General features: G+C 43.8%; 2 protein-coding genes across 5 annotated transcripts; both read left to right on the top strand.

Annotated features, from left to right (window-relative positions):
* The first annotated feature begins 10,207 nt into the window (after positions 1 to 10,207).
* sdk2a (sidekick cell adhesion molecule 2a) lies at positions 10,208 to 88,721 on the top strand. Of its 4 annotated transcripts, none has more exons than XM_068578627.1 (45): positions 10,208 to 10,417; positions 52,200 to 52,359; positions 53,967 to 54,073; positions 54,334 to 54,481; positions 56,619 to 56,752; positions 60,355 to 60,466; positions 60,896 to 61,086; positions 61,365 to 61,448; positions 61,569 to 61,763; positions 62,260 to 62,376; positions 62,631 to 62,798; positions 63,234 to 63,336; positions 64,218 to 64,394; positions 64,675 to 64,811; positions 65,470 to 65,617; positions 66,774 to 66,914; positions 67,265 to 67,446; positions 69,978 to 70,093; positions 70,327 to 70,522; positions 70,624 to 70,722; positions 70,836 to 71,027; positions 72,556 to 72,677; positions 72,844 to 72,953; positions 73,269 to 73,419; positions 74,570 to 74,807; positions 74,895 to 75,010; positions 75,143 to 75,332; positions 75,515 to 75,613; positions 75,773 to 75,967; positions 76,058 to 76,259; positions 76,379 to 76,482; positions 76,757 to 76,827; positions 76,915 to 77,050; positions 77,194 to 77,250; positions 77,655 to 77,756; positions 77,874 to 77,989; positions 78,104 to 78,290; positions 79,828 to 79,965; positions 80,619 to 80,780; positions 80,901 to 81,026; positions 81,111 to 81,275; positions 81,364 to 81,504; positions 82,712 to 82,856; positions 85,348 to 85,477; positions 86,838 to 88,721. In XM_068578627.1, the coding sequence occupies exons 1-45, from the start codon at positions 10,258 to 10,260 to the stop codon at positions 87,240 to 87,242; spliced, it is 6,675 nt and encodes a 2,224-aa protein (XP_068434728.1). In that variant the 5' UTR covers positions 10,208 to 10,257; the 3' UTR covers positions 87,243 to 88,721. The 4 variants fall into 4 exon arrangements, with proteins under 4 accessions (XP_068434728.1, XP_068434726.1, XP_068434727.1 ...); XM_068578625.1 differs by having other exon boundaries at positions 82,688 to 82,856; XM_068578626.1 differs by having other exon boundaries at positions 80,598 to 80,780.
* Positions 88,722 to 93,620: 4,899 nt separating this feature from the next.
* LOC137786160 (cdc42 effector protein 4-like) lies at positions 93,621 to 105,916 on the top strand. Its single transcript, XM_068577820.1, has 2 exons — positions 93,621 to 93,884; positions 102,917 to 105,916. The coding sequence occupies exon 2, from the start codon at positions 103,027 to 103,029 to the stop codon at positions 104,071 to 104,073; it is 1,047 nt and encodes a 348-aa protein (XP_068433921.1). The 5' UTR covers positions 93,621 to 93,884; positions 102,917 to 103,026; the 3' UTR covers positions 104,074 to 105,916.
* The last annotated feature ends 15,980 nt before the right edge of the window (positions 105,917 to 121,896 follow it).

The following is a 121,896-nucleotide window of genomic DNA, read 5'->3' as shown; positions in this document are numbered from 1 at the left end:
GCACTTTCATTTACTGTTCGAAGTGATGGACAAATACCGAGAGTGGGCCAAGGGTCCGTGTCATGAAGATGTCTTTTTGAAAAAGTGTTTCTGGCGCTTGACAAGCTGGCAGGGTGTTTCTGTCTCTTTCTTGCTCGTGGTAAGGCAACGAGATCGATTATGATTGGTTTCTCAGCAAGTAGTCAAGCTGCAAGATTGACTTGTTAATGTGTGTTGACATGGAGATCAACTGAGCCTACTCGAGCAGCTGGCATTAATTTAGCACAAAGTAACAACTGTTTGTTAGCTGGTGGCTCAAATCCTCATTCCCTCTCGTTAAGCAAAACATTCGTGACTGAGCTTGTGTGGCAACAAACTAGTGCTCTGCACCAAACTGACTCATGTGTTGTTATGGTAATTGTCATGCCTCGTCAAGCCTCAACCTTTGCTCATGATTTTGAATACAATTGTAAACATTTCACTGAAGAATTACAAACTGAGGCTTGTATGCTTCTGTATTTAAGCTATTCAGTTTCACATTCTGAATAAAATAAGGCAGTTAAGGTGACACATTGCAAAAACATCTTTTAAAAGAGCAAACCAAAAAGAAACCAAATAAAGCGTTTCTGCTGCATTAAAGAGTCGGCAGGCTGAATGATTGTGTGTTGTTTACTACATCAACAAACAAGTTGAAAGACAGACTTGCCACTGCTAGCTTTAACTTTCACTGCTGTGAAATTTAAAGCACTGCCGTGCAATACAGGAAGTGTCCTTCTTTTTCTGAACGACATTACACTACTTATCGAAAGCTAAGTTTAGGCACAAAACCACTAGTTAGATTTAGGAAAAACGTCATGGTTAGGTTTAAATAAGTATGTGCAAGTAGGTTAAGATAATGAAACAAACTTGAAGTTTAGGCAACAAAACCACTTAGATGGGTTTAGGCAACACCTTAATCAGTAGTTCTCACCATTGCATATAAGGTGAGGTGGGTGCTTTAAAGCAGTAGATTGCATTTCGGGACTATTTTGCGACTTGTCAAGATTCAGGGCCCGTTTGTGTGGACGATGCACACTGCGGAGCTCGCTTGGCATCCAGCGCTCTCTGTAGCCCATTCATCAACAGAACCAGTGCTCTTGTAAGTGAGAAGATTTATACACCATGGAAGAGAGGTGGAGAATTAGCCCAGATTTACGAGCACAGGCCGCAATGGCAAGGCGCTGGCAGCTGCTGCTTGACATTTGAAAAGGAGAATGTGAAAGAAAATTGGAGGCGGGAGAAACAGGAAATTGGAACAACAGAGAGGTGGAGAAGGACGAAGAAATGAATGAGACATGAGCAGGTCCAGGATAAAGCTACTTTGTTGGAGGAAAAGTATTCAATCACAGCAGTGTATTAACAATTTATTTTTTCAAAGGTGTCAGCAGATTATGTTTTTTTGTCTGCCAGGTAAACACTTATGTCAAACATTAAGTTTGATATTGAAAAAAAGCCCTAAAAACAATATGATATGGTTCGTAATATAGATCCCACTGATAATCAGCAAACCTAAAAGAACTGGATGATCTTCGCCATAACAACTTGTTCTTTCTGAAGGAGTAACCGAAAACAAGATCTACGTTTTATAGCCAAAGTTCAGCATTTTACCAAGTGTTAGAATACTATTGCTAACATGGCACCATTCTCAAAGCAGGTAAGAGGTTGCATCCAATACGTTGACTCCCAGGGACTGCAGTACTCTACACATCACTGTTGTTGTGGAAGTGAGAGGTCAAGAATACATCAAGAGAGAAATGTTGTGCAGAAAGCAAACTAAAGCACTGTAAAGATTGCTATTGAGTCTGTATTTTAGAAAAAAATTAAACAACTGAAAGCCAGTAAATGGCAAACAATGCAACATATGTTATTTTGGAGATTTGTGAGTAAGTCAATCAAATTTGAACCAAAAGCTAATCTCTCTGCTTATAACTTGCACCAAATACACACTGTCGGTAGTTTTATATAAAAGCCACTACGAAGACCCTTCATTTTGACTTTGGCGGCTCCTGTGGGCAACGCCGATGGTTAAAAAAAGAAAAGAGGTGGTGACTAAATTCTGAGGAAGTGGCTGACAAATGTACCCTTCTCGTAGAATATTACACAACTTGAGTCAAAACCTGCGTCTGTTTGTGTGACTTTTAAAGAAGCCAGTCATTTCGCCTCATAGGGGGGAGTAGAAGACCGAACATAAATGCCCTGGACCACAGTGCGAGGCTGTCTTTCTCACCTGGGCTTAGAAGGGCATGATAGGATGGCTGGACAATCTGACAAAGGTGACAAAAAGCACAGAGGGGGCTTTTTGGCCATTGCGTAGCACTCACATCCACTCGATGGAAAGTGTCGTGAAGGGACGCAGAGAACCGCAGAGGACAGTGGGTGCTTGGCCTCGCGGCACACATTCACATCCAAACAAAGTCCAAATCTGACTCACAATGTCGGTGTTCAGGTTCCATTAGTCTGCCGGTGGCCTGCACTCTACCTACTGACTTCCTCATGATTCCTCCACATCCTGTTAGCCATCTGTGAGCACCAAAACATTGGAGGCTGCTCTCAGTTTGGGAGAGTCCCTGCCAACACTAGTCAGACTCTTCTTGGCTCGATGGGAAAAGCCCCAGGAGCTGGCGAGCTGGCATTACTTCACCGTCTGAGAGTTGTTGCAGGCAGGGTGGGTTGTTAGGGCTGACAGGGCTGGAGCTGAACAGGCTGAGAGAGGAGGTCTTCATCGTGGCAGATCAACACCTCCTGTCTGATGCTCTCTTGAGCTCAGAAAGAAAGGCAACAAACAGGGCCTTTTTGGTGTGTGTGCAAATGACCATTTGATTCGATATGACCATAAAAGACAGTGTTTGGTCACAAGGCACATAGATTATCTTATGTCTTATGACAGATCTCTCACACTGACATCACAGAACTCCACGTATTTTCCACTTGAATTTGACAAGGAGCTCCCTGCTCTTGTCAATCTCATCACGTATTTTTCCTTTTTGTGATACATTCATATTTTTTCCCATTTAGATTCATGAGATGACATTAAAATACTTCATCCTAAAGGAGTGGAAAAAAATGTTGCGGTTTGGGAACTCAGTCACTCGGAAGTCATGAGGCAGCCAGTATTGAGCTAGGAAGTTGAATAAGTCAATAAAGACCGACAGGGCAGGACGGCAGGTCAGCATCAGACTGCATACATTCTACAAATCACTCTCGTTTTTCTATTGAGAGTCTTCATCCCTTTGTGTTTTATACTCTTACATTAATTATCTGCACTTGATTTGTATCATTACTTGAGGATGGAATCAACTGAGGCGCACACATTTTAAGTATGGGTTGCCGTGTACAGTGTGAGTTTGAAATCCAGGAAAGGCAAACATGAAATGATGAAGATAAAACTGTTTCTGATGTGTTTGACTATGATCCCTTGACAGCTGTAAACCCCACGCTGAAACATAAAGACTTTGCATTTGGGAATAGATAAGGGCTCAATGGTATGCTATTGAGGCTGCTGAAGCCTGCAGGCATTCTTCCTGGAGGTTTGGAGGCTGACTGTATGGCCTGATGGAGGCATGTTGCATCAACCGGAGATTATATCCGACTTCGCTATCTGACTGCCTGAGGGGAAAAACACATGTGAACCTGAAATGCGCTCAGTCTATTCAATCTAAGGCTGTTGTCAAAAGACAACCACGGGCCTGCTCAGTGGCTAATGTTTAATGGAGTTAAAGGACATGATTGCCTGTTGGCACTGTATGAAATTTATGGAGCAGCCGTATTCAGTGCCAGGATAAAATGTTTGGCTCCACACCTCTAATGGCAAAAATGACCTCCATCATAAGTGTATGCCTGCCGACGCTACTGCAGCTGTCCAATTTCAAGCACAATGTCTTGACGTCACAAGGACACTAATTATGTTTTTTTATATAATCACGTCACAAGAGCTCTCTATGATTAGCTCAAGTGGCTTCTCTAATGAAAATGATGTCTTGCTTTGTTAACCTTGTGTGGCTTTAACACTCAGGTGTTAAACCGTGGCAGATGTGAGCTGCATACTGAAAATAAAACAGATGTACATCAATAATATCCACTCTTATCAGCACCATCAAATCTCATCAGTTTTGATGCTGTTACATTTGGGTTATGGAGAATCTTTATTGTTTTTTTTATGGAAATTAATACATCTTTTAATGGCAAATATTACAAAAACTTTCAATAAACTATCAAGGGGTCATCTAATCTCCTGCGGCCAATTCCATTAGGAAAGAGTAAAGGAGCATTCTGTCAAGACTCATTCATAGAACAGGATCCTATTGGCAATGTCTCAATCTCTCTCTATTGGGAATCATTTCTTAATGACATTCGGCAAATGCTCTCGCTAGACATCTGCGGGAATCATCGCTGTCATTACTCAGTCAAACAAATTGTTAGTGCGTCAAAGCAGCATGCTACATTATCTTATTGTTGATGTCTAAATAGTGGTTGATGTCAGTCACTGTGAGAGCAAATGTCTTTCACTGACACTGTACAGTCGATGCAACATAACATAATGGCATATGCTCCAGCTTGCCATGCAGTTTGTAAAGGATGAGTCACTCCTTATTTTATCGGCATCTCATTTACACTATGATTGTGTTGACAATAAGAAGGAGAGGGCAAAGAGCGATTGGACGGAATGCTAATTCTTGTACACACCTTGCCTTGTGCTTTCTAGACAGCCCAAACAATGCCCGAGCCACATGGGAGCTCTCCAGCTTCACCGCATTCATTTACATTACACCACAGGCCTAACCTGAAAACTACATAAATCACTCTGTCACTGCTAAGCTACATGGTAATTCAATGGTCTTAAGTTTAGCCCGGCTAGTATGATATAATGCCATCGGTACAGTGCGATAATTCACACACATTGATCTGATTACCAGCATTCTGCCCCATAATTCATTGTGTTGGAAACGCAAATAATTTATGCAGAGCAAGCAGACAATAGTTTCATCTCTGTGGGATCAGCACAGGTGGGTGAAACATGCTGTTTATGTTTAGAGATTCTGCCCAATGCTAGCTGTGAATGTACCGGTGTTGGTTTTGAAACACATTATATTTCAAAATCTTCCCACTTTGTTAAACTCCAGGCACTGTTGTCAACCTGCCTTCTGCATTGCTTACAGATAAACTGCAGCAAAGCTGGGCTATAATGAACACCTGGAAAAAAAGCAACAAGCCCACAGAGACCCAGAACATGGTATTAAAGACAAGGTATGGATCCCTCACTGTTTAGATATTGGGTTGAATATGTATGCTGCAACAGCATCTCAAACACAGGAGACTTATTGCAGAGGTATGGCTACAGGGAAGAATGTCACATGCTAAAACCAGTGTGAAATCATAAGAGACCTCTCGCTTCGTATTTCCATTCATCCCACCTAATCTTTAGGGTGCCCAGGGTATTTTATAATGCCATGATATACCATGACGGGGTTTATGGGCTCAAGGATTTAGCAGTAAGATGCGATCAGCCAAAGGCAGACTGGAGAACTAGTGAAGGAAATTATTTTGCTCTGCATGTAAATAGCTGCTCTAATTACTTTCCAACAGCTAAAGATGAAGATGACCTTTATCAGCTGATCTCAACATTACCATGGATATTTAGCTTCGCTCGCTTTTGTCATCCAAACTGTCTTGTAGTCTATGAAGTGCTTTTCATATGCAAGGAAAATAGGCAGTTGATAAGTTGATTTGATTTATTGCGCCAGAACATGTTTGTATCCTTTCACTATGTATGTGATGTTACAAACTACATGTTTGCACTCATTCCACATCTCAGAAAGACCAAGTGTAATGAAAGTGAGTTCTTTACGCTGCAGAGTGCTGTGGCTGTCACACTATCTGCTGCTCAGATGGAGCCAACTAAGTGAGAGAAAGGACAAAACAAAAACACTCTCCCAACCAACAGTGCTTTCTTTTGCAGGATATTCGTTCTAAACAAGGACTTGGGGAGAAAGTTGAAACAATAAATTGCCAAATCAGTACGCGGAAGGTCACATAGAGTGACACAGGAAAGAGGAAAAGTTCCAAACATGAGAGAGGACACAGTAATCACTAAACAGATGCCGAATTGTCAACAATCGCGGCGAGTTTATGAAAATTGTTTTTGAAACAGTCTGATAAAGAGTTGGCCCTGAAGTGGCGGTTTACAGTCATAACGGGAAGTCATACTGTAACTGATTGAGTCAGTATTAGCCATAAAATGTAATGAGTGTGCACATGTATGTATACCAGTTCACATGCTCCTTTCTGCCAATATGTAGGGGACAGAAAACGCCTGTGGCAATGCACAAAATCAATCCCGATAATGTTGCCTCTTTCAGGCAGAGCAGTTTCTCTGACGTCGTGAATAAAATGCTCCCTTCACATCTCCAGTTTAAGACGTTCATTTTCCAGTTGCTTCTTGGGGCAGAATTTTGCAGGGGAAGATCAATGCAAAATGACTGAAAAAATTGCTAATGTTATTTACATCAAAGTGAGACTCAAGGAGACCAATTATGCCAGTGATTCGAGGCAATATTCCTAAGTGAGTTGTCCCTTAGGTAATAACCGTGTAGCATTCTGATATTATCATTATTCTGAGAACTACCCAGTAGTTTGTTCTTTGGAACAAATGAACTCTGATAACTTGACCACATGTATTTTATGTGCTTTAAAAGAGTTAAATATACTATTGTTTAAAATCTGATTTTTTTTTTTGTTGTATCTCAGCCGCTATGAGTCAAGAAGACTCACAACGTTGTGGGGAGACATGGAATGGGATATTACCCTCTGATGTCTTTGCTAAGACTCAGCTATGCATCTTGAGGCACCAGTTTGGTTGTATTTTTCATGTTTTAATTTGCAGTTGGAGTTTACCACTGTCTCAAGGAAAGAGCTATGAGATGATCTGTTACAGAGGAATCAGATTGTCTCAGTGAGATACTCAAAATGAGATGTCAAGACAGATGCAACAACATTGTGCATTGTATGTTCTGTGTGCGTGGGTGGATCAGTGTGTATTCATGTGTGTGTGTGTGTGTGTGTGTGTGTGTGTGTGTGTGTGTGTGTGTGTGTGTGTGTGTGTGTCTGTGCCCCTGTTAGGGAACACATTTTTTTTCTAAGAAAAAAACATCCATATTTGGAGAATCAGCAGGAGCAACATGTGTGACAAATGGGAGCGGGAGAGGAACATAGAGAATGAAGAATGAAGCCAAAGCGAGGAGCTGGACTGTTTTTCTGTTTAAAATGAATAGACCATAGTAACTTCACTGTTGGTATACCTATGTGAGAGGCAGAGAGAGGCATTTCACTTTGTTTGCCTCGGCATTATTGTGCCTGCATGCATAAGTGAGGCAGCACAGGGCTACTCTCAAATGAAGCTCATTTCAATCAAGCCATTTCAAATCGAGGCAGCTGATGGAGCGAGAACAGATTTCGAAAGGCCATGGAGCATTCCCCATCATGGGCCCAGACCAACATGAGTATTTATTTAGATGTGATGCTACATGAGAGTGCATTATCGTCACATTCCCGCTGACGGTGAACCTGCCAGGCTGTCGGTGAAAAACAACTCGCTGGTTTGAATACCCAAAAGACGCTGGTGTTAAATGGATAAAACAAGATTCCGATGACTCAAATAATTATATATGATTGATGCCTCGAAGAAAAGAGTGACAAGTTATATTAGAGCCATTTAAGTGAATGTCACATTGCAAAGAGCATCTGTCTTAACAAGTCATTTTTTATCTCAGATTCTGCCTTCAAGATGATTAAGGAAATTACACTTGATAGAAGAGGAATCTTTGAAACACGTTTACTTTTTTCGTGTTTTCTATGAGACAGAAAAGGCGACCTGCTAAGAGGAAGAGTTGTGTGGTGTAAAACACTACACCAAGGCTGTCCAAGGTTTCCAAATGAAATTGAGGATTTCATTTTTAAAGAATTACACATCCTTTTTTGTCTGTCAATGTCAGTGAAAAATTGCGGTCCGTGAATGTCTAATCATTTCGTCCATCAAGGACTCCTGCGGTACCTTTTTAAAAAATGCCATTATTGATATAATTTCTTATCCCTGAACATTTTTACTTGTCATTCATTTCACTTGTAATATGAAGACAAAGCACTTTGATTATACACATTAGAACACATCTCTTTTGGAAATGCTGTCTTTATGTCAACTAATGGAGCAGTTGTGATGTTGAAAGAGGAGTGAATGAGATGTTTTTTATATCGTCTCACACTGAAATACACTGGGGTCTCACTTGGCAAGTGAAAATAGCTATAGTATAACAGTCATCTACACAATGCCATATTGTTTGACACCCCTAGGTGCCCCCCCCTCCCGCCAGTCTCTGTTTCCTATGCTGCAGAACTGTTTGCGAGACGGAGACAGAGACAGAGCACCTGCCCTGGTGGCTGAGCTCTGTTCCCAGCAGCTTGCTAATGTCAACCTGCCTGATACGCACAGCAGGGTGGGGGCTTCAAGACAGCAGCAATTTTCCACTGCATGCGAATGAGACTGGAGAGCAATCTGCCGGCCTAAGAGCCTCATAATCAGCACATCATTATCAGGGGTGGGGGAGGGGGGGGGGGCTTGGGGTGGCAGTGGGGTGATGGGAGAGGAAATAAAGGGAGGGAGCAGTGGATGACACCAAACGAGCTCCTGGTAGAAATGAGACTCCATGAGACGTGGGGACAAAGGGAAGTTGGTAATTTGTAGAGCAAAGGACCTTGGAACAGATTCACTGTGGGACTATACGCAGTCTGTACACTTTAACCAGGCTCCCTGAGAAGCAGCTGCAGGCTTATAGCTCATGGCACAGTCGCTTGGATGTTGTCTAACAGCACACATAGGGGTATGTTGTTTTAAGGCTAAAAATCTTGTGAGAGATGCTATACCTTGCCTGCACTGCACACGTTCTTCAGTGAGCTCAAAAGGAGAAAGGACAACAAAGCTGATATCACAGCCCATATGTGCCCTCCTCTGTTTTCAGAAAGTGCACACCAGCTCAAACTGGCCTTTCATCCTTTGTCTGCTGATAGGAAGCCTTCTGATGGGGCGAGCAACCACGGGCAACAACAGGTGTAAGCTATTTCCCATGCTATTTGCCTGTATAATGGGTTGGCTGTGCTGCTTTTAACCACACCGCAGAGCAAGTGCCAACTGAGACCAATGCAGAGCAATCACGCCGTCACAGCTGCTCTGTGACCCAGTTAATGCTTCGTCCTTGGCAGTAGAAACAAGCAAAAACAGCTATTTGGAAAGATTTAGTTGTCATCAGGTAGTTTTTGAAACCGAGGCATTTAGTTTTAATGTGTCAACAATCAATCACAGCTGTCCAAATGGATGTTTCCTTCCACTTTCCGCCGCGTGGTGGCAATAGCGTACAGAGCAGTTGTCCTGGCATTGATTGGCTCCAGTGCGCACTGCTCAGGTCTTTGCAATGGTCAATTCATTTAACAACACAAAACAATAAATAGAAAAAAAGAAGTCGCACGTATGAAGTGGCCGACACGATGGCAGAACAGAGGTAGTTTTCAGCGGAAGAAAACACATTTTTATCCTCTCTCGGAAGGTGGAGTCTAGTTACACTTTTAAACTGGACACACACACACACACACACACACACACACACACACACACACACACACACACACACACACACACACACACACACACACACCTGGGAGCCACAGTGCAGCGTACTTGCTGGTCACTGGGTAATGGTCGTGGAGCAGGTGGCTTTTTTGATGCCTTGCTCAAGGACAGCTATAATGGGACGGTATTTATAAAACTATACCCAAATAGCTGGTCTTTTAATATTTGAGCCAAATCAAACACATTTGAGCAAAACCAGTGAACTTACACCATCTCGTTTAATAGAGCTTATTTGTATCCCACTATAATCTCACTGTGATGCATTCAGAGGTTTATTCGGAGCAGTAAGAAAATGATGTCAATATTCCGTCTCGCGCACTTGACAGCCGAGCAAATTCAATTGGACTGACTCCGCCTCGCTCGTGCGGGACTTGTCCACAGGCTCCTCACACGACCGCGTGTCTGTCTGCACGCCTGGTGCTCTCTGGCGGAGCGAGCTCTTCCCCACAAGCCCCCCCACCCCCCAGTCACTCACCCGCATCACCAGCGAGGAGCAGGTTTGACTCGCAGGGCTCAGCCAGCAGCCAGGAGGACTCTTCCCGGAGAGTGCGCGGTCACCGAGCAACATGTCCCCAGCGTGGACACGGCGGGGAAGGCGCACCGGAGGCTCGACGGTGGCGCTGCGGACCATGGGTACAGCTGGTCGGACCGGACAGGTCGGACAGGTGTGGGTCTCCTGTTGGATTCTGCTGTCGGCGACTTGTTTCCTCGGCGCTCGGGCTCAAGGTAAGAAGCACAACTCTGAGTGTTTAGTGCACATTGTGGAGCTGAAGCGCACAAGAAAGTATACGTGGTAGAAATGCATAGTGTGAGATAAGGTTAGGCAAAGAAAAACAGTTCGTTAAAATACTAAATGACTGTTTTAACAGATCTGGTCACATAGCCAGAGCAGTTGGAGACCAATCCCTGACACACTCTAAACGAGATTAAATTCGTCAATTGTTAAATTCGTTTTCCTCAGACAGCAACGTGAATAAACTGCCGTTTGCCTTCACCACATTACCCATTACCATCATAACCACAGGACCACTTGCATGCTCCAAAAGCTCACACACATTACAAAAAAGAACAGCTGCCCCTGCAGAGCTGGACATTATTATCACAAATGAAATGTTGGTCGGTTTAAATGAGCCTCAATAATGTGTGATTTAAAATGCTCACCGTAAATCAATTTAATACAGAATATTCCTCGAAAATTGATTGATTTAAAATCTGATATTTGCATATTCACATTATCAGTTTGACTTTTTGTATAACATTTAAAACCTTTAATCTGTAAAAAAGAAAAAAAGGACCAGTGGCCCTGGTTGAGGAACCTCAACACAAATGAAGCCACTGCTTGCAGACCCTCTTACTTCGAGGCCACCTTAATTAATAGTGTATCAGTCAGTCATTAACTAGAATGAATACCAAGGAACAGCGAGGCAAGGCCCTTATTTGAAGGCTACATTTGCCTAAATATCATTTTTGCACTCACAGGCCGTGTGAAAGTAATAGAGCAGAATGAATAAATCCCAACATGTCGTTTTCCTTCACCTCCAGCACTGTCAGAGATATGAGGATAACGGCGTGAACACGATCTACACTAATCATACAATTACTGTGAAATTGATATGTCTTGTCACTTGCCATCTGTCAGTGGATGACATGTTCTTCTTGACCAGTGAGAAGGTAATGAGATATTCACACTAGAGGGTAGATCCAGAGGAAACGCAGCAAGAGCAAATCCTTCCTGCCTCCATATTTCAGAATTGGAAAAGCAAAACTGCAAGTTGTCACAAGAACTAAAGGTGAGTAGATGGAGGGAAAAGATTATTGTGTGCGCTTACTGGGCTGTGAATTTCATCAGCAGTCAGGTTGGATAATCCCATTAAATAGCATTTAACCTTCTGCTTAACATTCCAACCACTGGGTCTTGGTTTTTATTACAGAGGGTCATGAAGAAGCACAAAAGAAAGATGCATGTTTGACATACAGATCCTTCTGGAATATGCTTTAATAGGTCCCAAAGGAGAGGAAAAAGAAGTCCTGGTGTGGAAGTTGACTCATACGAAAGGTGGCTTTTCTATGCACTCCCCCATTTTCTAATCACAATGCTCAGTGCACCAAAGTGCTAAAAGCAGCATAATCCTTTGCTTGTTTGTCTTTGAACAGGTCGCATTGCTCTGAAGTGCTCCCAGCCTTATCTTAAGAGAGTCTCAGGCGTCTCTTATTATGCAGGGCACAGTTCCTCTAGCTGTTATTACCATCCCTTTCTCAAGCTAACATGCCGTCTGTGAGGATCTGCTGAGCGCTTCGAGGCTACTTCACAGGGTTTTTACCTTTCCTCCCCAAACTCGTCTTGCAGTTGGTATTCAGGCCCCTCGAATGTTCCCGGCTGCGCATTAGCATTGGTGAGAGATTCGCTCAACTATCTGCCTGCTCTTTCAATTGAGAAGGACCTCCTCTATGGCGCACAATCGCTCCTTTAGGTTCTTCAGTGAAGACGCAGTTGCTTTCTTTGCAGGGGGTCCTCTCACGAGCCAGAGAGGGCTTGTTCGTCCGAAGTAGGAAGCCGATCTCATCCTCGAGGGGCATCCTGTGTGTGCAAATGACTGGCAGTGCGGCTGTGCCTCTGCATATTGGAAAGGTTGTAGTCATTCCCAGAGCAGGGAGGACCTCCGAGGATGTCATAAATTAGGCGATGTACACACAGACGAGGCCCCTGGGAAACCGGAGGTAGTGCATACTTGTTTTTCAACAGGTTCCTACTGAGGCTCCTGCTGTGTTTAATACAGCTGGCTGCTCCAGCGTACGAGGAGATACCTGATAGAGTCCACAGGGTTACCTTTCTTCTGCCACAGGCTGCTCTCAGCATGCCATTTTAAAATTCATGTTGACCCCCTCATCCAAATAGCAAGTAAATTGATGTAAGGTTTGGTCTTTCTTTGCCTCTTAGCGGTCTCTGTATCTTCTCACCTCAAAGCCCAAAGCCCCTACTGCTGAAATCTAGTGTCTGTGTGTGTGTGTGTGTGTGTGTGTGTGTGTGTGTTTGTTTCCTGGCGCTTACTGTATGTTCCTGTCTATTGAGCTTTAATCTAGATAGCAGCATTGACATTCTGCCAACCGGCAGCTGCTATAATTTTCTGGACGTACGTTATTATTCAGCTTGACAGCTGTCAGGCATTTCCAAATCTTTAAATCTTATGATAATCCACAGTGCTTACAAAAAAGCATTTGTTTAAAACACTCTGAATCCTTGTGTGATTAAAACTCCCTGTGCTAATACCGGCACCAGATCATAATTCATCTACATCAGTGACACAAAACTACACACACGCATGCGAACACATCCACTGAAAGATAGAAAAATCAATGTGTACAAGATTACACAACTCCATCAAGAAAACTATAATACAGTTTTAATAGAATCAAAGGCATCTCCTAGTTCCAACAAAGGCTGATCCAAAAACCCGATCATGTGCGCCCACACACGTACAACACTCCATCACAAATAACTGAAAGCTTAATCTGTTTTGCATGTAGCTCCACAAAAGTAGACCTACATACTCACATTGATGCCGCATTGGCCTCAGGCATCTGATTTTAGATGTGATACTAAATCCCGAGCCATATGTGATGAAATAATTGCGTTGTCCTGAACATAAAGCACTTTTATCCTGTCACAAGTCCTGTACAGGGCCGTAACTTCTTAGCCACCATACTATAATTACCCACAGTGCATATTTATGACATGCATCCCTCTGTTTGGCGAAACGCAGTTAATTAAACATGTTTACTCCTCCAGAGAGCTAACAGATGTCTGCTGAAATTTGGACTAAATGCCTGTTTTCGTGGCAACATGGATCATGCCCAGAAAGACCAGCTAGTGGCTTGCACAGCCTCAGGTGAAACGTTGTGGCAGCCTGGCTTCCAAATCAGCCTCCTTGTGTGTCTTCAGCTCCTTCCTCCCGTGTCTGGCCGGTTGGCTGCTTTTCCCTGGCTGCCAAATGCTGTCTACACATGTTTATTCATGTTGTCACAGGATGCTTTATTCACCAAGATGGAACATATCACAACTGAATAAGAATAAGAACAAATATGTGTCCTTGCTTACTGGCTGCAAGAATCGAAATGAATGAAAAAAAGCCTGATTCCTTGGTTTAGAAATAATATCAATCATAATATTGCTAATGTTAAAAGAGAAAAAAATACAACGGCCTTTAACCTGTTTAAGGGGAACAAATGATCACAATCTGCTTTATTGTTGAAGAACAATAGAGCTGCTGCGCTGTCAACGTTTTCTAGCTTCAGGAGGCCTTTAATTGGCTCAGTCGAGCAGCAAAACTGTGTTTATAGTTCATAATGGAAATGTAATCAAATTAACTTGTACCACAGGGTTTTGGCATTCACCCCTTGCCCAGTAATTGCCATTTGCCTAAAGGGTTATGGTAATAGTTATTTGCATGGGGCAAAGAGTCCTATCTCCCACCACGAGTCTGTCATGTTGCCATGTGAGGGTAGCTGGCTGAAATATGCAGAAGTTGCTGTGCTGGTGTTGAATACTTATCGCTTGGATGTGAGTTTGTGTTCAGAATGTTATTTGTTTAATAAGGTGCACAGTAAACCTGGGTCTTATAAAGATTGACAGATTTTCTTTACCCAGAGACAGCTCTTCTTTGTCCTGCTGGGTAAAAAATACAGTTTCTGTTTCTCAAATTTAGACTTTCTAATAATAATTGACTTAGGAGACAAGTCTTTCTTTTGGGGGCAAATTTTAATCACATAGCTGAGAGGGGTTTTGTTTCCATGTCTCCTTGTTTATTGATGAGACTGAGTAGAGAAGCACTACAAAGGGGGAAGAGACAAATAATTCCCTTATTAATTCTCCTGGCTAAAAGTCTAATCAATCTGACACAGGTCCAGGAGGCTCCTCTTCAACTATATAGAACAAAAAGAAATGCCTCAGAACAAGCCCTGAGCTGGGACAGAAATGGGAAAGAAATGACCTTGGATAGAGAGGGGGATTTAAAACAGCACTATTTATTTCATTTCTCTTATGTCATTTTGACAAGGGAGCAAAGATGTTGTGCATGCTGCTTCATCAAAGCATTATTCTAAGGAGCGATTGGTAAAAGCCCTCAAAATGGTGTCATCACTTTCATCCAGGGAAAAGAGGGATTGTACTGAGGCAGTTTTCTTGGACCATACATCTGTCTTGAGGCCCCCGAGCTGTTCCATGTAAACATTTAAACAACACAAAAGGCAACTCAAAGAAAACTGGTGAGAAACAATGCTTTTTACAGCATAATGTGCACACTGAATCTCTGCTCTCATTCAGCTTGCCCCTCCTGGGGACCGATGAGTGTATTCTTGTGTTGTGAATAAAATGGCAAAAGAGGCAAAGAAATCGAGAAATCGAGGAGAAACAGGGGGGAAAGAAGGGGGGCATGTTTTGTCTCCAAGTGATAACAACTGGTGGTACAAATCCATTTTCTTTGTACAATCACATGAATGAAATCTTCACATCTTGATATTCTGCTCCACTCTTCTGCTGACCTCAAACCAAGCCAGTCGCAACACTTTGTTATGTTGCCCAACTACCAGCAGCGAGTTACCACGCAGTAATGACAGGGGAAGGCACGCCGATGTTGCTGTTTCACTCGATACAGAAACATGGAAAAGGAAGTAGAAGTGAGTCAGACGAACAACAAGCCGCAAAACATCTGGAACAGGAGAAGAAAATGTTGTTTCTTCTTCGCTACCTGCTGGTGTGACTCTCAAAGCTGTATTTTCCAGCTGAAACTGAAGACATTTACCTTGCTTGTTTGAAGAAAACATTTCATTCGTGCCATTCCACGTGCATGGAAGTGGGGTCAAGGGACAGCGTGTTTTTAGAAGGGCTTGTTGAATAGAGAAACGGTTTCCGTTTAAGGCATTTTGCACGTCCAGGGTCTCATCTGGAGAGAAGGAGCCTCCATGCCCTCCATCTGCAGGGCTGAGTTTGCTGCTCGGGCTGTGCTTGGCAGCTGGCCTACCAGTGCCGCTAGGGGTCCTGGCGAAATGCCTCAAGCTGCATCTCAATGCCGTTTGCTCAGTATTGATTAGGACCAGGGCTGACTCTCATTCCCCATTGTCCTTTTCTTGGCCAAATGGGATTCCATATCATGTTGGATATCACTTTTGTTTCCCAACACCTGCCTCCTTCCTCTTCTCAAAGATAGGGCAGAGCTCAGCATCAGGCCCTCCCCACTCCTGTCACATTTTGACAGAACTCCACTGTAAACAAATGGTTTGCAACAGAGACACCCGGGGGATGTCAGTGTGGATGTTAAAGCGCGGTTCACTCAAAGGCAAATGGGGAGATAAATCTTAAGAAATTTCTACTTGCGTTCTCATACAGCAGCACTTTTGTGTTTGCTGATAAGGAATTCCCATCTGGTATGCATGGCATTGAGAAGGGCTGGTTGTCATTGTAGTATGGCGATACTTTAATGTACACCTCTCTTTGATCACTGCCCTTGACTGTAACATCAGTAGAGTGTCAGTTAAGAGTTGTGACGGTGATGGGAGCTGACAGCGGCACTGCAGTCTTCTTCTTCTGTGGCTCACGTCGCATCTGGATTCCCTTTCCTTGGCCTCTCGGCACGAGCCATAAAAGGGCTTCAGGTGCGAGACTGAAACCATACGGCAGGATTCAAGTCAAAGCCCAAACACAGCCTTTGTCCAACACTGTATGGAAGCCTGCGTTCCTCACCTGAGGCACAGTGCATGTGGAGAGATATTTACAGATCTAAAAAACTGACTTCAACTCGATGAATTCTATGATAAAGTTTTTTTTAGGCTGTCACGGGTATGAGGCTATTTATACAACTACATCTTCTTTATAACACAACGAGTTACGACGTATTTGACTACAATTTTCTCGACAGTTAATGTCTTGGATCGTTACATTTTTACACTTCTGGGCTTGAGGATGAATTGACTGATTGAAGACTTAAAATGCTTAATCGAACATATAAATGAACAAAGGCTCCAGATAAACAAGGGTGGTCAGAAAGCTTGACTGATACAAATTATGTAGGTGTGCAGTACATACACAAATCAATACGGCGCCGCGGCTCTTACTGAAATCAGCAAATTAGGAAACTTGTTGTATTCACTCTTCCTCTCCTTGCTGACAGGATTAATTGAAGCAGGGCCACGGAGAGAGCCAGTGTTTGACAATGAAGCATGAATCTGCCAAGACGCAAATCGAGTTCGTCATGTTTATCTGCCCGGAATGATTTAGTATCAGTTTGGGAGCGCTCCTCAGAGGTTAAGCTAGAAGTCTGTGGGGCATTGCACTTCTGAAAGCAAGAAATACTGACAAGAAAGAAAGGGATCCTGCGCAGATACAGCTGCATATTTATTTAAATTTCAAAGGTGGCTTGGAAGCAGAATCCAATAAAAGTGCCTTTTTTTATTGCGTTAATGCATGTTAGCAGATGCACAAACATGAACACAGCAATAGTGTCGCCGTACGCTAATACCCAAACACATTTCTCCCTCTAACACATGCATCTGCACACACGTGCACGGATTGTTTCATTATTGCTAAATGGAGATTTCTCAAAAGACCAAAGCAGTATTTGAATGCTGTTTTCGGCACAACTAATGAAAGTGGGGCACAGCCATGGTGTCTCATGTGAATAGACAAAATCAGAATCAGCTTCTTTTTCACCATGAAGCGTCATGCTCTGGCGGCCCTCTGTGCAAAATACTTTCCAATTTAACCTGTCTCCATGCCGTTTCGCAGCCACTGCCAGCTGCAGCGAAGGGATGCAGAAAGGGGGAACAGAAAGAAAAAATAAACATAGCTTTGGACGTTATGAGGAGGAAATAGGTGGAGGGGGGGTATTGATGGAGGAAAGAAAGGAGAGCGCTGCATCAGTGGGGTAGAGATTGCTGTGGTGTACAGTAGCACAAATCCTAAATTCTGTGCAGATCCGACGGTAGCTAGGAAACAGCTGACAGTAAAATGGGGGGATCAAAGGGATTAGTGTGCCCAGTTTGAGCCCAAACAGTAACCCTTCCACTTCTCCCACTGCCAGCCTTTTTACACATTCACCCCTACATATCATGTGCTCAGCCTGTTAGACACAACACATCTCTGGTTATTATCCCCTGAGTCTAATTGTCTTTCTATAATTCAGAATCAGCCTTTTTTTTTACACACTCTTTATCTCCCACATACTCTCACGGACGTGCAAGATGTAGAAGAAGGTCACACTTTCGATTTTTAAAAGAGAAGTAGATTGGGTGGAGAAAAACACCCCCGCTGTAACACACACAAACATACGGTGCACAAAAGTACAAATGCCTACACACAAGTAATCCACACAAAACAAAGACATTGTATCTGAGGCAAGAGGATGCACATGTCACACACAATCAGTGCTGCCTTTTGTGATCTGAGTGAGATTTCCTGTCACTGGGGCTTGAGACGCAGCCTGCTGAATTCTGCAGGGGATTGCCATGTCCCAAATGCTTCGGTCACTGTCTGCTCTTGTCTCAGAGCCATGGAGTCGTACCTAAACAAACGGGCCGGAGCGTCCCCTGTTGCGGATATGCACTGTACCGCAGCAGGAAGACTTCTGACAATGTTGGCCCCATGTCTCCACAATGGAGCTGCAGCGGACATGTGAACACACTCTAGGCTGACACAGAGCTTCACCCACGAGAGTAAAGCCAAATCAGATCTACATCACATGTGACGTACATATGATGGCTCAAAACTGATTTGTGATGCCTGACTTAAGCGAGAGCATTACGGCAGATACGAAGGCAGGCTCGGCTCATGCGGTTTGTGAACATATTCTATATGACGGCAGCATCTGCTCTGACTTGTGTGGCAGTTGCAGAGGCCTTGGGCTAAATGTCTGTGTCATTGTCCTCAAAGCTTTCACAAATTGCTATTTTCAATTGCGAGTACGACCCTTTGAAAGAGTCATTTCCTTGTTCTGTGAAAGAAAATGTTTGAGCACATATCTTATTGTAGCAATGCTGGACATGTTCTCCGCCTGTGGGGAAAGCAGAAATATGAGAGTCAGTAGGATTATATCAGTTTAATGAAGTTGCTCTGGCCGATGTTTAATTTCATGAAATTCAATTAAAAAGCTTTATTTCCATTTCTGTACTCAGGGGGTCACCGTCATTAGAATATAGGGAGGAATCGTGAGGAGAAATTACCAATCAAAAATGTGTTCTTTGAGTGCGTGCTGTGATGATCCGCCAGTGTCTTTGATATGCTTCACAGTGAATATCGGGACTCTAAGAAAAGTAAAGCTGCAACAGAAAACGTAATCGTAGGTGAAGAAACAGAGTGGAATACGTTGGTTTACTGGGTTTGTCTGGTTTGTAAAGACCGGAAGAAGCACAGCTGTGAGACCCGGACAATAGACGCAAACACGAGCACAGTGGCTACCTCTCCTCCGTGGACCACACTCCCATTTTACTGTCGGCGCTCCTGCTGCAGCGTTATACGTTAAAGGTGGGCCGAGCACTTGTCTTGTCCCCACTACCAAAGTGAGGAATAGGAAAGCGGAGCAAAAGAGACACGGTAAACGACAGCGAGAACATGTGCCCCACTATGCTGCCGAGCAGACGTATGCAAACTCAAAGGGTGGCGGTGTTTAAAAGCTTTAATCACACCACTGCTCAGAGCCCAATGTGGCGTTGCACTCTGCATCATTGAAAGCTTGTTTTATTAATGTTGTCCAGAGTGAAGTATGGTGGGGTAGTGTGTGGGGTTATGTGTGTGTGTGAGAGGGAGGGGGGGGGGGGGGGGGGCATTGTGCTCTTGATTTAAAGTGGGGTGGAGCAGAAACAATGGCCATGAAAAAAACATTGCAAAGAGGGCTGTGAAAAGCAGCCCACTTCCATTACTTTAGAAGGCACGGTGCCCAAAATGGTGCATGAGAAAGTGGCTGTACAGTACGGACAGAAATGTGCACACATGATTGCTCCCGACGAACCCGTAAAGACTATGTACAAATCAAAATGTACAGTCATTTTAGTGTTTGTAAAAAAAAAAAAGAAGAATTTCCCAAGTCAAAGAGACGGACTTGACTGTGTGGAATGGCGTTGTTGTGTGCTTTATGTGACACGTACAAGCCAATCAAGGCAAAGTGTGATGTCTTTGAGTGAGCGGGTGAAGAGAAATCTCATGTGAGTCTGTTGCTTAATTGCTCTCATTAACTGCCGACGTTCACACCAGTTATTCTGCACAATTAACCGGCTGCCACCAAGATGTTATGAGGCAGAATACTGTGGTGGGTCAAGGGAAGAAAAAAAAAGGGTTGTAATTAATTCTCACTTAAGTTAATGATTTTATATCTCAAAAGAATGTACAATGGCATTTTTCTAGAGATTCCTCAATAGGAGACTACTGATGGGTGTTTTTTGTGCCTCATGTGGAAATAAGGAGGTGCACGCAGTTGATGCAAATCAGAAGCTATTGTTGTTTGACAGTAGGCACCTTTGCAGTGATTTTCTGTGTTATTAATTTGTGAGATGAGAGGAGGCAGGCTCCTCCAGCCTCTGATGGTTACGCACCGCATTAAAGAACTGCTGCTATGAATGACACTCAGGGCTAATGAATATGAATACATTTATAAAAATAGGCACGGGCTCCCCTCTCCGTGCAGATTGGGAGTGACAGTCACATTGGCTGAGCACGGTTGATGAGAGGGAGAAACCGCTGCCCCTGGAGATGGAGGGATCAGACAAACAACCCCCCCCCCAGCCCCTCACACACACACACACACGCGCGCAAACTAATGCCATAGTATATGATGACATTTAAAAATGCGCCTGCATTTAAGAATGATGATCTTGTCATCTCTTGGTCCTATTTACTCAGTGGACACCAACGATCTGATGTGCCGAAGCCAGCGTCTACCTCACTGTACGGCCCTGAATAGTTACCACAATATCCATCATGACTAATTGTGCCATTTGTACATGATGTCACAGCGATGGATTATTTACTATTGTGCGTGAAATATCGAGCGGTGGGAGGGTGGGTCGGCTTGAAAGAAGATTTCTCTTACTTTTGAAAATCCACAGGTGTCATATTGTTTGCAGGTGATTTATACCGCGCAAACAACACATTTACATCGGCTATCAACCAATTTATAGACTGTTTCCTGTGGAAACAAAGTGCAGTAATTTATTGTCATTAACGCACAATTCATTACTTTCAACATCACTTGGGGGACACAAATATATGTCGGCTTATCTCTTTGGGTTTGTTGTTTGACATTTAAACACTGTCATTACCTTACATGACCATTTATAACGCGCCAACGTTAACTGAAAGGCATTTGTTCTTATTGTGTCTAATTTACAAGGAACAACATTTTTTTTATTCTTGTTGCCATTTAAAATCAGGAGCAGAAATATGCAGTATGAAACGTTTCTTCTTCTTGACTCGAGAGAGAGGAAAAAGATCAGTGGGTAATCAATCACATGTGCAGTCCGTAACACACAGGCTTGTTTTTCTAAAGATAACATTTTTGTATTTATCAACATAAAAAACCCTGACCTAAAAAACACAGTCATCATACCCAACGGCCATCAGAGAACTGCAGTATCACTGCCTCTGTTCTTTCTTGAACACAGATTAGAGATACGGCAAACAATAATATGCAAATGCCTTCATCTCTTTCCCTCGGTGGGCGATCATTTTAATTGATTAATGATTTTGATTTGATTGGGTGCGGCTTAATAATCCTTGACAAACGGTTCAATTTAGGTGCAACAGCTTTCCTTTCTATTTCCCCCGGAAAGCGAATGCCCTTATTTTTCCTTGAGTTTGAAGCACAGGCAGGACCAATCCCTCAAAGATTTGTGAAGGACTTTGATTGAGATAAGTGGGATGCTCATTGGCTCTGACAGACTTAACCTTGGTGAGTGTTCTCTGGCAGCCACTTGAGGAGGATGGCAGACTGTGAGCGCCGGACATTGGGCATGACTGACACCGTGGTGCTAACCTTGAGCCAGGTTCCTGTAGAGCAGCGGCTCAGTATTTAAGGTCCAGAGAAAACTCATTGAGCATCTGACTTAACTGTGTTAGACTGCACCCATGGACGCAAGCCATCAAACTGAACTAATTAACAGCTGAAACAACCTTGAAAGCTGCAGAAAACAGTGTGTTATCTGCACTTGCCCCCCCACCTCTCTTTTTCTCCCACTACGTTTGGGTGTCTGTGCTATGTGCTATGCTACTCAATTCATTTACTTTGCACTTGAACAACGGTTACTTTAAAATATTTTCTCTTCAGCTGGAATAATGTTAGAAGTACCTGCCCATCAAACTGTTTTATTGAAATTTGGGAAAGGCATAAAAGAAAGATAAAAGCACTACATGTTGCCCCTGAACAAACTTGTTGGTTTGTGGGGTTGGAGGGAGGGGGAGAGAAGGAGGGGGAGAGGGAGGGGGAGGAAGAGGGGGAGAGAGAGGGAGGGAGGGAGGCAGGGAGGGAGGGAGGGAGAGAGGGAGGGAGGGAGCGAGCGAGAGAGGGAGAAAGGGAGGGAGAGAGAGCAGAAACATGCTCATCACTTTTTAGGATGCCCATAAAGATTCTGCTTAATGGGATGACTCATTTATTTACTTGTCATTTCTGTGTTGGCATGCCTGTTAATGGTGTTGCCCTAGAAAGTGAGTGTGAATGTGCTTCTTGACTTATGTTCGCATGAATCAAAACCAGATTTACTCAAAGGGGGAAACTCATCATATTCTGTCAGATTTGAACTCTCGTACCACTGAGCCCCAGGGATTCTGTTTGATTTCCTCCTGATTCAGCAGGGCTGCCATTTTCTTCTGAGGGTAGTTTGGCTTCAGTTGCTGCAGGGGGTCAGGGGCCAATTCGGCATTATTGAATAATAAATAAATAGAAATGCGTTGCGACTGTAGCTGATCCCTGTTGTTTCTTCTCCCCTCACATCCCTGAGCAGACTGACAGCAGCTGGGGCCTTGTATTCCCTGTAATGGCCTGTATATATGCAGGGTTTCATATTTCAATCACCGCCACGGCAGCAGAAATTGGTGGTTTAAGATGAAGTTGAAATTGGAAAGTGGCTATCGTGTCTGCATGAGGAAACACATTTGAATCCCAGTGGAGAAGGTGCTTGGCAGCTGCATCTGGAACGCAGACTGACAAGTCCTTAGGAGTGGAGTTAAAGTTAGAGCCACAAGTGCTCCGGCGCCTTTCAAGCCTTAGCCAAATGATTTTCCAGCGGAGGTCGCATCAGGGACATAAGATTTGAGGAAGTATTTCATAATAGCCCTATAATCAATGATTCATCACTGGAAATATTAATGAGCCATAAATGATGTATAGGACTCTGATGAGATAGATCTACAATCATATCGTTAAATGTCACAGGATCGCTCATTCATGTTAATAAGATACTGGTAATAATTCATGTTTTGTGTTATTTTTGCTATGAAGTGCATGTAAAATTAAATAACTGCACATTCATTTGTTTTTGTTTTTTTAAGTTGTGCTGTAAGGCTGCTAAAAAATCAAATTTGAGAGTTTCACCTTTCACTTCTTGATGCGGCATATTTCTGAAACTTGCAGAATCTCGTCTCCCTGCTACATTAACCGAATATTCATTATGGGGCTAATAGTAGTGCCCTTGAAGAGGAATGATCATATTTAATTTTCTCGCCTTTAGAAGGAACACGTTAGTGAAGACTAGAGGGTGGAGGAGTTGAGTCTGTGGGGAAGATAAAGGGGAGGTAGTGAGAGAATGAGATCAAGCGATGAATAGAGCAGCAGAGGGGCATGGAGTTTATGGACCAGCAGGGGTGGGAGGGTGGATGTCCAGATTACAGTATGATTATATCTGCCTGATAGTATTGATGGAGCTGCACCTGTGTCTCCGAAACGCCTCCATCTCTAACTGCTAATACAGTGTACCAGCGTGCATCGTTCCTTCTACCTTTTTCTACCTTTACTCTTGGCAAAAGGGGAACAGATTATGATTATGATTATGAGAACTCCACCAGTGGCCACACAGCGGTATTTCTCCGCTCCAGCAGCTGCAGTCCCTGACTGCGTTTATCGCTTTATCGATTACCATCACAAGGCAGTAATTTGCCGGGACTGGCAGGGACATGATTAAAGATCCGCAAGCAATGCATGGTGGCTCAAGTTGGTGCCTTGGTGTCATGTTGATGAACACGCGCTGACGCACGTACACACATACACAGACACAAATGCTCTGGTAAGCAGGGAGTGCAGAAGGGAAGGGGCCGAGAGGTGCATTCCTGTCATAGACATCAATGGCTTTAAATCTCCTGAGCTAACCTCTTAATGCTCTCAGATCCTTACGGCTGGCTGGATAATTGATTGTGTTTGGTCTAATGGGATTAAGAGGCAGTAGTGGCCTTGAGCTGGACACAGTGACTGTGAGGGCAGCAGTGGATTGGAAGATGGAGAATTAGATTGACGCAGAACGTCCAGATATTTGAGAGTGTGTGTGTGTGTGTTTCGAGTGAAAGAGTAGAACCACAGGACTGACAGAGGCCAATATAAGCAGCAGATTTTAAAAAAAGAGTGAGAGGAAGGAGGATAAAAACAGGGTGGATAGATAGCTGCAGGTCCATCCCTAATTAGCTGAATGAGAAAACCAGGGAGCTGATAGTATCCCCAAGTGAAAAGCTTGTTAGCGTAAGAGATACTATCTGTAGGCTATTGGTTTTGGTTGTGTTTTGCTCACTGGGTGACTCACTAGGTCTGCGGTGCGCAGCGAGATGAAAGCGGCGGGAAAATGAGAACCAAGGTGGTGAGGCCCATCCCCCTCTCCTCACCCGGGATAAAGCCTGTCCCATCCTAACTTATCAACAGCCTCCGCGCTTTATAGCTTCATCCCTTACACCAGAGCTTGTTTGAATGTGTCAGTCTGCTAGCCCCCCCTTTTTTCTCTGAATTATTTTTAACTTCCCTCCACACTTGGGATGAGATAAAAGCAGAAGTTTGTGTGGGAGAGTTGTAAGAGACGAGGCTGCGGTTAGTAATTTTTTGCTGGAGTTTTCAATGACTGCTTGTCGCCGTGTATAGTGCAGCTGTGTGTCTGGGTTCCCCAGTCTCTTTGTGCGGCGCATGGCTCTATCATGAGCGCACACGCAGCGCAGAGCTGTCATCATCAGTGCCAGTTTTTCCGTTTTCATGTCTGCCCCCCTCGCTCGTACTTCACACCAGCACCTCCCTCAGCATCTATGTTGTATACAGCCAGGCAAAGCCTCGTGGTGGAAGAGTTAACTGGCTGTGGCGTTTCTGGATTGCTGGCTCTATTCATTGGTCCAGCCAGAGATCATGCCACAGATCCAGGTTTTGTCTCTAGTGAATAGAGACGCTGCTGCAGCCCACCATCTCTTTATACTGGGCCACGTTTACACTGGGGCTCAGAATATGCCAGGTCAGGATAACGGTTGCCATTTTGGTGGGCTATGAAAGGCATGTTGCCAGCTTCCTGTGTCCGGAGTAGTGAAGCTAAAATGTGTTATTGTGCGAACGTGTCTGTGTGTGCATCTGTGATAGTGGATTGAAGGTAGAACAGAGGGAGGGGGTGAGACGAGGCAGAGGATAAAACCTACATATACTCAATACATGTAGGATTTATGTATACTGGTGGGAATATGATGGAGTATGTGGGACTATGCGGTGCATGTGTGTTTGTGAGTTAGAGAAAATGTCACTCTGACCTGGCTGTCTGCCTATTGTTGTTGAGGGAGACGACAGGTGAGGGGTTGCTATGGTTACCTGGAGTAGGGGTAGGGTTGGAATAAATGTTTTTTTGTGCGGTGGCCTTGAAATTGAGTTAGAACTTTTTTTTCTTTCTCTTTTTTCGTCTCGCTTGTTCTAGTTTTGTTCAGGTGATGGGTGATATTGTAGTGCCATATGGGCGCAGCAGGTGTTACTAGTAGCCGAGTGCCAGTCTGTGCACATAGTGGGTGTTAGAAAGGGCTATCAGTCAGCCCCTTTTTCACTCCGCAGAGACTTCCCAGAGAGCTGTGTTGTCCCTACAAGGGCCAGATGCTGCCTTGGTTTGCTCTGCTGCCCTCTTTCCTCTCTTCCCTCGTTCCCAGGCCCACATCAAACATGCACAGCCCATTTCCCCCCGCAGCTCTAAATCTCTTTAATTCCATCATCTGTTGCCCATTGAGGGCAGCAATTTAGTCTTTACGCAGCATTTTAGTGTGCTATTAAAAATTCTGTGAGGTTGGTGGCCAGGCCCTGTAGCGGAGAGGTGGCTAGTCTTCAATCTGTGTCTCTGTGTCTAACCTCTGCATCGGTGTCTCCCGGGACACGTCCGACCATAAAGATGGTGTTTGAACAGCTCGGCCTGGACACGTAGAGAATACATTACATATTCCCTACACACCAAGCTGAGCCACTCCATCATGATGATTGTCTCTCCATCATTCATATATTGTGATAACCACTGAGGCCACACTATGGTGTAAGTGGCTGCCTGAGTAGTTATCAAGTATTTTTTTTTTTCTCTGCTCTCGGCCGTTAATGCATGAAGAACTAGTCGCTGTTCAATATCTGGCGACCATATGAGCTCTGACATTAACCAACATCTGGAGCAAGAGGATATAAGTGCTGCTGCATTTTATAGACACTGTTTTTATGTAATTTCCAGCAATTTTACCATTACTTTTACAATGATTGGAAACAGGCTGTGCTCGGTTAATGACTTCCCTATATCCCCGGTGGAGAGCAACACCCACACTCAAAACAATGACTTGCTAAATAATTCTGTCTCGCAGAATTATACCAGTATGAATTGTTTACATCATTATGGCAAGAGCACCTGAAGCCGCTCGAGCTTAATAAGCAGCCGGTTTTGCCCTGCAGGGAGTCAGAGGTCTGCTAAGGTTGGGATTCACTGGTTCACTCCTGCTAATGGGCGGTTGCTTGAACCAGTGTTGGCCTCTGGCACTCTGGCCAGCTACTCTCCTCCTTTAAGGGGAGAGAGAAGCTACACTGTATGTCTTTAGTAGACCTGACATTGACACAAGGAGTGATTGGCCTGTCTTAATAAGTGGAGAGCCTTGTAGCAGCAGGGAGTCACTTGGATTGCTGCTGATCTGGTCCTGACCGGTTCTGCTGTCCTTCTTCCTTCAACTTGATTGGAGTCAGAAGATGTTTTTATCATCAAGGTCTTTTCAATATACGTTTAACTGCAAGAATGTTATCCACTAAACCATAATACTAAGACACATGTCTTACACTTGCTGATATCCTCTTATAAAAATGTGAAAGCCTTCTGATAATCTGATAAACCATAATCTAATCAGGATTTTCTTCTCGGTAGGGTCACAATGACCAAATGAGAGAGCAGCGTCAAGGTTTGCTGAAAGGAGCAACACTACCCAAACTCACTAGCGAGTGAGTCATAGCACAAAGGCCGGCATCGCCATCAAATATATAATGCATCATTGTTTTATCTCTAGCACAATGTGAACCCATATTTTTTCAAGTGTGTTTATCAGGCTGCATTTACTGGGATGGATGCAGAATGTTATATCACATAGTGTTCCGACTGGTTGAGGAAAAACAAAGGAGATGTTTTTTATTGAAAGGAATACAGAAAAAAGAACCTCCATTCATCTGTTTGATGAGATTATTATCAGTCAATATTTTCCACCAGTCAACCTATTTGCTCTGGTATCTCATTCGCGGCGGCCTGCTCCCATCTGGGAGTGTTTTTCACATGGTATCTCACAGACAAAGATAAACACTGGTGGTGTTTGCTGGTGAGCCGATGTCAACACCAGTGATGTCACGGATACCCATTGTAGCAAACACAACCGCAAAACAATGATACGGGATTAGCCGCCCGCCGATCAGGGACAGTCCAAGGGTAGCGGAGCGATACAGGCCTGTACAGCGCTCTGGTTTAGCACATCTTGCTGACAGCTGTCTGTCCACATGTCAGCCAGTGCAACAAGCCTAATCCAAAGCAGCATGGCACCTCCAACACACAGCAACAGTGACAGTAAGGAGAGCAACGCCCGCCCCCCCCCCCTCGCCCCCCCCCCCCCCTTCTCACCGTGGAAATGCTAGGTGCTGGATTATTGTTTGTGTGGCGGATCATCCGCAGCCCTCTCACCCACCAAGTCGGCCTCAGAGGTGGATTAGAGGCCCGATAATCTGACTGTGTGCTGTGACACATGTCAACCACGTCTAGAAAGAGGAGCTGGGGTGAATCAGAAGCCATGTAGCGTTTAATCCACGCTACATGGCCCAGTCACATACATGTACGACACTTCCTGCACATGTACGCAGACATTCCTGTACGCGGGCCTGTGGGCTTCCTTGACATTACCTCCCTGACATTACCTCTTCAGCACAAGCCCAGCCCGGGTCTCCTGTCACATCCTTCCATGGGCAAGATTCACATTTTCATTACAGTGGAGCCAGTGGCGCTGCACAACCTTTTTCTCCTTTCTTCCTCTCCCCTTCTCCTCTTCATCACTGTGTCAATCATCACAATGCTGTCACTCTGGATCTGTCTCTGAACTAAGCTGTCTCTGAGCTGAGATCCAGACTCACTTGAGAGACGGAGGCAGTCTACTCACCCAGACGCTTCTCTCTCTTGAAGTTGTACCAGTATTTCACTCCTTTCCGCCTCTCGACACGTCCTTTTTTTTTTTCTTTTTTTTTTTTTTACTTTTCACAGATTTTTCCCCCCTCTTTTTTCTTTTTTTTTTACTGATCTAATTTGCAATATTTCCACACATTAGATGAAGCCTGTACATGCGGAACAGAGTACACATGGCCAGGGAATTGAGAACTGCAAATAATTCCCTCATGTGGAAAGGCTGCAATTAACTGGGGATGTCAGCCTTTGTAAAATATAATTGAGTTCAGGACGAAATGAACGTCTCTAATCCGGCCGACAGAGCACTGTCAATCAGCATTCCTAGCGTCCCCAAAACCAACTGTCATGCTTGTTTATGTCTGTCTCTCAACTGAATTTTTGGACACTAATGCTCTGAGCAGCTGCCTCTCTTTAATGTGTGGGTGACTTTGTGCATGCCGGGTGGGAGCGGGACGCTGCACTAGAGGGAGAGACTGGACGTCTGTTTTTTCTGGTTGCACTGGAGATAACATTGTGCGCTCAGCCATGGTGTCAAACACCTGTGTGACTGAAGAAACATTTTCCCCGTTACTGAGCACAAATCGCCTCTTGTGACATGCGGAATGATATCAACGGGAAGTGTAGCTATTAGCATAGCGCGGCGTCACCTCAATTCCAAAGGGTCAAATAACAGTGTTATATTCAGCTGTCTCTCCAGTGAATTGGCCTCTTCCTCTCCCATAGATACTGTATGTGATTTACCTTTCACATCATTGCTGAACTATGCAAAGCAACTTCAAGACATCCTACTGGAAATGTCAACCGTTTGCCACCCTCAAATATTGCCTGTCATGGCAAAAAGATGAGTGTTGACCTTAAAGAGGATGGATAAATGAGTCCACTTAGTGAACAATCTTTTCTTTTTGGTCCTTTCTCGTCCCTTTCCACCTGTCTCTCCTCCCACAGTGGTGGCTGCTTCCGGCTCTGATCTATGGCCTTTCTCTAATCAAACCTCTTACTGAGAGGTAAAGGGCGGAGAACACATCAGATACCTCGGTGTCACTCAAAATATGACTTTTCTTGTGTCTTGTGTGTGTCACACAGTTCAGTATTTGTGTTTCTAATGATTGCGTTTCAAAGACCTCCTCCGTTATCCCCGCAGACTCCCAACAGGCTGCCATGGAAATGGATTAATTACACCGCGCCTGACAAACGGCAGCCCGCAGTTGCAGCGGCTTTGTAAACTCTCTTGACTAATCAGCTGAAGACAGAGTCTGGTCACTCAGCACGACCTCATCACCGGACTGACACTGTGGCTGTGGCTGAAGGGCCTCTAGTCAGAGATTAATTGCAGCGAACGCTCAATGCTGTTCACCTCTAACTGAGGCTGTCATCTTAGTCCTGTCGACGAAAGCGGCGGTGCTTCACCCCAGACACCTGGGGACCCGGCGTGATTGAGACAAATCTCTCTGGTCCTCTCCAAACCCTTCATCTCTGAGAGTTTTGATCGCCCTGTGTTTGGTTGACGATGAATTTCTACATTTGTTGTGTGTGCGGAGTTTTTTTTGTGCTCTCGGTTTTCTCTGGAATTGTTCAGCAGGTGAAGGCTTCGTTTGTTTTGCTTCTCAGATTTATCAAGATGAATTTCTTAGTTGATGTTGCTTTTAGTGCAGCCCCCCTAAGCCCTGCCACATGCATCAAATAGATACTGAAATGTGTGTTATTACAAACAAGTGATGATGAACATGATTTCACTAAAATCCCTAATACATTATTTGCGGTCATTCCTGGAGCCCAAAGTATTTCTCAATCTGCAACCTGTTCTTTCAGGTTAAAATATGTTAATGTTAAAGCTATAGATTCTTATCCAATGCTTCAAAATTAGACGCTCAAATCGGGGTATTCATTTTTTATTTTCAGTCGGCACTTTCTGAAAACGGAGAAATGCCTGCAGCATTGTTTGTGAATTTAAATAACCCCTAAAATCATAGAATACAGCAGGAATACAGAAGTGTGTGTGTGTGTGTGTGTGTGTGTGTGTGTGTGTGTGTGTGTGTGTGTGTGTGTGTGTGTGTGTGTGTGTGTGTGTGTGTGAGAGAGATGTTGGGCATGCGTGAGCCCCCTGACTGGGATCCAGATCCACAGGCGACGAGCACTGAGCCCTCAGTCGGCACATCACATAAAAGCACCCGGCTTTGCAGGATTGCAAACTGAGTTTATTTTTTCCTCATTTGTTTACCTTCCTCTTGGTGAGGACAGGTTTTCTCCTATTGTGAGGAGTACACAAGAGAGTCATTATCACCATTATCACAGCCGTAATCGGCCATTACAGTTTCCTCTCTCATCAGAGTGCTCGTTAACTGCAGGACAAAAAGCCTCCAAAACAGACAGAGTGTCCTGGTGCAAACAACGTGGTGGTACACCACGCCAGCTTAAACCAACAGCTTGTAAATTGAATCCTGTGGCATACAGTCAAATTTACAGTGTTCAGTGGAGCTTTGCCACTCTCCACCAGCCAGCAGAGCCACAAACTGACCCTGAGGCTCAACAACACCTGGCTCTTCCCTTGTTAATCACGGGCAAGCATCCAGTCTAAACAAAAGTGTCTGTGTAGCTATTCCATTTCATGTCAGATGTGAACCATGCTCATACATCAGGGTATTTTTAGACCTCAAAAACAATGCTTTTGTTTGATGTCTACGAGTTTATAGTTTATGTCAGCTGTGCTGCATTGAGCCTGTTTCAGGGTTAGTGTAATTCACTGTGCCTCTCACCGTGTCTACATCCATTTGCAAGTTTTTGTTGTCTTTGTCAAAGCCTAGCATTGACGCTAATGGGCTCAGATGCCATTCATGATTGGAACTGTCATCATCTGGATAAAAATAAAGGCCAGTTGAAGATGTTTTTTTATCTCAAGTGTGTGTATATCTGCGTGGGTGTGTGTATTTGAGGACAAGCTGTACCTGTGCGTGTGTGTGCATGCAACTTTACCTACGCTTCGGGTGGTTCATTCTGGAGGCGTACTTGCGACAAATATCCAGTCGCATCTGAGAAATGATGTGCGACAGCAATCACTTTACATTCCCAGAACTGAGCAGATGGAGGCTGTTATACAGTGAAATAAACACACTGGTGAACGTGGCACTGGTAGAATCCAGCCAACTCTGGGGGGGTGGAGAAAGCAAAGAAATATGGAAAAAAAAAAAAAACATTTGGCAGGGCTTTGTTCCGGCTTGTCCACTGCGTTGATGGACTTAAGGTAGAAGGGGATTTATCTGTTGATCGAAGTAACATTTGTCCTTAACACCATGTCATCCGTTTATTTCAAACACATCTTTCAATCCCTCAATCTGCCCTCTACTCTTCAGATGTCTTCGACTTTAAGTGTTGTGGTCAAATAGGATTAGGAGGGGCTGGACCACATATGGTCTGTGCTGGTCTCCATCCCTGTTGGGGCATGTAATCCTAACCCCAACCCCCTTCTGCCCTGCCTCATTATCAGATGGCCAGCTTGTGTTGCAGTATTATGCCACATACCAGCACTATCTCACACAGACGACTACGTACATCTCAAAGTTTGAACAGTCTCTTTTCTCTTCCTTTGTCTTCTCCCAATTTGCAGCTGACCGAGATGTGTGATATGCTATATTTGGTGGATTGGGAGGGGGGGGGGCAGAATGGACTTGCGAGGAGATTACAGTGAGGGAAGTAGAACAACAACAATGTACGGATTACAGGCAGGATTTGTGTGAGGAACACATGATATCCTCGCTCATCCCTTTATCAGATTGGCCGTGATGGAGAGGCAGTGGCTAGGACCAGTGACGAGCAGGTTTGGATTCATTGGCACGGAGCCAGATCAGGACAGCCAGCGATGATAGCGGCGTATAATTCCTTAGAAAAATCATCTCTCAGTCAAATGAGGTGGTTGCCTGCAAAGTCCATTTTCACAAGGAGTGTTGGGATCTGCTTTTTCTTAAAGCAACATAGTATGTTTGCCATTTTGATATTTGATAATTGAGGCAATCTATAATTCCATCTGTTTTGATTATTTAATGAAGTCACAATGACCAAGTGCAGTTATTTCTCAGACAGTGACACATGTTCCTCGCTGAACTACGAGAAAACAAGCTTCAACAAGTATGTTCTGAAACAAAGACTTTTAAGGACAACAACAATGGGGTTTTCTCTTGAAAAATAAAAGCCATATTTCAAGACTGACCTCTTGTGCCTGTAGTAATTGAGACTAGCCTTGTGGTCGCAGAGGAGGAAGTCGGGTGTAATCTTTAAAGAAAACAAAGACGTGGGAGTTGCCAAAAGCTAAATGTGTTTCTATACTTCTTGGTAAGTACTTGTTTGAAACCAAACCATGATCTCTCCCTAACCCTACCAAGTCATTGTTATGCCTTACCATTACCAAACCTTAGCCACAAGAGTGTCAATTAGTAAAGCAACCCTATTATTCCAGCAGCAGCTTTTGTCTGTCAAATGATGTCAATAAATATAGATCATAATAAGCTGCTTGCTCAGATGACTTATGTGCTACGTTTTTAGAAGGACCGTTTGATTTTAAAATGTCCTCTGTTGAAAACTCTTGGTTGACGAAAGCCATTTAAAAACACCAGTATTGTAGACATCAGTTACCTGAAAGTGCACAAAAGAGAGAACCATTGTTAATAGGAGCCTGTTGAATCTTAGCAGCGAGGGAATTGCATTTTAACCTATACAGACAGAAAATCTATTCTTTCCCTCCCATGAAGCTGTACGCAAACACAGAGCAATCAACAACGTGCCCTTTACCTATAGTTATCGGTACTGACCGGGGTGGGAAATGATGCACTGCTTTGCTCAAGGTCTTTGTTCTTGAGAACCGAAATCTGACGGCCTCAAACACACAAGGCTCAATCCATCACTAGTCAAGCTGACACACCTTCTCACGGTGCTGTCCTCCCACACTTTTCTGCACTTGTCTCCTCCAAATAGCCCCAGTGCAGGCTTGCTCTGCATGTAATCACTGAAAGGCAACACAACTATAATACAAGTTTGACTTTCTGCTTGCGTAGTTCCACCATAATGCCAGACAGAAGGAGTCTGGGAAGTTATGGAACACTGAATTAGCAAAGAAATGAAATGGCTGGAGAGAAATAGAGCGAGAGTAAGAAAGCCAAAGAGCTGAAGGAATAATAGACTGAGAGGAATGGGGTAGGAAACTGATCGAACAAGAGGATGCCATGACAATTACAGGCAACAGAGCCCCTAACGTCAAAGTGGAACCCTATTTTCTGGGAGCTGTCTATTCTCCCGCATGTGAGACAGTAAATACCTTGTTTCTATCTTCCCCAGACGTCATTGTGACCACCAGTGCAACAATGGAAACCCTGATGAGGAGCACATGCAATTGCTCTCTCTTAATAAAATCTCACAGTTCCCATTACACCCCGGCACAATGGGTCTCTCTCCTGGCCGTTGATTGAGTTCCTACTCTCCGGGAACTATAATAGCAAGCAAGCCACTCCCTCCCACCAGCATCACCCATTTTACCCCGCTTCTATCCGGCACCTACACCAGCCCTCGTCCAACTTCTTGCTTTGCTTGGTCTATAGGATTCTGTCACAATCTTTTTTGCCTCCTATTCACAACCCCTCCCCACGAGACACCTGATATTGATCTGATCGATGAGTGGCTCGCTTTTAAAGTGTTGCCATATCTTACTTGTATATAAGGCAGGTCTTTATTGAAACGTCTTTATAGTAGCCCTGCGGACAGATGCTGTCAAGGAGCAGCGGTGATTATGAGGGATTTTGGGGGAGGTTTGCTGAAAGAGTCACGAGGTGGCTGGAATTCCTCTGCTGGGGAAAAGGCCAAAATAGTTCTCAGAAGTGGGTTGGCTTGTGGGAAAGGGGATTTATTCAGTGTAATTGCTCTCTCTTCTCGAGCAATACCCCGGCCTCAAGCTTAAATACACCTTCAAGGAGAATTCGAGCCAGTATAAAGTATAAAAACACCTAAGAAAGGCAGTAAATATAGAATCAGTTCACTTGGTTAAAGACAACACGACTTGCAAGTATTCAAACTCCTTTTAAATTCCTCAATGTCAATCGTTAAGTCCATACATATTAAGTTTGCTCATTATAATGAAACGTTAGCGTAAATAGCGTTCGCTTTGAGATGCATTTTTTATTTACCAGAGCAATTCAGTCGGAGGTGACCGGACCATGCATGATCCCACCTGACCTTTGCAACTTTCTTAGTTGTGGTTTTGGTGTTGAAATGCAGCAGCGGTTGGAACGGCCGTGTGGTTATTACAAATGAAAGGATGAGCATGAAACTTTATTAATTAAATGTTTTGAATTCTTCTGACTCACGCAGACTGTGAGGGCCTTTGCAGCACAGCCCACATTGACTTTGTAGTGTGTCAAAGAGGTAATTTTCTTTTCCTCGTTGGCTTGTAATGATATAATCAAAACATATTAGCATATGTGCCACACACACACACGCACGCACACACACATATATATTGACCCATATATATATATATATATATATATATATATATATATATATATATATATATATATATATATATATATATATATATATATACACACACACACATATCAGTAAACAGACAAACACCTATATAGCTCCTCACAGGTGGTAAGCCATTAGAGACCTTTTGATTAGCTGTTTTCAAGATGTGAGTCAGGTAAACCAGGGCACTCCCTGCTGCTGTGTGATGCTATTAAAGGTCAGCAGCTGGTGGCTTTGCCATCGTCTCCACCACACTTACTCTCCGAGTAGAGCTCAGACACACTGGGAGGTAAAGGAAAAAATGAAACCGCTTGTATTCACTAGCTGGCTTCATGGCGGAGGCCACACGTGTATGTTTCGGAGAAGACAGAAACAATCGGAAGCAGACACCTGAACACACAATTCCCAGAGGGGAGATGTAATTGTGTACTTCACACCACTTTTTTTTATTTATATAAAAGAGTATGGCTTCCAGATATCACTTTTACTCTGGTGGGGATGATTTCAGATATCTCAACTTGGCAGAGTGTGTGAAGCGTGCAGGAAAGATAGAGAAGCATTCTGGCACTTTCCAGTCTACTGTTTAACGTCATTGAAGCTGTTTCTTCTGAGGTCAGAGCTCTTGATGCAGGCTTTCTCTCACTCTGAAACTCACTAGACCTGGCATCTGCTGCTCATGTCGTATGAATACAATATGGACTAGTAGATGGGCATCTTCTGACGGACTGTATATTAATTGTTTTGTGTATTACTTACATTTAATCCAGTTGGCTGACTTGTCTATCTGTGACGGGACTGATAAGTTGAAGATAAGGGTGTCAGATCAGTTGGGTGCCATGCTTTATTTCCCCCTCAACAAATCCACCAAAGTTTCCTCATCTCATCCCCGCATCACGGTGACAGCCCGACAGGAGGGGTCCGGCCAGACACACTGCAACGATAGACAGCTCACGCTGACAATAATGCCACCGTTGCTCATTCTGACAAGAGCGCATCTCTTCTCATTTCATTGAGAGAGAGGGAGAGAGAGATGGAGGAAGGGAGAGTGAAGAGGTTGGAAAAAGGAGGGAGGTTGACTGGCATCCAGTCAACGAAAAAAAGACTGATTTCTGAGCTCCAGACAGTCTGCCACTGCGATGGTAATCCTTCAGTGACACCCTTCTTCTGCTGTGTAGGTAGGCTGTCAACCTGATAAACACATGCACGCTCACAAACATGCCACGGATTATATAAACCTGGTCTGTGTATTCATAAGCAACTTGGATGCCTAGTAACTAAGTAATAATTAATATAGTGACGTATCATCACTGCACTTCTCTCCAAACTCAATTTTAGTTTAATCCGAAATTCAGCTAAAAGTTAACAATAGTTACTGCACAACGGCAGTGTTCATATGTATTCAATTCCTTCTGCAAACGTGTCCTCACTAGTCTCTGCTATAATAATATCTATCATAACCAATTTACATCAGCAAATGCGGATAAGAGATTTTGACTCCAACCGTGTGTTGAGAATGTCCCTGCATATCTCATTTGTACTTGTATATGCACAGTAATGATGCCACAGTCAGCAACACAACCGTAGTTAAAAGTCCTAACAATGGTCAGTGTTGAGCATCTGGGCACAGTTGCTGGTTTTCACCCACGTTGTAAAATATTAAAACATTCTTCCATGTCTTGCTCAATGTTTCCAGAAAATATGTCAAACTCCCTCTGGTGAAAACCTGCCAGAACCATGAGTGACTTCATTCTACACAAAAAGCAATCAGTCTTTAGTTGTTTTAAAATGTGGGTGTGTGGCTCTTTGAGACTAATGTGATTAAGCGCTGCACAAATAAGTTCGACTTGACTTGTCTTATTAGGGGTTGGACCTGTTAATCCAATTTAAAATGTGAGCTTACATCTGCGATTGACTCTGTCCATGATTACTTTCATCCTGAATACAATCCATTTTTTCACAATTTTTAGTTTTCATAATGCGCTTTGCAGGCGTTGGACATCAAAACTATGAATATTAATTCATCCTGTGATTGACCAACAAGCTGGCCAGCCTGCCTCGCACTACTGGGATGCAGTTGACCCTTTAACAGAAGAAGCATTCATACAAGCAGTCATTTTGCAGATGCACAGAAAGAACCGAGCACTATAGAGAAAGCAAATGATTCCTATAATGGAAAGGAATGCCATTCAAAATACATACAAGAATAGCTAGTAATGAGTATTACCTTTTGTAAGGAATCCCAACAATGTTAAGCACACGTAGCACAGCAGAACCTACTCGATACATAAACATGGCATTCTCTGGCTGATATGCATTGGATTAGATCCGAGAGGATTAAAGGGATGTGGAGGCAGGTTGGTGAGAACAGATCACCTAGATTGAAAAGGGATTTCTAACACTTCTAAATGAGATATGGGCACGCATTCAGTGATAAGAAGCCGCATATGAAAATGGGTCAATTGTTCTGCAGGTTTAGCTTGTGATTAAGAAGATTACGTTCCACCAGTGAACAACAATGGTGAAGTCAGACAGCAGCCCAGTTGTACTTAGCCACTCCGTCAGCCTGGCTGATCCCTATTCTGTCCTTTCACCAGCATTCAGACTTTCATGTTTTGAGCGATGGGACTTAAGTACTGAGGCAGCGCTTGTCAGGCAGCAGATTTTCTGCTGGAACAGAACGTAACAAAGCACAGTATAATTTGACTCATTCCCTGACCAAAGACTGTTTTGATGAAAGTTTGTGCGAGAGTTTTTTCGGTCCCACCCCATCATCCTCCTTTTTTCAGAGGAGAGTGATTTCGGCAAGAGCACTTAGACCAGAGCTAGTGGACTGCTATTGATTGATCAAACACGGCCATTCAGTCCTGGAGAACAGGGACGGTTTCCATGCTGCCTTCTATCCCTCCCTAATGAAGGGGAGGCAAAGCTCGCTGCCTCCTTTGATCCAGCAGGGATTAAAACAGTGTTGCTTATGGAGGTAGAAAGATCAGGCCGCCTGTCTCTCTGCCTGTCTGATGAACTGCCGGGAACGCCGTACAGCCCTCAGCTGTGGAGTTTGAGCCTGGGTCAGTTCACGGAGGAGCGAGGAGGTCTTATTCAATATGACCACCTGACACTACGATGCTTTGATCACCAGCCTCATCATTGGCTCATCTTTATTTATTTTCAACCCCGTTTTCTTTCTTCTGTGGATTTTCCAAGATATATCTTCTCCATCTCTTGTTTGTTTCTCATTTCCTTCCAGAAAGATATCTGTGTTTGTTGCCCTTACATGTTTCCTCTGTCTGCAGACAGTTGTCTATGTAATGCATCACACTGAAGGCAACCGATCTGATGTTTTTGACAGTGTATTTGCAATAAGGAAGGCAGGTTAGCATCAATAAGATCATTTTTGATATGCGCAACAGCGCCTTGGACAGCTATTTGAAGGAAGTCCTGAAAAACACTAATAAACTTGAAGCCACGCTCTCAATAATTAAAACTGATTTTCTCTGAGAGAAAATATTTTCGAGGGAGCTGGTGAGGTTGAAGGCTTTGATACAGCCCAGAAGCTTTCATAAAAGTTTTAGATGTAGAGAGAGTAATTGACATTTTTCACAAGTTGGCAGTCAGAACCACATGCGCTTTGCCAAGTGGGCCCTCAAGTTTGTGCGGTCAGTCTCGCTCTCTCTTTCTCCCATCTTTTCCCTTCATTTTACAGACACACACACACACACACACACACTTTCTGTCTGGTGCATTTTCAGTTTGATCTGTTTTATGGATTTCTCTCACAACTCAGTAGAAAAATTCAATTAATTGAGTCGTGCTGTGAAATATCTATCAGATCCGGATACAGTCGTTTTTCAGAGTGTGGACCATGCAGTATTCATATCTGCTTGATGCATAGAGTGCAAAACATAAGCCGTAATGGAACAGCTGATTTATACACGTATTCGCCTGATTTATCTGCTGTTCCCCGCACACATTGAGTCGGGCACTTTAGGTGATGAAGCAGTGGGGCAGGTCCTTTAGGTTTTCGAGCCCCGGGGCCGCAGAATGCGCTATGTTATGAACGGTGACGTGCGGCTCCGCTAAAAACCCAACACCTGTTGTATGCCCTTGTGAAGCCAGTGTTACACACTGCTATAGCCTTCAAGCTGTTTTAGAATGGTCTGTTTATGCTAAAGCTGCCCACCTCAGGGGTGTTTGCGTTGCTATTTATACACACAGTTTATTTTTTTCCCCCTCCACATGTATGTTCCCACAGAGGGGGATGTGGAGATATTAAAGAGACACTGATAGCCGCTGGCAGAAGCTGTAACTGCGTCTGATCGTTCTCTCTGGGAGCCCCATGCGTGAGAGAGCGAAAGCACAGCGAGTGGCATCGGAGACGGTGAGAGATCGCCGCTTTCTGCTCCGTTCGTTCTTTCCCTCCAACTACCTGCTCATTAGGCTGGAGACCGGGGAGCCGTGTGAGGCCCGGTAACTGCATGCCGGACAGAGAAAATCCTGACATTATCGCCTATTTATCAGAAGTTGCTGAACTCGTCAATGCACTTCCAGGCATCAATGCATCAATAAATCAGACATCACCATGGGCGGTCTTGACTTCTAATAGCTTTCTACCGCCCTGACACACTTTTATATACTCCGTTTTATTCACTTTTTATGTGCTAGGTTGATGTATTTTATCGAGCTAGTTACTACAGAACATAAACTAGGGATTACAACCTTGTGCATAAAAAAAACGTCAGTCCCCTGAGAGACATGGAAGCAATCTGTTTTTAATATACTCCACTTCTTATTCTTTGCACTGCTTCCACCCTTTGCTTTCAGTCACTCACTCTGCCGTCCTTGGAATGTTTGCAGAGACTGAGCAACATTTGTTTTTATATCTTATTATCGAGAGAATTTGCCTGGCCTCTCACCCCACCCCACCCCACCCCACCCCACCCGACCCCCACTTTACCGTTCTACCTGTTAAGACTTCCAAAAGCAGATGCTGTTATCTCCTGGCTTTCAACAGCCTGTCACATCCACTATCTTCTGCCTTCTTCAAAAGCTGTCTCCCACTACCTTGCTGGATGCACTCCTTGCGGTTGCAGATACCTGCTGGGAGGCACAGCCGGAGATGTCAAACTTGGACGACTGCGGGCGCAGCGGGGGCGGGGGAGGGAGGGGTTGTGGGACTAAAACAAGGGTCAGACTGATGGAAGGAAGGAGAGTGTATGAGTGAAAGACTGAGGGATGTCTCTGCAATAGGGTTTTCTTCTCTTTCCAAAGCTGACGTTATTGATTTTTCAAACCTGAAACACAGCCACAGTAGAACCTTCCATCGTCATATAGATTGGAATTGATTGCCTTGAGGCTCTCTTGTCCTGTAAATATTTGCAAGGCTTTATTGATTCCATTAGTGGCTGGCTGCTATTTGTGACAATGGTATGGATGGTTGCTTTTGGTAAGACTAAACCTGAATGCTGGGAGGCCAGTCTTTTTTCATTCTTTTTTTTTACAGCACATTAAGGTCTTGTTTCACGCGTGTATTGTTGTTTACGACCTCTCCTTGCAGCCATTACGAAGCAAATGGTCACCTACTTGATTTGTGTGGCACCTTTTGAACGCAAGCCATTCAGGTTGATGGCATTCTAGCTCACAGCCATTCTCATTAGTCCATTTATTTATCTTCAAAAAAGGCATCAATACTCCTTCGCTGCCAGATGTTTCCTTTTACAAAGCCATAAGCTGAGGAGGAGTAAGGTGTTTTGCTGTGCGGTGTTAAGAGGCTGACCTTGGATGTGCACCTCACTAGCCCAGGCTGATTTCAGCGTGACGGAAAAGGAATGTGGGAGGCCACTACTTTAAAAGAGCAGTAGTGCCACGCTCGTAAAGCATAGACACAACGCTCATATAGGGGCCAATGATGTACTGACTGTGGGTGTTTCATCTAATCTGAGGAAGCGAAAGGCCGGGAGAGTGCTGCTTAAGAGTACAGGGAGGTGGCCCACGCACTGCTGCTCTGTTAACCCGCATCTCTTCAATACCCCCCCACCTACTGCATATTCTACTGTTGTCTCAGGAACACAAAGACTATTTTCAGGCAGCCAATCCACAGAGGAGTGGGAAACTGCAGCCCTGCATGCCCCTAAAAGCCTTCATGACTTTTTAATCGGTGGCTTAGGGCTCTGCGTCCAGCGGTTGGAGAGTGGACCCCGCCGCCAGAGCTCCACTCCACGGAGGGATCAAATCCTCCCCGCTTGAATCTCGGGCCTGTCAAAGCAGTCAGGCATGGAGGCAGTGGATGGATGGCATCTGAAGGTGAGAGAGGGAGGGCGAGCGACCGAGTTGGCAGTGGAAAAGAGCAGTTTGCGGTTGAGAAGGGTTGATGGTAGAAGTCAGCCAGAAGGGAATGTTTGTAAAGGGAGAAAGAATTTATGTGAAACTGCTGAGAGAAGGAATAGCCCTGTACCAAAATAGCAATTTCTAAGGTGAGAAGGAGTTTGTTCAGTGAAGTTGTAAAGAGAAAAGTGTTGTGTGTGTGTGTGTGTGTGTGTGTGTGTGTGTGTGTGTGTGTGTGTGTGTGTGTGTGTGTGTGTGTGTGTGTGTGTGTGTGTGTGTGTTTTGTGTGTGCATGGTGGTGGCAACACATTTGGAAGTGATGGATTGTTACAGCATACCGAACGGAGTAGGAAAGGTGGGTGGTGGATTTTATTGGAGAGCTGGAAAGGTTTTGTGATGAATAATAGTCATGAGTGAATTGGTCATTGTCAGAACCCTCCAGAGCCTATTGAATCAGCAATGCTAGGGTTTTACAATGAGCTTCAGCCATGAAGATCAGCCTGTTGGGTCGTAATAGATGGAAAGTGAGTTGATGGAGGCAGGAGGTACAATGGATGAGGCTCGCTCTCACCGCTGGAGCAGCATTTGTCTGTGGGGAAATGGGCCACAGGAGGGACCTCCGTTCCTCCCACACACTGTGCAGAGATCAGAGAGCGCTACAGATGCATTTGATGATCGCGTACAGGCATATGCACCCACACACATGCACAGGTGCACACACACACACACACGCCCATACACACCGTAACTCAGGGAGGAGTAAACACGCTGCATGGGTAGCATGCTGGCTAATGATGCCCCGTTGACCCATCGCTAATGATCCCCCTCAACTCAGCCAGGAACATGATGGGCTTTGATCTGTCTGTCATTAAGGGACTGTGGAGCACATGCACATCTCGTTATTCTGATGAAGAATTCAAATATACCCAGATCAACTGGAGAGCATGTACCCATGAATATGTATACATGCATGTGAAGACACACGTAAACACGTTGTGCTCTCACAAACTTCTGCATTTACCGTTTACAAAGGTCGGGTACGCAAATGCTTTCATTTTACACGCAGACAATCATGCGCACACACATATATGCAGGAAAGCATAAAAAGCCCTTAAATCCGTGAAAAAGATTAAACATGTAATTTACTCGCCATGGTTAAAGAGAAGTAATAAATAAAATAGATGATTTATTAATATCCCGACTTGTAATCCATTGCATTATACGTGTATTAAAGCACATTACTTAGCATTGCATGGTGAGCGCTAAAGTGCTTCTAATAAAATTCTTAAGTGCCTGCAGGCATTTTAAAGCAGTGGCAGATCTCTGAGCAGTATCTCTTCAGTGTCTCACTAATGGGACTGATGTAAATATGTTCATTTGTGAATCTTCCTTCCAATTTAGTGCTGCTCACATTGTAGATGAAGATTATCCAGGGATTATGAGGCTTGAAAAAAATGCTATTTGATGTGTATTTATGCACGGCTTATAGATGTAGTAATATGGAATTAGGTCCCATCCTGGGTGGAAAATATACAAATATGAAAAAAAAAGTGGCACTCCTACCTCCCCCATCTGGCTCGCAGTCAGGTTGTCATTTAGTGATATTCGTTTCCAAAAGTGGAAATTTAGCAGACATTTATAATGTAAATCACAGGCTATAACTCTACGTGGTGTGGAAGGACCGCATTAAGCCTTCAAATCACTCATCCTGTTGCTTGGGCGCCAGTAACATTATGCCTATCCGCTTGATCGTTCACATATTTCAATGTGTGATTGCAGCCAACAACAGTCAGTGCCTCCGCTTTGTAGGTTGTTAGAGGTGGAGAAGGTTCAGAGAATTACCAACATGATTTTTTCCCCCCCTATACTGGTGTGTTAAGAGCAGTGATGGGAGCATTTCAAGAACATGGCGGGGAAGAAATGGTCTCTGAATGCATTAACCTGATGGAAGATGGTGTTCCTATTTAAATTTATGTAATTTCTAATGATGTCCTCCAGGATATATGTGACATTGTGTGAAGACTAAAATTGCTGTGGTTGGAATTCCCTTTTTTAATGTGTGTGTGTGTGTGTGTGTGTGTATATATATATATATATATATATATATATATATATATATATATATATATATATATATATATATATAAGAGCTCTTGCATATTTATAAGGCAGTGTCAAAAAAAGAGCTAACCTTGGTTACTTTCACAAATTCAAAACTTCTTTACACAGTTACATTTTTTCTCTTGCATATAAAATGGTCACGTTGGTTTCCAGTGAGTTAAATGTTTGACTCCAGGATGAGGCAGGGTGCATTTACCCTGAAGCAAGTTTCTTAAGCTTAACCCTCAACCCAAATGGAAGAAAACAAGCCTTGCCAACAACACTGCAGCAGCACTGGAAGCGATGTTAGCTTTGAGTGCAAGCTCACGAATATAATTAGAAAAACATCATCAACCTCATATATTAGATAGCAATGTTGGCACAAGGCTCCAAGCTGTAGCTTATGCCAGTGTTGTGATAACTACCAAGGGGTATGGTTTGATTTTATTGTCAGACGGCTTGTAATTTTGAGATTGCCATGACACAGTCTTTACAAGTGGAAATGTGGGCTTGTTACATTTATCATCAGATGAACAGATGATGGGCATTTCAGAGGGAGAAGGGCGAAGTATGCTGAGCGTTTGATTGAATGTATAAAACAACTATAATTCAATTTAGTGGATAGATCTGCTGCTTATCTCAAATTGTTTATTGAGATAATCAAGAGAAATAAACATATTTAATGTCCTATTGTGGTTTGTCATTATGCATCATCCGTGCATCAATTTAAAGTATTCACATATATGAGTTTATTAAACGTGTGTTTCTCGCACTAAACCACCCTAAAGGATCATGTGGAGAAGATACAACAATTAGTATCCCCGACTGAGACATTTTTCATGCTTTGTTCAAGTTGCATGCTTCTCACTCAGCACCCGTTACTGTATCTGATAATTGAGATGAGCAATGTGGTGTGAAGTCATGTAAGAGCCAGCCAAACGCCTCCATTAGCATAATGTCAGGGCGCTCAGATCTGCTGTCTGCCTGCTGGCATGGAACTGGCTGCCTGTCTTCACACAATGCCACATAGTTGTGTTCAGCCTCTGTCTTTCCTCCGGCTTTGGGGAAGAGAGGAGGGTGGGGGGGGAGACGATATGGTGCGCTTCAGAGAGGCCTCCGAGGTCAGAGATGTGGCCTGCTGCGATGTTGGTGAGGAGGCTGCAGCTTTGAGGTTCCATCTGAAGAAAGTGATTTTAAGGGGTGATAGTGGAGCTCTCACACATCACAGAGAAATATACTTGGTGCTCCAGCATGGATGATAAGAGGAAATAGTGGTCAGAGGGACACTGTAATGTGGTGGAGAGAGAGGCGATGATGTGACAAGCCCCATTCTGTTAGCTCTCACACTCCAGAGGTCTCAATTAAGAGCAGGGACTCTGTCCTCCCACAGGCTGCCCTGCTCACAAAGGTGATAATCTGGCTATACATCCCCCCTGGCCTCCTCCAAAATTAGAAAAGATGGAAATTGCATCTATACATTCTCCAACTCTTACCCGCCAAAGACCCAATGTGCATTCTGTGTGACGCATCTCAAATTTAAGAGACTCCTGAGATCCAAAGCTGTGAGTGGATGATGCATTGACACAAAAAGAAGGTGTCTGTCTTCTGCAAAACATGTAAATAAAACATTGCCCACACCAATTGCTGTCCACGCTTGGGCTCGGGGGAAGGAAGTGAGACGGATAGGTAGATTTTGTAAATGTAATGAAGGGAGATAATAATTCTTTTCTGCGTCAGCTGCTCGCTGCTATTAGCATTACTGGCAGCTCTGCCACTCATCGCTTGTCGCCTATGCACTTACTGCCACAAAGATAACAATCCCAATCACCAGCCAATCCACGCGCATATATTACAATCGCAAGCGCCCTAAAACCTCGCACCTAGCAAAACACTATTAGCATGCCAGTGATATCTCCACAATTCAGAGATTCAAAGGGATCGGCTGGGGAGAAAAGCACTGATGGGACATGGCAGTTTGAGTCCATGCATTTTGCCTGATAATATTCCATTGTCTGCATCTTCAAGATGCACAAACACACAAGGATGAGCGTATTCACATACATTCTCATGCACCTGCGCACACACACACACACACAAACTACAGTGTGAGAGATAAAGGAGAACAAGGAGCAGGCAGGTTGTCATAATGTCAAGAGCAAAAGTGACTCTCCTCCAAAAAAAAGGTTCTAGTCCATCTATATGTTAATGGTGGGAAGTAAAGATCCAGATTCTGTCTGGCACATCGAGCAATTAGATCAAGACCAGTCTGATATCTTTATGGAGCTACCCACCGAGGTCCCGCGCTGGACAGGAAGCATGGCATTGCAGGTGCGTCTGATCATCTTCACTTCAATGCGTGTGAAATAATGTTTTCCCCACCATACAGTCTACTAATTAGGATCTAATTATCCGGGCTAGTGTAAACAATCACGGCAGATGGCATAGCGTGCGGTATTAACTCTAATGACCCAAGGCCCTGTGGAATTCACATTTCAGCGCGTTTGTTTATTTTCCTCCATTAGTCTTTGCCCTACTTTCTAAATTCACTTAAGCCTATTTCCAACCTTCTCATGCCTTGAGAAAAACCGCCCGCCTCTCATTCCCGATGCAGCTCTCGTTGTTTTTTTTTTCGTTTGTTGCTATTTCTTCCACTTACTGTCGTTTATCTGTTTTGTGTTGCTTTCTCTTGTTGTTTTCTTTGTTTTTGTTTTTTCAAACATTGTCAATTAGCTCTCGCAAAGATCAAGGGAGAATTTGTACCTATTTCCTCCCCCACCCGCTACCATCTCCCTTCTCCCTGGTGAGAAGAGGCGAGTCGGAGAAAGATACGTGTGTGATGTGGCGCACAAAAAACCTTACTACTTCTTCCAAAGCGCAGAAGCCGCCTGTCCCACCTGGGAAATAATGCTGTGATATCAGTCACACACGCACGACAACGGGCGGCAAGTGTGGATCATTTCCTATTTTGTTTAACTTAGAAGAGCTCTCCAAACCTGACTTCGTTAGGAAAAAACAATTTCACATCTCTTGTCCATAGAAGGAAAGAAATTGCCAGAGTGTCTGGGTTACATTTCTCGTTGATACATTGATCTGTTGGCTCCAAGAATATGTTCACAGCTCGCTGCTACAACACATAAATCTGATTTGAGTGGCACAAAGGCAGACAAGAAGCCACGCTTTTGTCTTTTGCAAAGCGTGGACTATCCCTCGGTGATCAAATACATAACTTTCTACATCTTTCTGCAGTTGTTCATTTGTGGTTTCTGCACCGTTTGTCGGGCAAGGCTGAGCTGACTAGAGACGTGATGCTGCAGAGGGCGTGTAATGGTGGCTGTGGGTGTGTGAGGTCTCATTAATTGACGCTGGGCCTTGTGCCTGTGCTCCTCTGCGTGCCGTGTTCTCTGCCAGGAGCTGGACTCGCTAATTAGGCTCCTGGATATCACAGACACGTCCCTCGGTACACCATACAATATCGTGACTCAGAAGGTGCTAAAGAGGAAAGAGCAGGGCGAGAGGATGGAGGAAGATGGGAGAGTAAGGAGCGATGCCATGAGAGGAGGAAAAGATGGCGAGACTTCTCGACAGAGAGCTCATTTGGAAGGGAAGTGGAGAGAAGGTGCAAGAGATGACAACTGATGAGAGGGCAATGAGAGAGAGTGTGAAAACTACTGTGTTGGGAGAGATCGCAGCAAGAAAGAGAAAGTGCCACAGCACACAGAGAGGAAACTGACATTGTGGTGGTATAAAGCGGAGAGAAATTTAAGATGGGAAGAGAAAAAAAGAGCTTGGAATCAAAAAGAAAAAGACAGTTTGAGATGGGCAGAGCATAGCAGAGAGGTAGAGAGGCACTCAGAGGAGCAGCGAGCCAAACAAGGGAAAAGTCCAAAGAGAAAGGATGTGTGTGTGTACGTGTGTACGTGTGTGAGAATTTGTCTGCTCTGCCTGCGAGAGTGTGTGTCCAGATAATTCAATCTGCTGCCCATTGACTGGCCTCCCGCTCCGTCTTCGCTCCTAATTAAATCTCCATTTGTTGGCTGGATGCTAGTGCTTCTAATTGTGATGCCGTAGCATCTGATAGGCACACCTCGACACACACACATTGGCCCCGCAGCGAGTGGGATCCCAGACACGTCACCGCGCTACATTACACCTCAATTAATCACTTCAATTACGCATCAATTAACCCGTGGCGATCCACTAAACACAGCTGGCGCTATTTTTTTTCTGCAGCGACCGGAGGACTTTCTCTGCGACATCAAAGCAAACTCATCATCAAAAAGAAAATCACTTTACACCGCTCAACATAAAATCAATTCTCCTAACTGCATCTCTCTCCTCTGCGCAGCGAGCATGACTGTACGAGTTTTTAAAAGCATGTCACCTGGGCCATGGAACCTGTATTGCCACAGCATGGATGCCAGAGAGATGCATAAACATGTTCTAGGGGCTATGAATACAAAGGAGGGAGGGAGGTATTGAGCTGTGATGGACTGGCACACACATGCGGCATGCAGATGCTGATCCATGAGCCATTTCTTTAAATGAGTTGCCGGGTTAGATGGAGGCTCTTTATCTCCCATCCCATGGCCTGCTTGTTTGGCTCCGGCTGTAATGGGTCGCTTCACCTTGCTGCCTGGCGTTGGAGGACACCCTCCTCCCTCCTTTCATTTCACATGCCCCCCCTCTCATCCCTCACCTCAACCTGCCTCTACATCACTTCTCCATCTCTCTCTTTTATCATTAAGCTCTGCATTTCTCCCACCATCTGTTTCACCGTCACTCTCGCTTCCTCGTCGGTGTCTTTTCTTGTTCGCTCTCTATCCAAATCCCTCTCTTTGTGTCCGCCTGTTTTCTGACTCACCTAAGTGATGGAGTGTAAATCTGTGGGGTGCCTGTTGTCACGGTGACAGCAGCAGGTGACAGAGTGACAGTTCAGTCTGACCTTCAGGATGGATTGTGTTTTTTGCGTGGGAGGGGTTGAGGAGGCACGACTATTTTGTGTATCTATTCTCCAAACATTGTCATCTCATCTTGTGGAGCAAAAAACGCGTGTGTGTGTGTTGTGCATGTGTGTATCCATGAGGGAGGTGTCTCGACAGCTTTTAAGAAGCTTTTAACCCCTCTCCACCAGCTCAATAGCCCACACCCTCTCACCAACACATTACTAGGCCAAGGTCACTGCTATGACTGTTTCATAACCCCCATCAGAGAGGCTCACCATGACCCATCTCGCATGTTAAAGTCCAATTGGAGCGGCTAAATGACGGCTCTAAATTGTCCTTGATGACACGATGTGCCACGAGGTGGACTGGAGGTGGTCGATGGAGCAGGGGAGTTATGTGCACAAATGTATGTGTGTGTGTCTAGAAAGAGAGAGAGAGGTGGAGAGAAAGCGATGGCGGGGTGGAGTGAGTAGGAAATGTAGAAAGAGTATGCAGATAAAAAGGCAGCAGACCTCCAAATGTTTTAGCAGGCAGGCGCTCCACTTTATCGCTGCATCTCAAAGATACAGTTGTGCCGAGTGCCAGATGTGGTTACCTGGCTTGAAACACAGGTGCCTGAGGATTAAACCGAGGGGAGAAAGAGCTCTCTGCTGCTGGAGTGGAGCAGGGGTATGGAGGTCAGGCACAAAATAAGCCCGAGAAAGACTAGAAGACAAAAGCAGAATGTGAACGCAGTCTGTGTGATTGCATGCCAGCGTGACGCGAGGGGGAACACAATGGGCCTTGGTTTTTAAAGCTGCCCCTGTGCCTGTGGTCTTTGTCTCACAGCCATTAAAATTCTGTGTATGCAGCAAGGGACCTGGCTGGAGACATGCCACCATTCAACCTCAGCTGTCAGGTTAGAATAAGGTGTTTTCATATCACTGGTGAATGGGTTAGTGGTGCAGCTTGACTGTTGGGGCAGCTGCTTTGCACAGCAGCCACATTAAAGCCCTCCTGGTCCTCCCATGCCAGCTTTTGGTCTTCCCTAGATCTGCCGACCTGTTTCAGTTGCCTTTTATCTGTGCTTATAGTGCTGCAGAAATTCATGGTCCGGAAGGACTGACCTCAAGCTTTTCATCTGGGGGCTTGAAGCAGGCACTGCCTTCACCTGCCAAAGTCACCACGGTCCCTTCGTTCGTCACTGAAAGGGAGGAGGCCACAACCCACCTTGTTTCTTCTAGAAAAGATGCCAGTTTTACCTTGACAGCGAGGCCAGAAAGCCGCAGTCACATGGACTAATGTCCTCCAATCACAAAGTGGATTTGATACTCCCCTATTTCTCCATTCATGTGGGTCTGTAAGCATGAGACATACTCTATGTTCCATGAAGGCACAGTGCTTAAACGAGATGACACCTGATACAAATTATGGATCAAACCACTGCAATAATGAAGCAACAGTGGAGGCTAACACGTCCACCTGACATAGTGACAGCAGCGTACTCTTCCACAGTGAGCCGTCAGACTGTACTTATTATCAGAGCTTTGTCTTGCTGATGTTCCCACCTTGACGTGCATGAATACAACTCATGGCTATATATTTATCGTATTTATTTAGTGTCTGACACTCCCAGAAAGCAGAAGAAACAGGAAAACCGCACTTAAAACACAAGCCTTGTCCACCACAGGCACAAACATGTATCAGCACTTCTTGACCTCGGTGGTTCACAGCCAAGATCAAAAGCACACTGATGAAGAGAAAGGGGAGAATGTGGGTCAGACAAGAGGTTCTCAGTTGGAAACTCATTAGATGCAGAGGAATTGGTCCTCTCTTCCTTCAGCAGAACTGTTGGCGGTCGGCGGACATTTAGGTTCTCGCAGTGTCTTGAAGAGAAGATCACTTACATGGGGAGCAATCTTTTGCTGGATGTTGATTCTGAACTGCATGTGATCTCAAACGGTGGCTTTTCTCTCTCCCCATCTTGCTCTGTTCCACACAAAAAACAAACACTTTGCTCTAAATGTGAAATGGTCAATAGTGCCACAGATAGCCATTGTTCAGGGATTCACAATCAGGGCTCAAATGGATGGGTAATTTGAGGCAGAAATGATTGTGAACACATGAGTGGCACTAAAAACAGGTAACTACTGTGCACTCAATTCCCTGTTCTGCAATTTCCCATCAGTAAATTGATATTAAGACAGTTTCTTGCCTCAGATGAGACATGTTCGTCTGGTTTTGGTTTGTGCAGGTCCCTAACAGTGGCTTGTTGATGTATCCACATTGCTAAGTGCATGCAACCAGCTGGAAGTGGTTGGGTGTTGCCTTGGTGCGTTTGTTCAGGCATAAGTGAATGTTCTGGGAGAGTGTGTGTGTGTGTGCGTGTGCGTGTGTGTGCGTGCGCGTGTGTGTGTGTGTGTGTGTGTGTGTGTGTGTGTGTGTTAGATATAAGAAGAAATGATGCATTTACTAGTGGATGGAATTACATCAAAAGCCACCACTACGCTGGGGAAAATATGGATGGCTCTTACATTTGGGGTCGCGTACAGGAATCAGTTTCAATGGTCTGTTGGGTTTGACGGTGTTGTTTTTGGAGAAATCCATGCAGGTGGTAGAAATATTAACCAGGTAGTGGAGTGTTTTCTGCTACCAAAAGAGAAAAAGAATTGAAAGACCTTTTTTTTTCGAAACAGAAAGCGCTGAGGAGGCTGTTGTTTGTTTGCCTCCATTTGTAAGTGGTCTCTTTTAGGGGTAATAGAAGAGAGTAAGCTGCCGCTTTCAGAGCGGTATTGTGTGCGCTGGTGTGTATGTGCGTAGCCTGTTCTGTGAATGTGTGTATGTATAGCCATGGCCGTCTGTGTGAAACAGAGAGATGCACACTCACACTTGTATTTACAGTTTCAATCAAGTTCAATTTCCTGCATCCCCTTCCCTGCTTGGCGAGGCCGCCTCACATTCCTCCAGTTCCACCACACCGTCCCCTGCATACGCCACCATAAATATTGGGTGTCAAGTTGTCAACCCTGCTTGTGGAGAGCGAGAAGCAGGCTTCAGCGATCCGCTGTTGAGAGTGAGTCAGCTCGTGTGGTAGACCTAGAACCAGGCGCGCTCCGGGCCTTTGGCGGCTTACTGCAACTATTAATACAGACTTTAATTAGCCCGCCACAAACACTGGCACAATCGGCTCAGTGTCGCCTGTGGCTGGCGAGGCAGACAGATCAATAGGTCTGATCATGCCTTTTTCATCAGCTCAAATAAAAGCACTTTGTCTCCCAGCTCAGCCCTGGACATGGCGTATCACCTTAAAGGCTTTCTGTGGCTGCACTGGCTGTGTGCAGTGTTGCGGCTGGGGCCTGTATAATCTGGCTGCATTAGAGAACTATAAAGATAAATGAAGGGAGGCACAGAGCATAACTCATCCTGTCAGAGAAGGGGGTTTAAGGCTGGGAAACTTTGTGTTTTCTAAAGCAGCCTCTACCACTCCCACCCCCCATGGCTTCCTAGTTTCGCACTCTCTCTCTTCCTCCTACTTGCTGCCATTCTTTTTTTTTTTGTGTACAATCTCTGCTATATTTTTCTCCATCTGCTTTCTGTCTATTCCCCTTTCCCTCCTCTCTCCATCTCCCGCTCCCTCCCCGTCTCTTTCCCCCATCCTCTTTCACTGATCTAGAGGTATGGAAGAGTTCATTTACACTTCCCCTGCTGCACAAATTGCTCCTCTACCTCTTTGCCAGCGCATTTCAGTTTGAAATAAAAGAGTAAGCTGCTTTTGCAGTAACAACTTATTTCATGTGCTTTTTGGCAGGCTTTTCTGTTGACCTTCAAGTTCCCAATCAGTGCAGAAGAAAAATGTAAATAGCTTGTTCTGAGTCCCCATTTCCTGAAATTGTGTTGTGTGTCCATTCACAGAGGTTACTGAATCACTGTACCACTACCTTTTTACCCGCTATCTTTCTTTCTTTCGCTCTCACTTTGTACTTTACTTTATGTTCTTCTCTTTGTGTTTCCAGATGATGTTGCACCTTATTTTAAGATGGAGCCTCCTCAAACCCAGGTTCACCTGGAGGGGAACCGCCTGGTCCTGACCTGCATGGCAGAGGGCAGCTGGCCCCTGGAATTTAAATGGATCTACAACGGGAGCGAGCTCACGCGTTTCTCCTTGGAATACAGGTGAGGAATGCAGCCTTGCAAGCCCGAGTTGATTCTATTATCTTTTCTTTTTTTTTATTCATCATTTATAATTAGCTTACTACACAAGGACATTTTAGCAGCATTTAATTGTAACTAATAGCTCAATTGCTCATTTTTATTCATATTCAAGGCTCATTTCTATGGATTTATTCAGGACTGATTTGGCTGCATGTCTCCCCTGAGACATAACATTTTGTGTTCAGGGGATTGTTAGATTTTTCCGATTTGTATCTCGCACTGTATTCACTATGCAGAGATGGTGAAAGCAGATAACTCTTTATTTTCTCTGTCGCTGTTTGTTGAAACTATCAATGCTCCAACTAAATCTAACAATGCATATTTTTCATCAGATTGTGCAGTGTGGGTGGGCCACTTTGCTCTGTCAGCAGTTTGATACTGTTTCACTGACCATGGAGTTCTTCTGGGCACTTTTTTTATATTTTTGTATTACTCTTAGACTTCAGCCTCGCATCACGATGCTGAGGAATTCTACTAACGACACAGAGTGTGGCAAGAAAAAGCTTCAGCTGGTGCTAACAAGGCCTTTGTGTGTGTATGCGCTAATGCATCATGTCCATGTACACTTGTGTGCCAGTGTGCCTGCATGTGTGTGTTCACAGTTGGAGTCCACAGTGAAAGTCAGTTTATATCTAATTCTATCCCTGTTTTCTTCACTCTCTACTCACAGTCTGCCCAGTCCAGTCCCCTAGACATGGACAGACTCTCTCAGGTGGCATTGTCTGATTGCGATCAGTGGCTACGTCTCCCGCCCCTCCCTCTCTCACATCCTCTTTCCTCTCGCTTTTCCCCCTCGTCTTCTTCTACTTCGTTTTTCCGTCTTTCCTCAGTATTTGGCTGTGCTCTCACGTGGCTTAGTCTCTGGGTCTTTGCAGGCCAGCCCCTCTGCTTGTTATTCTTCACCAGCCTTGATCAAAGAGGAGAACTGGAATCCATTTAATCAGAACACCCCCCATCCCCCTACACCCACTCTTACCATGAATTGCAGTGCAGGGGGAACATGGTAAGGGCGGACTCGACACTCCTAAGTGGCTGTCGCAAACCAATTAAAGGGGACCCAGCTTCTGGGGTTATCCACCGAGCATTTCACACACACACACACACACACACACACACCATTTAACATGAATACACATCAGGGGAGGGACAGAGTTGTGGGCGCCAAGGACTAGCAGGTGAGAGGTGCTCGTATGATTTGATTTAACTGACTGGAGATACAGGATAACAATGGGCTTTTGTGAGTTTTGTCAGTCAGTCAGAAACTCTTTCAGCTGTTCGCTCCACAGCCGGACTTAAGATAACATTCTTCTTTCTTTAGATTGACATCTACTGTCCATCTGCAAATCACCTCTGAATCACACTTGAATCAAATAGGCTATTTCTATTTTGGAGCATCCGTGTCTCACAGCTAAGTGGAATGCCATTTAAGCTGTGTTGCAGGTGCCCAATTAAACCTCTCGCTACATTTAGCATCTTGCGGGTGTGGGACTGAAAGCGCCAATATAATAAATATCTGTCTGCCATGCTAATGATGACTCATGGCACTTTGTGTTGTGTGTGCCCATTAGGTATCTGATCCCCTCGTTGGACCGATCGCACGCTGGCCACTACCGCTGCATTGTGAGAAATCGAGTGGGCGCTATAATGCAGTGCAGTACCGAAGTGCAGGTTGCCTGTAAGTGCAGCTTTCTTAACACACATCTAACAGTAAGGGGAGGACACTGTTTTTGTTAAAGGTTTGTGAGGCACAGTGTGCCGATAAGTCACTCTGAGCAAAGGAGCTTAGCGTTTAAAAAAGGGACATAATGTGGTAATAATGACAGTCCTACTTCATCTGGCTGGTAAGAATTTAAAACACGTTCTCTTCTCGTATTAATTTTCCTCTTTTGCTCACTTTCTTTTTCTCCCCTTCTTACACTCTTCTAATGCCGCTAGATATGGGTGGTTTTGTGGAGGCTGAAAGGTCTCAAACCGTTTCCCAGGGTGAGGGTGCTCTGATGCCGTCACCGCGGATACACAGCTTCCCCAGGCCACAGATCACCTGGTTCAGGGACGGACGTAAGATTCCCTCCAGCAGCCGCATGTAAGTCCAACTTGGTTGAAGTAGGTGAAAGAGTGGAAGGTTTGTGTGTTTCTGCTCGTGTCTTAGCAAGCATATAGGGTATCTGAGCCACTGAAGCAGAATATCTTTTACTTCAGAGAACTCCAAGAAGTTCAATACTGCTCGCAGATTTTCTCCAACCTCTCCCCACACACACACCCTGAGTGAAGTTCAGCTGAGTAGTTTATGAACAAATGTTGGCGCCGGCCGTGTTCATCATTGACTCACCTCTCAATGATAAAGCGGGTTATTATATCGCCCCTATTGACTTTGCGGGCGGAATGATTGAAGGGTAGAGATAGAGCAGGCAGCAGGGGAACCAATTAGACAAAATTGGACAAAAGGCCTCAATTGATGATATGTTTGACTGACAGCTCTCACCCCTTGGTGTGTGTGTGGGAGTGTGTGTGGGTGTGTGTACGTGTGTGTGTGGGAGTGTGTGTGTGTTCGTGCATATGTGCCTGTGTTAAGAATATGTGTGAGGCTGCATGTGCACAGTGGGAGTTCTGCGGTTGACTGTATATCAGTGTGGACTAAGCTTCGAGTGTGTGTGTGTGAGATACTTATTTTCTTGACTAAATTCATGACTGTTCAGGTATGCAAATTTCCTGAAGAGACACTGTGAAGGTAATCACCTGAGATTAATTTTGCCGTCCAGACAAACAGATGTAGATGGTTCACAACGCCTCAAAAAGCACCTCCTCATGTTTTATTCAGCAGCGAGCTCTACCATGTCGGAGCTGACATAAAGACTTTTATCCAGAGTTGCATGCTCTCCCTTAAATAACGGATTGGTGCGTTTACCCTCTGCCTGCAGGGCTCCAAAAAACACAGCACAAGCACAGAGGGAAATTGTAAGAAAAACCTCAGCCCATTCCATGAATGTTCCAGACCAATTCCAGAGCCGGTTACTATGCGGCTGACTCTTATCTGAAGTGAAGCGGTGAAGCTTTGCACCGTGACAATGAGAGCCACTGACAGGACACTCTGCATTTACCGCCTGTTTGCTCGCTTTGTGTCAGGCCACATTGATATTCAAAGGCGTGTGTGTGTCTTGGTGTTTGTGTGTTTGTGTAAGTGTCTGTTGACTCAGTGAGCGCCACGGCTCCTAATTGTCCAGGAGTGTGTCTGTTTATCCTGCGCCGATCAGTCAGATGCTGGCAGATACGAAGAGCCTAATCTGGCCGCGTGCTTAGCGTCAGCTCTCATTTAATGGGCCCCTCTCAAACGTTTGAGCCCATCAGCCTAACCAACGTTCAGCCATTCTCCTGGCACAGAAACGATTTTAAAGGCAGCGCTTGCCGTTTTTCAAGCCAGCTGCTAGTTTTTATAATGATCCATCCATTTTCTTGTATTCTGTGTTGCTTGTCATAATTACTGTAAAAGCAATTAATGTGGGGCAAATCAAAAATCCATCTTAATCCCAAAAGACATGTCACAGATCAACCAAGCCAACATGATGCTTAACCAACTCATTATAATCAATGTACAGCATTTAAATAAATGTGTATCTGTTGCCGGTCTTTGTCTGTTTCTATCCTTCATCTCTACACACTCGGGGAGGTTGCACAAAGATTGGCTTTGACTGTGGCTTACGTCTTACAAATAACTATGTCGACTCCGAAATTCATTCGTTGCTCAAAGCTGCTGTCGGACCACTTAATTTGTCTGGATACAGTAAGTATACAACCAGACCAGCCTTAACCCCCTAGGATAATACAGCGAGTACAATTACTTTGTATAAATACCCAAGTACTGCAGAACAGTACGTATAAAAAGTAACAAGAGACATTGTGAACTATTCATTAAATACACTGCAGTACCTTGGAGATGGAAGTGCTCATAAAATTGGGGGTGTGTGCTTCTTTTGAGACATCATTTCTCAGTAAGTGTTTGTGTGTGTTTATCCTTAGGATTTTATTGACTGTAAGAAACAGCTATTCTGTGTTTTAATGATACGAGTGTGTCTGTGCTTGAACTGCATTCTACTCTACCTCAAGCCGTTTGAGTCTTTATTAGGCTGAGGTTCAGCATGAGTGAGTGCCATGGTGTCAAGTAATGCTAAACTAATGTGTGTGTGTGTGTGTGTGTGTGTGTGTGTGCGTGCATATTTACTCAGTGCCATCACCCTGGAGAACACGCTGGTCATCCTGTCCACCGTGGCACCTGATGCGGGACGCTACTACGCTCAGGCAGTCAATGACAAGAACGGGGAGAACAAAACCAGTCAGCCAATCATACTCACCGTGGAGAGTAAGTACACACGCACGCGCACCCACACGCATTTAGGCAACAGGCTTCCTCGTCCACACATAACGAGCAGATCGGTTGTGTCATCAGCAGATTGCATTACCAGGTTGTTGCAAGGAGGAAAAAAAAAGTCTTACCCCTCATTATTTTTCAGCTTAACACACATTCATTCAGCAGCCCGACAACAGGTGGCTCAGCCAAAGACGTAGAAACAGACGAAGCGCCCTCTTCTGGCTTGCCCTCTCATCATTTCGCTCCTTGCTGCCGTTTCTTCTTCTCGCACTCTCCAACAGATGTAATCATACCCATTACCTACAATAGTTATCTCTTGTGTTGTGGTCCTCCAGTAACCTCGGGCTGCGGCGGTGAGTTACGGTCATGAGGTGTGTGTTGGGTAGAGCTCCAACGTCACTTCTCTGACTGCCTGGATGTCCAGGCCCATAAAGTGGACCTTCGGTTTAACCGCTGCTCGCAAAAAGCAGATTTATGAAAATGACACTGAGCAAACGGGGACTGATTAAACACGCTCGAGCACACACACACGTCAGATTAGAAGGTCGGCGTCACTTGTATACGCTCGCAACTTCAAATAAAGTTTGGCATTGCTCAAGCTACTTGTCATATCATTAGTGTTTTAGCTGAACCTGATGCTTCCCCATCCTCCCACCTATGTTCACCTTCTTTCATCTGAACAAAGTCTAGGGAATTCTTCCACTTACTGATACTTACTTTCATCTAAAATCAGTCTTTCTATCTACCAGCCACTTGTAAGGAGCCACTAAATGTAACTGTCTCTGAAGATGATATTTGTGATAGTATTTCATACCACCTATAATACAGCCTTTGATAAAAAGATATCACAGAGTCGCTTGTGGTTTATATTATTTATCCAGTGAGGGTTTTGACTATCGTATGAAGATTTTAACCTTCTCCCATGCAGAGCTGCACATTTTTAATATCAGCTTCCTCGCTCGCTCTGGCATCTGCTCATCATATTGTTAATACTGTGTTTGCAATGTGGTGCTCAATACGCATGACACAGCAATCTGTGGGGACCAGATATCACTGAATATTACTTAATCTGACCTTGCGGATCAAACAAACCGTAGTTTGCGTCTGAAAGTCAATAAGGTTTGTTATTTTTCAGCTGCATTTGTTCATAATATTTAGGAATTCTGTGGCAAAAAGACAAATACGCAGTAGAGGGAGCATGTTGTTCCGAAGGGAGCATACAAATGAGACAGAGCTGAGTCTAATAGTCAAAAGCAAACTGATGCTCAAAGTGGGCAGGTGCTTTGCTTTGTGTGAAATTCACTGCAGCTGACTTGGGTCTACAATTGTCTTTAGACACAGACAGATGTATACAATATGGTGACATTAGTAGCAAGAACTTGCTATGCAGGTCACCATGTTGTTTACTTTTCCCATTTAATTAGAAGATTACACACTTGAGGTATTCTCAACACTGAGAGTTTATGAACTGCAATACATGAGTCTCTGCTAAGGAACCAATCATGTCGTCTGAATCCATTAGTCAAATAACTTATTATATTTTCCACTGTTTACATTGTCTTTGGCAAGCGTACACAACATTCTCAGCCAATTATTAAGGAATTTAACTTAAATTAACAAATGTGTTTATTTACCAAAATCTGTAGCACATTTGAACAATCTTTATTGGACATTAAAATGTAACGCATTGAATTTGAAGGGCACCGTTTTAGCTTCCACACAACAATTACAATCCATGAATCGTGCTAGGTTTATATATTATATATTAATAGTAGTATTATTGTTGACAGTATGTGCTGTTTATACCACTACTAATTTCTGACTTCATCATTTCTTGTTCTTGCTCTTCTTAGTAGAAGTTAAATATTAGTGCTGATACTTCTTTCCTCTCCATAAATCCATCCTCCTCCTCCTCTTCCTCCTCTTCCTCCTCCTCCTACTCTTCCTCCTTCTCTCTCTGTCTGTTTCTTCTCCACTACAATACCATGTAGCAGGAGCTCAGAGACCATAAGACCGACATCATTTAAACATTCCACATAATCTCACAAAACTAAATAAATCAGCCTGTAATCTTTCATTTTAACCAATAACTTCTGACTCAAGTATTTTTTTTTCCATCATGAATCCTATGAAATGACTTGTATTACTCTTCTGATGACTTGACAACAGGCTGTCGACATGGATTGATGGGCTAATGCAAATTATTGGTAATCCTAATAATTGTCTCAAGATGATGCTTGTACCATCGCAATGGAATTAATTAAAACATATTTCCGTCAGCTGCAGTATTGCAAGATTGATCTATTTACCAGTTAGTCAATAGGTCAAAAAAATTTGCCTCCAATATTTCATTTTAAATATGACAAATATAGTCTTTCTTTGGGTTTTAAAGCTAGTAGTCTAGAGATGGCAACACATTTTTTGTCCAGCAAACATCACTCCCCTATTGTATACATGTCATGCTGCCTAAGGATTATTCTTTCATTGTGTGTGTATGCTTTGAGGTCATGTCATATATCTTCACTTTGAAATGTTGTATGTGCAGTCTTTGAATGTGAAAGCAAAATGTCAGAAGCTTTCCCTTCCAGCTGCATGCGCTTGAAGCTGTACAATCCTCCTTGACAGTATCTGGATCAGCTAAAATCACTACTTTTGAACACTGTTTGCATCTTCTTATACACACTTTACTGGGCTTTGCAATAATTATACAATTTGAAGCTCAGCTTCGCAGTAAGTGGCATGAGTAAGAATGTATGCTCGGGGAGTCCCACAAAACAATGTAAATTCACATGGTAAATTTGAGTAAACTGGGTTTTTAAAATGTTAATGCAACTGGAATTTATTTAAAACTGTGCAGCTGGAGAGTTGAACAGAGCAATCAACTGGGGAGCAGAACCAAACGGCAATAACCCGTCAGGCGGTGTTTGCAGAGGAAGCTTTGTCATTCTGCTGCTGAGAATCCACATAAATGGGTCTTGGGCGGGTGTGATTTATAATGAGGTGGCGCAAAATAACAATAATGATAATAAAAAGTTGATTAGGGGCCCTATTACCTTGGGGGCAGCCCAGGGAAAACACTTGCCACGCGGACACACGCCGGGCGAACACAAACGCGTGTGCACACGGTACACACACACACTATAAATATGCTGTAAACGCGCAATCGCTCAAACACATACAAGCACAAAGGCCCGTAGCCGTACTCTAGGGAGGTGTGGGAAAATGAGATCAGATTCAGAGAGAGATCACTGATTGAGGGCAGTGAATCGATGGTTGGCTGGAGGCTCCGTGAAACCCGTGAGTGATGGTGCTGCATTTAATCGCCTTTTGTGTTTGTCTCAATTATGCTACATAATGGTTTCTAACACCTGGGCTAACACCGTGCTCAGGAAATGCTGTGTGCACTAGAAAAAGGATCTAAAGTAAAGACAGGGGTGTTAATAGTTGGCGACGGCGTGCTGGCTACCTGCTGATGATGGTGACAGACAGTCAGTCTCTATGTGAGGATCAGTTGGCTGTGTCAGACAGTCTGCATATGGTTTATGTATGTGTTTATATCTACTCCCATGTGCTTCTGTGTGTGTGTGTGATAGATGTGGGAGGACCCGCAGACCCCATCGCCCCCGCCATCATCATCCCCCCCAAGAACACCAGTGTAACCATGGGGAGAAACGAAGCTATCATGGAGTGTGTTGCTAATGCAAGGTACATGTTCACACGGACGCACGCGGATACGGAGGAGAATGACAATTCACGTACACACAGATAGATCGGCACGCATGATCAAAACACTTCCTCTCACCTCCACATCTGATATTTAGTGATTCAAAGGAAACTTGAGACCTTTTGTTTTGACTTGACAGAAAAGTATTTTGTACGTCTCTCATTTTGTAGCTCTCCATTCTTCTCTTTGATTCAAGGCTTCACTCTGTTCCCCCTATCTCGCGAAATCTCCGTCCTGGATTCTGACTATTATCTCCAATTCAAAGAATTAATCAGAATGACAAATGCATCCCATTGCTCCATCAATGCTCTGTAACCTTGAAACAGAATATAAATCTGCATTAAAAACCCCAAACTGCGCTCTCTATCTTTTTTTTTGTGTGTGCTCCTTTTCATCTTTTTCTATTGCAGGCCGCTCGTCAAAATGAGTATTACTTGGAGGAAAGACGGGGCCGTGGTCAATACTGGGATCCGAGATTTCGGCCGTAGATTGGTCATCAGTTTGCCTGCAGTCAGTGACAGCGGCTACTACGAGTGTGAGGCGTCACTCCGCAGCAGCAGCGTCCCCTCAGTCACTGCTGGGGCCTTTCTGCATGTTCTTGGTAAATAACCCAGCTTACGTTTCCAACTTGCCCAGAGCCGCTGAGCCAAAATACTCCAAATATTGCATCAGCACGCTAACCCCAAAGTTCGGAAGAACATTGTGTTGACATTTTATACTTCAGTAATTGAGTTGATGCTGTTTTCTAGAGGATTGCAAATGCTAGCTCACCAGAGAGGGGTCAAGATATTATTTTTTTTTTAAAGCAAAGATGATTTGTGAGTTGTTCTTAAAGGCTTTAATGTTGCAATGTTTTCTTATGTTTCTTCTTTGAAACAGAATATCCTCTGTTTGTAAAAGAGCCGCCAACTCACATCAGTGCCGAGATGGAGAAGGTGGTGGATATCCCCTGCCAGGCGCGAGGTCAGGCCGTGGTGTTGGTTTTACTATTGCATGTGGGAAAGGAATAAGAAAGTATGAATAAAAATAAGAAAAGGGTCACAGTGACGAGGGAAAATAAATGATCCTCTCCTTCCTCCGCAGGCACGCCGCAGACAGACATAGTGTGGTATAAAGATGCAGTGCCCATCAGCCCGGTAAAGATCCCCAGGTACCGGGTGCTGGTAGGAGGCAGTCTCCAGATCAACGGGCTCCTGCCAGATGACACGGGGATGTTTCAGTGCTTTGCCCGCAATCGCGCAGGAGAGATCCAGACAAACACCTACCTAGCTGTTACGAGTACGTCCCCTTGAAAATATTTCAAAGCTATCTGCACCACTGCTGCTTAATTCTGCTCATCTTTCCCTCGCTGTTCCCTCCCTTTTTTATTCTGAAATCCCCTCCTCTGTTCTCGTCTCTAATCCTCTTTTCTCCCTCTCTCTCTGTCTTGCCTCCTACACCCATCTATCTATATATCTCTTCACATTGACAGAATTGTCTACTTGGATGCTCGGGCAACTATTGGCTATTTTTGATTCAGAGAACGTGCGGGCGAAGCGGAGCGATGGAAGCGGCTTGTCAGATTCTCAGAGCTGTCCCTGAGAATGAGACCTGACAGCCGCCGCTTTTTTCAAGTCTATTAAGCTCTCAGCCGGCGTGTGCGTTATTAGTGAGAAAGCTGTTTATGTCCCTCATTATCACCTCGGTCTCACCAGATTGTGTTTAACTGTGTGCCTTTGTGTGTGTGTGTGTGTGTGTGTGTGTGTGTGTGTGTGGCTGACCCCTCCCCTGCCAGGTATTGCTCCCAACATCACCGCTGGCCCCTCTGACAGCGCCGTGATTGACAGCATGTCAGTCATTCTGCATTGTGAGACCTCGGGAGCCCCACGGCCAGCCATCACCTGGCAGAAAGGTGGGTGTGCTAACAGCATGAGGTTCTTGCGGTGGGGTGTTCATTACGCCGCATTTGGATTTGTCAAAGTAGACGAGAGCTATGGAAGTTTGCATTTTCTCCAAACAAGCTTTACTTTCGATGTACTGCTTTCCCTCCTGTTTGTTTTCCCTGACGTTTCTCCAATAACCTAATCTCCCTTTTTTTTTCCCCCGTTACCCCTTTTTGTCCGCTCTCCTTCCCATACCATCAATCACATCCACCCTTGCCTGCAGGTGAACGTGTCTTGGCCAGTGGCTCGGTCCAGCTGCCCAGGTTCACCCTGCTGGAGTCGGGCAGCCTGCTAATCAGCCCCTCTCACCTGTCTGACGCTGGTACTTACACCTGCATGGCCAGTAACTCCAGGGGCATCGATGAAGCTTCGTCCGACCTTGTGGTCTGGGGTAAGCATAACAGTCTGCACATCGCTCGTATACCCCTGTGTCCTCGTTTTCTACCTTGCACTGGTGGAAAATACTGCAAACTGTGACTCCAAGCTAAAACTCTGCAAAATATAACAAAAATAAAAAGTAGCATCTTTTTAATCCATGACTTATTAACTTGTGGAAGCAGTAAGCACCTGTTTGCTGGAGGTCATTGTCAGGATATTCTGAATATATAGTCTAATGACTCATGCGTTTACTCAATTTCTGTGCATAAAACCCCACATCGTCAGTCCTTGAAAAGCATCGCGACTCCACCCGTTGGAAATACAGCGTGATTCACCCAGTTTCAGACAGACTTGGTTTAGTTCAATCCGCTGTTCAAGCACAGTCTCTGAATAACAAGCCGTGTGTGTGTGTGTGTGTGTGTGTGTGTGTGTGTGTGTGTGTTTATAGCACGTACTCGCATCAACAAGCCGCCACAAGACCAGAGTGTCATCAAAGGAACCAAAGCTGTGATGACCTGCGGTGTGACCCATGACCCAAGTGTCACTGTGAGGTAATGACAACGTTCATTTGCAATATCTCTTGTTGAATTTCTTGTCATTTTCTTCAATATAATACCATTGTTATGCATGTCAGATATCCCTTGCTTTTTTGCAGCTGTTTATTGATGCCACCCAAGTTTAGAAAACAAGCTTGTATATTAATGTTGCACTTAATTAGTTTATGAAATCTGTAAGAGCTCTTGCAGTGTTTATCTACCCATAAGACCTCCTATGGGAAGAGTTTGAAACTCTGAGTGTGATTGTGGAATTAGCCCATCGCATCTCCTCATTCTTCAGACAGTCTTGATCATGATAGAGTGTGTGCACATGCATCTGTCTCAGAGGGGGTGAAGTGATGTCTGTGGAGCCCAGTGATTAGAGTGCCTGTCACCTGTGGGCCCACGGCATTGATCAGATCGCGGGGTAAACAGATGAATATGTAAACAGAGTAATAACTTCAGACAGCGCCTTTAATTAAACGCAACACAGAGGAGATTAGCTGGAAAGCCAGAACAGTTGCAATTAATCACAGGAGCTCCTGGAGTGTATGTGAGTGTAAGAGGGCGTGGGGGGGGGGGGGGGGCCGGCCATATGTGCAGTTGGGTATATGATAAGGAGCGAAATGCATGGAGGAGAGATTCTGTACTGTATGTCTGACAGAGAGAGATGGTTTTAAGATTCAAATCCCTTCCCCATCAGCCTCACAGGGCTTTTCATCGGTGTCAGCGCCTTCTGTGTTTTGCTGTAAGAACTCACGCAAAGCAAGCAGATTTACTGTCACAACTTGGAAACAGAGTGTTAAAGCGAGAGTGTGCCATGGTGTGTGTGTGTGTGTGTGTGTGTGTGGGTGAGAGCGAGAACTACTCTTACATACGTATGTGCAAACCTCCAGGCACGTTTGGGAGAAGAGCGGCTCTGTGATTGACGTGAGCACAACCCCACGCCTGCGGCTGGATCCCGACGGGACCTTACACATCTCCCAAACATGGTCGGGTGACATCGGAACATACACCTGCAGGGTGACCTCAGTGGGTGGCAATGACTCCCGCAATGCCCACCTCAGAGTCAGGTCTGCGTATTTTCCTATTGTCTCCCTTGTCTTATCTTGTGTGTATTTTTTCTTCTTCTCATATTTATGACCGACCGGGACGTGATGGATGGATGTTTTCCCCACTGTTGTGTTTTATCGCCGCTCTTCTCTCTAATCCATCAAATCCTCTAATATTTACAATGCAAGGCTCTCGCCTGGCTGTTTAATGCTGTTATTTGCTGCCTCTCTTGTCTGATTCTATTTCTCTTTATCACTTTGTCTTTCACACACACACAAACACACACACGCATACAAACAGGCAACTGCCCCATGCTCCAGAAAACCCAATAGCGGTTCTGAGCACCACAGAGAAGAGGGCTATAAACCTCACATGGGCCCAGGCTTTTGACGGCAACAGCCCGCTGATCCGCTACGTCCTGGAGGTCTCGGAAAACAGTGAGTGGTTCATTGTGCTTCTCCATTGCTAAACTAATGCATATATTGTTTTTTGTTGGTCATTTCAAAGCTGTATGTTTAATCTTCATACACTCATTTGCGACACATCTTATTATATTACATGTCCATTGTTGCACTAAAATTGGCAGCTGCATTCTCTCTTACCCTCTACAATCAGCATAACTGGATTGCTCTCACCTGAACGCTTTTTTTGCGAATGATCAGGGCAACCAAATTGTGTTGATGCCCAACGCTCTTGTCATTCCCTCACTTGACAAATTCAAAGAACAGGGAACGCTCTCGGTAAATTGTTCAGCCATTTCTCATCGAAGCTCAGGCTTATTGAGAAGATGGCAACTCATTAAAGGGAAAATGAATCTGAGGATGCAGATGGGATCTGTTTTTTTTTTGGGATAATTGAATTTCAATTTGATATTTAGAGGGAGTGTATACAAAATGTACGACTTGCTTTTTATCACCAGCTGCAATATTATTGCTGAAAATGAAACGACGGTGTGCCATTACAGTCAGGAATAACACTGAATTTAAATTAGAAAGTGCTGTAGAGATTTTTCTCAAGAGTGTTCTCCCACAGACATTTATTGTTCACTCGCTGTTGCTCACAGCTCTGCCTATGTTTGCGTCTCCTCCGCCTCAGATGCCCCTTGGACGGTGCTTCTGGCCAACATTGAACCAGAGTCTACTGGGGTCACTGTCGGTGGCCTCATCCCAGCGCGCTCGTACCAGTTCCGCCTGTGTGCCGTCAACGACGTGGGCAGGGGCCAGTTCAGCAAAGAGACCGACCGGTGGGTACCGAGCTTGAGCCGTTCTGCATCTCCTGAATATTAAAGATGCTGCTGACATTCTGTATAACTTAATGTGTACTCTGGTGAGAACAGCGCTGCACCACAGACCGGGAACGACCTGTTCTTCTCCCTCGTTTTTGCAGTTCAATAGAAATGATTATTTCCTGTAACTCCACTTTTTGGTCTTCACTGCTTTGGGAGCGCCAGCTTCGGGATGGGCCTTTTTAGAGATAAAAACTGTGAATGAGCTGAAATTGCGCTTTGTGAAGACTTGATGGGTGCGCTGACCCAGCTTCATTTCTCTCCCTCCTATTAACGTCCTTTGCCGTTCTGCATAGTAAATTACAGAGAGGCTTGAAAGAGGCAGAGCTTCACACAGACTCAAATCTCAAGTGAATTCTCTTGACTAGCAAGACGAAGCGGTCAAACGCACCACACACAGACACACATTCATAGCTCATCAGGATTCACCTATATGCACGGATTTCTGACCCAGTCAGCATCGGCACCACTCATGTGCTGATTTTATACCTGCGGCAAGGAGCTACCTGAAATGCCATCACTACCCATCACACACTTTTTTCACCGCACACTCATTCAGAGAGCTGAGTTCCTGTGTGGAGGTACCCAGACAAGAGTGCACCACAGGAGGGTGACTGAGCGCCAGTGATAGTGCAGGGCTTTTCTGAGGCATCTCTCGGGCACACCTCTTTGATCCTAAACACTCTGCTTCATCTCCTCCAGAGCAGTGCTCCGGTGCACTGGGAAGAAATCAAGATGTCATCTTAAATTGGCTTAAGGGAAAAGTCTGCCTGGATCTCTCTTTCTTGTTCTTTTATATCTTTCTCTTACACTGGCTCTCTATTGTGCTGCTCCATTTTCACCCAGTTCCTCTTTGATCCTTGTCATGCCATAGCAAGATGTCCCTCTGCGGACAGTATTATAGAAAATATGTTTTGGACAAAGACACACTTATTCCAACTTTCCTTTATGGTGATCTAAAAAAAATACGAAAAGCGGGCTTTATTATGATTTGATGCCTATGATGAAATGGGATAGAAATATGCAGAAACTTGTGTGATAATTAATGCATGGTTTCACTCTTCTGGCTCCTTTTTTCACCTCTCTTTTCCTATTTCTTTCCTTGCCGCTGCAGACTAACGCTCCCTGAAGAGCCGCCCAGCGCCCCCCCTCAGACAGTCATCGCAAGTGGCCGCACCAATCAGTCCATCATGATCCAATGGCAGCCACCCCCGGAGAGCCATCAGAATGGGCCACTCCAGGGCTACATCATCAGGTAAAAAGACCATGACAGCCTGCATTATTCCTTTCTAAGGATAGATGCCTGTCAGGGCCAATCCTATTCAGATGTGATAATAACTGTTATGTCAGCTCCTTTTCTTCCTCTCCATTTTGCTTCATTCTCTCTCACCTCCGCAATGGAATAATTGATGGAATTAAATACCTTCCCCACCATTCATCTGTTGCCACCTCACTTTTTGTATCCGTTTCAACACTGTTCCGCATGTCTTCCACTCCATTACCACTACCTCTTCGGAGAACCAGTGTTCTAATATATTTATGGCTTGTCTGTATGTCTGTCTCTCCTTCCTCCCCCTGTCTATCGATTACTCCCTCTGCTGCCAGGTACTGTCTGTCAGGGCTTCCAGTGGATTGTCAGATGAAAAACATCACCAACTCAGACCAGACCAGTCTGCTCCTGGAGGACCTCATCATCTGGACCAACTATGAGATTGAGGTGGCAGCGTATAATGGAGCGGGCCGGGGTACCTACAGCCATAAAGTCACTGAATGGACACTGCAAGGGGGTGAGAGAAACACACAGGCTCTGAGTCATGTACTGCATATGGTCTGCAAGTTGCCCGAGACTTTATTTAGTTCCACACACTAGCCTCATCGTGTTTGTCCCCTGCGGCCCAGAACTTGTGACTGATCGTTTTTTCTAATGATCTGTTTTGAACCACCAAATTAAGCGTTTTCTGCACAGCGGGCTTTTAAGAAAATCCTTTGCTAACCTTGAAAAGGTGATTCACACTTGTTGGTAAGAAGACTACTGCAGTTGTCCTACTCCCGTCTCAATCAGTAGTCAGTATTTGGCACAGGCTGCAGCAGCGAGACTTATACAGGAATGTAAAAGACATGGCAATGTAAGTGCTATTTGCCTCTCAGCACTGCTTTTTGTGTCGTTTTTATGTTGGTAATTTCTCCCTAAGTGCTGCAGGATCGTAGAATAAATTGTGTGCAGACATGAGCCGATAGGTTCATCAGAGCTTTTTTATAAAATGCAAGCCAAGCTTTTACTTTGGTTCAGATCACTTTCGTCTCGTAGATCTTAATAGTGTCAACTACTTTGGGGTGGTTTAAAATTGTTTCATTGACTCTGCGTATAGCTAGGTGGTGATGTGTGTCAGACTTGTCGACGTACCTTTCGATGTTTCCAAAGGAAGCTTCCTCGGTTGACTTCTTTTCTCATTGGACATGCAGAGTAGTATAATTAGAACACACATTGTGAACTTTCCCTCGTGTCATAAAGCTACATATTTCTGTTACACCCAGTGATTACCACACCTTATGTTGCTTGCCTCTCCTGTCTATTCAAAATCTTCAGAGAATGAAGATTCAGTCACATTTGCCACTGTAAACTTAAAACCAAGCCAGATCCAAGATTATTTTTTGCACCGAATCTAGAAAAATAGCCAATGTACGCTATAGCTAATGCATCAGAGTGCTGGAAGGTTAATTCATATTTTAATTTTAAGAATATTGAAATAATGCTTTCTTTACTGACTTTCCTAAAAAGGCAATGCATAGATTACAAAATTGTAGCTGCTGCTCGACTTTAACTAACACAAGAAAGAGAATATCGCTCTTGGTTTGGATATTCGGCGCTGGCTGCTACTTTGATTTTAAATTCCTTTAACTTGTATATAAAGCTTTGGAAGGCTTAACACAATCACATATCTCTAAATCCCTGTCATGTTAAATCCACTCCATGGACAGAGATCCTCTACACCAGGCTCACTAAATATTCTCAAGAGCACTCATAAGAAAATTGGGAGTATTTCCATTTCCTATATTCTGTTCCACTCGCTGCCCAGATGCATTTATTAGAAAGGGTGAATCAGCAGATATTTTGATTTCATTAGGTTTTACAAGTGTTTGTGATGTATCTTCGTCTGCTACACTGGTGTCAAATTTAAGCTGATTTATTTTTAAAGCTTTTTGTTATGGACTAGTCTAAAAAACCTTGCAGAGGCAAAATAAAGTTGACGGATAAGCAGAAAGTCTTTCTCATACTTACCTAAACGCAGCCGGTCTCAACCCCAAGCCACTCTTTAAATCACACACAAATGTATTCTCTCTGTCCGAGTTGTCTTCTTCACTTGTCTCTTTTAACACACATTGCTTGGTTTTGCTTTTTTCTGGTCTTTTCCCTTTCTTTACATTTCCGATACTTCTGCTGTATAAAAAAAAAATCTAAGTTTTCTCTCATGCATTTACATCATGAAAGTTGTTGAACGTATGTTTGTTTGAGGATGTAAAAACGGCTCATGTCAGTTTATTTTTGCTGGCCGATTAAAACACACTTCAGATGCTTCAGAAATTATGGAATCTACCTGGCGAGCACTAATGTTAAAATCTTGGAAAGTCTGCATGCTTAAAGTGATGCTTGATCAATCGACAAATTAATGAGTTAGTCTGATGCACCTGCAAAAACAAACAAATGTACTGCATTTGTAAAAAAAATAATAATAATACAGGATTGCTGTGTTTAATTACCAAAATCTTTGAAAACCTTGAAGATTTGTATTTCATCTCCATGTCTCTCTCCCTGCTAAAAAAATAAATAATAATTTCATCAACTGTCAGTGAATAACGACAGTGAACAAGGCACTCGTGTTGTTTAGCTCAGCTCTCATTAATGAGACGTTTCCGTCACTCCAATGAAGGCTCAAGAGCAGATCACGATGTGCATTTAAATACGTTCAAAGGGAATTGAGGATAGCGTGGGGGATACGAGGACCGATACCGGCCAATCAGCTTCATTAATATGTGACTACCCGACGGTTTTCCGATGTTACATCAGAATCACGTGCTCATTTCAAACAAACTGCTGCGGGGTTCACCTGGAAGCCGCCTGAGGCAACTGCTCTCACACACGGTTTGACTGGCGTGTTCTTTCCTCCCCAAATGAGCCCAAATAAAAATAAAAAAATAGCTCCCACCTGATTCTCACACTCTAAACGAGGCTCATCTGAAAGTGCCTCTCGAACAGTTTTACGTTCTTCTCTTACCCTTTCCTTCTGTCACTCTGTTTTCTCTCCCTCCTCTGGATCAGTGCCCACTGTGCCACCAGGAAATGTACAAGCTGAGGCTGTCAACTCCACCACCGTGCGTTTTACCTGGAGTGCCCCGAGCCCTCAGTTTATCAATGGAATCAACCAGGGATATAAGGTGAGCCGCCCCTCTCTGTCAACTAGTGCCCTCTAGTGGCCAGAGCTAGAGAAGGGCTCTGAAGGCAAACTCTCGTCACATAGGCGGAAAGCCTAATCTCCTGAAGGGTTCATGAATTTACCAAATGAGAACAATTTTGATTAGACTTTTTATGTTTTTAATGAAAAAAAAATCTCAGTACACATAAAAGTGCACATTTAACATCCAGTGCCTGCTCACTCCATCATTTCCAGCTGCTGGCGTGGGAACTCAGTCGTGCAAACGAGGTCGCTGTGATCACGGTGCGTCCCAACTTCCAGGACAGTGTTCATGTCGGTTACATCTCTAGCCTGAAAAAGTTCACCGAATACTACTCGTCTGTATTGTGCTTCACTACCCCTGGAGACGGCCCGCGCAGCCCGCCTCAGCGGTTACGCACTCACGAGGACAGTAAGTTTTCCCATTCAGGATATTACATGGTGTTTGTGAATAATTACATGTTAGGCTGTGGCTCACTCTGTTTACTTCCTGTTTTATTATTTTTTTTACAGCCCCTGGTGCGGTGGGACACCTGAGCTTTACTGATATCTTGGACACCTCACTAAAAGTCAGCTGGAAGGAGCCACAAGAGAAAAACGGTGTTCTCACAGGTAACCATTCAAGATAATTATGTAACGTCCACATGTCTTCTCCGCTTCTGTCTCTGAGGCACCATTCAGAAGTTACTGTGAACTACTATTTTGAAATTTACCTCTTTGTGCAGGCTATCGCATCTCCTGGGAGGAGTTCAACAGAACCAATACTCGAGTCACACATTATTTGCCCAACCTGACTCAGGAGTACAAGGTGACAGGGCTCACTGCCCTCACCACTTACACCATCCAGGTAGCAGCCATGACTGCGAAGGGCCAGGGCCTGCTCTCTGCCTCCACTATTTCTTCTGGTGTACCACCAGGTGAGTGTTCAAATGTACGGATTAACTATTTGAGGCTATGGTTGGTAATCTTTAAATTGTGTGTGAATATATATATATATATATATATATATATATATATATATATATATATACATATATATATATATATATATATATATATATATATATATATATATATACATATATATATATATTAGGGCTGGGCAAAGTTGAAAAAATGAACTGATTAATCGCATGATTTTTCTGCGATTAATCGCATTATGCGCCAAATTCAATAATGAAGTAAAAACCAGTATATTGCAGGCTTGTATTTTAAAGTAATGTTATCATAACAATATAACCACACTCTGGAGCAACAGAAAGTTAACATACATGCATATATAGTTTATAAATCTGAACAGATACCCTTCAGTAGTAAGGGTCCCTGTGAGGGACAAACCACTCCTTCTTCGGTCCATGTTCAGTCTGTTGCTTACCTTAAAGATGGATGTTAAAGACCAGCAATTGATTCACTTTAGACAAAATCAATAAGTGCTTTTCATATTTTCCAGTTCAGTTCAGTTTTTCTTCCTCAGTGAGAAAAGTCCAGTCTGTGTTGACTTGAACAAGTGCACTGAACATCTTGTGATGTGAGGAAAGTTCTCCTCTTTGAGAGAAGAGTAACGATCCAGAAGTGATACTGACTTAAAGTGCTCTGCCACAGTGGATCAGACCGCGGGGTCAGGAGCTTTGCGCATGCGCGATTAACTTTCAATCTGGTCGCGGAGCCTGCCGGTAGACTGCCCTTCTGCGAGCTTTGTGGAGCGAAGCAGCTTGTTGCTGCACCGCTGCTCGTTGAGAACAGAAACTACATAACAATACCTGCGTTCACATGAGGCTCAATTCGTCAACGCTGCCTGTCGGTGAGGCTACGGAGGCGCGTGCGTGCACCTACATAAATCGCCTTCAAAGTAAAAGCAGTGTCGCTGTAATGCATTTATTTATTTATTTTTCATGTTTGATTGACCTCACGAGGGCCGGACTGGGAGAGCCGTAAGCCGCCCAGGTGTGAACTACGCCGTCTGGAGAGATTTAAAGCGATAAACCCCTCCCAATGCAAAATAAAAAAACAAATAATGCAAAAGAACAACAACATGCAGTTAACGCATGATCAAATAGTTAACGCCGTTAAAGGATTGACAGATTAATTATGCGTTAACCACTTAACCTGCCCAGCCCTAATTTTTTTTATTTGTTGTTGGATATTTTCATCACCACCCAACAGCAATGGATGAATCAAATGTTTTGACAAAATAAAAGAAGAAAAAAATCGGCCGACGAGCCGACGAGCCGACCAGGGCTGAAAAGTGCAGTTCCTCAAATGGCCACTTGATGATAGTATCTTGCGATGCTGTCACCCTCATGTTTAAATGCCCAACTTTAAGGAAGAAATAAACATGTTTAGTGCTAGATAAGTTTAGTCCAGATTTCTGCACAGCTATCTCAAAATGGAGTGGTATTTGTGAAATGTATTTTTATTCTGTCTTTCCTCCATTCCCTTCGACAGAGTTGCCCGGTCCACCAACCAATTTAGCCATCTCCAACATCGGCCCACGCTCTGTCAACCTGCAGTTCAAACCAGGTTATGATGGCAAGACATCCATTTCCCGTTGGCATGTTGAAGCCCAGGTAAGATGCTTAATATCTATTTTAAAATATTGACACAAGTCAGTTTTGTTTTTTTTTACAAGTTGCTTGATGTCTTAATATTGGTGCACAAGTTTTTTTAAATACAAGTTAATGTATTTAATATCTTCTGCTGCTGATATCACCTCTTTCTCTCTGTGCATTTCAGATTAGCATAATAGGAGAAAATGAAGAGTGGCTGATGGTTCATCAGTTGTCTAATGAACCTGATGCTAGATCGCTGGAGGTCCTGGATTTGAACCCCTACACCTTCTACAGGTGCGCACACACATGAATATAAACAGCATATGTATACAAATTTGCTAAAATAATCAATTTGTCACACGTTATCCTGATGAATACATTTACTGTCATCCAGAATAACGTTGGGATTATTTTCATTATTTCTATACTCATAAGTAGATCTTCTCTGCTTTTACAATGACCTAGTTTCATTTTGGTTATCATTAAAATTCTATCTAATCTATTGTTATATAATCTAATGTAATCCTTTCCAATATTACCAGCATATCTTGGCTAAACACCCATATTTAGATTATTTATCCATCATCTGCTGGTTTATTATTACCCCAGGTTCAGAATGCGTCAGGTCAACATTGTGGGCACCAGTCCTCCAAGTCAGCCCTCGAGGAAGATTGAGACCCTGCAGGCGCCTCCAGACATCTCCCCCGCCAACGTTACCCTGCGCACAGCCAGTGAGACCAGCCTGTGGCTTCGCTGGGTGGTTAGTGTTTTGCTTCTCTCTTTTTTTTTTTGTCCTTCTCGTTGGTAGAAATTCATGTTCAGACTGAATTGCCAAAATGCCTTTGGGATATAAATTGGATACAACATTGATAAGATAAGCTTTGTCAAATCAGATTTAGGCAATTTAATTTAGCCCATCCAAATCACAAAAAAAAAAAAAAAAAAATTCACATCCTTAAAACGTTTTAGGTTAAATTATGTCTTTCTCTATGACAGTTGGCTTCTATTCAACTGACTCACAATGAACTATCTTTTCACAAAACTTCATTTAGAATTTGGCACATTGGGTCTTGTGTATTTTTTAAATGTTGCCTCTTCCTTCTTCTATGAATTTGTTCTTGTACTCTGCATGCACTTCGTCCTTGATTATTGCTGCTTCCTGCGTCAGCACTTGGCCAATGTATTGTTTGCTACATCTGTCCATTATCATCACTGTGCCAGTTCCTGAGCTCTGCCAGGCAGTGAGAGACAGAGGCGGGATACTGCTGCAGCTCCTGCAGGATTATAAAGAGTGCATGTCATCTGGATTTACCAACATTGTCAGCTGTGTGATGCGACTTTTCAAACGTACAACAATGCTCTATGGTTGCTACACGTTTCAAAAGTGTGTGCTGAATTAAAGTAAAACTTTATCACAGCCACATGTATTTCAGTAACACAAGCACTTTGACATAATACATTGCATATCTTGTATTTAGGCAGGAGCATGATGCTCAATTATCATGATGTACTACTTATTAATAACAGGATGGTCGAGTGGCATTGTGTTTGCAAACACCAGAAAACACACTTTAGCACAACAGTTTATTTCAATATTAATAAATCACTCAAACCTGTTATGCCTTTCAAGAGCGAAACGGCCTGCTAGATATTAGGATTATAGTATTATTGATTGAAGAGATAAATGTGCAATTATTTTAAGACAATGGAGTATTGCCACATTTTATTAAAACCACTTAGTATTAAGTGCTTGGAGGGTTTATCTTCTCATATTAACGCCTCTGAGCTGTTGTAAAGTCACTGTGAAGTACAGCTTCTTCTGGCTTATTGTTTCATTAAGCACTCAGTTATGATGTCATATTGATTTTGCTTGAACTCGGGGAATATAAACAAAAAACAAATCCTCTCAGCCTCTTCCAGAGTGGGAGTACAATGGGAATCCAGATCTCCTTGGCTACCGGGTCCAATACTCTAAAGCCGGGTCAAAAGGGGGCGTTCTCTCTCACGTCATCATGGACCGACTGGAGAGGGAGTTCACGATCGAGGACCTCGAGGAGTGGACGGAATATGTGGTCAGAGTTCAGGCCGTCAATGGTATCGGCTCCGGGCCGTGGAGCCAGCCGGTCCACGGCAGGACCAGGGAGTCTGGTGAGGAAAGAAATATGTGCATTCGCATGCCGAACACATGCATGCAGGTGCAGTGTGCTGAGCTCCATCCTTAATGTCTTACTGCAGTGCCCTCCAGCGGTCCCACCAACGTGTCGGCTTTCGCCACCACCTCCAGCAGCATCCTGGTGCGATGGGGGGAAGTCCTAGAGACTGACCGCAATGGACTCATCCTCGGGTACAAGGTCAGCAGTCTCTCAATGATCTTGATTTCACAATATCTAATATCATCTTTTTTTCACAATTAGAACAAAAGTCTAAATTCCCCATCACCTGAAAAGTTCTCCACCCATATAACGATCGCTGTGTATTTTCAGGTTGTGTATAAGGAGAAGGACTCGGACACAGCTCCCGACTTCTGGGCAGTGGAAGGCAACACCACCCACAGTGTCCAGCTAAATGGTCTGGGCAAGTACGTCCTGTATGAGATCCAGGTCCTCGCCTTCACCCGTATAGGAGACGGAAGGAGCAGCTCGCCGTCCATCTTAGAGAGGACCCTGGATGATGGTAAAGATATCCATGTTACCCACTTATGTCATCATCTTGTTGTCTTTGAAATTGTTCAAAGGGTATTTTTCCATTAAGTGGTTAGATATTCTCCCTGATTTCACCTTGTATGAAAAGACAAGTGATAGAAAGCCTATTTCTTCTTCCCTGATTTGTCGTTTTATACATTTTATTCTTGGTAGTACCGGGCCCTCCAGTCGGCATCCTCTTCCCAGAAGTCAGAACGTCCTCCGTCAGGCTCATCTGGCAGCCTCCTGCACAGCCCAACGGCATTATCCTGGGTGAGTTTGCAATTTACAGATTTCCATCTGCGACCACGGATATTAGTATTTTGCTTTTGTGCTGGTCTTAAAAAAGAAACTTCAATATTGTTTGATTTTTGTACTGCAGGCAAATTGTTCTCTCGTGACTTCTTATTGACATGAGCTTTTCCTTTTTAGCCTATCAGATCACGTACAGAAGAAACTCTTCAAACGGCAACGGCGCCACCGTAGACGTGCTGAGTCCCAGCGCGCGGCAGTACACCGCGTCTGGGCTGAAGCCAGAAATGGTTTATGTCTACCGCCTCACCGCTCAGACCCGGAAGGGTTGGGGTGAGGCCGCCGAGGCTTTGGTGGTGACCACAGAAAAGAGAGGTAAAACATCGCAGCTATTTCACTGATTCACCTTTTAAATATTAAGTTTGAGCGAGACTATGAATGTGTGTGTGTGTCTGCGCTCTACAGCCCGACCCCAACCCACGAGCCGGCCCGTAGTGCCTCAAGAGGAAGTTTTGGCTCGCAGAGTGCTGTTGTCATGGGAACCAGGCAGCGACGGCCTCTCCCCCGTCCGCTACTACACGGTCCAGTACAGAGAGCTGCCGGACAGCAACTGGACCGTCCACTCTGCGTCGGTCAGCCACGAGACACAATCCTACATTGTCGATAGGTAAATGTGAAAGTCCACGTCAGCAGTCAGAATGTTCCTATTTTCAGTCAGAAGATAGGACTTGATAAGAGCAAAATATATGCCGCACATGACGTGTTTTTTTTTTGGTCTCTTTGAAGGTTAAAGCCGTTCACTTCATACCAGTTCCGCGTAAAAGCCACTAATGACATTGGAGACAGTGAATACAGCCAGGAGAGCGAGGCCATCACAACGCTGCAGGACGGTAAGAACGTGCGGCACCACAGACGTCCTCCGTTGATTTTTCTCTTCAGTTGTACAAGACAGCTTTTGTAATTGGCTGAACATGCCTTCACATCAATGTTTTGACTTTGGATTTTCACAGCGAATGCTTTATGTCAACAGTGCGTGTGTTTACTCTCAAGCTGTTATCCAGCAGACTGTTTGAATTATATATATATCACTCAGCTCAGCTGTGTTGGTTTGCTAACGGCAACATTACATTTTTATTTTTTTTTCCCCTCCCTTATCTCCTTTAGCCCCGGACAAAGCCCCAACAATCCTGTCTGTTACACCTCACACCACCACATCTGTCCTGGTTCGTTGGCAGGTACGCTGTTGCATTACTTTGTGAATGTTAGGATGGATTCATGTTTGTTAAAGCACTGGGCTTTAAACTAACCTAATCTCTTCGTAGCCTCCCGCTGAGGATTACATAAACGGAGTCCTGTTGGGGTTCAGGGTCCGGTTCCGGGAGTTACACTACGACCGGCTACGCAGCTTCACTGTCCGCACAGTTAACAGTCCGTCTGTCAACTGGGCCGATCTCACTGGTGAGTTTGCTTTTTCACTGCTTACCCATCAGCTTCGTCTGGTTATATGAAGAAAGCGGTATTAAATGTACTTTCTGTACCATGTAAGTCAGCTAATAATGCCACTCTTTCCCAACCCCGTCCCTCCTCCATCCAAACTCCAGCTCCTTACAGCATCAGGAACTTGAGTGAATCCTCGCTCACCCAATATGAATTGGATAGTAAGTCCCACATCCCCCTCACGACTCTCTTCCGTCACTCTCCATCTGTTTGCATAACATCATGTTACATGCAAATATGCCATTTGTATAATAATTTACAGCATCTGCGTTTTTGTGCCAGCAATTCCACTCAGCCATATCCACTGAGGGGCCGCCGCCAATTCTTAAGATCTGTACATGACTTAATTCTCTCTGAGCTGCCCTGTCATTATTTTAGTATGTGTTCTTTCTTATTAATCGCTGACAAATCGTCTTTGTGTCCCCTCAACAACGTCATATTTGCATCACTTTGCCCTGCAATTCTCTCCAACGGCCATCACTGTGTCTCTCTGGAGAAACTTCTTTTTTGGCTCGTTTATCTTAACTGTTCAATTGTAATACTGCTATGGGTTCTCTCCTTGCAGATTTGAGTAAACACAAACGCTACGAGATCCGCCTCAGTGTGTACAACGCGGTGGGGGAGGGTCCCAGCAGTGCACCACAGGAAGTGTTTGTTGGAGAGGCGGGTATGTTTGGTCTCTCACTGTGCAAAATGCGCTTCTTACCTTTCAACTTGACTTGAATGTGAAGTAAGTCATATGGAACGTATATCAAAATGTGATTAGTCTCTGCTCCATTCATAGTCCCGACATCCCCTCCCCAAAATGTGGTGATCCAGTCCTCAACAGCCACACAGCTGGATGTCACATGGGAGCCTCCTCCTTTGGAGGCTCAGAATGGGGACATACAGGGTTACAAGGTATCAAAATGTGTTACCTTTTTTCTGTTTTACTGCAAATCAGCCAACCTTACATCATGCCCTTCTTATTCCTATATTTTCATTTCATTCTGAAGTCTTTTATTCTGCGTGCAGATCTATTTCTGGGAGTTTCAGCTCCAGAATGAGACGGAGCGCCTGCGTACTTTGTTCCTGCCGGAGCTCGGGGTGAAGCTTAAAAACCTGACGGGCTACACCACCTACATGATTAGTGTGGCAGCCTTCAATGCTGCCGGGGACGGGCCCCGCTCCCTGCCCACCAGAGGGCGCACTCAGCAAGCAGGTAAATCCAGATGTGTTTGAGCAGATTAAGATGATTGTTCAAAAGAGCAAGGCATTTGTGTTGCTACAAACACCATACAGCAATTCACAGCTCGGTCTTTCCTCTTTTTGTCTCCCTCTGTCATCTGCACAACGATGCTTAGTCTCACAATTCTACAGCGCTTGAGTGCTTGTGTGATGTCGTATCTCAAAGTTGGCCTTCTCTTCAGTCACAAACGGTGCAGGCAAAAGAATAGATGATGAGTACTTTCGTTTTGAGTCACTGTCCCTGCAAACTAGAACTGCAGTACGGCAGCTTTAAGACAAACAATTTATGACTCACTGCTCCTATTCACCAAGAAATAGAACATTTCCACTAAAGAGTTTAATTTGGTCCTGTGAGATGCAGCAGAAAGTGATCCGAGTCTTCTTGGCCCCTTCATCCAGGACAAGCCACGAGGGTGGCGGAGGAGCAGTGAATACAGAGTGTGGGGGACACATGTAGATTAGTTTTTTTGGCTGCAACTGCACAAAGACGTCTGTGTTTACTAGCTAGCGAGTCCCTCCTCTGCGGTTTCAGCACAAAAATGGTTTACAGTATAAATTACTTGTGTCTTTTCCGCCCCCTTGAAGGCTGTGACATTGGCGAGGGGTACAAAGTGCTGAGAACTTTAAAAAAAAAAAAACAGGCAGGAATTTTGGCTCTCTGCACCACAGGGTACTGGGAAGTGGGCCAGCACAAGCTTTTGTGAATTTTATGCAGAATTGTTGCGAAATCCTGGATCTGGGTTGGGTCAGCAAGCAAATTTCTCACAGCTTTCGTTCAAGGTCACAGAATGATTTTGCACTTCTAGTTAACTTGACTCATTTGCTTAAACAGCGATAGAATTGTTTTTTATTTTTCGTATTGATCTGAGCTTGTACACCACACTACCTGTTTTGACGTGCACAAACATTGTATTATTCATGCTCTGGGAAAGAACAATGAAACCTCTCATTTTTAATCTCCATTTCTGTTCATGGTCATCTCGCATAGAGGATTTTGTTGTTGTTGTTCTTTTCTGAATATATCAGATTGCATGCTGCAGACTAGTAATACTGCCTTCACTATCATATTGGCTTAAAAAAAGAATTAAGAGTTTTGAGCCAATGGGGAAAATAACTGCGGTGGAAAATTGCAATTTATGAAAATTCACAAGAGGAACGTCGATAATGAATGACATGAAGATTGCTTAACTTCACATTACTTGCTGTAAAGCATTACAAATAATTACATTACCTTACGTTTCACTTAGCTGACGCTTTTATCCAAAGCGACTTATATTTTTGCTCTATACACCGTAGACACAGCAACAAGGAACAATTAGGGGTTAAGTGTCTTGCTCAAGGACACAACGACATAGACTAACGGAGCCGGGGATCGAACCACCGATCCTCTGGTTGAAAGATGGGCATGCTAACCACTGAGCCACAGTCACTCATTTTATAATAAATATATATAATACTACATAATTAATCAGTTTTTTTTTTTTCTTGTATTTCTTCTTCACCACCAAAAGCACCGAGTGCTCCCAGCTTCATCCACTTCAGTGAGTTGACCACCACTTCGGTCAACGTGTCCTGGGGAGAGCCCAAGCAGGCCAACGGCATCCTCGAGGGCTACCGTCTGATTTATGAGCCCTGCACGCCAGTCGATGGTGAGAAACTGTGTCTGGCGCCTAATAACGCTGCCATGCCTCTACATTCCTCAGCCGGCTTTCTCAGACTGGGATTTACAACCTCTTTCCTAGTTACCATATTCTTCTTTAACTCATGCTGCTAAAGCTCATGCTCTAATCTGTTCCAGGTGAGTGTAGGCCCTGCAGCAACGTATATGGCATAGCTGATAAAATATGTTGGATTTCTCTGGTGAGACTTTGCGCAGCTTCCACTCTCACCAAGTGAAACATGGCTAATAGCTGGCTAAATGTGGCTGCCTGGACCAGATTGTCAAGTAATTGGGAGCAGAGGTGGAATGCTGAGCCGAGGCGGCTGTGGTCCCTCGGCTATCCGCTAATGGACCCAGAGCAAAGCCGAACAGAGCAGTTAAGACAGGGAATATCAATTGGTGTATTACAAAAAGATCCCGGTGTCTCTATCTGGATATCTAGAGGGCTGCTGGATAATAGACCTTTTGCTGTTATATATGCAAATATATGCATGTCTCTGATCTCTGTCTGTGTAGTCTTGTAACTCGTCTGTGGGACTGTGTGTCTGTTCATATGCAAAAAGCTTTGCTGTTTGTCGCTTGTAGAAAGCAGCATCTAGAGTCTTAGTGTTTCCTGTACAGACTCCTCTCCTCGCACTCCAGGTGTCAGTAAGATAGTGACAGTAGATGTGAAGGGCAGCGCTCCCCTGTGGATGAAGATCAAAGACCTGGCTGATGGCGTCACCTATAACTATCGCATCCGGGCCAAAACCCTCACATATGGCCCCGAGGTGGAGGCCAACATTACTACTGGGCCTGGAGAAGGTGGGCATCTGTAAATCTGTGACTCATTGCCGCTTTTGTTCTGATATTTATGCAAACAATAACATCTCTTAGAATCAAGGAGGCCACTGTTATAACTATCCACCATTGTTTCCTCCCAAGGGTCCCCAGGGCCTCCTGGAGAACCCTTTATTTCTCGGTATGGCGCGGCCCTCACTTTGCATTGGACCAGCGGTGATCAAGGCCGTGCACCCATCACGCGATACGTCATCGAGGCCAGGCCCTCTGGTACGCTACGTACATAAACAATCCTTGGCTTTCTATACCTGGGCGAGTATTTCCTGTTCATGTGTTTTCTCATCTTGCCTGTAGATGAAGGATTGTGGGATATCCTTATCAAAGATATTCCTAAAGAAGTGACATCCTACACACTTAACCTGGACATGCTGCGAGAAGGGGTCACCTATGACTTCCGAGTAATTGCAGTCAACGACTATGGCTATGGATCACCCAGCGCCCCCTCCCCCTCTATATCAGGTGCTTTAATCAGTAAAATAATGTCATTATGTGTTAAGAAAACAATGTTTATTTGTGTTTATTAATGTATATTTTTCGTCGTCTTTAGCCCAGAAAGTGTCTCCGTTCTATGAGGAGTGGTGGTTCCTGGTGGTGATCGCCCTGGTGGGCCTCATCTTCATCCTCCTCCTTGTTTTCATCCTCATCATCCGAGGCCAGAGTAAAAAATACACCAAAAAAACTGATTCAGGTAGGAAACACATTTGTCTGCTAAACTCGCTGTGAATGCCTCGCTTTCTCGTTCTAATTCTGCAACTTAAGTTATTGACTGAAATTTGTCTTCCCTCTGGACAGCTCTGCTGAGAATTGCATTTTAACGATTGCGCATCCAAAGTCTAGTTTAGAAAACGGGATTGTGAAGACTCACACAATTAGACAAATTACCTTGGCTTTCTTTACATTGTTTGGCTGACAGGGGAAAGATGGAAGTAAAGGCTACCGGTGAAACAGCTGACATAGGCAGGTGAATAAACATTATTGTTCATGTTTAACTGCGGCAAGGATCAATACTGGGATAAATGGCTTGGCAGTGGTTTAATGCTCAGATCATTAGTCAGACAGAGAGTAATTATATAACGACAGCGGCGGCAGCTCACCCACCACTGTATCAAGAATCCGATTTTCACGATTGTGAATTATCCAAGGTGACATTTCTGCTCCTAGAAGCTCTTAATCAGAGTTCAAACCCAAAAACACAAGCGAATCAATGTTAGTGGACTTAATGCTTCACATTTTGGCTGGCACGTTATCACAGTGAGGTCATCTGGGGCTAATCTCTGAAAAGTGGTCTAGTCACCCAGTACTGGAGATGGGCAGAGTGGTGAGACTGGAGAAGAGACACTTTGAGGGGGAAAGTTAAGGGTCAGCTCAAGCCTTCTGAAAGCCTCTTGTCGTTGACTTCTTACCTTAGTCAGCATTTAGCAAGGTGCAGTGGGCCAGTCAACATGGCTTGGTGAGACCAGTTCAGACAAGGACTGTGTTTGTGAGGGGCCACACAGAGGAGGGCTTTTCGGCCCCTTTCGTCCCCTCTCCAATGTTCTCAGCCATGAAGCGGATCTGTCTGTTTGTTTTGCTCGAGGCCGTGACCGGACAGTTGGCCTGACTGATGTCAGAATCCATTTCTACTTTTCTATTTTGTTCATGCAATTAAAGATTCGATCAATTCAAGTTTTCTGTTTGTAACATTTTTGTTTTTTCCTGATCAGAAAAAAAGGAAATTCAAGTTCACCGTTAAAAAAAAAAGCACTATGTGCAAGTTCAAGCCTTTTTCTTGAGTGTTATTGTGTTGTGTTTGACTAATCCTTACCACTATAATTGAGTCTAGATTTGACTGAAGATCACAAACCACTCATTTCACTCCACAACCCACACAGTGTCGTCCTCATACCCCTGTCCAGGCAACCACTCCAACTGCACGGCTCTGCCTCTGACCCACGGGGAGATGGTGCGCCTGGACGAGGGTCGCTTCCCGGCTCTGGAGCTCAACAACCGACGCCTCTCTGTGAAGAACTCCTTTTGCCGCAAGAACGGCATCTACACACGGTCAGTCACAACGAAGCCTCTGTTACCGACAGGAATTAATAATGTGGTTTGAGCGTGTTCCCTCTCTTCCCTCGCGAAAGTCAATGTCAGTCTTGAGAGAGCAAACCGAGCCCCGAGGAGCCCAGCTGCTGATTTGAGCCTCCCTCCGCGCCCCTCGTTGATATTCAGTGTTTGTGTGAAGCAACAATTTATATAAGGGGGCAACACAATACCAGCTAATTAGCATTCATGAGCTTCTGCGTTGCTCTTTGTCTGTCCATCACCGCTTTAGACAAAGGGTGCTTATGTGTCCGAGCCGTCCATTTTCTCTTGGTCTCCGGCCCAGAGTTTCTCTGGAGTACAGAGCTGTGAGAGCTGTCTCAACATAAAGTGCGCCGTTGGTATGGGAACATGTCCTTCCACCAGTCAGCGGGACTTTGACAGGTCGGCTCTTTGCTAATGTTTAGGTAAACATTAGATAAGAGGAATTTACACAATCTCTGCAGAACGAGCAGCAAAGGGACACAGGTCACAAATAATTGGTGATAGGCTGGCTGGTCATGCGGTTGTTTTTTGGGATGGGAGTCCAGAGTCTGCTTCTTGTCACAGCAACACCAAAAAAAAAGTTGTTGCTTTTTTGCACTTCACGGTGGAATGTGCTAGAAGGGGTGCGTTCAGGGCAGTGGAATCTGTGCTGTTTTCTCCTTGACCAAAGAGGCCGAGAATGGGATCAAAGGGTCTTGAGTTGCTCCGTCTCTTTTGAAGAGATCCAATCTGGTACTGTACTCTCTACTAATGATCTGTGCACCGAGGAAGAAGAGTGGGAGGGTTCCCTACGGGATATTTGAAGGGGTGAGGGAAAGAGGGATGAAAAAGACGGATAAGGCAATGAGAGAAAATACAGTGCTCCTAAATAATTCAAAGCTCACTGGCAGCATTTTGGAGTGTGATCGGTAGCAGGATCCATCGCCCCTCCCCTACGCTCACGTCCCCATCCTTTCAATGTCTGACTCAGGCGTGTCTGAATTCTAAGTAGATGGTTGTTGGTTGTTTTTTTTCACACTCCGCCTCCTCACGTCAACCCTTTTAACCCAGAGGAAATATCTCTTTGTTGTGTCAACCCTTTCATGGTCGTTGTCATGTTCTGTCTTTTAAGCTTCCTGTTCTTGGCATTCCCAGTGATTTAGCTCCCGCATATATCTTAGAAGATATTAATTTTTATTTGAGAGGCCGTCAAGGTTGTCTGCTTTATGCCTTACTATTACACTCGACACCACAGTGTTTTATGCATATCTTTTATGCCACCACATAGAACGTTTTCCATTTCAGATCATTTAAACCTTTACTTTCATGTCATGTCTAGTTTATAAAATTCTCAAGTTTTTTTTTTTTTCTAAAACCAACCGAGCAAAGTCTTCTCTTAATGCTGTGTTAGCCCACTGAGCCCACTGATGCAGCTCAGTGATGTGAGGGGTGGTGGTCTAGTTTTTGCCCTCTGACCATCCAATTCAATCCTAGCAGACCTTGAACACAGCATAGTCATTACTGCTGAAGAAAAAAATAATTGTCTGCACAGATGTTTCTCTCTGCTTCACTTTATGGACTTAATGACTGGAGATAAAAGACGCAGGCAGTCTTTTACTTGACCTACGCTCATAAAAGAACTCAGGGCCACGCTTAGTTACACAGATTTTCTGCAGGAGGTCTAAATCTCTGACTGACTCAATCTGAACAGCCATTCAGGTCTAATCGCCACAAAGAATCCTTTTATGAAGATGCTCATATGTTTTCATACAGGATCCCGTTTGTGCCTCTCATGTCGGTTGACATGAACTGAACTCGGGCAGAACTAGCAAATGGCACAATAATAACACCAAAGTGCTTCCAGGAATGCATAAAAATACTTTCTGTGCGTGTCTGAACTAAGCAATCATTTTTAATATTCATGATCAATGACTCTACGCTGAATCTGTGCATATTGATCCCACTGAAGCTCCTGTGGGATGTGAAGCGACTCCATTTTTATGCCTTTGTGTCGGCGACGGACATGCTTTCGGTCCCTGTCTCAGGAATACTTTGATTAAATCTTTTTTCAAATTGGACACAAATGTCCACTGAAGGTTGAACTGAAGAAGGTCACTGTGACCTCACAAAACACATTTTTGGCCATAACTCAAGAACTAACGTCACATAAATGCCTATTGACGTTCTGGACAGACATGGATGTAAACTGCAACATGGCGGTGGCTAAGAACCACAAAACACTAATTATTGTTACAACTATTTTGCCGTCCTCTGAGTGACACCAATCTGATGACTAATAAAGGACTGACGAGGTGTTTTATGTTTACTCAAACGTTTTCTCGAAGAAGAGAGAGCTTTAGAAAAACTAATCATGACTATCAAATAAAACTGTTCTCTCATACAACCATTAGCTCTCTCTTTCTTTCAGCTTTTGCTTTCTGTCTCTCACAGCCACTCTTTCTCTGTCTCATTTGCTCCATCTGTCCAGGTCTCCACCAAGGCCCAGTCCTGGAAGCCTGCACTACTCGGATGAGGACGTCAGCACTAAGTATAATGACCTGATCCCGGCTGAGAGCAGCAGCTTGACTGAGAAACCCTCTGAGATATCTGACTCTCAGGTAAGCACTGACCCTGGCTTGCAGCCCATGTCCACCGCATGTCTGGCATAGGAAATTCACTTATTTAGACAGTAAAATTCAGCTGTGTGATTTCTCAAAGTCTTCTAGGGCAGAGTCGTGACCTTTCCAAACTCGAAAAAATACTTTTCTTGAATCACTTTTACTTTTGTCACATTCACCGTCTGTCTTCTTGATAACCTCCTCCTCTTTTTTTTCTTTACTGCTTTTCCAGATGCAAAAACTAAATGTGTGTCTAATTATTAAGCAGAATATCTCAAAATGACAGTCAGCAAGACATTTGCCTCAAGTGGATAACTTCAAAATGAAATAACCTCTGTTAGTCATGGCTGACATCTCTGGATCTGACTTTTAACGCTGATTTCTCCCATGGGAAGAAAGTACGGGGCCAATTCTCAGGTCTCGTGTGTCTTGAAATGTCTCCACAACTCATTAATTTTCCTCAAGCAGGAAATGTTGTATTAATCTTGGCCGCTGGGTCTCCGCTCAGTGTGTATGCGTGTGTTGGAATGGGGAGGTCCCGTGAGGGGAAAGGCAGACTAGAAGTGATGAAGGATGATAAGGCAGAGGAGCCGATTGTAGCTTTGTGTGAACATCTGTCTTCCCACACTCGCGCCAGTTCTCCCTCGCCAATTTAACTGGTACCTACAGTCAAAACATTGTTCAACCCGGTTTGAACAAACACTGCTCTCGCGGGAGACACAAACGGGTGTTATTCTTTTCCTTTCGCGTGGCCTCCCACTGTTTACCTGCCACTTGGGTAAATAAATGGTGCTTCAACATCTGTTAAGTTGTCGTGTCTCAATAGAGCAGGAGATGGGCAGGCACTTGTCAAGCATACAAATGTGCCGAGCCCGTTATGTTTTCTGTGAGAGGAATTTGCTTTCTTTATTCTTTCTAAACTGTTTGAGTATCTCAGCCAGTTCCGTGTGCTGGAAAGGCGACAGGATTCACCGAGACAAACATTCACTTAGCAGACTGAAGGTTTATTATTACAGCACAAGCAAATTAATCCTGTAAACATTGTCTTTGTCCAATTCTAGGTCTCTCATGTGTACACTTATCACTTTTGTGCTCCTCAGAGGTATGAGCTCCGATGTGTGAGAGATGCTCAATAGAAGTGATTATCTGCCCCGTAGAGTTGCACACAGATTAATAGATTTGGAGTTGTCTTTCAGTAGATATATCCTGCTGTGTTGCTCCCCCGTTTTGTGCAGTTGTAGAATTGGCCTTGATTTGATAGCATGACAATTTCGCTGTCTCTGTAGGAAACATTTTAAACGTACGTCTGCTTGGTGATCTCGCGTTCTCACCACTCTCTCCCCCCCTGATTGACTCGCAGGGCAGCGACAGCGAATACGAGATGGATCAGAGCCGGCAGAAGACCCACTCCTTCGTCAACCACTACATCAGCGACCCCACCTACTACAACTCGTGGCGGCGGCAGCAGAAGGGCGTCTCTCGCCCGCCGGCGTACGGCTACTCCCAGCCCGAGCCCCTGGTGGAGCAGGAGTCACGGCAGCTCCCACCACCTGTGCCCCCTCTGCCCCCTCTCGTGCCCCAGAGCGCCCCATCCCCGCAGCCCCAGTGCCAGGGCACTCTGTTCAGATCTAAGGGAAGCCGGACTCCCACCCCTTCCCTGCTGTCCTCTGAACCCCCCAGCCAGCACGGCACCCTGTACCGCCCCCCCAGCAGCCTGGGCTGTGCCGCTCAGGCACCTACCGCGGGCTTCTCCTCTTTCGTTTGACACACAGCTCTCCTTCCAATGACAACAAGACCCTGAGGACGAGTCTTTGATTTTGTTGTTGTTGGGTTTCTTTGTATTTTGCTCTTTTCCTTTTCTTTTCTTTTCTGTCTATTTGACAGAGTTGTTGCTCAATATTAAGCATTGCAGGCATCTTGAATAGCGTTTTCTCCTCTGTGAAGAGTGTGTGCGTATGATTGTGTGTTGACCGTATGAATGGTTAGTCAATGTCACATGTATTTTATGAAAAGACAATCATTTGAAAGATTTTATTGCTTAAGTACATTTGTTTGAAGGTACAACCATCTAAACAAGGGGGTACAGAACCCAAGGTTCTGAAAAAAAGAAAACCTTGTTATAAAAACACTGTAATATTGTTTAATATGAGAGCTTTATGAAAGAACAATCACCTGAGAAGCATATCGAGTATGGACCACTTTGCTTGCTGAGATTGGACAATGGAGAAACAAACTCTTATGGAATAATGTGATTTTCGGACTAAAGACGAACTGATAGTGAGAAACGGACTCTGACTTTGGCGCTTGTGGTCACTGCGGCCCTCGGCAGCATTTGACCTTCTCACTCTGCCTAAATATTGTTGGAACTGCAGTATGTGTTTACTATATGTACTTATGTCTCATATTGTTTACCAGATATTTATATCAGTCAGCTTCAAGCGAAACATTTTCAAAACATCACTAGTGACAATGTTATGAATCACATTGAAGCATTGTGGCACATTTATAGTAGTGTGGGGAATGTGTTGATTGTGTGCTGGTACTCATGTCAGTAGATGTACAAGCTAAGACAACTTTTTGTAATGTGCATCCATTTAATTTTTTGTTATGACAGAATACTGAGGACCAAAAGCACAAATCTTCTTGGTTCAAATTATTATATCCCATCACAACCACATAACAATATGCTATTAATAGCTGTCAAAGAAGAACAAAAGGAACTATCTTTAAAAATGTGTTTGCTTGACAAGACAATAACAAAACAAGACAACGTGAATCTTACAGAGAATAAACATTCATAAATAACAGCGGTGATATTATGTATTTGTTCATGAGGCTGGAGAAGAGGTCAGCCTGATGGTGTATCTATGTTTATTTAATAAACTTTATTTAATGATTGACAGCAACAGGACACAAGTATTGTACATGAAATACATCACCAAGAATTGTCATGTGAGATAATGTGAGTTCAACATGTGACAGCGTAACATAGCATTGATATGATGACTAAAAATGTGTTTTATGCTCACCGTGCAAACGTATGCATATGTTATGGCAAGATGTTTTCTACAAGTCTTTTTGAATATGCTGGTTCTTTACAAAAGTTGAATGGGACATTGCTGTGCTGGAGTTGGACCCATAGTGTATAAAATTAGACACTCCAAATTATCATCCGTCAAATTTCCAATGTGAACATCACTGTATACATCATGAAGGACACATTATGGACCTATTCATGGTAGCTCTCTACAATAAATTATTCTATTTTGTAATGGCCTTTTTTCATGCATCATGCATATTATAGAATGTAATACAGAGTATTATAAATTGCCAAATAAGACAAGTGACTTAATTCTGACATTTAAGAGAGTGGTAAAGCGTTAAAACAGTGGTACGAACTAATTCATTAAGGAAATTGAAACCATATCCGACCCCGCAGACAATTATTTTACACAGACAGTCCTAAGTAGACCTATTTGCGTGCTCTGAAAGACAATGTGATTATAGATGATACTTGACAGTGGCAAAATGGCGTGATTTGCTCAAACACAACAGACACGTAATTGGGATGCATAAGAGCATGAGTTACAGGGAAGAATTTGAAGAAGAACCTGATCTGGTGCAAGCTGCTGTAAAGCTGGGGGAGGGTGGGAGAGTGTGCCTGGGTAATCTCCTTATTTCAGGCCGGAAAACATTGATCTTAAGCAAAGCAAAGGGGGGAGGACCAAAGGGATCAGGCTGGAAGGTTTTAAGGAAAAAGTGAAAGACAAGTCAAGGGTACAGTTTGTTTGTAATAAAGACATTTTAATTTACCTTTTACTTTGACACTAAAGAAACGTAGGACAGTGTAAATGAATGAAAGTGGATGGATAATTATTTCTAATGAAAACTGCATTATTTAAAGGTGCAAGATCTGAGATCAGGTGTATTTCAATTGCTTCTCAACGGCTCCCAACATGTCAGCATCGAGCCGGCGGCACACAATTAACGATCCTAACAGCATTAATGATGCAAACTACATCCGAAGTGCTGACAGAGATTTCAGCGTCTACCCGAAGGGTGTTATGCTTCTGTGACGACGCTTGGGGCGAAGTGCAGAGCGTTGGCTGTGAGCTGACCAGGGGGGCAAGCTCACATGCATGAGCGTGCACTAAAAACATTTGCAGACTATGCCAACAGAGCAAGCAGAAGCTCAAAAAACAACAAACACAGAGGGAGAGCTACTTCAATCCCTGCTTCAGCAGACATCTACTCTATTGAGTGACATTACAATGACACAAAAAGTAAATCTTCAAGGTTTTCTTTAAAGGAACAGTGTCTAACTTTGAGGTAATAGGCATAAAAGGGAATTGAATAAAGTTTTCATTTGTGTATAATGACCTGAAATTGAGAATCATTATGTATTCGCTTGGAAGCCATTTATATTTACGTAGGGAGCAGGGTCGTCTTCCACGGAGCTGCCATGTTTCTGTGATGCCCTGAACGGACGAACGCTAACGAACACTGGCTCTATTAGAGCCATTTGCATTTTTGCATTACCTAAAGGTACCAAAACTTGGTATCAAGTGGGATCTGGATTATTCATTGGTACTTTCTAATGTTTTGTTGTACTTTAATAGCAGAATACTTGAGATAACGGCAACTACGCGTGTCAGTGTTACTGCAATAAAACATTCCAGAGTAAAAAGCCAACAATATATCTGTTCAACAAGCATGAACATGTAAACAAAAGTTAAACCAAATTCAATCATCTGCTCTCATCTAGTTCTCTGCTTGTAAAGGGAGGAGTGAAGGGTCATGTTTTTGCTTGCTGTCTGCAACCTCACCCCTAGATGATAATAAATCGCACACACTGTCCCTTTAAGTATCCTCCAACAGGAAGTCTGGCATTGCAGAGGATAAATCACATCACATCTCATGTATACTTTATAGCCCAACTTGTTTCTTCAGCAAAACAATAGATGTGCTTAAAGAATGAAATATAACATATTGCTTTGTAATATTTTGAATAATTCTACTTTGTAGCTCAGAATTATGATCATTTTTTACATTTAACGCAGCTGTGACTATTGTTCACTCACTCAATTCACTGTGAGGAGGCACACAGAGTAATCATCTGTTCACACACACGCACAGACGCGGCTTCACATCAACAAATCTGTTACATTTTTACATTTCAGTTCAGTGTCTCCTCATGGGACCGACTTATACAATATGTCCTAATTCTGACTGCGCTTGTTGGAGTGCATCAGAGCACATTTGAAACGCAGCTAACTCAGCCTGACTGGTGACTCAAAAATGAGGACAAAAGAAAGAAATTGGATGTAACAGCTTTTAAAAAGTTTTAAAAGTCCTCTGGTGTTATGTTATTTCACTCACGAGTAAAATATCCTTCAGTCGGCAGCCAATGCAGGCTTCATCTTGACAGTCAGGACAATCAATAAAGTGCAGATTATGCATCATAATCCATTTTGTGGGCTTAGCTCGCTAATAGGTTTCACCGCTGCCCTCTGCTATAGCATTCTGAAGTATGCTCGCAGTTATTCAACCCATCTGGCCTTTGTAGAACTTTGCATTGGTGTTTGTTCATAAGGCCCAGACACACCAGACCAATATCAAAGCAATATCTGCAACAAAGGAGAACTGCCGTGTGGCCTGTGTTTTGGTAATAAAGTTGCATTTGAACACAACAGCCAGTGGCCAACTTGCACATACATCCTGCACCTGCAGGAGAGGAGATAACTCTCCATTACTGCAGTTAGCGGTACGCATGTGTTTGTCATTAAAAAAAGGAAACCAGAAGTGTTTGCCTACCATTTTCACACCACTCACTTAGCTAAATTCCAGATGGCCATTTCGTTGTGAAAATACCTCCGTTTGAGAATAAAAGGAGCCGTCTAGGTGTCCCCCCTTGACTTGTCATTGCCATTTGCAAAAAGGTTAAAGGGCACAGATTTTTCTCTCTCATATGTTTTTAAGGCTTAGCGGTGAAGCCTTATTTTGCTCTGAAATAATCACAAAATTGACAATGGATCCCTTTGCACAAAGGATAGAAATCATTACATCACACAGCTTCCTCATCTGATCCTCTGGCATCACAACCGTACTTAAGAGACACACAACACCAGACTGCTGGTGCTGTAAACCGTTGCCAAAGGTTTAAGGGGTACCATGTACAGTCTGGGAGAAAATTCAACATCAAAAAGCCAGACAACTAAAGATTTCCCTCAATGTCCAAAGTCCCTCAACTGAGAATGGATTTTTTTAAAGATTCGAAGACATCAAAAGCATAGTTTGCACTTGGTGAAGCAAAGGGTAAGAGACCACTGCACAAACACCCTCTTCTGCTGGACCACTGAACAGAGCTGTCAGAGCTGTCAGAGCTGTCGATGCAATACACAAAGCTGCAACAATACAGGGCTGTTGCAGTATCCGGCAGCAGCGCATAGAACCAAGCAGCCTGGATGTTTGCACTATAGGTCGTTAAGAAGATTAGCTCCCCGACATTTATGTTCAACTTTATTGCATTACAGTAAAGACCGGCTGCATATGAATGCGGGTTTCGAAGTAATTGTGTTGAATTGTTAAAATTGGAAGTGCTTTCTCAGATTTCCTGTCATAACCAGATTTAAATAATTCGTTTGGAGAGAGAGAGAGAGAGAGAGAGAGAGAGAGAGAGAGAGAGAGAGAGAGAGAGAGAGAGAGAGATAGTCATCTTGTGGGAAGACATCCTGTTTACACACTCATTTAATATTAATCTTAAGTGAAGCTACGTTGTCAATTGTGTGTCAGTCATTATAGAGGAGAGTGGTAAAATGTGTACCTTTGGGGCATGGGTACGTTTGAAAAAAAAGAAAAAAGTTGCACAATTTGAATGCAGCTTGTTCCTGGACAAAGGGTCACTACAGTCAAATGTTCATCATGAACAATCCTGTTCTCCCATCAGCTGGTGGGACAGACCATACTGGGAACACAGCCAAAGGCAGGAAATGACTTTTGAATGTGTGTGATGCACTCTGCATGCATCTCGTTACATTAGTGAGTTTCAAGAGCAACATAAGGAGACTAGCACTACTAAACGATGGTAAAACACAAAAGAGAAAGGCCTTTCTATCCAGGTAGTGGAGGGATGTGACTTATGATAATTATCAACCATTCACACATTCCTTTCTCTTGAGTGCAAGGGGAGCGTGGACAGCCTTGGGGTGTACTTTAGCTGCTTCCCACTCATTTCCATTGCAAAAGGCCTAATGAACGGTCAGACATGAGGGCAGTTTGTCAACCTGGAATACACATTAAAAAATGGTCTTTCACAAAGGTCTTCAGGGATTGAATAGCGTGAGAAATCCATGTAAGCTTTCCTCAGTGTGTAAATAATTTGACTAAAATAAGTACGGTGTCTTCCCTTGCACCGCATGCACCTTCTCAAAAATGCTTTGTCGGGCACTCTCCGACTTCCTCTGTGTCCTCTGTTCTCACAGAGGATGACGCTGCGCTTTACCCCCTCTCAGTGACACACTTTATTTTATAAATATCACATAGACAAAGTGAAGAAGTACACAATACTTTGATTGAAAGTATAACATTGTTATGTTTTCTTGACTGGTGGTTTATGTTTTTGTTGTTTTTGTTTTACTATTTTTTAGCCTACATTTGATTTAAAAGTGATATATTCAAAACAAACATCCTTTAAAAAATCTTTTAAAATGTATTATTTAATAAATGTAATAATATAATGTAATAAAAATGTAAGTGTAAGTTCATAATCTAAACTGTCTGTTTTCTATATTATATCAGAAACTGATGGCACAGTCCTGTGTACTGCATTATATATTTTCAACCAACAATCCAACTTTGAACTGGTCACAGTTTCACAGAGGGTTCACCACTGAAACATGTTTGAGAACTACTGTATCACCCCAACTGGCATATTATGGGGAAGTGGTGATAAAGTTTAACATTTTTTATTACTTGTTTTTTTTTAAGCTTTTTAATAAGGTGTCGTTAGTGTTCATGGCGCAGACCCCTCCTTTAACTTTGATGGAAGAGGCTGTCCGCCTGAGGGGCCCCATGCTGGCAGCCTGTGTCTTTAAGGGGCCATGTAAAGAGGGCGTGGTCAAACACGCTACCCAGCAGGCAGGAGGCGTCGTAGTGAGTTATTGCGCTCACGAGCAGCAGCACACCTTCTGTGGATGCGCTGACAGCATGAGTAACATTTTTTTATAAATAATAAAAAGAGAAGGGAGAAAAAAAAGGAGAACGATCAGTCTGTCTCGTCGTTTGGATTTCCTGCGCGTTTGATCTCGTCGCTTCCCGTCTCCGTTCGTTTGATGAACGCGCCCCCATTGTCAACCTGCTGGGGGCCTAAAAGTGCAGCAGCACCCGGCTTTATGAATGGGGATGCTCGGTAAGTGCTTGCGCTTCAGTGTTTGTACGTTGCACTTAAACTCCAACCACACGTAAATGCACCTTTTGGTGTTCGTTTACACAGCTCAAATATGCATTGAACAGATCCTGCTTTACGCCGCGGTTCAGCAGAGCGCATCATGCACACGGAAGCTGACGCTTTGTGGTCAGCTACTTATTGTTCTCCTGCCAGTGACCCACCCAGAATCACCGCCTGGCTGCAGCGTGAGAGGATGACTGGACTGATCAATGCCAGCGTGCTGTCAAATGGACTCGTATGGCAGGACGTGGTTTACTCTCTGAAATGTTAAATTGTGGTGTCGCGACAATTGAGCTGATTTGTGTGCAGCTACTCTGCAATTACTAATATCGTCATAAGCTTATTTGGGTGCGTTTGTAGCAAGATTTCTCAGTTGTACTCAACCAAAGAAACACTCTGCCAGGCCTCGTATCAGGAAATGTGTTCAGCTTCAAAATAATACAAATTAGGCCAATAATGTGTCTGATGATCACAGTGTGCTTTTGTAGTATTGAGATATTATTATGTGTATCCCCATATGCATGCTTTACTCAATACTATTGCCTTTTCAAACATCTGTCAAGAGTGAGTGAAATTGGGACACACTGACTGCATTTGTGGCTCTAGGTTTACAAGACCTGATGACCAGGAAGCAAAAAGATCACACATTGCAAACTTTCTGCCCCGTTGTAACTTTCTGCTCTTGTCCTGTTTGTGAAGTTGGTTACCTTCTCTCCTTGAGCCCGTCGGTCTACTTGGCAGAGCTGGTCAGTGTGCTCGGATTAGCTCATTGAACTCATTGAACTCCCATCTGTAGGCCTTCACGACATCATCGCCACCCTGATAAGAAGTCCTCTGCAATTGTTTGAGGAGATAATGTTATCAGATGGCGTTGCTTGTGAGGCACATTGGGTGGCTTTCTTTGTTTTCCCGGGTTTAAATGTGACATTTGACCTGCCTCATGCAAAACATGCAGAGGGCTTTCTGAGATGGCAAATTGTTCTTCCCAGACACTGTGATGGATTTAGATTGATGACACGGCAAACAAGCGAGCCTCATCGCCAAGCTTTCTGTGTCACAGGCTTAAGCCTGTTTACTTTCCCCCCCAGAAGTGCCTCTGAAATGCTTTTCCAGACAGGCGACACTCTCAACCGGCCTGCACAGGTTCAGCTCCCTCTACTTTCCTGTTTCTGAAATTACAAAGCATCTAATTGCCTGCGGGGAACATGTGTTTAGTGCCTGAAGGTGAAAGTTATCCTTCCTCCGTGTGGTGTTGGACACTGTGCCAGCCACTCAGTTAGCAGAGACGGCATTCGCTGGCGAACCGCCCAGGAAACACAACCTGCTCAGAATTTAGGTTACGGCACCTCAAGCTCCTTCTGCGGCGGCGCTGAAGTGCAACTTTAGAGTGTTATTTGTGGCCAGTGAGTGTATGGTCCTGCACTCATGTTTGAACATGTCTGCAGTTTGTGTGCTCATTTGTGCCTGTGTGTGTGTGTGTGTGTGTGTGTGTGTGTGTGTGTGTCCTGTTCAACCCTTTCACATTCCAGGAAATGCCAATATAAACAGTTATTTTTTTTTCCCTGGTAGGCCTCTTTGGATGGTGACTGTAAACTGCTGCATTATTATAGAGAACATTACTATGTTTGAAGGATGTGTAGCATAAGTAACATGTTGGGCTGTCGTCACTTCTCTTACTACCACAGGCCCGACAGTGTTATACATCCCGGGTCAGTGGGGAATTTACAAGTATTTGAAAGTGTTAATTATCTCAGTACACAGTTTATGGTTTGCTAGTTTGACTTGTAATGTAAAGCAACAGCTCTTTTGTACCCTGCCACCTACTTTTTTTATAACCTTGTTGACCCAACATCAAATTCTAAGGGCGTCTCATATTTCAGTGTGTGAATGCTGTATTTGTTCCTGTGTCTTTTGTTTGGTGGCATTGTTTTCTGGTGTGATCCAGCATGCTTTGCAGTGTAGACTGGTAGGCTGGGCTTGGTATTATGAGGAAATGTTTTTTTCTTCTTTTTCTGTTTCCTTTTTGTACTATTGAGTGTTGTTGATATCAGCGCAGCAGTAGACAATGCCACTGCACAAATGCACAAAAGAAAACTTGTATTTGTTAACAACAAATTACATTTTTCTCTCTGACTGAATTCTTATTTGGTACATGATTTGTATTCAACCAAAACTGGTTGTTTGCTTTTTGGTTAGAACCCCTGCACAGTATACTTATTATCCACTCAAAATTTAAACTGTTGTCATTCACAAGTCGAGTAGTGTTTAGTATTTTCTAAAGAAGAATACAATCTTCGACAAAAACAACGCTCCACTGTTAAATAGCTACGTCTTTGGCTTCCCCCAGCTTGTGCAATTTCATGTTTGTTCTGACCCCTCGTAATTATAGCACTTTCCCACTTTAAAGCAAGATTCTCTGAATCCCATCATTTCGCTGCATTCTTTCAATGAAGTAGCACAGGTTTCCACTCGAGTGTTTAAAAAAATGCAGCCTCACTCCTCTGCAGCGCTTAACAGAGACACCTGGCCGGTCTGTGACAGTCTACCCCGGGGGAGACGATGGGGACACCCGGGCCCGAGGCTAAGCTGTCATCAGCTGTGACTCAGCGGTCTGCTGTGGAGAAGATCTGGTTGTGTCCAGCCTCTAAAATGAATGTCGTTGAACCTTCGGCACTTCATGTCCTGATACATGTTCTATATTGTTGTTGAACACACAGTCCCAGCATGGGCCCCTCAGCTCTGTCGGTTATTAAAACTATCGGTTGATGGAGATATGAGCTGTGTTTGTTTGCTTAGCCCATCGGTAATACAGCATGATGGAAGACATGGAGGCCTTGTTTATATTACGAGTTTTCAGGAAGGGCAGACTGAGTAGATTTCCGGAGAGATGGGAGGCTTTGCTGCCTCATTTTCTCCCTGCCCTTCCTGTGGACGTACCCCTTAACACGCAAACAGGACTCTGTGAAACCCGTCCATCATGTCTCGCTGTGCCAGATTTGATCTGCGCTTTTGAGAAACAGTGGGCTAATTGCTGTGTTGAGGTTACTTGTGTCGGTCACTTAGCTTAGTGGTAATTTGTAAGATTCATGCACAGTTTAGGGGCACACAGACGTGTTTTTTTTGTGGAGGCGGGTGCCGGTATTAATGACCTGGAGCTGGTCGTTGACCTTGCAGATCCAGCTGGACGAGAAGGAAAAATCCGGGAAGGGCTTTAGGCATGTTTCATTCATTACCAAAGTAATGTGAAGTGGTCATTGCTGATACATTCAAAGTACACACAAGTACTCTTGTGTTGATAACGCTAATGTGAACCTCTTTTTCTCCTCATTCTCTCTTCATGGGGAGATACTCAAAATGCTCAAGTGGTGCCAATGTGGGTCCGTTTGTATTAGATGCCATGCCAGTACTCAGATAACGCTGATGTTGAGGAATGCCGGCTGCAAGTTCAGTGGCATGTTTGTTTGTAACTTGTATTCCATTCAGAGACAATGGCACAGAGCTGGAATAGACAATGTTGTTTGTGTATAAAAGGCATGAAGATCTGTGGAAAATGATTTGTAGCGGTCTTGTTTAACCCACGAAACACTTTTCATTCTCGAATGCGTTGAAGTGGAGTACGACATTCTTGTCTGCCATCCACTGTTTGTGTCTGTAATACAAGCTGTCAGCTTCACGGAGGACGGGGAGAAGGAAGTGGGGCGTCTTGTCTGGCGGCTGTGTCGGCTGCAAATGTAAAAGAGACGAGTCATCTCCTCCCGGGTAACAGAGGTCAACTGCTACATGTGGAGGTGACGCGCTGCAGGCCTGGTCTCTGTCAGGAACCCTGTCATTGGTTGTCGGGGTTCATTTGAAAGTATCTCTGTTCTGTCCGCGTCCTCGTCCCTCGCTCATCTGACCTATGCGTGTCGCTAAAATTGCTTTCCCACTGGACAAATAACTCAAATAAATACATGTTTTACTGTTTAGTAATTAACTGCTTTAGGTGCCGGTCGGCATCTGTGACGTTGAATTTGACACACCAGGAAAAAAAAGACATATTTGCAATTTGAAATTAGTCTATCGCTCCATATTTGATGGGGAACGGGTATAATATAGATGTTTATAGTTGGCCCATTGATAATGCTTCAGCTTTGTTTGTATAGATTAACAGCCTGGATACTAATCATGTACCAGTAAACTGAATGTTATTCTTTAACACTGCTGAGTTTGTTCTCCGAGCCCAATCTTCTTACCTCAAATATTCCACCCGCTGATCAAAGGATAGCGACAGATTTAGTACTCATTGATATGAATGCCAATTCAAAAACTCTGCAGGCACTATTTTTGAGGAGGGAAGCGCTAAAAATCTGTTGTGCTTTGATCCTTACCGAGCAGAATGTCCTGCCGGGAGAGGTGTGACATTAGCATAACAGACCGCCTCACACCAGCTTGCCAGGTATGAGTGGGGACGGCAAAAACACTGATATGCGAGTTTTTTTGCCGTCTGTGCTTGAAAAAAACACACAGGCCGGCTTTTTTTCTTCTTATCTTCTCCTTCCTGTCCTCACAGGCCTTATTTTTTTTGGGGAGGATGTATTAATGTTGAGGTGTTTCAGTTTGAGGTGTTTTTATGATGAAGAACGCTTTTCTCATTTTGGTCTTCCAGATTTGAATATATTTCTATGTCGAGCTGCAACTACAACATCATTAATTATCTGTCATTCATGTTCTCCTGTCAAACACTTAACAACACATTTTACATCCAAACCAACAAAACACGCCTCCTCCATCTTGTTTTGGCCAATACAGACAAGAAATCCCCCAAATATTCCATTTAAAACTCTTCACATTGGACAAACTCACATTTGGCATTTTTGTTTGACAAACAAGGATGAACCTATAATCCCAAAAATGTCAAAAGTTGTTTCAGCTTCAGTGCTACTAAATAGTTGGCCACAAGAGTCCAATGTGGGTGTCGATGCGATCTGTTCGTTATCAAGGCCAGGCATTCTCCATCCTTTTTTAGCATTTCATAGGAACAGATTTGGGGTTTGCTTTGCTCTTTAGACCACAGATGATTCACAATTTGATCCAAATGAGCCTGCGGCCTTCTTGTGTTACTGTAAGTGCCGGGTGGTGAGGGGCATGGAGAATGGGCGGTATGGCAGGAGGGAGCTAAAGATGCCCTGTAGGTCGACAACTTGATCCGAATCAAAACACCACAAGCGCATAGACTAAGTGCAATAAAATGGTCCATTTACTACTAAATCGGGCTCTTATGCAAGTGGGAGGGCTTTATTTGTGATTTTTCATTCGAGCAGTGTGTTTGCTCTCATTGCTCAGAGGGCAGCATTAGTGTGTATCTGTTGTTCCTGTCTGTGTGATTGAGAGATAATGTGATTTCCACTGTTTGTCCTCGGGCTGCTTCTTTCCTCAATGAGACATTCAGCCGCACTAACTGAGTTGCATGGCAGATACCTATCTTTGAGAGGCCATTTGTCTGCTTGATTATTGGAACATGTGTATGTGTGTGCTAGCCCTATAACTGTTGCCCTTTTAAACATATGGCAGAAAAAAATGAGAATTCTTACCAACAAATGGGGCATTTGCATGTGGTTTGGATCGTCAGAGGGATTTTACTGCATTTTCAGATGTCAGTAGGACGGAAAAGTAGCTACTTTTTCACACATATTTGGGTGCATGTGGCCTCCAATCCCCCAAATGCCGTTTCACCCCGAGGTCATGGGGTTGTCCATCCAGGTCAGTGACTTCCAATGAGCCAGACATAAAGCCTCCACCACTGCATTAGCCACCCTCTCCCAGACAGCAAAGTACACACTGGACTGATGAAGCACAAGTAAGACTCCGCAATACTCAATTAGGGAAATGGTCCATTAGTCACATTTGAGTGTGTGTCTGAGTGATCTCTTGTGTACTGAGTGTTGACTGGCCTTTTGTGAGAGGATTGACGACGCTGTAAAAACTCACATTTGACAATTTATTTGGGTCGGGTCTTGTTTCACGCTTATAAATTCAGATTTGTCTTCTCTTTTTTTCAGTTGCCTCAGCTTTAGAACCTAAATTGATGCATGTTAATGATACGGAGGCTTTTTGAGTCATCGCTTAAGCTCTTTCTTCACTTCCTGTGATGTAGCATCTCTTTACAGTGCTGAGAAATGGCTGTAGCGTTTCCGCTAAAATGTCAAATCCTCCTGGGTGAATATACTCAGGTTACAGACTGTTTTAGTCCTCTTTTTTATCACCCTGTTTCAGTAAAATAAAGATATTTCGGCTTTTCCCTCACAAGAACAGGGTGTGTATTTTCTTCCCACAAAGTAGTAGCTATAACCATATGATATTTTAGCAGCTTCAGAACCCTCCTTGGACCCAGGCTAGGTATTTATATTGATAATTGAGTTATGTGATCTATAAACAGAGCTAACATTACATTTCCCATGACATGAATACATTTGGGGGAAATGGGTTGGAATACCATCATTCGCCCAAACGGATGAGAGGAGTGAAGCAGCATTGGTGACGGTTTGGAAACTTTCCCAGTGTGCTCAAGTTTATCACAGTGGTACGTTTTACTCAGCAGTTGAGAAATACCACATTCACATCAACAGTGGTCGGTCATCTTCAAAACCATATGTCATTCAATGTGCTGAAGGTCAGTAGGGAGTCTGTGTGTGTGTCTGTGTGTGTGTGCACGCTTGAAACGGTTTCGGATTTCGCTGTCAAAATGAAAAGATGCAGATGCTCCTCATTTGCTCGTCTTGTCCGTTTCCGTCCCACATTCCCAGTTGGTTCTCTGCTGCGGACCTTGAGTGTTGTGAAAGTCTGTTTATAAAGTCAATCCCCTCGCTGTGACCCTGTCGTTCCCACGCTAACTGCTGCCTTCTCAGGCCCTCTTCCATTTTTTTCTTTTCTCTTTAAATTCACGTGCGCAGCTGCATTTGCATGCTTGCATGCACACTTACTCAAACATACACGGAGCTCTAAATATAGCAGGGCTGTGAATCAGGTTTGATTGAAGTGCTAAAGGCCTGTGCTGGATCGGGTTTAGATTTAGCTGATAAACAATCTGCCTGGTGGTCGTCTCTAACACATTTGTGTACCCGCGTTCCTGCAATGGGCACTGTCGAGCTTTTCAGTTTTATCCTGGCCTGGGGGGGTGAGATGTAGGAGTGGGAGGCGGGCTTTCTCCGTCTCCCCTTCATCCGCTGGTTGTTTTTCTTTGCATGATTATGCCACCCAGAAGCAACTCGTCAGAAGAAAAAAAAACTTTTTTTTTTGGCTGGGTGTAAATTATTTCCCTCATTATTTCCCCCCCAAAACAACAAATCAGAACTTGCAGCTTTAATAATAAACATGTTTCTGCGAAGAGAAAAAGAGTGTCCTCGTTTGTGTGTTTTGGCATGAAAGCGTTTGGAGTTCATGGAAAATTTTCACATCGTGTTCATGCCTCAGTCAAAGATTCTGCAGGCTCGTTTCTCTCAACATAGATACCGCTATTTCCTACAGCACCAGAACGTCTGTATATTTTGATATATCCTCATTTTTACTATTACCAAATATACACTACACGGATGGAGTGAATGACTGAAAACATAGCTGGCGTAACATTAAAAGGTGCATTGTCTCAGTTCTTGGTCGACACAGAAGGAGGCCATGTGTTCGATGCCTGTTTGAGCCTGTAGCCTCGACAGGAAACGTTTTAGCTTGCTCGCAGGAGGGTGTTTCTATGGAAACAAAAGCAGGTGAGGGCATTAACAGGAAGAAGAGAAGAGGCTCAGCTCGGGGGAATGGGGAGGAGACAGAAGAACGAGGTCAACGTGCAACAAAACAAACCAAAAAAAAGCATGAGACAGCCGAAATCTCCCTACGGCACTTTTACCAAAAGCAACTCAAACTTAAATTTATTTTGAAGCAGTGCCGGGGAGGAATCCAAAATCAAGGTTAAGTCGCTGACTTTTAGTGATCTTCCTGTGTTAGCATTGGCAAAACAAACAAAGAGGCACTAAGTGCAAGCCAGCGAGGTGCACAATGCAGACTGCGAGCTCAGCACTTTCTGCGGGCCTGCTTATGTGTAACCATAGAGCCTTTCCACCCACAAGTCACCGGTGCATGTGCGTCTGATGTCTGTCTGCAGAAACTGCTTGCATTTCATTTTTGCAGACCACCATGACAGTGCTCTTTTTATGTGTACTTTATATGCTGGCATGTATCGCTAATGAGACACCCGGCTCCCGTCCTCCAGTGCAGCACCTGCGGAAGCAGCCGTGACGAGCTGTCAGCCTGTGGTGAGGCTTCCGCTGTTTGGGCTGCATGTTTCAATAATGCAGAAACACCTTTTCTCTTCATTGTCAGTCACAAACCTCTTGGGGCTTAAACACGGTTGTCTAAGAAGAGGAAAAAAGATGGCTAGGGACTTGTTTGTGTTTCATATTTGCATATACGTGTGTCAAAAAGGTCTGAGGTGAGAGGGGTACTATTGCTTTTCTGTAATTGACTTTGTCTGTGATGGAAGATACACTTTTGGTCACATGCCGTGTACTCAAAGTTGAGCCTGGCATCAGAAAATCTTAGGCAACCTTGAACTGTCCTTCTCAGATTCAGGTTGGCTTGTGGTTAGTGCTCTCACTTATAAAGCAGTGAAAGCAGAATCCTGCAGTGTTCCCCATGTTTTTCTTCAGAGGTCATCTCACAGAGGTGCTGCTTATTATTACGGAAGCATAATTTGTAGCTTCAACCTTTGTAATTAGTGGCTCATTAAAGTCTTTTAGAAGTGTTGTTATTTGCTTGATGAATGAATATTCTGCACAGTGTAATGTGGATGTTGTGGAGTAAATATATCAGTAAATGTGTTTTTATGATTGTACGTCACATTTTAAAAAGATCTACTTATTTTATTTTCAAATTTAAATTGAGGGATTCATTTAAAAAAAAAAAAAAGAAATTACATTTGTATTTAAATTCTGTGTAACTTATTGTATTCTATTTTCATTTTTCAGGTTCTCAGACTGACTGTGATTGAGGCGCCTTAAATCATTCCAAGATCCTTTTTTTAACAAGGATTGTATTCAAGATTTGGACGTTCTTCGAGCAAAATATAACCGCCACCATGCCGATCCTAAAACAGCTGGTGTCTGGCTCCCAGACCAAGCGCCGCTCACGCATGGACCTGACCAGGGAGATGATCAGCGCTCCGCTCGGCGACTTTCGACACACCATGCACGTAGGCCGCAGTGGTGATGCGTTCGGGGACACCTCCTTTCTCAGCACGCGCTCGGGTGAGCCGCCTCCTGATTCCCATTTTTCCCCCCGCTCTCCTCGGCCCGGCCTCCTGTCTCGCACCTTCAGGAGCAGCAAACGCTCCCAGTCGGTGACCAGAGTAGACCAGCAGAGAGACACCCCTGCTGGGTCACCCACCTATGTGAAGAATGCCATGTCGCTACCCTTCCTTAATGATGAGGACAGAGGGGACTGTATTCTAGCAAAGAGTGTGTCCTCGAGTCCGATAAAGCAGCTCGGGGAGGTGGACGGGAGAGGCGCAAGTGCAGCTGCTCATTACCTGGAGCTGGAGGAGCGGAGCTTTGGCGAGCTAACCGAGCTTCCAGAGAGCTCCCACCACTACGGCGGTGGGATGAAGCATGCCGAGTCGGTAATGTCTTTTCATGTCGATCTGGGACCCTCCATGCTCGGGGAAATCCTGGACGTGATGCAAAAGGAGGATGACGATCTCGGCTACGAGGAGGGCAAGAGCAGCGAAGGCCATGCCAGCCCACCTCTGAGCACCCACGGCGAGGAAGAGGATAGCGTGGAGAGGGAAAAAGAGGAGGATGCAGAGGAGGAGGAAGAGGGTGAGGAAGAGGAAGACCCAGCAGAACTGCAGCAGCAGGTCTCTCTGCATGCAGCCAGCTCTGTAGATCTGGGGCCTGAGAATGGAACGCCCTACACCCCAGAGTACACTCCCGAGACTCGGCCCAAACATTTGCAGCATCTAGACAGCTGCTCCATGTCCAGCGCCGGCTCTGCTGCTCTGGATGAGAAGCCCAACAGCCAGACCTATGCAGGAGATACAGACAGCGCCACCTTCAGTGCCCCGCCAGAGGAGGAGAGCAACTTCTCCTCTTTCTTGGAAGATGAAGATGATGAGATCCACTTATGAGTCTCTGAAGTCTTCCAAAAAAAAATAAAAAATAGGACGGAGCTCTGGAAGGGGTTTCTGTGAAACTAGCAAGTCCTTTGACAGTGTGGATTTGCAATTGAAAAGAAATAAGACACTGTTGTCGGGTACTGTGGGAATAGGACTGTGAAGAAGACAGAGGACGCCTACTTTGTAGGTCTGCAAGGAAAGAGTGACTGCTCCTTTTGGAAGAGCCCAAACGCCATCTGTCAGAGAGCCTTACCCTCCTCTGTCTGTCAATCTGTCGCTCCCTTTTGAACATTGAGGGAACTGACATGGAAGAGCAGCCACTCGTTAGAAAGAAACTTTGAAGGAAAAACACTTTCCATAACTAAAGCTCGGCTCGCGCTTTGTCTCTCCGTCCTCTCACTTGATGCGTCACATGGCTTCTTAAATTTGGTTCGCCTCCCTTCTTGTTTTGCGTTCTGTTCTGTCTCTCTGGCCGTGGGACATCATGAGGCCTGAGCTGAACAGAAGGTCTCTATCGCTACAGGATTACTGGTGGGTATCTTGTAACAATAAAAGGGGGCTATGTTTGTCACTGGAGTGTGAAGCCCTGCCTTGAGCCCCTTTCATCTGAAAATCATATAGTACAGTGCCATAGATCTGTCAGTTTTGTCCCTTGTGTAACTCAGGGTCCTTGTGACGCTGCTCTAAAGCTGCCTTTCCCCGCTGTAACGCTGGACCACAAAGCCCAAAACCAAAATTATCCTCAGTTTTTCATTCAGTGTGTGTGCCACACAGGCTCAGCTAATCCAGGGCTGTAAAGCTAATGGCCTGCATTAACTAAAACGTCTGGCTTTGCTACAGAAAGCCAGAGATGTGACGAGTGGTGTGTGACTCACTGGGGAGAGACTGTACACTGTGTTTATTCTCTCTTTTCAAATGAATATTTTTTTTTTCCCCCACCCCAAAATCTTAATAATAATGCTGTTGTTCCAGATTTCTGATAACTGACATTGATTGGCTATCTTCCACATGCTAATCTGTGATTTCAAGTTGAAACGGAAAAGAGTTTGATAACCACTTCCTTCCTTGTTTCTGTACGTCTGAGCAGCTGCAGTGGTGCAACTGAACTGAAAGATGGCGACCGTCTTTCGTCCAGCGGCTGCCTTTTATGTATAAAGAAGTTTCCACTACTGTGTGAGAAGGGCTTTAGGGTATTTATTGTGGAACATCAGCAGAAACAATTAAGCCAGGCACTAATTTGGTGGTTAATACCTGTTAATGTTAATTTTTATCTTAAAAAAAAAGTCTTGTTTATGTTAAGTCTGTTTATAGAGTAGATGAAAAGGAAAGACAGGCCAGCAATAGATGCAAGAGCATTAAAACAGGTTGCTATTTTTAAGTTGCATTGTCATTGCAGCTTGACTGTATCTCTTGCATCATTAAAAGCTGCGGCCAGAAGTATCGAGGCTCAGTAGCGCTGATTGATTTTACTGCCTTAACTGAAACTGACAGATGTGCCAAAATCCTAATTTTCTTGCCAAAAAAAATTCAACTTGTGAAGCTGACTTTTGGGAGAGCCTGTCAAATCTGTTCGGCGCTGACTTCTCTGTATGGGTTTCACTTTTGAGTTTAAGTTTTTACGGCTGAGTTTGAACTTGTAATAAAGATGTGTTCTAAAAAAAGAAAATGTGCATAACTGGATATTTATATTCCCAATCACTCAAACACTAGATAATGTATTCAGGTAATTTCTAGGGTTAAAAGTTTGTGTTATCGTTGTGGCCCTTTCTGTATAATGTTGTATATTACGTCTTACTTCTTTACTGTTACTTTTTTCTGTATTATTCAAAATAACCTATATTTTTCAATAAAAGGAATCCTGAACATATTTACTGCTTCATATTTAATACAGCTTGGAGAATGCAATACAAGTGCTTATCAATCAGCAACATTAACAATGGAATTCCTAGACTGCGTCTCGGTTTCCTGCCACTATTCTTTGGCTCGCCCAGAAGAGGAAGGAAGGAAGCAATTGAGTCCTCGTTGGATGTGTCTCTTTAAGTATTATACAAGCCGAGAATGCTGTGATGACTCATGAGTTAGTGTGTGTGTGTGTGTGTGTGTGTGTGTGTGTGTGTGAGAGTGTGTGTGAGAAGAGTCAACATGGCAGTAAATGCCCTTCAACCCCCTGCCCTCTATGTTCATGCCGTCGGCCAAACTTTTTCAAACAGCGAGGCACCAGCTCAGCAGAAACTTCTACATTAGCACCACAAACTACAGAAGATGTGGGACAATTGAAGAAAAATGAGCTTGCAAGATGTCTTCAGCTGCAATCTATAGTAAACCTGTTGAGCCCTACGGTCCCACTTTTATATCAGATCACAAAGGACAAATCAAGAAGGAAAAAAAACACGGTAAAAGCTGCACTATGAAATGTCATACAAAAGAAAATACCAGTTTAGAAGTATTGAAGGTCAAAGATGTTGAAAAAAGGACTAAAAAGCCAAAGCATAGTTTGTGAAAAAAAAGCTCCAGTATACTGAATCAAAATAATAGTCATTGTACAGCATTTCCAGAGAAGTCGTCATGTATAGTATCTCTAAAAAAGTAATAAAACATCTTAGTAGTGTGTGTAGAATACATTTTTAAAAGTATTGCTGCTTGTAGAAAAAAGCCAGAGTTGAGCATGTTTAGAAAATTCATAAAATGTTCATTGTATAGTATTCCATAAAGAATAACAGTATGTCATTGTACAATAGGCTAAAATGTGTAATAGTAGGTAATTATTTGTATATATCATATGATGTATGAAGTTTTATTAAAAAGTCTCACTGTAGAATGTAAAAAAAGAGAAGTTATTTATGTACAATGTTTTATGACACCTTTCCTGTGAACTTGTGTATGACTTTGATGACATTTTTCTGAGATACTACACAATGATTAGATATGACAGATTTTTCACACAGCATTTTCCTTTTTTATTGGTCATTTTATAATATCTATTCCTCCCCATATTGATTCCGTCACCTCAACTTGCATACCGATCAATGGCGAGTAGCGACTGATTCGATACCGTTAAACTAAAAGGTTTCTCACAATTCCCTCACCAATATCTATTTTATATTGCTGGGAAAACATATAATTAAAACAACTAAATGTATTCAGTTTCTACCCAAAAACATAATTTAAAACTCTAGATTTGAACATTAAATATTAATGTTGTAATTTACTCTCACCAAATATTCATTCTCACTGAACGGAGCTTGAACGCATCATAATGTAACTCAATGGAACCTCCATTAACAGCTTTTAGCTCATTATTTAGCCGAACGGGAATATGCTGCCAACCAGCTGTTAACAGATCTCGTTTGGCTTTCCTCCTGCCAATTTCAACGTAGATGTGATGTTACAAACAGTCAAACCACACATCACCTTGACAAATCCATTGTTTCTTTGAGGATTACCCATAACTCTTTGCTATTACCTCTCGATGTTCTGAAATGTCGTTCTGCAATTTACAGTATTTTGCAGTAAAGAGACCAAAAATACATTGAATGTCTTGGACCTCAAAGGGTTTATAAACAAACACAAGTCAGTGTCAGTCTTATCTGAGAGATACTAACATGATATAAGCACTTTACTCCTCACTACACATTTATATTTCCTACACCTCTTTTCTTGTTTAAGTACAACATTTATTTGGCCTGAAATGTGCCAACACAACACTGTATATTAGATAAAAGTCACTTTCATTTGAAAAGGTGTTGTGTGAAATTTACACCTTTGACAACAAGTATTGAGGCTCTATACTTTTATAATAAATACATGTTTTGATGTTGAGTCATTTCATCACTTTTTGCTGTAAAACATGGTTGTGTTCTCTTCTTGTTTTGTAGGGGTGTGTGAAAAACTAAAGCCCTTTTGAAGATGTGTGCCTGAAATCCAAATTCCCCCCCTCTGGATGGAGGAAGGGAAGTGCATCACTATGGAGAGCTGTATTTATAAATAGCGGTGACAGGTAATCCTTCTGGCCCTGCTGATTGGAGACAGATGCGTCTGGCTGTCATGTAAGACCAAGATCCCACTCATCATCCCAAACTCACAACTGTTCTGTCACTTTGTATTTTACTTGTTTTTTTTACATGCCACTGAATCTCTCACGGCTCGGTCAAAGTTCAGTGCACTCTGCTTTGTTCTCTCTGGTTGCAGACAGTCCGAGGCCCCCCTGCATGATCCCTCCGTATTAAAACTGCATGCTGGAAACACGGATCCATTTCTCCATGGTGTCTTTTTTTTCCAATTCAATCTTTCATCTCCACTTCGGGGGATCTTTAATCTCCTTCCACTTTCAGTTTTTCACAGTCACATTAAACCAGCATCCAATCTGCCAGAGGGCTAGAACAAGTCATTATTCTTACACTTGTGGTAAAAACAGGGCATTTATATTGATTGGTGTGGTCAATACAAACCAGTGAAGCTATTGATCCTACTTTTCTCTGTCTGTATAAAGTCATTATTCTCTTTAGAGATTGTTAGTCTTTTTTTTCTTTTTTTCAAGACTGAATCTTTACTAGTCACCACTTTCGCATTGGTTTCAAAAAGTCTTTTTTTACATTTTTTATCACCGCTTTCAATTGGATTATTTATCTTCTGCTGACGGTCCAGCGTAAAAATTACTCACTGTGCTAAAGCTTGTTCTCTACTGCCACCTAGTGGTTGTATGAGCCACACATCTGGGGATGGGTGTGTCTGTGAAATGACTGCTTTGACTTTGGGGTTGTAAATGAATCTTTTGTATATCTTGGTATCACATTGGACCCCTGAACACCATGTTAATCCTTGAGTTTCGTTCATTTTTTTTCACTTTTCAGTGTACCACCCACATTTTACAGAAACAGTTTCAAAAAAACGACTCACCAAGTCTGTCAAATGAGATTATCTGGGTGATTTGCAGGAATAGGCAGGATGTGAACTCAACTGTTGAAATCTTCCCGCACATTTGAACTTGATACCGGAGACGGCAGATTTGTTCAGGAGGCTAAAGTCACCTCCCTCCCCCATAGAAACTCATTCAGTCTGCCTCGCAGCTGTTTCTCTCTCTCAAACACCCGGGATGCAGTTTCTCATCTGCTTCAGAGGCTGTCGAATGTCATTTCCCTTTGGTTTCAAACTCACTTTGAAAATCTTATATTTTTTTACTCAAGCCACCAATGGGAGGCGCTCATCGCCTTTAGGTTTATTATGTCAGAAGCCCTTGCCTAGACCCACAACCTTTTCCGCCAAATTCCATCAGCAGACTTGCAGTTCTTCCAGGAGGCCGACGGCATGCTGAAATCTGGAAAGTATTAAGCAACCTGCTGGTGGGGGGGACTGGGGGGCTGATGAAGGAGGAAGAGAGGGGAAGTATAAAAAAAAGTGGGGGATGGGGGAGAAAAGAAACAGAATAACAAATTGTTCATATACCGCCCTTTGCCTGGCTCTGCTCCCTTTCCCCTCCCTCCCACGCACACACACTCACACACATTAGCGTGTGAGCTCCCCCCCAAAAAATCCAGACCACTCCCCAAACAGCTCAAGCATTTTTCTTTTTATGTTTGCAGTATTTTGCTTTCCTCTTTTTTTTAATGGGTCATAAACAAACACCCATTTCTGCTGTGTAGTTCTGCACTGAGGAAAAGTGGTGGGGGAGTGCTGTGGTGTGTGTGCGTGTGCGTGTGTGCGTGTGTGTGTGTGTGTGTGTGTGTGTGTGTGTGTGCGTGTGCGTGTGTGTGTGTAGTTGTTTTGCTGGTGCTAAAGTGAAAAGCGAGTACCCTGGTCAAAAGCCCCAACTATGTGTTTGTGGTTGGAGGTGAAAATGAAAAAACTGGAAGGCGTCCAGACATCGTTTCACATGCTTTGATGCACATATCTTTGACCAAATGTATGCACAGAATTTGGGAGGGCACAGTGTAACCCCAGTGAGAAGGCCCGGCCGTAAGAAGATGTATAGAATCTGAACTGTGCCAAGTAACATTCTTAGTAGGCAAGACAAAAATGTATCTTTCAGGGAGTAAAATCTGTCGTAATGTCGGTGCAGTCATTGAGATTTTTATTCAAATAAACCTCTTCTTCCGAAGGTTAAAGTTGTCTGTTGTTGACTGTATTTCATGAAGTTATTGTCGCTGACGTTCATCATTATGTTAGTATACCACAGAGACAGACATTTCTCCAGGCTGTCTTGTTATTGATTACATATCAACACTTACTACCAGAGTCATTTATCCTGCCTTTTCAAATGCTCTACATCTGCCTTTACTTCAGTCTGCCAAGTAACCAAACACATTTGAAGATAGTCAAATCAACACATATTTTCGTTTTCATTTCCCCTTTGTGTCCTCAAAGTAAGGCTGAGGTATATTCCTGGGAGTGCAAGACGCAGCACCTTGGATATTGGTGTTAGCAGGAGCAGCGAACATAAACATTCCAGTACCCGGTGCTGACCTCTTGACCTCTAAACCCTGGAACTGCAGGCCCGGCAGCAGTAGACCACACACACGCACGTGGTGGGAGGAGGAGCGAGGAGTACGCACACCCTCTACGATGTCTTTGCCTTAAAGAGCTTCAGATGCCTCAGCTGAAGACTGAAAAATTAGCCCTTCCTCTTAGCATCAGTTTCGTCTTCCCCGCTCAGGGATTGTTGCATGTATGTCAGAATGTGGGTATGGCTTTCTCAGATGGAAAAGTTATTCCAAGGAAATCACTTTCTCCCTGCCTCCCTCGTTCTCCCCAAGTTGTTGAGCAACCAGCAGTTTCCTTTATGAATCTGGAGATCGTGTCATAGATTATTTAGGCTGGAATACAAATCTCCAGTGTTAAAATATGTTTTTCCACTCCAATGAGTCACAATTGCTAAATCCCCTTTTTGGCCCACCGGACAAAAACCAAATATTCAAACTTTCTTTTTGCTGCGCAAGAACAAACAAACAGTCGGATTCATATTTCGTTTTTCTTTCAGAGTATTTCAAAATGAACCGATCATAAAGTCAACTTCCACCATGATTCTGCAATGAGCTTGTTGAACTACAACGTGAGCGCGGAGGGCATATTCTTGCCAAAGAAACAATGCAGAAACAATGATTCATCCCTTCATTTTGCATTCCTTACTTCTGTCTGTGCGCTGCTCTGCTGACCCTGTCTCCCTCCGCTAAGAGAAGAAGAGCGGTTCCTGTAGCCATGTGTGTCCCCAGGAGGTCTGGCCTGCATTCAGCCATGACCACATAGGATGGGGCTGGGGGGCTCTGCTGCTCGACACCCCCTCAAGTCTGCCAGACGCCACTTCCCTTCCAAGGCCTGTCCATAGCTGGCTGACACTAAAGGAAGGAGAGCACTTATATACCCCCACACATGCTACACTCCTCCGCACACCCATACCTTTAGGCTGCTGGGAAATGTAATCTTACTCACACAATCTTTTAAACACTTACTAGCCCATGTTTTCAGCACTTAAAGTTCAAACAACATAATTCTTAAATTTAGAGTTAATAGAGACACACACTAAAAAACAATTTGTTTTCTGTTCATTTCTGGATGTAGCTCATTTGGAGGTGAGAGTGGGGGGGGGTCAATTTATCAGTGAACCTGGATAGATGAAAAGAAGCTTAAGATGTTGATCACACAGCGAGGGTACATCCTCTTGCCAACATAGACTTGGCGCCCTCCCAACAGAGGCGGTATGTGCACACAAAGCCCTCCTTGTTTAGGAGACACTGCATGCCCACTGTGGAGCAAAAAACTCAAATGATCAGGAAGGCAGGGATCACAAAGGGTCACATCCCATAGGCCAGCTTTAAACTTTGACCTTCCAGTCCTTCAACTTAATATCCCCACTCTCACGACATAATGAGTAATACCAGTGCCACACATTCACTGTAGTGGGAGAAGGACGGACAGTCTCACAGATTGATGCCTGACGAAAGGAAAAACAGGGGCTCCTTTTGTCCAACACATTTCATTCATTCAGTCCATCTTTTCTTCGACTGCATCAAGTTTTCTTTTCTATATAGTCTTGCATGTACAAAGTACAATTCAAAACATCACTGTGTTTTGCCCAAACTGCCTAAAAAGTGTTTTAAGTTAAAGTCTATCCGAGCAGTTATTAGAAGTTTAAAGTTTTTGCACTAATAAGCGTCAAACAGGATACCAAGAAGTGTAACTGAATAGCTATGACATCACCGCTATATTAAGGAGTATATAAACTGTTCCTCGTTCACTTCTCACTTCATATTTGGCCGGGTGGGAAGCGCTGTGTTCAGGCCGCTGCGCATTCCTCTGTTAGCTTTATAAACCGGGGCCACTGGTTCACAGGGACTAAACCGCAGTGATTTAATGTTGCACCAGTAAATATCAGCTCTAGCAGAGCCAATCAGACAGACTTTCCATTACACTCCATCACCTTCCGGTTTTCATGCAACCTCCACGAGTGGAAACACTGCAGCAGCTTTAAGCTCATTCACTTCTATCAAATCTCAACAGCGTCATAAATCAGGGTGTGTCTGCAGATAGAAAACAACACGAGGGTGAAGAATCCCAGAGCTCCATGTGGGGAGATGACTTTTAAACATACTGTACTGGGTGTTGGTCCTCCATTCAACAACTCCGTCATCCAGCTCATTCTCCCCTCCCTCTGGCCACGGCTCCCTCAGGGCTGAGCTGGAGTGGAGAGGGGGAAAAGTCCGGCCGATGCTGGCTCTCTTCGTCGTCCCGCTGGCCAGGCTCGGACTCTGCTCCTCCTCCTCGTCCTCCTCATCCTGCTCCTCCTAAGTTTGCCAATCAGAGCCAGCAGACCATAAACAGATGTATCGTGTGTGTTTGTTTGTCTTTGGGGTTGGGTTGGGCTGAATTGTGTTTATTTTATTTTATGTGATTATTCCAAGATTGATTTAGGCTGGATTTACATTTTTTTTTACAATAGAATAACTCAGCAGTTCATTGTATGAGTTCATGAACAGCTCAGCATGCAGAAACCTGACTTTTAAATACAATGCAGCAATAATGTGCAAAATATTTAAATGAGCACATATTTAGTTCACCCTTGTAATCTTTTCTGCTTTATGTTGGATAACAGAAGTCAGAGAAGAAGACAGCAGCGCAGGTAATCACTGATACAGTCACCTTCCTGGAGGCATGTGTGCTATAAGTGTCAATGTTCATTCAAATGCTGGAATAAAACCAACATCAAAAACAGCAACGCACAATTTCATGATCTCTTAAACAACCTTAACACTCTCACATCTAACATAAGACATTTTTCTCTCAGGGTAGATGTGGGCTTGAAATTGCAATCTATCTGCGGTGTTTATTTTAAACATAAACACTCGAGGTGATGCTTCGCATGTGATGTCAAGGCGTGTCTGTCTCTGAGCTCAGAAGACACTGCTGAGCATGAAGCCATCTTCTAGCTTTCCTGTATCAGACAATTGCCTTTCGGCAGTGTATCCAGCAAAGGAAAGCCTGGTTAAAGCCCTCTCCACCCTTTCCATCTGTAGCTGTTTACTTTGATTGACAGCTCGCTCGGATCCTCAAAGAGGCAATGAAAGTTGTACCGGATTCATTTCAAGCGAAGCACTGCCTCATTCACACCACAATCTCCAGAAAAAAATGTCATGTTGACAGCAAAAAACCTCAGCCTTTATCGGAGTGCATATATGTGTGTGTGTGTGTGTGTGTGTGTGTGTGTGTGTGTGTGTGTGTGTGTGTGTGTGTGTTTAAGAATGCAAAGAGTGCTTACGTGGGTGTTTGACCAACTTGGTGAGCAACAGCGAGGTTGGACAAAAGGTGAATCAGAGCAGGATGGAACAAATAGAGAGGGAATGGTTAACTAATCATACAAATCCGTTTTTTAAAAAAAAATTCTTTCTCTATTCTCCTGCTGCATGCTCCAGCTGTGCTGTTGCTCTGAGCAAGTCCGGAAGGGGAGTGTTTGGGGTGGAGGCACGGTGAGGTCACCACGCTGTTGGCCCTTGGGATGGGAGGAGGGAGAAGAGACACTCAGCCCACTGTCACAGCGCTCTATGTCCATTCTAATCGAACTGTTAACTGAGCGCTTCATCAGCAACACATGGTATATTCCAGCACTACATCTGGAACACCTCACAGTGCTGCCATTTTGAACACTATCAAACACTGACCTTCTCTATTGCTGATGTGCCCATGCACACACAAAGTGAGAGTGACTCACCCACGGAGCCGTAGGCATGTTTAGAGACCACTGTGAGAGTGCCTGGCCCTGCGTACTTGGGATGCCTTGGGTGTGACCAGGGTGGCCGCCTGATGTGTGTGTGTGTGTGTGTGTGTGTGTGTGTGTGTGTGTGTGGGTCACTGTGTGTCACTGTGTGTCACTGTGTGTGTGTTATGGTCGCTTCCTAGTCCGCCTGTCGTCTGTTGCCTGTCCAATCGGTTCTCACTAAAGGAAGAGAGCCAGCCAGACAGCGACTCAAGCACACACACACACACACACAAACACACACACACACACACACGCATACGCACACACACGCACACACACACGCTAAGAGAAAAGGCTACTCAATGGAAAGAACTGCTGATAGAATTTGGAATTTCCTGGTCACCAGCAAGTTCCATTTGGAAGTAAGCGCCGGTCACTTTCAGGCTTTCACTGTAACACTGATAATCTCACACCACAGAAGTGAAAATGGTAGAACCACAGGAAGTCAAAATCAATAATGAAACCGAAACACTACTTGGCATTTCGCCACCTGTTATTAGACACAGAGGTTTTTTAATACATTGGTGTGAAGGGAAAAACTTTTACCGTCAACAGAGAGTTTCCATTTTTTGCTACATTTTCCAGTCATACATTGTGCAACAATGGCACTGTAGTTAAGTCTGGTGATTCTCGGGAGTTAGCCAGCACCCTGCTCTTATCCCCCCCCCCCCCCCCCCCCCAAGCCATGTGTGTAGTTTTTACAGACTGGAGATCTACAAACCCAAGCATGACCTCAGAGAATTAAATATTCTCCTGGGAAAACCCCCACATCCCCAAAGTGGCATTTGAGGTCGTCAGCTGCACTGTGACTATATGTTTAGTTTATGTGTGACAGACAAAGAGTTAGTTTGTGGTGTCACGGTTTTCCATGAGAATGCATCTCCAACTTATTTTGTGTGTAGTTCACAAGTGTTAGTAAGTGAAGTACATATGATATACATTCATTTTGAAGCTCCATAGAGTTCCAAGACAGTTCTTGCAGTAGCCTAGTTTTTAAACAAGGATTAAACTCTACTGTAGGCCCACTGTAACGAGAGCCCAGGTAATTGTTTTTGAAGGGTAACTTTATTATGGAAGAATATAAAAACAACCTCTGTTTTCAATTAAGTATTTCCATCCCATCCCCCCTCACTGCCAGGCTATATTTTCTTCTCTGAGTTCACTTGCCTTCACCATATGGCCAAGAACGAGGTTTAATGTAATTTTTCTGCTCGCACGATCTAAACCTCATGTTTTGGTCTTGAATGATGGCCGATGCCTTGTTTATTAATCATTTATCTCCAAACCTTTTTCTTTACAAAAGAAAAAAATAAGGAAAGTGATTTAGAAAAGTAAAATGTTGAGAATGTATAGATTGTTTTCTGTTTGTAAGACTACTTGTTGTTTCTGACCACACCCAACTTTTCTTTTGAACGGGTGAAATTCATTAAATAAAAGAACTGAGCATAGCACATGTTTTGAAGCACTCATATGGGTGGGGAAACAGGCTAAGGTCTCATCTGGAATGCATAAAGCATAACAATACATCTCAACGTCTCTCATCGCTCTGCAGAGCGAGGTTAGGCTGGGAGAGGAGTGGGTGGGATCTGCTATGTCTTGAATCCTGCTGGAGTAGTACAAGCTGCAGTCTGCAGATCAAGCTGTACTGCTGGTGTCTCCTTCATATATGTGAAACATTCTTTCAATTGTTTTGCAGTTACTTTAGATTCTGCAGATCTGTAAAAATCTGTTTTTATTTTGGACACATCTTTCATGATAAGCATTAACTGTGGGTTTGTTTATGCACTATATTTTAAAGATATTGTCTCACTATCGACTAACATAGCCAGTATTGTGATGTACTTTTCTGTCTGTTGCTCAGTTAAAGAGCTTTATCTGAGGTTTGCTACCATTCTATTTTTCTGTTTCTTCCAAAACAAATAATGAAACAGGTACGAGGACGGTTCCGAATATACAGCCATGCAGCTCTGTGAGGCTGTCACTGTCTTATTAGCATGATAGCATGCTGACATTTGCTAACTGGCATCAAATACAGATGAGGTTTATGAGAGTGGCATTAGTTTACAGGAATGTAATCCTAAACAATAATTGTTCAATGAGAATTTTGAAATGATGGCATTTGATGAAAAGTTAAGGAATCTGCAAAGTTATGACAATTCATCCCAAGGAAGACATGAATGTGTGTATCAAGTTTTAAGTAATGAATGTTTAGACATCGCACTAAAAACATGAAAACATGAACCTGCTTGTATTGCTACAGAGAAAATGTCAAGGGGTCATCAAAGTAATTAGAATGCATCATCTGCGAACAATGAATGTATGTACAAAATTAAATTGCAATTCATCAAACAGATAATTCAACAACTGACCAACAGTTTGCCATCATAACAACTGCTAGCAGTTTAATATTTGGATTGATCTTAGTGTTCGAAAAATGTGAACTTGTCAGCGCCATGAAACCAACGTTGTTGAAGTGGTGGATGTTTTCCATTGCGTGCTATGTCCATGTTGGGATTTGTAGCACATGCTGGTGCATCTCCGTGTCTGCCAGCATTTTTCAATGTATTCTCACCTCGTCCTTCACTCTTTCACTGAGAGGAGCTCAGTGGGTTGTGTGCACATGGTGTGTGAGTTGCTACTCGGGCTGCAGTCCAGATCGATGCTGACAGATGCACACGTACAACACAGATGATCTGCACGCCGGCCTTCACAGCACGGCCACAGCTTCGTTTGTTTGGGCCACCAGACAGTCAATGGATAGCTATTGCTGTCTATGTGTATCAACATATTCCCCAACGGCAACCACGTTTGACCAGCCATCTCTCACAAATACAGACAGGAAACAAAACACCACGAGTACTGAGTTCCATGATCAAGTTTCTTGTATCAGTAATCAGATGACTCATAACTTAAGATGGCAGATGTAGAAAGAGATAAAACTCACTCAGCAGCATGCTGAATGAGTTTCTGATTCTGTTTTGTTTGGACTTTTTTGTTTTGCCTCCTTTCTTTGACACAAGAAAACAGCTAGTTGTTTACCAGCGGTCCCTTTGCTAATAATCTATTCACTCACCACCTTACTGTTTTTCACAGACTTAATAACAGCCATTGCCTTACCTTTAATGTAAAAACCTCCTGATGACCTCGGAGTGTAGCAGTTATCACTGCTAGCCATATAAACACTCGTAAATGAGCTCAATGCTAGGTGTTTACATTGGCGTATTGTGACCTTTGACCCCAGAAGCAGCTCTGTGTATCACTTCTACAAAGCTAAAACAAGTAAATGCTTTAGATAATTCACTTAACAGGCAGTTAGAGGGTGCTCCTTATTCTCCAGTTATACCAAATCTACAAAAGCAACAACGTGTTGGCAACACTGAAGGAAAGAAAATATTCACTGGCGCACATCTTCCTTCACATAGTCAAAATTGGCAGCCTGTACAGGAAGTGCTGCACTGTTAGCTATTACAGGAGCATAGATACACTACTTGGAAAAGATAGCAGCCCAGCAGGAATGGGAAAACCACTGCTAACAAGAGGACAAGAATTACTGGGAGTTTAAGAGGATTTTAGCTGCAGATCAGCAACTGAATCCTATGACCACGAGTGTTGACATATTCAATTTGAATTCAAATGAACTAACATGGAGTATATATATATATATATATATATATATATATATATATATATATATATATATATATATATATATATATATATATATATATATATATATATACATATATAATTTAGATATGCATCTTTTGATAGCAGAAGTGCGAGAACTGTGGAGAAATGAAAGCAAGGTGATTCTTTCAGAGCTTGCTTTGCTTCATTCCAAACCCCAGAGGCCAGTTTCACTCTGATTTGAAGCAACAGTTTGTATGCTGGTCGTGCCTGTTGGGATGTGTGTGCTGATGACATCGGCTCCAACAGGAAGCCAGGGGCTAATGATTAGCACATGTTTAGGATCACTTGGGTGCCACAATCTGGAGTTCTCATGCCGTATGTCTCTGATTTATTTGGTTGTTGTTCCTTCACAAGAAGGGAAAGGCCTGTTTTTAAAAGGGACAGAGACAACGCCTTCTCTCCTCTTTAACATCTTCGCCTGCTTTATCTGATTTAGCGCTGAACCAATGGATATCTTCATCTCGGTCACGGACCATTTTGGAGCTCCAGAGTTTAAAATGGGACAGGTGAGATGGGGCACGCGCGGCACGGATGCTCTAATGTGATCCTGCTTCACACTTGCACACAGGCCTGCATGTGGCTTTCGCACACAGCCGAAATGCTTTTGATAACAAAGCAGACTTTGCGTATTGGAGTTTGAGGCCTGGCCAGCAGTGAGCTCGTCTTTTTGTGAGTGCAAGTTGTGCATGTTTACGGTCCGTGTAAGCACGCAGTCTAGCAACAGATCACTGTGTGTGAACAGCTTCACAGCTACGTGTGCCATCCTTTAACGTGGGTCTGGCTCTGGAGGGCTCCTCTGGCAGCTCCTCATGCGTGGTCTGTGGGATGTTATCTGATAGTTACAATGTGGTGAAACACAAACACTAAGAGCAGCAACAGAGAGGCCACTTCAGCTTCGGGCAGCACAGGGAAAGAGACATACACATCCTGGAAAGCAGAGAATGCATCTGCAGGAAGAATGTCGCCGTCTATGGTTTCATGGAGACTGGAGGGATGCGTTTGACACTGCATTTGAATCAAACACATACAGGCTAAACTCAAAGTCTAAATTCAAAGTTTGAAGGTCTCTGAGCAGCTGTGTGCAGAGTAGATCCCATCGCTTCCCAGCTGTGATGATTCAGAGATGTCCAGTGAGATATCTCAAGGATTTTGTTTTTATGGACAGGCGTTGTCAGCTACCCCAGATGATATTTGACCAGACTGACTTCAGAGCTTTAGTGTTTCCTCTTTTTCTGGCAGCAGCTTCCATACGTGAAGGCGGAGTGAGGCGTTCCATCATTCCTTCATATTCCCACAGGTGAAATTGACTGCCCATCTGTCCCACTAAGATGTATTCCAAGCAGCCAAGCCCAGGTCACGTCCAAAACCAAAACCTAATTCCTAATTATCTCACCCCTCTCTCAGTCCTTCGTTCGCTATTGGAGCCGCAACAGTGAGTCATTTAGCCACTCCTGCCTTCTGGCACTGGATACCAGGGCCGGGCTTAAACTGAGGCTGACTCATTGTGTCACCAAACAGCAAGCCATTACGACTATACACCTCCACTACAACACAAGTCTGGACTTGACTTTAGATTTAGGCACTGGCTACTGTGGTTTTGAATAAGCAAACATAAGCCTGACATAATTTGCTTTTATGCCGAAAAGAAAACTGAAAGTTAGAACATCAAATTAACTCCCGGCCCTCAACGCCTCACCACACATCCAAAAACATTGTAGTTATATGCAATGTAGATACACATTTTACTGGCCATATTGCCAATAACAAAATCATTTATAATTGTATCATTGTAAGAGTATCTGCGACATGTTCATTATCAACACAATACATGTATTATCTTAAATGTATTATATGGTTTCCTATTAAACAGATTTTTTTCCAATAAAGTCACAGCCCAATGTGTTATAGCGTTACAACTTGCAGTTTCATTTAACAGCTCTTACATCACTATGACGTCTCTGTGGTTTTGATTTGGGTCAGCTGTTTTGCTTGAGGTACTGTTTAAACATACTGCAACTCCTTTGCACAAACCATGAGGTTCATTTAAAGAAACAGAACAAATACTCCAGTTTACATCAACAAACCTTTTACGTTCTAAATGACCAGCTTCCTGAAATCACCTGCTGAATCCATCAATGAAGCAGGGTGTGTCGGTTTTAAATTTCAACTGCAGCTTTGTCACAATGGCTGTGACTAAAGTTACTGGTGCCAAGCAACTTTGCCTGTTTGCTTTGTAATCCCACACTTTCAAGAGAAGAAAAGAAGAGGAGCTGTGTGTTTCCAGTTAATAGGTTTAGGGTCAATGGTTTCGGATGGTTTCCAGGGCTTTCAGCCGTGGAGGACAGATCATAACTATTCAGAGATTTGGTTGAACATTCAATGACAGCATGATGTTTTTTAGTCAAACGGATTGGCACTGCCGAGTAAAATGTGAGAAACCACACCCACACATCTTTTAGAGCGTCTTTACAAAAAAAAAAAGGCAATATGTTCAATATGTTTTTAGGAATATTATTACATATCCAACCACAAGGCAATGACATAATCAGTGCAATCTCACGGCTTATTAAAACAAATAAAGCTGCGGTAAAAAAGAAAAGGTTGGGCACTTTGTGGTTCACTTCAGTGAAGCTTCATTTACTGGAGAGTGTATCACAAATGCCGTATCATTTGAACCCCCACCGACAGCAACAGAGAGACCTTTAAAATTGTAAGCTATCTCTTTGATGTTTTTCTTCACATGGATTGCTAGTTCAAAAGAAATAAACAGAACCATCCTTGTACTATTCTGCTCTGTATGTATCCACTTTGTGAGTAACAGTGCAGCGTTGTGTGTGAACGCTCTGCTGATTAAGAGGAGTCTTAGACCACTGTGACATTTATAGTCTCCCCTCACGCACCTGCTCCAGCTGGGCAGCCAGGTTTGACTTCTCACCCTGCTGCTGGTGCTGGCGCTGCCTTCCACCCAACCACTGCACCAATTACATCTTCATAAACAGCATCACGTCCAGCTGAGTGGTCCTCTCTCTCTCTCTCTCTCTCTCTCTCTGTCTCTCTCTGTCTCTCTCTCTCTCTCTCTCTCTCTCTCTCTCTCTCTCTCTCTCGCTCTCTCTCTCTCTCTCTCTCTCTCTCTCTCTGCCCACAACAGCTCTGCCAGAGCTCATCCCACAGTGAGCCTGGGCAGCAGCTTACAGTTCCTCCCCTCGCATGTTTACTAATACAGACCACAGGAATCCACCTGATGCGCCAACAAACTGCAAGGGAGAGGAGAGAGAGAGAGAGAAAGAGAGACAGAGAGAGAGAGAGAGAGAGAGAGATTGCAGCTTGCTGATCACTATCAGGTTTGCACTCGACTGGTTTCAAAACAGCAAATGTGTGCTTTTGTCACTGCTGTAATTGGAATTGTGGTTTGGTTTACAACATTGTCACATGCGAGGCAATGGCCTGAGACCACAGTGTAATGAGAGATGCAGAGCCACGGCGAACTTAGTCACTCATCCTTGAATCATGTGTGCACAGAGACCCAAGCCGTTCCATCCATTTAGCATGACCGAAACATTGCACTGTGTTAACTCCCATACGGCGCTGGACAGACTCTCCCATCCCTCTGCAGACGCAGGAGTAAACAGGAGGACCGCTTCACACACACAGGCATTCTGTGCATACCGCGGGGCCTCAAGAGGGCTGGTCTGTTCACATGCACGCACGCACACAGACACACACACACACACACACCATCTGGACATAAAACTTCTGGACATGGTTTATGAAGCTCAGTGTGCACATTTGAGTTCTGCCAGTCAATGAAGGTCATAGTGATGTCCAGCCACCTTCAGCCATCTGGAAAAAGATCATCAAGCCATCCTCAATGTCCGATTGTTAGGATTTCAGGTGTGGCCTAT

This window comes from Clinocottus analis, unplaced genomic scaffold, assembly GCF_023055335.1.
Source record: "Clinocottus analis isolate CAN_PGR_092001 unplaced genomic scaffold, fCliAna1.0.p SCAF_16, whole genome shotgun sequence".
Taxonomy (NCBI): Eukaryota; Metazoa; Chordata; class Actinopteri; order Perciformes; family Cottidae; genus Clinocottus; species Clinocottus analis.
Note: the sequence above shows the minus strand (reverse complement) of the source record. Positions and strands in the feature narration are given on the sequence as shown.

Bases quoted from the DNA above. Each gene is read 5' to 3' on its own strand.
- sdk2a (XM_068578624.1), top strand. From the start codon at position 10,258: ATGTCCCCAGCGTGGACACGGCGGGGAAGGCGCACCGGAGGCTCGACG. The intron at 71,028-72,555 runs GTGAGTGTTCAA...TCCCTTCGACAG, and splicing joins TTCTTCTGGTGTACCACCAG to AGTTGCCCGGTCCACCAACC. The intron at 82,857-85,347 runs GTCAGTCACAAC...CCATCTGTCCAG, and splicing joins AAGAACGGCATCTACACACG to GTCTCCACCAAGGCCCAGTC.
- LOC137786160 (XM_068577820.1), top strand. From the start codon at position 103,027: ATGCCGATCCTAAAACAGCTGGTGTCTGGCTCCCAGACCAAGCGCCGC.